Source organism: Epargyreus clarus, unplaced genomic scaffold (assembly GCF_041222505.1).
Source record: "Epargyreus clarus isolate Ecla_fem2 unplaced genomic scaffold, WU_Ecla_fem_2.2 ptg000015l, whole genome shotgun sequence".
NCBI lineage: Eukaryota > Metazoa > Arthropoda > Insecta > Lepidoptera > Hesperiidae > Epargyreus > Epargyreus clarus.
This window is the reverse complement of record NW_027332223.1, coordinates 6,739,094-6,883,272: the sequence shown is the minus strand read 5'-3', so window position 1 is coordinate 6,883,272 and position 144,179 is coordinate 6,739,094. Positions and strand designations below refer to the sequence as shown.

The window sequence follows — 144,179 nt, the reverse complement described above, 5'->3', positions numbered from 1 at the left end:
TTGAGGCAAACCGCAAATTTCCTTCTATCGATTCGTTTGTTTGAACTAGTTTTACAAATACACTACAAAATAAAGTGTATATATTTACGCAAATATTGTGTATTAAAGAAGTATCTACATACTCGTATTATGTAGGTATATTGGCATAAAGCGTCGTCTTACAGAGTTCCTTTTAGAATATAATTGAATTTGTAATTTTACATTAGTAAATTATGTAATTTTCATTCTAATATTATAAACGAACGTTTGCGCACGTTCCATGGACATGATTTTCTTTAAATAAGCATTTACAATAGCTTAATTGGAAATGTACCTATTTCTAAATTACCTAAGCATATCGTAAAATCACACAATCGTTAAAAAGCAACGGGAGCCAATTGATTACCTAGCCAATGTTAACTCTAATGTACGTAGGTAGTAATAAACAAAAGAACAATATCACTTATTATTATGATATTATCGCGTTTACGTATCTTTTGTCACGCGTGATTAGTAACAGAATGTGGGTCAGTATATCGCGTGAACTGCGTTGGGAGTGCTAATATCTCGTGCCTACTCGGTAATGTGTAAGTGGTATTAATATCTCTGTGCTACATTATCATAAAAGCGAAAATTATATCTACATTTCTAATCGACAATAAACGAGACGTGATGAGAGTATAAAAATAGAGCTTAATTATTTCATTTGAAATATTTGGCCGTATCATTAGCTAATTGAGTTGTAATGTTCGTGTACTCGTAATTACAGTTAAAACTAAAATTGTCATGGGTAGATTTATTATCACGATTATACTCTGACCATACATAAAATATCGACTACGTAAATGACGTGTCATTTGCAAAGGTAATTATAAGAACTCAAAAGCGGATCGAAAGTTTACACGGCATATTTTTATCAGCTTGGCAAATTTTAAAAGACCAGTGGAAAATCATGCCATATGTATATTCTTATTATAATTACCAACAAGATATATTATCACTATGGTTTTTGCGGTTTCAATATAATAATGGTTTAAACATTTTCACTTTGAAATGTATCTATCTATCTTATTGCTGGTTATCTTATTACTGGTTATGGATCTTCCAATATGTGTAGAGTCAGTTCAGGAATGAAGCTATTTTATAGTTACTTTTTAAATTATATATTTAGCCTTCATATTGTTACCCTATTCATTATTCATGACACATTATTAAATAGATTGGTACGTGGCAAGAGATATTAAAATCACACTTACAAAACGTATTTGCTTTTAAATTGTATCACTTTCCACAAACATTAGATAATATTGTAAAAGTAAGTAAAAGTTTACAATATGAGCAAATTTTGCAACGGGTTCGTCTTGATGCGTCTCATATTTCACACACTGTCGAGATCATTATAACTAAAACTAGTTTAAACAGAATTAAGAAAAGAAAGTGGTGGAAACAATGCAAGTACGGAGAGTGGCGACGACACGCGCGTCCAGACGGAACCGGTAATATATTATACGTGTTTGCGAAGCGTTTCGTGTAAAGAATTATGTTTTATGGGCTTTTGTGTATGTAATGAATACAGATATGTTTCCTTGTACATGATAATTAAAGACATATGCTATATTATAGACCTTTTTGACACTCACTATGCTGCAAATAAGGTAATTTCTTATGATAACTTCATATTCATTTTAACACAAAACTAAGAATCTACTCTATTCTTCTTCTTCTTCTACTCTAGTTCTTCATGTGGGTGTCGTGAGTGGCGACGAAGAAGTTAAAACTAGGGAACAGCGTCTCCCCGCGAATTTATTCGTTGTCGTATAAATATTAGCTAATTATGTAGGGATCCTCTTACCATTAGGTTTTATACATAAACAACTCCTTTGAGTAACGCCATACAGTAGTGTTTGAAAACAATATAACTAGCCCACTCAGTGACACTACATTGCGTTAGCATAATTTATATTATAATATGTATATAAAGGCTGAGCTGTTCCCTTCTGAGAAAACGATACATGGAAACCGTTGCTCGTTTGATAATAAGTTTATGCATTTGCCAACATACTTCTTTCATCGCATGCAAGCAGTTGGTTGGAACTAAATCAGTAACATTGTAAAGTAAATTTGCGTCAAGTGTGTTCTTCCTCGTGCTGTGTTGCGGGATTAAATCAGGTTAAGGCTAATAAAGTTTTTCGATAAAGTGCAGATATCTCCGCAAACTGCTGCCACTGCATCGGCGCCTACACGTCACCTCGTGCATCAATGCACCGCCCTTGGCCGTCTTTCATGTCTTGCACTTATCGTTTTAATATTAATATTCATGGATGCGGGTGTCGAGGGTCAGTGAAACCGTTTATCTTCTATACTAAAGATAAGACCGGCTTTGAAACTTAATTTTAATATCCACTTTATGTAAGTAATGTGAGGGTACGCAGGGTAGTCTCGACCTTTAAAATGGTACCAAACTGCGTTCGAAGCCGAAATCCTACAAAAGCCTACTTATATACCTTCAAGTCTATAATCGCATTAAAAGGCATTGCGGCGAATAACATAATATTAACGAGTAATGAATACGTAATGTGCGATTACGTTTATGGAGAGGTAAGCTTTTCTGTATCACTTGGCCTCCGCGCCCTAATGCATATTTGCTATAAAACTAATGTAATGTTGTGGATATCCGTAATGCGTATACCATAAAGAGTTATAAGATTTAGTATTATGCGACGCAGACTTCTTTTAGATTTCTATGTAAAATTTCTTTATATACAAAAATAATGAAAAACTTTATATCGTTACTGTATGTTAGTTAACTGTTCTTGGTCTAGATAATATTGAATTATTGCGTAAAATCTGCAAAACATAAAAAACATATTATTGGGCTAATAACTATGTAAATGTACCTATGTAGTCATAAGTAGGTAAACAGACAGGTGTTTGTTTCATAGAACAATTATGGTCTGTTTATTTGTTAATAAACCATAATTTTGTAAATAGTTGAAAGTATAAGTTTAATTTTCTACTTCTTAATACTAAAATCAGAATCCGAAAGTCGCATCTAGCAAATATATTCAGTATTTTACAAGATACACATTTGAAACCGTTATAAAAACTTTTTCTAATGTTTTGTATCATGCAAATAAGCGTACGAGGTTAGGAACTCGCAGTCATTTACAAATTACAGCCACTTAAATTTTATATACAGTGAAACAAAAACAGAAAAACTTTCTTCGTTACGACTGTAACCTTATATAAGATACCGTCTGTTGTGGTCGATGGAAAACCGATATGAACGGCTTGAAATTTATTTTATATATTCATTCATACATTCATTCATTAATACGAGAATTGTTCGTTAGCTATGGAAAGTGATTTAATAGTTCATATTCGTATTGTATGGTATCGTTTGCGTATTTGTATCGTACCGTATCGTATCTATATATAGATAAATAATACATAAAATAATTAAAAATTATCGTAACATAATGCTCTAGCTTTTCAGTAACAAAATATAATTTGACATAGATTTATATCCGCAAAAAGTTTTTGCAATTGTTAACATCTGAATTCGTATTTGAATAGTATACAAACGACAATGATCTTACGTAAACTGTTCAAAGTGATCATCGAAGAAGATTTCTTTATTACCGTGAGCCCTGTGGGAATCTGAGATAAAAGTGAAACGTTTTGGATTGTCAACAAACTCGTTGCGTAGTCGCTGATGACGAAAACAGCGTTTGTTACCGGAAACTTGCACATACCGTACGATTCAATCATTTGGATTGAATTTCACATTGATATCAGTATTCTGGATAAACAAATTAGGAATTTCTTTGTAAACAATATTTATATTTTACAATTGTATTGGCACTATTATAAACATACTTACCTATAGTAATAAATATAAAAAAATGTATATCTTAAGTGTCAAGGAAATATAAAATTAGGACTCTGTAAATCGTCATTTAGCGACCCCCATAAATTTAGAAGCTTTACGAACAATCTTGTATTTACTTAAAATACGTTGTAACATCTCAACAAGACCTTTACAAGTGGGTAGAGCCACGTACAGAAGAACGCGTGCTCTTGATCAGAATATATAAATAGTTAATTAGCTCGCTTAACTCAATTGTAAATAGTATTTATTTTTGGACGATAGTGTCTAAAAAGATTTTCCTGTAAGTATATTTGTACTATTCATTAAGGTTTCAGGTCATTGACCGAAATCTAAATCGATCGCCATTATTCGCCAATATGTGGCGAAGTCCTTCATGTATTTTTAATCAAGTGTCCTTTCCGGTGCTTTAAAAGCAAATTGATATTAGGCATATGATCCAATTCAGTGTAATGGATTCAATGAATTCTATAATCACTATATACGTCCCAATAATCTATTTAACGCTTGTAAATAAAAATAACCACTGCAAATTAAACACGCTGTTCTTCCGCTGAAGACGGCCTATTTACTCGAAGTCTCAGGTCGGCCACCCACGCTTCGGGGAAACACTCGTAAAGACTTTTGACAATTTATTAAAATATCACATACAGGATTTTACTGGAAGTATGTACTAAAGATTTGGGTTTCAGGAATATTAGAATGAGTCTCTTTTTTTCGTTACTAATCGTTCGCGGAAAGATATTTAACATTTTCGTCACTTCAGTAAAATGTAGGATTTACAGCCCTATTAATAATTTTGTTACAAGTTAGTCAATGTCTCATAATGTGCCTAATTAAGTATTACAAGACAAGTTTAAGATACAAAATTAGTAATGTAAAAATAAAATTGCTACACTGCGTGACAACCAGAATGATTTCGTTTTGATAGATACTCGTAAGTAGGTTAGTTCAAATGTATATTACGAGTACAAATAATAATTCGAAGTACTATTTTAGTATTATTTACGGTGTTCTACATTGCAGCAATTACTGTATTTTTAATAAATCACTGCAGCTTTTGCACATAAAATATGACTGTGAGAAATAATAACCAACCAATAAACGTTACTCATGACAATGAGATCTATTCATAAACTTTTACTTTTCATTCATTCTCATGTTCTATTATGAAAAAGTACGAAGGTTTTTATATTTGACTATATGATATTATTAACTGACGATACGCGTATCTTATTAAATCATATCTCAGTAAATAATTCATGTATTATATTTGACTTTGAAAATTAAATGTTTGAATTTTTATCACTATCTATAAAGTCAAGTACTTAGGCATGTTCACTGTAAAATAATCTAGTTATGTCAGACATGAAATTGAGAATACGACTTATCCATTTGGTATCCATCATCATTATCCGTCATTTCAAATCAAGTTTTACAGGATATTTAGGTAGGTATTGCGTGTGTCTATCAGCAGATCTATGTCATTACTCTTTTAATATTCTTTGCAAATAGATATTATCTTTTATTATAATTATGAGATGTAGATTATCATAGAGGTGAGAAAACCGCTATATTCAACATTGTTATGAAAGATTAACGTATCGTCGGCTGCCAACACGTGCCGAATGTGCGGATGGAAATGTGTTCACTTTATGTTTGTATAACTTATATTATCCCTTGGACGTCAGTTAGGCACACGAGCTGTTTTTGTTTTGTAATCAACATCTGTAATAATAGATATGGGTTATGGTTCGAAACACTCTTCGATGATTCGCATCCTGTGCTGGAACGGACACATGTGTATCGTCAATCATTGCAGGCTTTTAATGTCTAAGTGAAGTAACTTGTTTCATCTTCTATAACGTAAAACATGATTGAGCCACATAAAATATTAATGTATCTGATTCGTTTTCAAACATTTTGTTGCATAACGATATCGTGAGAGCGTGTACTTATTACGTTCGGTTTAGATGACTTGGGTAATGATTTGTGTTAAGCCGTTCACCATTTAGATGTGTAATCTGATGTTTATAATATATTCAAGTTTTATTTATACCTGTACGCACTACACGTGTGATTGTAAAAGTGAATTGTTGAATGTTACTTTCTACGAGTTTCATCGGATATACGGATGAGCCTACAATAGGCTATTGAATTAAACTGAAATCGTGAACTGATAACATCAATCCCATTAAGAAGATAACGATATTTTCTCACTCTTACAATATGCCATAGTCTCATTAAGTGAATTGTTCACGGGGTATGGGATCTGTTAGAAGCAATATGCTTAGAGCAGCCCTATTCCAGGTATTTCAGATAAACAAACAACTCTGGCGATTGTAGGCGTAATGGGGATTTCCCGTTTACAGAAAAATAGTTAAACGTGTCAATAACATTTTGAAAAACAATTGCAAGTGCGTCACATAAACAAATATACATTGAAGGAAACATAAACTCAGGTTGCAATTTTTTTATTTAAATCTACCCACATCAAATAACATTTTCAAATATTTGCCAACTATTATTTTAAGGCTACTTATATTTTTGAATGATTTTATAAGCACATATTCAAACCATACTCAAGAGAAATATCTGTCATAGTTACTATGAGCATTAATCCAGTTTTTAAGAGATTCTCACAGTATTATAGATATCTAATACCGGCAGTGTACACGGGGTCCGGAAGCAGTAGAATATGCTTCCTATGTGACAACAAAAGACTGCAAAACACACTCCGAGTTCCTACGAGTGTAGTTAATTATTTTTCTAAAAATATTTATGTTATTTAAAAATGCGTCGTTAGTATTACAATTCAGAGATTTCTGCCTAATACCTACAGGAAGTAAAAAATGATATATCATAAAAGTAAATTTATTAATTCACACGTACATGCAACACTGAATTATAAATATTATTATTATTATTTTATTTATTTTATCATACTTTTTATTCAATACTTAATAAACAAATGAAAATAATGTAGGTACTTGGTATAACATAAAGTTTTAAGTTGTGCATACATTTTCGAACATTCAATAGAGTTCAAAAGTCACAAAATTCCAGTTATAGTTTTACAATACCTTTGTCTTTTGTTTTAACTAAATTTATTTTTAAAGTGACCGAATAAAAATATCATGTTATATTAACACTAGTTGACCCGGCAAACGTAGTGTTGCCATGTAAATAAAAAAATGTTAAGAGTGAACAACTCTTATCACTTAGGGGTATGAAAAAAAGATAGTAGTCAATTCTCAGACCTACTGAATATGCATATGCAATTTGGTGAAAATCGGTAGAGCCGTTTCGGAGGAGTACGGTAACTAACACTGTGACACTAGAATTTTATATATAAGATAATGGAATATCTACTAAGTTTATATCGTCAAAATTTCTGTGTTTCGTGATAGTATACATTTAACGGTTTTCAATAATATTTAACCATACATTAGTATAATGTGTTGTATATAGTCAACCGTGGCAATTGCGTTACGATCAAAGACCATTGAACCATTTGAACTTATGGTCCCGTGAATATAAAGTGGTTTCATTTAAACTCCAGTCACATGCCCAGTTTTAAGGGCAACTTATTGAATATGTAATATATAAATAGGCAAGGACCAAACAGTTCAATACCTTTTTCGCTTTTGTTTTCAATCTTGTTTTTCTTTTTTTGTTTCATTAATTATAACGAGCATTAATGATATTAATAAAACTTTTTTTAAATTATGGTTATGGACGAACTGAAAAATTCGCCCTGTAATTTATTATTACCTACTGCACAGAATTACATTCTTTTAAGTTACACTGCTGGCGCAACAATATAGGGTAAGTTGTTTTACCATTTATGAACTTGTTCGATTCCCGGCTAGGCAAATTTATTCTTTTGAAATATTAACATAGTTTAAATTGTTATCAAAATCGGCGTCCGGCAACTACTATGAGATTCTTTCTCTAATGCTTATGGATTCAATTTTCGCATTCCACGCACACCTTACAAATCACCTTGTGTATAGTCCGCACCAAACTGTTGGTCCGCTCTGAAGTTGTTGCGCGCTGGTTTAGTTGACATATACTCCGTAACATAAGGGCACACTAATGCAGCTATGTACCCGTGGGTGAGAGCGGGCAGCGGACGGGTGCCTGGAGGGTCCCGTGCTGTCTTAATCCCGCTAATTTCTACAATTTGCTATTGCGACGCGACTCGTTTCTATATTCGGAGCGGACTAGCAATTTGGCGCGGACTATACTTTCGTGTATTATATTGTATTTAGGCGGAGATGAAGTTGTGTTGAATTTGTGTGGCTATTAATATTCCGCAAACCATCTGTCATTACAGGAAGTCTTTCGCCTAATATGTTATGTTATAAACATATTATTGTATGTGTGTGTTTTGGCAGTGATCACCTATCACGGAACATTCATGGATAACTAATGTTTATTTTTGTTGTACGTGGAGACAAATGGAGTTTGTTTGGTTCTGGAAGAACTTCATTAGAAAATAAATAATGTTGGAAAATTTTACTATTTCCTTTTTTACTAATTAGATCTTTGGTTATTATTTTACATACTGTACCTCCGTCGTACATATGATCATAGTTCATTTGGAACGTTTTATTAAATGATGATTAATCGCCTAATAAAACACCATCTTCGTACAGTTCAGTCATTAAATTGTTTTTCTTCGTATTTTCAGTTTTATGTTTTATCGCTGTGTTTAGCACGCGATCTGGCTGTGGCGACATGCTTGGAATTAAATTAGAAACCTTCACCTTATAGCGCAAAGGGGTTTTATTTCCGCAAACTAGTTAGGATTGTTTATTACCAAATTACCAAATTTTGTGCTTTACTTAATTTATTTCGTGCAAAAGAGGAGAAAGCACTATTGTCTCTACACATATTTTAGCGCAACAATATTGGTGACTTAAGTTCCTGTCGGTTCGTATCGTAACCGATATATCGCTATCGTATCAACAAACAACAAACTGTCTAAATACAACATACACTTCGTTTCCTTTCGTTATAAATACGTTACAGTAAATAATAACAGCTATACTTATGCTAACAAGTTTAAATAAGGGTCCATACATAAATCCTTTGAAGTGTCAAGATTTTATTATCGTTTTCTGAAGATTTATCACAATTTGTTTACATGCATGTTTTATGTACGGATTTACAAGTTAATTTGCAGTCACCTTCGGTGCGAAAACATTTTGTCAAGTTCCGGTTTACCATTGTGATCGTCTGCAAAACAGAACTGACAATTGTCTCGTTCAAGGATATGTTTTGTTACCACGTTTTTATTTGGATTGTATTTGGCTAGGAAAATGTATGAGTAATACATAAAATCAGATTGCTTGTAAGGAAGCGCTTAATGTTTGAGCGAATGTTTATCTATATATATAAAAGCGAAAAGATACTCACGTTCAAAACGTATTAATCAAGGTTTTGCCGAAACTACTGAAGCTACAATCATTAAATTTGAAATATAGCTTTATTGTATAATGTAGATGCGCACTAAGAACGGATTTTTTGATATTCCACCATTAAGGGGGTTAAATGGGGGTTGAAAGTTAGTATGAAAGTCCGTCAGTTTTAAAGCAAACTGGATGAAAATTGGTATTTAGCTTTCTGATTTAAAGTAATAAAAATCTAATCTAAGGGTTTTTTCAAAATCAACCCTAAAGGTGGTTAAATAGGGGTTGACAGCTTATTTTAAATTTTGCCATTTTGAAAGCCAGCACTATGAAAGTTCGCCATTACTTTACTGGTTAGATATAATAGAACTTTAGTTCTACCGTTTTTGGCAAATCAACCCCTATGTGGGTTAAATAAGGGTTGTAAGTTTGTATGAAAATCCCCCAGTTTTGATCTAATCTCTATGAAAATCTGTATTTAGCTTTTTGGTAGAAAATAATTAAACATGTATTTCATCGTTTTTGGAAAATCAACCCTTAAGTTGGTAAAATAGGGGTTGACAGCTTATTTTAAAATTTGCCAATTTGAAAGCCAGCACTACGAAAGTTAGTCATTGCCTTACTGATTAGATATAGTGGAACTTTAATTGTACCGTTTTTGTAAAATCAACCCTTATATGGGTTAAATAAGGGTTGTTAGTTTGTATGAAAATCCCCCAGTTTTGATGTAAACTGTATGAAAATCGGTATTTGGGTCTTCGATAGAAAATAATTAAACACCTATGTCACCATTTTTTGACATCAACCCTTAAGTTGGTAAAATAAGGGTTGACAGTTTATTTTTAAACTTTCCAATTTGAAAGCCAGCACTACGAAAGTTAGTTATTGTCTTACTGATTAGATATAGTGGAACTTTAATTCTACCGTTTTTGGCAAATCAACCCCTATGTGGGTTAAATAAGGGTTGTTAGTTTGTATGAAAGTTCCCCAGTTTTGATGTAAACTGTATGAAAATTGGTATTTGGGTTTTCGATAGAAAATAATTGTCCTATGTCACCGTTTTTGGACATCAACCTTTAAGTTGGTAAAATAAGGGTTGACAGCTTATTTTAAAACTTTCCAATTTGAAAGCCAGCACTATGAAAGTTAGCCATTATCTCACTGGTTAGATATAGTGGAACTTTAATTCTATCGTTTTTGGAAAATCAACCCTTATTTGGGTTAAATAAGGGTTGTAAGTTTTATATGAGAGTCCCCCGGATTTGATGTAAACTGTATAAAAATCGGTATTTGGGTTTTCGATAGAAAATAATTAATCACCTATTTCATTGTTTTTGAAAAATCATCCCTTAAGGTCGTTAAATGGGGGTTGGAATTTTATTTTAAACTCCGTTAATTCGGAAACAAGGACTATAAAAAATTGCATTTGGCTTTCCTGTTGGAAATAATAGAACTTATTTAACTCCATTTATGGAAAATTTACCCTTAAGAGGGTAAAATAGGGGTTGTAAGTTTGTTAGGAAGTCCGCAGATTTTGAAACAAAGTCTATGAAAAGTGGTATTCAGCTTGCTGATTGAAAATAATAGAACACCTATTTTACCGATTTTGGAAAATCAACCCTTAAGTTCGATTAATAGGGAATATAACTTTATTTTAAAATCCGTTAATATGGAAACAAGGATTGTAAAAATAGCATTTAGCTTTCTGGTACGAAATAATAGATCTTCTTTAACAACGTTTATGGAAAATCTACTCTTAAGAGGATAAAATAGGGGTAGAAACTTCGTTTAGAAGTGCGCAGATTTTAGACCAAATGTGTATTTAATTAAGAATTCTGCTTTCTGATTGAAAATAATAGAACATCTATTCACTGTATTTGAAAAAATTAACCCTTAAGGACGTTTAATAGGGGATGGAACTTTATTTTAAAAACCGTTAATTTGGAAGCAAGGACTGTAAAAAATGGCAATTGGCTTTCTGGTTGGGAATGATAGAACTTTTTTAACACCATTTATGGAAAATCTACCCTTAAGAGGGTATAATAGGGGCAGAAACTTCGTTTAGAAGTCTATGAACATTGGTATTCTGCTTTCTGGTTGTAAATACTATATCACTAACAACAATCAACCCCATTAGGGTGCTATAAATAAAGAAAGTGTCTTTAAAAACCGTTATTGAAGTTACTTCCTTTGGCGTGTCTGGAAAAAGAACAGAGTGTAGAGAAGTTTCGTGTAGAGCGAAATTCCACGGGCCGTCGTAACATATGTATATTTTTAACATGGGAATGTATTGCGCGTGCTGAAGTGCAGTACAGCGGTTTTTTAGGGTTCCGTACCTAAAGGATAAAAACGGAACCCTATTATTAAGACTTCGCTGTCTGTCCGTCTGTCCGTGTGTCACAGGGCTCTATCTCTGGAACCGAAATAGATAGACATTTGAAGTTCTTACAGAGGATGCATAACGGTGGCCGCTATAACAACAAATACTAAAAATAAAAAAAGTTGAAAGCAAAAAGGGGTAAATAAACTAAAATAAACAAAATAATAATAATAATAGTAATACAATAAACTGCTATTCGTCATTTTTCCAACTAACTTTTCAACCGTTAGAGGTAGACAGTTAAAATTTTCACAATGTGTGTACTTTAATGGCTGCTGCAATATTAAATACTAAAAATTAAAAAAAAAAAAAATTTTGGTTGTACTGAAGCTCCAGGTGCGGGTTTAACTTGCACTTGGCCAATTATTAATAACGCGAAAAGTGAAATTTCAGATAACGTCTATTCAGACAAATGCACGACAACGTGGACGGGTGCAAATTTTATATATGATAATGCGTTAGTTTATTCAAATTGGCTTACATTTTGGTATACTGATTAGGTACGTCACAACTACTTTGGACACACTGCGTGCCAACATTTTGTCCTGCCGTGGGGTATGGTTGTGGTTATGCGTGGATTAATGATGGTGATTTGATAGACACTTCGATTAAAATTTTGGGCTAGAACAGGCCTACAGTATCCCCTGCCTGCCGTACGAGACTAAAGGGGGACTTCTGGAGTTGCGGGCGGCAAGAATGGGAGCTCTAACCGCCCAGCCAGAGATCCTGGAAAGTACCATTGTATGTAAGGCTCCATATAACATGGACGGTTCCTATGGAAGAGTGTAAATAATAATTATTGTATTACCTACATGAAACTTATATTTTAAAGAAAGTTTAATTACAGTCCACTAATTAGAGTTTTAGTGTATGTTTCTGAAGGAAGCTTGACCAATTTAAGTACACAGTGACGAAAAAAAAAGCTTTTATTAAATATTAATGCTACTTTTTGTATGTAAATGTAAATATAAAAAAGTAAAATATGTAAATATTAATACTACTACTAAAATTGTTAAAGGTACAAATTTACGATTACAGTTATTTGTATGTCATATCATATTATTACGCGGGCGAAGCCGCGGGTTCTGCTAGTCCTTAATAAAACAATACAATTTATTTTGACATTATTAAATTAATGATATACCTAATAAAATAAAAGGAAATCGTTACATTTAACATGTGTTGTTTTATCTACCTTAACTGGAAATTACGTGCTTATCAGTGGTTTAGCGCTACTTACAAGGATTGCTTTTGATTTATCAAGCATTGTACTAAATCCCTTTCGTATATAAATCGAAAAATATTTTTATGGTTTCCGCTTAAATGGAAAATGGAATAAGTATATAGTATAAAATATAATCGTAATCTTATATATAAAATTCTCGTTTCACAATGTTAGTTACCGTACTCCTCCGAAACGGCTTTACCAAATTTTACCAAATTTTATATGCATATTCAGTAGGTCTAAGAATCGGCTACTATCTATTTTTCATAACCCTAAGTGATAAGGGTCCTTTATATGGCAACAAAACGTTTGCCGGGTCAGCTAGTAACTTATAAAATAGTTAAGACGACTTGGATAATATGCGTATGTTTTGTGCTTCGGTGTTTGAGGATATTTATAAATTGTAAATCTGTACAAAACAACTTCAGTATCCACACAAAGCCTATAAATACTATCTTATAAAAACTCTTTCCGACATATATTCGAACTATTGAAGTTTATTTTGGGATCCCTTTTGAGTTTGTTAGTCTGTCATTTTTCCAGTTTTTTATTGCCAATAAACTAGAGGAGCTATTTAAAGCGCGGTTTTTGCTCTAGCCTGGCTTATAGAGAATGGTGATTGTGTTGAAGTGTTCGCCTTGAACATTGCAATGATCTATTCTAGTTGCGATTAAACGTTCCAGTGTAATTATATCATCGGCCTAACATTTCACGACGAGAACTATGGTGAAATTAAGCATAGACAAAAAGAGTAAAATTAATTTGTAATAAATTGTCGAAAGTAGATATTGTAATCTCGCCGGAAATATATTTTTTAAGTAAGCGGATAATAATTTTGTAAACTCCACGGAATTGAATATTAAGGTTTATTTACTGACACCAGTTTAACTTAGCGATGAGCTTAATATGACCTAAATGCCCTTATCAGTCAGTTAAATAACATCGAGGTTTTGTTCACTCGTCAATTGAATTAAACCTCAAAGCAAATGAATGCTTAGGGGCAGCAATGCATCTATAACATACCCTTAGGGGAAAACTCTAATCCTATCTGGGGTTGATTACAGCTAAAGTAGCCACTTAACGTCCATTACGTATGTGTAACTTAGCCTATATTAGTAACCTTAAATAATACGTTTGAATATGAATATATGTCGGATATACAATTGGTGATGGAAGTATTTACAATCCTGTATAGTAATGCACTGCACCGTGATAAATATTTTCCATAGGCTTTTACGTAAGAATGGAATAAACACGTCTACTTTAGTGTTATTAGTGCATTTATCTAGAAATACACTGAGGCTTAGTACGAGTAAATAGGTAATAGGGTATATTATGTAATTAAATCTGTACAGAGTTGTGACCCGTAGTTATACTCTTGTTGAAATATTTTTATACTATAGAAGTAGCAAACGAACCTGATCGATGATGAATCACTGCCGCCCAAGGACATTTGTAAACTCTGCTAAGGACAGGAACCTGAAATCGATTACAGATGCATCACCACTCCTCAGGCTAAGATAGTCGCCTTATATATAAGTCAGTCACCATACCCTCCCATCAAAATGCACAACTGCTTCATGCTAAATTTAGACGTGACAGTGGTACCTCTCCATGATCCATACTGATACTACCATCTTCTAAATGCATAACAGCTTATGTTCCGTGGACTCAATCTTATTTCATATTAAGAGAACTGCTATAATGTCAAAGATTAATCAGCCCAATGGATTTTGAAATTCTTTATGCAAACTTAACAACTTAAACAACTTACACTTACTTTCTTTATAAACAAACTATCCATAATATTTGCATGATTTGTATCATCTTATTTTCTTGGATGTACTACACTTTCATTTCTATCTAGCCAAGCTATAAATATCGTCAAAACCGCTAAAAATATCAGCAATGTGAGAACAGTGATATTATAACATGTATATCGTAATCATAATTGTTACGAGCTATCTACAACATCTTTGTAACACGCTTAGGTACTTGTTTATAGCCAGATGGATATTTTGCACGGGTTTTACCGCGATAAATATCTTACTTTACCTAATCTAATATACCAATTACCGAGAACTACACTGTTTGCGAGAATTAATACCAATTGTTACTAGAGCAATTAGTAAGATCAAACAAACAAGTTTCATAAGTTAACAAGTAACGTGTAGTCGTTTTTCACCTACAATAATGTAGTCATAATATTACAGGCAGATACTTTAATAATCGTTATGCTATATTTTTTGACCTTGGGTGTATAATATACATTATAATTTTTCACACGTAATAGAAGATTTTTATACTACTCGTATATTTATTTACTTTAGGTGTATTATAAAATATACATTTTCACTTGTAAGAAATAGTTAATCACTGTTTTCATCCATTATAATTAAAAATTGTAGCCCGTGGACTGGGGTTTTCTGAGAGGAAGACAAATAAGTTAAAAAGATCTCATGTATTTGTAAACTTTACCTAAAATCAATCTTTTGAATTAAGCCTTATCTAATTCTAATCTAATGAAAATATGTGTTTTATTATTAATTAGTTATGTTAATCTTTGCTTTTATTTGACGCAATACTTTACCTTCCCATGAAGGACATAGTTTACAGGATGTCACTTAAATATATTTTAATCGCATGAAGAGTAATGTACGTGAGAGATAGTTTAAAAATACACTTTTGTGTGGACGCGAGGACAGCTGCCCGAGGATGTCACTGTCTGGAAAAATTGTACTTTGTTTTTTATTTTCAAGATTTTTATCGGATATGAATAGGTTTGGCCGTGACTTTCATCAAAAAAATTACGAACTTGTATCTGTCTGCAATGTTGCAAAATAACTATATTGTTTCTGTCATAACGAGAATACAAATATTTTCTCGATAATGTTTTCAACATTACAATTGACGCAACGACTGGTATGTCTCCAAAGATGCTACGATTTATTCCTCTTTGAAAATGTATTTAGAACAAAATTCCAATGTCTGTGTTCCATAGCTGTGTCTTTGGGATGCACCTTCCAGCAATCAACAACGATCCATGAGTTCACGAGGATTTAGTCCGCCTTATATTCAATTGTTACTATCTTTCATGTAACAGAAGTCTAAATAGATATTATGTATCCTCGAGGAAAAGTCAGAAGGCCTCACTTCATTATCTGCGTCTAGCCGCACCATTCCGACAAGAAACACAGTTTATTCTAGAAGTAGGACAAAGATGCAATCTTCATGATTATCGCAAATATTATCCTTCCAGACATGTCAACAACCGTCTTACGCGAAATCGTCTATATTTTTTTGTTATCAAACTGATATGCAATATGCTCAGATCATGTATTTTATGTAAAAATATTATTAAACTTATGTAATAGACATAAACAACTGACATAAAGAAAATATCAAACTCTACGTGTGAGCTCTACATATATCTAAATAGTTTAGTTACTCATGCTATTATGTAATAATTAGTGCATACGATTTATATTTGTGTTGTGTTATGAATGGCAGCCATACATTGGCCTTTAATTGGCATTAACGTTACGTCTCTTACAGGTGGTTAGAGTCAAGTAACAGCGCACTGTCTTATAATGCGTAACATGTACTACATATATCAAAACGTACTGGTTTGTTCAATCTATGTTTATACAAAGGCGAAAGCATCCTATATGACTTACTGACTAATTATCGCAGTATCAAAATTGTAACGCAAACTTTACAATTTGAAAATTTTGTATATTAAACTAAAACTCCGAAAGGTTTTTCGTTATGCCACATCTGAGAGGGTTAAATAGTACATTTCGAAGCCAGTTTTTAAGCAACTAAGAAAATATGGCATTCTGGTTAGAAATTATTAGACAACTGTTTCAAGTTTTTTGGAAAATAGGGATTGAATTTTTGTACTACACCATGTAAAGTCGCGAGTAAAAGCTAGTTATTTATACTACTGTCTACTTACGTTCTTATTAGGTTATCAAATGCACGCGCACCGTATAATTTATAAATAAAATATAATCAGCTTGACATAATAAGTGGGTTTATGTGATAACGTACCTGTATAATTATATTCCAATTGATATTCTACCATACTTTAACCTTAATAATATTTTTTTGGAATTTGGAAGGTGGCCTTATCCTTGACATTACATATAACAATATGTTCCTTTGGGAAATTGACCTACTTTAAAAATTTAAGGCTTTGGGGCTTAGATATATGGGAGTGTATTTACGTTTACGTAGCATATACATTTTTGTTAAAATGTCATAAACCCCCTTAAGACAAAAGGATGCACTGGGTTCCATGCAAAGGATTCAAGATTGATTTTAGTTTGGCAGATAATTAAAAGAGGTCTAAATGATTCTCAATCTTTTTGTGGCTATGATATGGAACATAGCTTATGGGTTATGCTAATTTATATAATATTCATTTAAGACAAGAAGTCTTTCAAATACACAACGGAAATAAATAACCAGTATAGATTGGATTTGTAGAACTCGGCTCGCCAACAGGAATGTACAGTACATGGGCATTTACGTCAGGTCATGGCGTCTATAGCTATTCTTATGTACACTTGTAGCGGGTGAAGTCATATTTTTGTAACACGATCGTACGAAAAATTCAGAACGACCGCTTGGATCCGTCAGTTGGAAACCAGTTGCAAAAACAACACTTTGAATATTATTTAAAGGAAGTGTCTGCTGCATTTACAACAAGAAGGAATATGTAGTCCACCTGACGCTGAATGCTGAGTGACAGGCCATGCATGCGAGCAATCAAACAGAAATGAATCTGAAATGAAGTTATATGAGCTATGATGTCACTCCAATTTAGACACCGCTATATCAACTGAAATAGCATCGTTCAAATGTACCTATTAAGTCTCTGTTTGTTTGTATCTGAAGTGGCCACTGTTACAGGCTCCAAGTGAAATTAAATTCTTGTAGGTCCTTTAGGGACTCAAATACCAAATGGAAGTTTATACTTCTGGAGCGCAACAATTTATAAAAAATAATATAGTTGACTGTATTCAACAAATTATATAGTTGACTTTATTTAACAAATATTAAATAAATACTTTATTAAAAAACACGTTTCTTTAAATTGTTTAATAGTTTCCAAATCCGTATCTGAGATAAAGAAAATTCCATTAATATTTGCACAAAATTATCTTCAAAAGAAAGTAGAGTTTCGAATAAAGTTATATATGAGTCGGAATACCATTGGGGTCTTGAATAATTATATTATGCTAATAAAACAAATAGCTTCTAATATGTTATATGTATACTTGACACTAGCTTTATTATGCGGATCTGCCACTTAAACGCCTCAAAATGTTTATATGCGATGTAAATGGATAGATAATATGCAAATGTGTACATGTATGCCATGCAAAACAGTGACTGTTCTAGTTCTGTAAGAAATCTCGCGAAATGTTTATTTATAATACATTTTGCACCAAGAGAATTGGATTTTTATGGGGTGAAAATTCTCGCGAAAGTACTTGATTAGAATGTGGAAGGTTTATGCGTAACTGAATAGTTCCGGTTATTATATTGATCTTATTCAACCGCAAACTATTTAGAATTTACGATCACTAATATTTAGTGGGCTATTGTTTTATTTTGGGCCTATCATTGTCAATGTACGTCTATGGCACAGAGAGTTTCTCATATTATAACGGTTATATAAAGACAACGCACTGTTTTTGCGCGGTAGTTTCCTGCAACAGAAATTACTAGTTCAATTAGTATAGCAATCACAAAAAACGGCGTCATGGTCGAATTAATAACAAATAACGAGGTCGTGAAGATTACAAATAAAAAATCTTATCAATTCTTAGCACACATTAGGATTTTTATTAAAACACTGTTTAAATATAGCTTTATCGTATAAGATTTTGTAGATAGATTTAATCAGTATTTTAGTAATCTAGTATTATTCCAGGACACTTATAGATTATTATTATTTTAAATGGAGCAAGGCTTATTTCGAAATACTCTTTATTTGCCACTTAAACACCAAAATACATCTCGTCCCTCGTCATCTTGAGACTTTAATGTTCAATATTCAGGTTTACGGTTGCCATAAAATATCAACGTTGGTACTTGTCGTTTTAATTGTATTTAACATTATTATTAGAAGTATATTCGAAATTTTCTGATAATGCACTATTATAAATTTTTATACTTACCTTTACCTAAATGAGGTATGTTCTATAATTTTGCACAACGTATCATGGGCACAGAGAAAATTGGTTTTGATAGTTCAGGGAACATGGTTTAATAAATGGTACATTAATTTTATTCATGCCGATAAAAGCGTAGAGGATAAATTTAATATGTATAAAATTAGAAATAATGACATTTCTTCCACACGGCGTCTATCTAATAAATGTCGACGTTCCGATCTTCAGAGAATAGACAATCATCAATTTTTGATTTCGAGATAGCTTTCGCTTCATTCGCATTCAAGTCGTGTTTACGAGCTCATTGATTTTGTATTATTCATTCTGTCATCTAGAGAGCACATAAAACATGGATATTGTGTGTTTTCCTCCATTATTTTACACTAAAGGTACTGCTGGAATGCTTAAGTTATAGCTATTAAAATAGTTAAAGCTATTGTACGATCTAAGCTTATTGTCGACTCTACTATCTAGTATTTGTATTGAAATGCTAGCAAAATAAATATTTTTTCCCAAAATTCTTTCATCTTTTTTATTGTTCGCAAACTTGGGTGATAATGAAAAAGTATTTTGTAGATATAATATAACAGAATCAATATTTTCATTACATATTTAAACCAGAAAATTTCAGTAAAAAATCACATAAAATTTAGATTTATTCATTTCAATTCAACACTACGGTTTCAATGCCACGGTCCTAAAAATAAAACTAATTTATTTCATTTATTTAGGACACAGCTAACGTTGAAAGTATTTAGGGATTTATACGTGACATAATTATAAACCTCTTTATATCGATTTTCAATGTCAGTAATGTAATAAGATAATTTGAGCGTGATATTGAGACGATGAGGTTATCGTGCCGAGTGGCCGCGTCGGAGCAAGGCCGAGGGGCTTTTTTATGTGATATAATTCAAAATCTCTCGCAAATCTAGTAGATAGTTCTATTCTTCATCATATATCAATGTGTTAAGGTTGCCAAAAAAAGATGTAGATAAACGTCATACACGTAATCGAAGTACGTCGACGCCGGTAGCGGCGCCGGCGCAGCTGTGACGTAAAACCAATGGGTGCGTTATGCGCGCACCAGTGAAAGTAGTCAGACCAGTCGTCTCGTCGGCTCCACTTTGTGAGAATAATTGCATTTACTTACTAATGTCGTCTTTGTTTTACACCATACGGTTGGATAGAGATGTTCGGGTAATACGTAATGGTACCATCCTATCTTCTCACGACATTCACTATTTTTATTATAAGAAGGCATTCGAAGCAAGATAATTGTTACATAATGTTTGTTTGCAATTGGTAACGGAGTCGCCTAAGGGTATCCAACATGTTATGTAAACTGCACTTAACATACATACCACCACCTAGAAATTATTTTATTATAAGCAGCATACTTTTATAGGTTGTTAAGATTATTTTATTGAACTTCAATGACTAAAAGGAAAGAGCAAAATAAAAGTAAATAATTTGTATTTAATATCTTTTTGTATTTGTATTTTATTTTTTTATTGAATTTGTATTTAATTAACTAAATATTGGTTAGGTATAGTTTCTATCTCACTAAGGTCGACAGACCACCTACCTATCTGTAACCTATGTTGAAGTTGGTTGTTACAAGTCTTACAACTTCGTAGGAAGTCGATCTTCAAAGGATAATTCACAAGCTATTACTCCAATCTTGTATAGTGCGGGTAGCTGATTTTATGTATAAAGTTGTGGAGTAAAAGATTTAGGTACACACATGCTTGTATACAAAACTGCAAAGAATTGAGATTTTTTAAATTCTGATATGTACCTTCGAGTAATACGCGTATTAATCTAAGTCAAATCCGTCCGAACTCTTATTTTTAATCTTATCTTCAATGTTAATTTCTCTAAAATAAATCTACATACTCCTACACAGCTTTCGGTCGATGACTGTTTTAAAACTTTATCCTATATCATACTAGCTATGTTCGAGCACCTGTCTTGCGCAAGATATGGCCGAAATAAAGTCGGGTGTAGAAACTTACGAAAGACTCCGACGTCACGGGCCGCCCTGAATTAACAAGTGTTACGCAAAATTACATACTCCTAGTTAATATGAGATCTTGTAGGTCAGGGTATGTTTGGTTCCGATTAATATATTACACAGCAAACATTGGATGTGTACTGCTGGATCAATAAATAAAGATATTTCCATCGTAGTACAAGGCTGTAGTGAAACTAACAGAAATATATCACACGTGCCTGTCGAAGGTAGATTACTCTAATCGGTAATTCAAGGAACAGTAATACTTAGTATAAAAGTTCTATCGTTCTATGATACCTAACAATTTATCTGTCTCAAACACAAGTCGTTGTACAGAGTTGCTGAGAAAACTTTATATTAGGATTTTGGGTTACATCAATATACTTAATCTTACGTACACAGTCGTGGACAAAATATGTAGTGTTTTGTAAAATATTAGGCGCATCAAGTTAATTAATCAACCGTACACAAGACAACATTAAAATTCAAAAAAACTAAATGTGAGAATTAACAAACATTGTAAAATTCCGTATATGACAATCTTATTAATGTTCCAAGAAGAAGAAGCATCCATTTCTTAAATTCACTTTCTCTTAAAGTGTGGGAGTTCCGTATATCCGATATGCGTAGTGACAACAATATTGTCGTCAAATAAGTCATCGACCGACGTTTTCTTTTGTTGACATAGAGACATGTGACAGATACATGCGTGGTATGCGGAGACAGGCTTTTAAATGTTACGTCAATTTTTAAGCGGAAATAATCATTAGATACATTTGAAATAACGAATTTTTAATCCTGGTTGACAAACCGTCAACTGTATTTTTATAGTTAACATGCTATATTAAATTGTTACGGCCTAGTTTTAGAGCTATTAATAGCCTGAAGGTCCATTACTTTGAGTTGTTTACGTATAGTTAACCAAAACATTTATTAAAAATACATGTTCTTTATTTAGCTCGTATCTTGTGACTTTTTATATCAATCTTTTCTATATTTCATTTCGTCACCTGCAGGTATGTAGTTTGTATTTTTACGTTATATTCATGAAGAGATTTATATTCTTGATTATTTATTCAAACTATCGAAGGGTTTTAAAACTCAGTTAAGGTTCAGTTAAAACTGGTTCAAACATTTTATAGATAAGACTGGCTACACCGTTTAAAACCAGATATTTAATTTTGAAATCGTGTGAATAAGCATATAAAATTAAAGTTTAGGGGCACGTTTATTTAGAAATCATAGAGAACTCATTTTATTGTATATAATAAATAAAGACACAAATAAATACAGGTAAATAATATATAGTTTTTTTTAAAGATCGTTTGCCAAATGCCGATCGTTAATTACATTTTAAGCTAATCACTTGTCGGGTTAAGTTATTCCAAATTTCGGTATACCTATTTACACGTTAGAGAGAGTTGCTAATAAGAGCACATTTTGTAAGTTTTGTTTAAACAGCTGCAAAATAGTGTACTGGTTGCTTGATGATATAATATTTATCCGTGTGCAAATCAGATGTAGTAAAACGTCGGATGAATCACAAAATATTGAGAGATAAAGAAAATCCGCGTATCCCGTCTGAGTGATGACTGTTAGCTCGTAATTTATTTTTCACGTCGTGTTTACGTTTTGCTAATCCATTGCTTTCTGTAGTCTTGTCGATATTCCACTTATACTTTCTGATTGCAGTGTTTTAAGATCAATCTCGAAATGCATGCCGCTGACTCATTAAATACGGGTTTATTTCTCGGTAATGTTTTTCGTCAGAGTAGTATTTGTTTGTGCAACAAACTATAGACATTTCGATTTCATCAAACCAAATATATTATGAGTTAAACAAACATTTTGGTTAATTCTGTGCAATCCAGAAATTTAAAGTTCCTTAAGTTTCATCGACTTCAAAACATAGGTTTTCATTATTTACGTTAATTTTCTTCTTAATTTTTTTCAAACTTCAATTCATACATAAGAAACATATTCAGACGATTTTAATTCTTATTGAGATCCTCCGTAGATATGTTGCTATCTCTAAAGACTATGTTGGAAATTCTTTATTATATTTGTCCGACGATACTTTTGGGCCAGAGCACAGAACACAGTGCCAGTTAAGGCACTTCTGTCGCAACGAAACGAGTTCATTTATCATAAGATAAATTATACGTTTGTTTGTTACAGGGACAGGCACATTCGGACGGGTGTGCCTTTGTCGTGATAAAGCAGCCGACGAGTATTTGGCGATGAAGATCCTGTCTATGGCCGACGTGATCCGACTGAAGCAAGTCGACCATGTAATGAACGAGAAAAGTATTTTGGCAGAGATCAACCACCCTTTTATAGTGAACTTGTGAGTACCGCTTTAATTTATCTCACGCACGATGCAAGTGTTTACGTTTATTACGTACCAGATTTATTTTATTACGCAAACTGTTCAATTTTAATAACATTGTAAAAGAGATTGATTATCGGTAACAATTTGCATGAATTTGTATGAATTCAGTTATTTTGATAGAACATGACAAAGGCAATTTTAAAACACACTTTTTTGAAATACTCGTAGTCCATAAAATAAATTTTGATTTGTCTACTTGAGAGTATTTGTATTTGAGTTTGTAGATGTAGTTGTAGATTAGGTGGTAGGTAAAAAGTGACTTTGATAACGATTTAATTATTTCCAATTCTTGTAGCTAAAGCAAAAGTCAGTTATTTTCACAACTAAGTACTTTGTTTGTTTACTTTTTAGTAGTCAGTGTGCACGAGCTTTGCTTAGAAACAGTAAATCCGATTTTGACGAGAATTTTACACCCAGAGTAGAAGACATAACAGAAAACTTGTTTATTTTGAAAATATCTAGAATTTAAATATAAATCTTAGAAAACTGTGTAAACAATGCATATGATTGCCGGTAATAAGAAATTTGTTGTTAGACGCAGTTAGCTTTATTTTAGAGAACTCGTTAAACTTTAATGAGAACTTCGGCCATTTATTATAGAAATGCGACATCCAGTCAAAGGTGCATGAGTGAATGTGACGCATTTCGGTTGCGGTAACGAAAATATCGGCGGCGAGCCAATTACCCGCGGACTGTTTGGAAATACGCGTATTGTGCTACATAACCACTATCAGTAACGGTGAATAGTGGTTTCAGAGCTGAAAGTATTAAGTTTCCACTTATTTGTTAATTTCTGGCTATTGAAATATTATACTGGTCACTTCTTTAAAAGTAAATAAGCATGGAAACAAGCTGTAATTGATTAATTTGATAGTACAGGAATCTCATCATCGTCAAATATTAGGTATAGTCGGCGCTAAACTGCTAGTTCGCTCCGAATATAGAAACAAGTCGCGTCGCAATACCAAATTGTAGATATTAGCGGGACGAAGACAGTGCGGGACCCCCCGACACCCGTCCTCTGCCCGCTCTCGACCATTCGTAGATATAGTCCGCGTCAAACTGCTAGTCCGCTCTGAAGTTGTTGCAAGGAGGTGGAGTCATACAATTTGCTATGGCGACACGATTCATTTCTATGTTCAGAGCGGACTAGTACTTTTACGCGGACTATACATAGCTGCGTTAGTGTGCCCTTACGTTACGAAGTAGGTATGTATATGGTAACTAAACCTGCGCGCAATAACTTCAGAGCGGACTAGAAGTTTGACGTGGACTATACCTTCTTATAGATCCATAGGTGCGAGACTCTTAGACAGAAGGGGATTATGTCAAAGTTTAACATGCTGGTCAAGTGTGGTTTGGTAGAGCTGTAATACTTTTACTTTTTTAAAGACCTTTCAGCCTTCAAAGCAGGTGACCATTTCTTACACGCATTTAACATAGTAAAGCCAAAATTGGATGGTGTTCAAATTTCCGAAACCCAGTGTTTGAGGCTAAATTAAAAACCATTAGTCTTTACCTATACTTTTATAGATACACTTCAGACTACTTAGTATTTTTAGTAAGAAGCTTAGTCTCATATTTTAAGTACATAAAACCAAGTAAGTAATGCCAGCTATCACTTTAACTTTCATTTTATTTGATTTAATAATAGAATATATATATCTCAACAGCTAAAAATGTTCCAGTTCTAGAAAGGTTCAGAAATTAGATCATCATATTTATTCAGGGCATAGACCCTGAGATTTCATTACGTCCAATCAAAATAAAAAGTATAAATAAAAACAGAGATCATTCTTCAATAAAAATCTTACGTTTTTTATCAGTTGGTTAAAATAATATTCTTAGAAAACTTTCGTACGTGTGACATTTGAGATTACACTTGCATAATTTAGCATGAATGAATTTATATCTTGGTGTTTATATATTTTTCTTTGTCCTAATTCGTATGGCCTGTCCATCGAGATGTCAGAGGTTCGCATCTCAGTACGCACTGTTGATTTTGCAAAGTATTGGTAATTAATTATGAGGGCATCACCAGTTGTTGGCAATAGTAATATACTGATCTTATTGCACGAGACTTTTAACGGCTGATTTATAAGTATGTTATTCGATTAATAAACAAAATCGATATAGGAACGCGTCAATGATAAGGAATAGTTGCTAATTATTTACTTCAAGATAGTAAAATAACATAATATATTTAAATACAAAATACGCTCGGCGTTCGTTTACATTAAGTAAAAAATAAATGTATAGTTTTAAAGCGTTTATCTTTACATTTCTTAGCACGAGAGATGTTTTAAATTTCATAATACGTGAAGTTGACAAAAGTATGTTGCTACCGGTGACACATTGATATGATGACATCGTGGTCCCACGGTCGTATGGTCGACTTATCGACTTTTGGTGTTACCAATGGATCCATTTTGATTATTTCAAATGAGACATTAGGCTGGAACACGGATCCTGGAGATTCATGCAACTGATTCACAGCGTGACGCATAGTTTATTCATTTAGATAAATACAGTGTTAAACAGTCACAGAGTTAATAAACTGTGTTGGAGTAAACATGGTATTAGATGTAATTATAAATAGAATATAGTTAGGTTTAGTGCGTATCTACGACCGGCCTTCCAAACTCTTAGAAATTTCCTTTATCTAACGGAGAAGATTTACGTGCAGTATATCAAAGAAATGTGAGATTTAGCCTTCACCGTGGGAATGGCAACGCCTCTGCTATTGAACTTAGGTGGAACTTTAACCATGTCTCGGGGTTGATATTGTATTTGATTGGCCATGTCCCCTTACCATATAATATACATACTGGTATGTATATAATAAGAAAAGAATAATGTACTCCTAGAGATAGCTGAAGAATTCCCTATATCGTTCTCAAACGTATATGAAGTCTTTGAACCTATACTTAATCCAGTGTACCTATATTCTGACAGCAGATATGTCCCTAGGAGTTGAACGATAAATCTTATATATAAAATTCTCGTGTCACAATGTTCGTTACCGTACTCCTCCGAAACGGCTTTACCGATTTTCACCATATTTTATTTGCATATTCAGTAGGTCTGAGAATCCGCTACTATGTATTTTTCATACGCCTAAGTGATAAGGGTTGTTCACCCTTAACACTTTTATTTACATGACAACATAACGTTTGCCGGGTTAGCTAGTAATTAATAACATTGTAAGTATATAGTAGTAATAATTATATTTTACGAGTATAACCTTATAACACATGTGTCGTTGCGCACGCGTCGACCACAGGTGGCAATAGTCAAGTCGGCGGTGACTTTATCACGCGAGACCGTGATCTATTGACATATCTGGCGCTCGATTAGTAATCATTACGGGATGTCAATAAAAAATCATTCAGGTTACTTTAAATATTGGTAACTATTTTAAACTTTATACCACTGTTTTAGGTTTATTGCTGAACAAGCTGAACAAACTTCAAACTTTAGATAAATGTAAAGCACGATACTGGATCTAGTATCGTGATTTTAATTTTATGTAAAATATGATGGCATTTAAAAAAAGAGTAATAATTATTATGACAAAAAGACAATCCCACTGAGTTTCTTACCGGATCTTCTCCGTTGAGGTCGGGTTCCGATCCGGTAGTAATTTAAGAAAAAGTATTGTAACTTACAATATGTAAGTGCCATCGTAGGCTTATACAAAATAAATATATATTTCATTTTTTATTTCATAAAATTGTCATTCCAAAAAGTCATTTTCTAAGCTCATATGCACAGCTTAAGCCCTTTAAATGTTATCGGTTTATCTGTCTCACATATATCTTATGTGTCTGTGCAGTTTAGGCTATCTTGGAAACGTCTGAACCGGTTTGACAGTAATTTTACTTTAAGACAGGGATTTACATGATTGACATAGGTTGCTGTTATCTGATGTGTATTTTTTGAAGGCATGCATAAATATGAATGAAACACCGCCATGCAATACCTTCCTAACATACCACTCTAAGTAACGATGTGCAAAAATGGTATGATTGACAAATCGATGTGTGTACACGTGCCTGGCACTATAAAACACTATAAATTACATTAATGGAGGGAACAGTAATAAAGTCCCATTTTGGACTGCCCCAAGTCTGACCTCAGCTTAGACAAAGATATAAATAGTAGCTAATATCTTTGGCTTCAGTTACGTTACGTTCGTTACGTTCAATGTTTACTGCTCAGTGTTCACTGGAGCCAAACCGATTAACTGTACCATATGGTGGAGTCCGCGTAAAACTGCTAGTCCGCTCGGAATATAGAAATGAATCGAATCGCCATAGCAAATTGTATGACTACACCTGCTCACAAGAATTTCAGAGCGGACTAGCAGATTGGCGCGGACTATATTATATTCTTTATTCATGTCATTTTATTAAATAACAATGAATCAACGTGTGGTGTCTGCTATAAGCCTTTCCCAGTCGTGATCCAAACTTTGAGCCTTTTTTCTAGGGATGTGAAAAAATAATTGATTTTGATAATTATCATATTTTCTGTCAATTTATTAAAAGTTTGTTTAAATAGTAATAGTGAATATTACCGTTTAAAACATATGAGGTCGGCAGCGCGCGTCACGCGGTTTACAATTTGAAAGGAAATTTCGTGAAAACATTTTTTTCGCCGTTAAATTTCAGTGATTGTTGGCGATCTTTTCTTTCGCGGGTCAATTTTCACTTCCATTGAAAAAAAAAACGATAATTAATATATCACTTGTACAATAAACGATTCTTTAATATTCGATTTATTTTAAAGAAAAAGATCGATTGTTAATTACTCGATTTTAATAGTGCATGTAGCACAAATGACAAGCAAAGTATATTTCAATCGAAAGGATGCGAATGGTATCTATGTGGAGCAGATCTGCACGCTAAAACAAACCCACGTGATAGGAAAAAGACCTTATGCCAAGTAGCGGGCCATAAAAAGCGTTTCAGCTCGACATTAAGCTGCGCATGCGTCCAGTAATAGCTAATAGTTATTGCGCGAATCTGATCCACTGACGTATTCGATCGTTCGATTGGTAAACAGTCGATCCATCATTGCAGGGCGACAATGATAAACAACCTATGTTGTCTTGAACTATTGCATCGATAATACATGTAATGCAATAGCAATAATAATTTTAATAATGTGACGATGATACCAATATAACAAGATTGAGAAGTACTAAATCTGTAGTAAAGTTTAGCATAATAAATAATATCAACAGCAATATATAAGTAGAATATAAACTTGTGTGGATTTCAACTCAACTCCTACAATACTCCTACATTGTAAACAAACTTAAATAAAGTCAAACACGATCGGAAGCTGGAGGGTGGCTGGTAATGGCAAATGTTTGTTAACGTTTTCGGGCTTCGGAGATCCCGGTTGTTCCCGACTGTCGGCCTCGTTGGAGGTTTTTGGGTTGTTTTTAAAACACGGGTTGGCCACTAATCCGCATCCCCTTCACCAATATGAGTTTCACCAATATCAGTCGTGGGGAGAGCGTGAAATATTAGTAACATTAGAGCATAAGAATAGGATCGATTTTATTGGATCCATATAAAATCAGCGTAGAAAATTGTAGTTACCAAAATACTAACAAAACAAGAACAAAACTAAAGCTTTAATGGTTTGTTTGTCTGTAAAGGCTAATTTTGGAGATGCTAAACCGTTTTATCGCAATTTTCATCCTCATCTAGATTATTTACCACGAATGTCTAAGGCTCCTGCGTAATCATTAAAACCGCGTAATAGAATGCACATGACCAATATAAAGAATACCTATTGAAAGATAAAACGTCTAGATTCGCTTTTTAAACATATAGCCCCACACGAGCACTGTTCTGTGTCGTGGGTGCCATAGACATAAAAACACCCAGAGCGAACAGACATCTATTCATAACTTAGATCTGTCTGTCCGGGGATCGAACTCAGAACCAAATACACATGAGGTCGGTTTGGTTGCTGCTACGCTACGCGGGTCGTTGATATATGAAGAATAAGCATCTGTCTATGCGTGGGACTCTACATAGATTTTATATATTTTTTATGAATTAAGATTATAAAAAATATATAAAATTGAGATAAATTTCAGTATTTAAAAACTTGTCTAATGTATTTTAATACGCTTATTCTTGGCACTCAAAGTCTGGATAACATATATATGTACGTTAGCTTACTGTTTATATTGTGGTAAAATATTTATCGTGGTAACGTTTGTTACAGGCGATGGTGGACTCACGACGACTCCTGTATTTACATGCTCTTCGACTACGTCTGCGGCGGCGAACTATTTTCCTACCTGAGAAATGCTGGCAGGTTCAGCAATACTATTGGTAATTGTTTTTGGCTAATAGACTATTTTAGTTTTGCGTAAACTATTTTAATTAACGATTCGAGATCGACATTTGACAAGTTTCAAGGTGGTGAATCCTTTGTGGTTCGACTCCAGCGACTAAACTGCCACACACCTATTTCTGCCCCATAAGCAGCAGTGTTAAGCGCTGCTGTGTTCCGGTTTGAAGGGTGTGGTAAGAGAGATTCTTTTTCGAGGCGTTCCAGTTTAGTCTTCAAGGGTAGCGGCGCATCTATGGCTGTCTTCTAGTTGGAATATCTAATCCTATCTAGGGTTGATTACAGATGTCCATGGGCGGCAGTAGCCACTTACCATCAAGTGGACTGCATGGTCGTCTTTTACTCCTATATGATATAAAAAAGGTTTGCTTAAAATTGTCAAATTTCCATATTTGGTAAGTTAAAATTGGATAGGTTGTTTACGAATAACGGGCATAAATAAATATAGTTTCAATTTCTCCGTTTCTTTAAAATGATATATGATATGTTTGCAAATGGACGAACGCATACACAATTAATTTAAAACGAATGTAACATTCCGTTTTTCGATTCTAAGATAAATGCTTAAAAAAGTCGTGATGAGGGATTAAAATAATATTACCCGCCATCAAATGTTAGTTGTTTTTTGGTAGATGACAAAATCAATGAAACTGTAAATAAAATATAGAATAACCTTTTATTTCGAGTCGACGATAATAGAAATTGATTTATTTTCGCTTTACACATTTTATATAATACCATACAGTAGGTAATATGTATTTTAAATTTTCAGTTATATGCTCTAGAATATGATAGCCGCGATTATGATTCACAGTTTTTTATAAACTGAGTAAACGTAAGCAATATTAGTATACGTCAGTGAGTGTTGAATGCATTATTTTTATCCTAAGATTCAGTAACGGATTATTAAAATATTAATTTCAGTGATGTGGCGTCTTAATTCATCTTCACGATGACGTTAAACACTAACATCTGTAATAGTCGTTGTTGTGTTACTATAGATTTAAAAATGATGCAAAGTTCAATTTTGATATACAAATTGAGAACACCAATAAATATATGTAATGTAGACAATTTAATTTTAATTACCTTTAGTTTAAATTAAGTATTAAACTATTTACAATGTTATAAAAACTTAAACTAATAAAAAAAATAAAAAATAATTACAGTAATCGAAAAATAAATAAAATAAATGAGCCAGTTCGCTGCCTCGCGATAGTGTACCCAAGACACTAGCAGCATTACCTATTATTGTAATGTAGATATCTAATACTGAGTGATGAAGTAGTTAAATCCAAAAAATAAAAAGATCCTATTTGAATACGTTGATTCCGACGACAGAGAGTTAAGAATTATAAAAGTAAATGAAGCATTTGTAAGATATTATACCCTAATAATATTACATCCCAACTAGGTAGGCGAGGGTATTGTGGTCGTTGTCGCACGGCAAAGACTTCTATCACCTTGGAAATGTCTTTTTAAATCATGGAAATTTCATTTAAAAAATAAAGATTCATTTAGCCAGGTCAAGGCATTTATATAATACTACATCGCATCGCGCTATAAAAACGTCTGCGAGACATTTACGATACATAAAGTATTATTTGATTAAGTATTTTAAGCGTTTATGTGAATTTAGTGATCTGTGAAAAGATATTGTTTTCCTCAACATTAGATAAAGTCATTTATTATTCATAATCATTAGATTTATTATTCATAACCCTTGTATGATATCGTATACTGGATTAAATTTCTCACGCAGAAGATTGAGGCATATTAATTGATATACAGTTTACGCAAAAGTTATAGAGCACGTAATAATTAAATTATTTATTGTATAATATTATACATTAATAATTTTAATACAATCAGATAAAAAATAACTATAGGTAATCGCTGATCGCGTGCGCCTCGATTTAATGTAATATTTTATATGTTACACGCAAAGTTCAATCTATAGACAAGTAGATTGGGCTTCGTTAAGAAAAAATATTTCTAATATTTTATAGCCAGTAAATTATTTTATTTTTGTTATCAACATTATGCAATGTTAGTTGATCGTAAAACTTTTTTCGGATCCTACGCTGATGCCAAGTTTGATTGTTTGGACCACGAACGCAATAAAACAATACGGCTAAATGTAAATGTATACTGTCTCTCATGACAGTTATATCTTAGATCAAACAATATGCTAATAAAGGCTTGTAAATAGACCTGACCGTGTAGTTAGATCAATCAAAATCGATGGTTTACACAATCGTGATTAATGAGAATAGATTACGAACGGATTTTAGTTTATTTAATTTATGATCAATCAAAAGATGGTTCCGGTCCGAAAATATGATAGATATATCTATGTAGGCGGAGTTGCGGACTTAAAAAATCGATATTCAAGCTTATCATTTGCCAGTGTCTCCTAATTGCAAGCGACGCAATTAGACGTTGTATGAAAAATATAACATTTCAACGACACATGAGATGGTAAATACTATTAATCTGCACATGTACATGACTGTATTTCTGGAGAAAGGACATGAAGTGGACAGAAATAGGCGGTCAATGACGTTAACGGGTGTAGTTGGCGGGTTTCGAATTGAATAGATTTTAGTGTTTTTACGAGATTTTCCATGGAATCATTTTATAATATGACAGTGCATATTTCCGGATAATAAACCGGGTCCGTGATCCGAAGTCTGCCAGACGACATGACGCCTCGTGCGTTGTTTCACGCGTTGTTTATGTGACTATTCTTGATCCGAATAATTGTATTTTCGTCCTCCTTAACCGATTTCCTTCATGTCTGAATATCGTGATCGTCCGAAGCAATTCACATTGCTTTTAGCGGTGACTTCATCAGAATTTTGTTAATTTATGATTAAGGAAAATACAATGTTTATTTTATACATTTTGTATTAAAACAGCAGCGTAGCTACCATTAACTTTGAGTGCGCATGAGAACTGAAGCATTTGTCTAAGTGACAAAAATTTGTTACCATGGAGCAGAACCCGGAACCTTCAATAGCTGCATAACTATGTCTGCGTCACTTATCACTCTTTAGGAAAGATAAGACATAAGGGTGTGAAAAAAATTATAATAAATCATTTGCCATATCTTTTCTGATACAGTTGCAGACAGTTATTTTCTGTGTAATCTCGACAGGTGATATCTTCAGTACCTGTTATCACGATAAGTCTATCTAGTGTCGAGAGGTGAGTCTGTGTTTGGTGCAAGCATCCGCGATATTTGATAAGAGTCCGAATATATGCGACCACGTTGAGATAAAGGGAAATTCCATTGATATTATCAAAGGGAAGTTGGTTTAGTCATTCCTGGTTTTTGATTTTAAAATGTATCAAATGTATACTTTGATAATATATCAACAACACATGCACATGAATACCTATGACAAAATTTTCACTAAGTACTATAAGGAATCCTTGTGTTGACGGCAGTTGACAGCTAAGTACTGAAATATAACTAAATCACGGCTTAAATCATGTCTTAAGATTATCATACTTAAGTCCAATAGTGTTATTTCGTCACACTACAGTACCTCTTTACTTACTACATGATTATATGATTAATTTAGCAGCTTTAATATTTAAGCGTACCAACAAACATGATACTTATGTTAGGAATTAATGCATGGTGTGGTAAGGAATAGCGACTTAAACGAGGCGTTCCATTATTTCCTCTATGATAGCAACAAATCTGTATGCATCTGGGGCATCTAGAATCAGATCTGGGGTTGATTACAAACATTCGTCGCTGCTTGTTGTCATACCATCAGAAAAACTGCGTTTGAAAATTTAGACAACAAAGCATTGTTCAGTACTTAGTCACAAAACAGGTATCACCTACGGACTAATTACTTATCTGACATAATGATGATTAAATGGACATCTTTAATCTTTAAACGTTCCTTAACACGACATTTATGTCAAGAATAAGTAAATAAATACCTTTGTATACTCGTAACTTAAAGTCAGAACGTGTAAGCAATTTTTTGTCGGTGATATTCTTATGATTTTACATATTCAATGAGTATTTCGATCGTTTTTGAGTCGTTTGGAGAGATGATGTCATGGGCGGCGAGACCTCCATAACCGACGCTCGTCGCCCACAGCGCTGATTTATTCCGTATACCATAACTCACTAGTTTCTAACTGTCGTGTTCCTAATGCTTATTTATCACATGTCTATATGCATTTAGTATATGTATGCACATTTATACACGTGTTAAGGAAGCATACATAAAATAAACTACATTTAGTTACTCTACATAGAAATGGAATAAGTAAGTAGAAAAGTTATATCGATTTCTCGTTGATTATTAAAAATGTTGGTTCAACTTAAATGTAGGAAAGACATAGTTTTTATTTATTTATTAGTATTTCACAAATTTCGAGGTTAAGTCGAAATTTATGCAAAAGTTATACCTTAATTCTATTCAGAAGCAAACTTTGCTACAAAATTCAGCTTATATGTATGATTTTCTTCGATTATAATTAATTGCTCAAATTGCACGCCTACCGGTTGACGTTTCATAAATCGTACTTGCAATCGATGTTTTAGTATTTCTAAGTTTGTATAACGTGTTTCGTTTTACTTATCGCCAAATTAAATTTGTTCCGCTCTACTTAGCAGACCATCGTGATATACGAGAAGAATCTCTAACATATGATTTAGTTAGTGTGTCGTGGGTATAATTGAGCAAGATTTTCTGTAGCGAGCGCAGACCGGCACTAATAATAATACAACGCAATGAATATCCACTTCCACTAACGTTGGCAATCATTGACTTTATGAACACAAAAATAAACATGATTTCTTTTCTCTATCGTCCGCTTTTTAAAAAGTATTACGCGATAGATCGAATCTGTAGGTATTTTTTCGGAACATCTTTTGCCGTTTTATAAATGAGAAGCTTACAATACTTAAGCGACATCGCCAAGACAAAAGTTATAAATAACTTCAGTAAGTCACTTATACTTTTGGTAAATTTCTTATGAAAATATATAAATTATCTCAAAAGAAAATGAGGTGCGAAGAAATGGGTGTCTTAAAGTAATGCTAATGAACGCCTAATTTCAAAATATATTCCGTACTTCCAATAAACGTGCATCGTCACAGTAAAAGTGTTTACGAAGACGTTTTTTACTTTTTATTGCTCCCGGAAAAGGGTTAATGATTTTAATACTTGGAATCTCGTGTCATATCGAATGCTTATTTTGTAACTTTGTTTCATCATGCGTTCCAGCTTAGTCCTAAGGGGTAGCGGCGCATCTGTGGCTGACCTCAGGTAGGAATATCTAATCCTATCTGGGGTTGACTATAGATATCCACGGGCGGCAGGAGCCACTTACCATCAGGTGGACTGCATGCTCGTCTGCTACTCCTATATTATATAAAAAAAAAGAATATTCTCTTACATAATTTAACCTCCAACGCACATCTCAAAGAAAAAATGAATAAATTTTAATCGATTAATAAAGTATCGTCGATGAGTAACTATGTAAACAACAGTGTCACTAGCCATATCAAACAACTAAGGTGTAACATCTATATAAAATTCTCAAAAAATAATCTTGACTCTATATCGTAGATCTCAGCAAGCAGGTTATTTACCTACTTTGTAAAATCATGTTTTCTCGAAATCGATTTGAAACCTAATATTAAAAGTAGCTGTAAATGATTAAGTATTTTATTATGCAAGTTGTTTTTATTTGAATATTAGTGTTTAAAAAATGCATCGCTATCTCCAATCGAGGACATAAAGCGCTAGTATAACAAGTATTTTATTGGCAAAATTGGCATACCTAGGAATTCTGCAGTAAATTTGCATAAAATTAGAATTAGTTATGTTTTTCTTTTCTCATATTTCTATTACATTACTTTACATACGAATACTTTCTAGTTAAAATATGCATATAAAAATTCGTCTATATTTTTAATATTTGAATATTGTGTTTAGGTAATTTCTACGCCGCGGAGATAGTATCTGCGCTGGAGTACTTGCACGCCAGAAACATCGTGTATCGAGACTTGAAGCCTGAAAACCTTCTACTGGCTAAGGACGGCCACCTGAAGATCACCGACTTTGGCTTCGCGAAGAAGCTGACTGACCGCACGTGGACGCTCTGCGGGACCCCCGAGTACCTCGCCCCAGAAATCATACAGAGCAAAGGTCACAACAAAGCCGTCGACTGGTGGGCATTAGGTAAGCACAAACCTCTACGTTATCTTACTTGCTTCGAAATTTATTATATTTAAGATCCTATATGAAGGTGGTAGAACCCTTTGTGGTTCGACTCCGGCGGCACCACCGTCACACCTATTTCTACCTAATAACAGCAGTGTTAGGCGCTTCTGTGTTCCGTTTTGAAGGGTGTGGTAAGGGAGACAGACTTTTCCGAGGCGTTCCAGCTTAGTCCTCAGGGGTAGCGGCGCATCTGTGGCCGACCTCAGGTAGGAATATCTAATCCTATCTAGGGGTTGATTACAGATGTCTATGGGCGGCAGTAGCCACTTACCATCAGGTGGACTGCATGGTCGTCTGCTACCCCTATATTATAAAATAAATATATATATATATATATATTTTAGTTTGACTGTATAGTTGACTGTTTATAAATAGTAGTAGTTTAGCGCTGCGTTTTGATTTCGTGTACAGATTTACTTAACTCTTCTTAGCACTCAGAAGTAAATAGGAGTACCTAAGTAAGAACTCTTGTATTGTTTGGTGTTGGTCACTGATAAAATTGTTGTGAATATATCCTATGTTCGTCTAGACATGATGTAATGCTACCCTAAACCATTTTTTATTTTTAAAATGTACATTGTCTCTACTCTAGGTAAATTGTCTCGTTTTAATCGTCGTTACTGAATTGTACTGCGACACTGTAAGCCTTGAAGTTGACTTCAATTTTAAAACAATTCTAATGATGCTGTAAAATTCGTTTTAAAGTACTTTATGTAGTGAATAATTGCGATGTTTCTGGCAAACCGTCTAAAAAGCGAAAATTAGAAACAAATACTTGTCTTGTCAGTACTCGTTTACATAACACTAAGAGTGTTGTGGCACTGAAAAATATTTCTTTTGCTAATTGCATCAGTGTCGGCTATTTATTAATAGCAATGCACGTATAGTTTTTAAGAGGTCATCATTTCAGTGTAAATGTTTATGTTCAGTTTTTAAGTGAAAACTCTTTAGCGGCGTTGTGAACTTTTTGTGATGGTAAAAATGTTAAACTTGCGTCAGGTCACCTGTACCCTTACCATGAGTTTTTACGTTTGGACGAATATGACTGTTTTGGTATTTGTTTACGTATTGGCCCATATGATTTCCTGGTTCTGACACAATCCGCTAGGGGCGCTGATTGGAAACTGTATGGGCAAATACGTAAACAAATACCAAAACAGTCATATTTGTCAAAACGTAAAAACTCATGGTAAGGGTAAGGATCTTAGTTTGATTCGTAAGACGGAGGGTACCATAATACCAATTTTCATTATATGTTACTACATAAATGGTAGTACTACTTTTATACCGATAATTACATCAATTAGTGCAAAATTATTCCCTAACCATTGCAAAATATAAAAAATGCACTACGTTAATATGCAAGTTTTCACTTCTGCTGGCACTCCCGGAGTGCAACCCGTTCATTTTTTGTCATAGAACGTAGTTTAAAAAGCGTAGAATATTTTGTCAGGCGCAATAAACTCTTTTTAGATGGTTTTAGGACGTACCTCTGAAAGCTTAAAAAGAAACTTTGCAACCTTGGCAAAGAATTCATTAGTTGGACGCCTACTTCTGATAATAAATAACTGGTTGATCCTTATTGCAAACACTTCAGCTGCGTCCACGCCACTCGTACATAACGGTTGTCTCAACACGTCAGATTACTGTCGAAAATTCGTTTTTGTTTATTATTTTTGAATTTATTTATTGTTAAATATTCGATTCTGTTTAGTACTTTTAAACGTTTATTACTTTATATAATGTTTTGTTACATAAGGCTGTTTTTATGGGTGTTTTCCTAAAGTAGGAATTTATCAATACTTTGAGTTGACATAAGTTCGTTCTCATACTACTTATGTGCCAAAGATTTACTATGTAGATATTATTACAAAAACTTTCATCCCGCTTCACACTTGCACCATTTCTGATTGATTGACGTTTCACACATGTTTTAGAACAACTCATTACCAATTAGTAATACCGCGTGGAATACACTCTTTCTTCTCATGTCCGGTCTATTGCTATAGTAGTTGAATCAAATCAAATCAAATCATTTTTTTCTATTCAAAATAGTTTCTTTACCGAGCACTTTTTGAATGTCTTTGCTATGCCGATAAAACATAAATTGATGCCCGTTTACACCTCAATTGACCTTTGTAATTGTTTAATAAAATAGCGAACTTTCTTACCATTAAAAAGCATTTTAACGCTAACATCTTTTGTCGTAAATCGTTTCTTTGTTTACATTATGAGCTGTGTCACGCCACTTACTCATTGGAGTGAAGGTCAGAATTGTTTTAACACGCTATTCGGTTTATTCGGTTAACTACCTTTTGTATTTGTCGTGAAATAACGTAAAAGTAACATATTACTCACATAGTTCATACATTACTTTATTATTCCCAAATGTCCGTGTTAATCTAGGTTCCAAATATTTGTTATATGTGGATTTAATTCACGGATGCGAAAAGCAAAAGCTGACATCAAAGTAATCAGGTAATTAATGTTTGAGGAACTTTTAAATAGTCGTTGAGGCTATTCTGTTGTGAGGTTCTCAAGGGATTATATTTAAAAGTAGAATCAGAGTTTCGGGTTTTCATTGTTGTCTGTACTTCTGTAGAACTGTAGAGTATGTATAATGTGTTATTCAAGAGCAATTATATATTAAAACTATAGATACATTACATGCCAACAACAAAAATAATGTTATTATATCAATGTTCAGGAGCTACATATGTTTCGTAAGGCATTTTCATGCTTCATAAAGTGCATTCCAAAGTTTAAACCTTAGAAGGTATAGGAAGTAGCTAAGATATACAACATCAGCGAGTTAAGTAATTAAATTCAATACTAGCCTAATATTCCAGCAATCTATATTCGACTGAAGTAATTCCTAAATTATTTATTTCCGTTGAATATATTTTACTGTCATGACCTAGATTTTATAAAAGTGTTTGCGTTTACATCGCATGGGTATTACCAATTTGTATTACAGATATCAAAGATGTATTTAAAATCCGTGCCTAATTAAACGCATTAGCATTATTAGTCGGTCGTATTTAAACAAATAACGATAGCCTTAATTGATAAATGATCTGCATGTGCGATATTAATATTTTCGACATGTCTGGAGTTTGTTTATGATAATGAAAGAGGCAATCAATTTTGAATCATGTGCTCTTGCCCGAAAAGATGATGATGTAGTGCCGGAATATAATACGCTATATGTATAATTGTTTGCGAAGATGTCTGTCGTCCGTCGTGCGCGGCTGTCGCCACTGGCCGGCGGCCATAGCGTCCAACAGCGCTGCGACACTTAATGTAATGTTTACAACATAATTATTTAATGTTCTGGTGATATATTCTACCGCTCGCACTCGATATCACCACTCAGTGCCAGACATATAAATGCGCCACGATAATTTATAGTATGGAAGCACATGGCACATGGAGGTACAGCACCTATACATAGACTAACCACTTCGCGCACCCTTGACATCGGATTACGAACACAATATCTATATTGTGTTCCAACACCTGGTATACTTCTAGGGTTTTGCGCGCTACTGTATGGCATTTTGAACGAAAAGTAGGTTAAAATGTAAATAGTATAATAGATACACAATAAAATTAAGTTCCAGACAGCTAGCCACCCGTAAGTTGTCTAAACCAGCAGAACAGGGCAATTAAGTCGTTCGCGGTGAGTGTAACTGAGATCGACTAAGTTATGTAAACGGCGCAATTAATGAATACTGAATATATTTCAATAGTAAAAATACTTTAATTCAACAAAGTATTACATTTTATATATTTTTTCATTTAGGTTGCTTTTACTAAAAAAATTTAGAAATTTTGTGTACAGTTTTTAATATATTGAAATCCAATCTCTTTCGAAAGCTGTCGGTATTTTTATGAAAGACAGAAAAAATATTTCATATAAACTATCAAGAAAACATGATTGCCACAACAAAATATTACTTTAAAGATTCGATGTTCATTAATAAAAATGCATAATACTGAATAATGTATGAAATATTCCCCCAATCTAGTTTTAAGCTACTGCAATTATTGTCGCAACAGTAATCCAGTTCTCTTTTACTCAGACGTTTAGGGGCTTATATAAAAAATAATTAATATATCAGGCAGGGTGTGGATGTCGACATACAAATGAGGCGCGCTGTTTAATGTGGCAATGCACACAATGTATCTACATGTACCGCCATCTATTATCGCTTTAAAGAAATAAAAGTAGTAGCAAGAGTAATATCGTTACAAACACGTTACAAATGTATTCATCAATTATAATCATGACTAAAAATTGACAAATTGATTGGCAAGTGAAGTCGCAGGCGACATGTCATTAGTATTATAAATATTTGTTTTGTCTTTACAGGTGTTCTGATTTACGAGATGTTGGTCGGATACCCGCCGTTCTATGACGACAATCCGTTTGGAATCTATGAGAAGATTCTCAACGGTCGAGTGGAGTGGCCGAGGCATCTTGACCCCGTCGCGAAAGACATCATCAAGAAGTTGCTGGTACAAGATAGGACCAAGCGAATTGGGAACATGAAGGTGTGTACTGAGTATCTTAATGACTACGTCGACTAATTTTACGGCTAATTAGCGGAGCCGTTATGTGGGTTTCAATGCGGATGGACGTTGTTAAAGTTATGTAGAAAGAAATAAAAAGTTGTGTGTGTGTGTGTGGAATAAATAGTTGTTTTAATCGTCTTACTTAAATATATGAATAATTCTAAAAGTATTAAAAAGTAGATCCAAACTAATGGAGTTGTATTTCTGGAAATGAGATATTCAGATTTAAGTGGTGATTCTATCACCACACTTATTTCTGTCTTTTACTAGCAGCGTGTCTACGGAACCCTAAAATTGGATACATATATTTTGTGCTCTTGAAGTTGGCTACAATCCAGTCGTTCAGGCACATTTCTTTAACTAATACTTGACATTTTGCTCTGGACATTTGATAGCAAAATTTGCATACAGTGACAAAGTCGGACAGTTTCAAATCTTTCAGGAGTTATTTCCACAGATTCGACCGTCTGTCACAAGTCGTGTTATAAAACATGTCTCGTATATTTTCTTTTTACCCACTTTATTACAAAGTACTAATATCTTCCTCGTAAATATTGGCAGTTTATTTTCAGAAAATTATCCGCTATTTATATTCGTGTACTAGTATATTTTGAAAGTCGCAATATTTAGTATATTTCTCGCACCTGTCGCTTTTCCTCCGCGCGCGGGAGAAACTGACATGTGTGCACATACGTGCCGCGTTACTAAGTAAAGTGGAGAGTTTGCCATACGGGAATGCGTATTTAAACGACTGCAGTTTCTAGTGGTTGCTTGTTTTCACCGAGCTTTTTGCCGATGTCGCGGAGATGTTTAGAAAGCCATCAGTCAGGTGTCCGAGCTCGGGCGGCGACATCAAAAGTAACTGTCCGCAGCGAGTGACATATAGTCGACAAAAATATACGCCACTATTACCTAATGCCCACACACTTCGAGACTCCCTTCTGAGATACGTCTCGCTCCAAATCAATACACGCATATTGGAAATGTCAAATTAATTTCATTTCGACGCCTCGCACTGGCTTATATCCTATTACGCGTGTTTGCTATATTGATCCACTTAATCATGCAATTCCAATATTGCTTTGAAGACTTTGAACCAATTCCGAAATGGATGGAGCGGGCACGCGATTTTTGTGGAGCACTTAGTGGTATTCTCAGAGGGTTACCGACTGGCGTGTGGTTAAGCGGCCCCAAAGTCCGATCCGGCTCATAAAATTAAAGAATTTACGAGGTTCAACTAGGTACGAGTACATTAGTACGTCGCATTAGCCAATAATAACAAAGTTGCTCTAATTTTGGCCAGTTACTAAATTAATACGGTGTACTGTAGCAAAGTGATGGAGTGAGCGATTGTTTATAGATTCTACTAGCCGCAGTGATGGATTCGTATACAAAATTTTTATGACCGCGAAACAGACGCGTTATGGATCGTAAAGATTTTGTAGAGGCGTGTTGCGGTTTTAGACACTTTTGTTTAATAGTCACTAGACACCGCTATCTATAGAACAATCTATTAATTCTTGTAAGAATGGATTACATATAGAAATTTAACACCTTCGTGATGTTTATATAAAAACAAATTGCTTTTCTAACAGACAGAGCAAAATATTAACAGTACGTTAAGTTGGACTAATTGACAAATTTAAAGGGTAAATAGATATTGAAAGTCAAATACATAAATAAGAAAAAATATCCAGGAATTGTTATGTTCAATCCCTAGGATAAAAGATAGAAATTCGAAATTTGTGCGGAGAAAAAGAATAGACTATTTCACATACTCCTAAAACATTTCATGGAACCTCACTAACTAACACATGTAATACCGCGCATAAAACAATATTTTACAATATTGCACAATATGCAAAATTAAATACAGAACATACGAAATGTGGGTACAATATTTGATGTTATATCTACTCCGAATGCGGTAAATGTCCTTAGGGATCATTATTTATCTTTTTAATGAGTATGACTCAAGACGATGAAAAGCCTCCCTGTAATTTAAGTCTCGTAAAGTATTCACGACGTTGTTTAAAGGATTTTTTAAAAATAAATTCATTATCTTTGTTCCAGTGCGGCTCGGAGGACGTTAAGCGGCACAGATGGTTCAAACACTTGGACTGGGCTGACGTTTTTATGAAGAAATTACAGGTTTGTTTGGTCTTAAACATCCTTACCGCAATGTGTTATAAATATTATCGGTGTCAGCAAATATAAACACAAACAAAAATCGGAGCAATGCGCGCATCCACATACAATGTCGTGTGTAAAAATACGGGGAAATGGATAAGTCGCATGATACATATGTAGCGTGAAAATTCGTAAAAAAATAAAAATTTAGTTCAATAAAATACATTTTGTTACTATTTTCCTCATTTTGCCACTGATAATATGATTTTTGCATAGAGACTGAGAGTTTCCATAAAAAGTAATTCATCTATTTTATACCGTGTAGGTTTCTAGAAAAACTAATATAAGTTATAGTAAAACAAATTGAATGAAAAATTTCAGTGTTCAGCATATATATATGATGACTATTTTACTCAGTCGGCAATTTGAAACTGTTCTATTTTCTTCAAGAGCCGTTATCATTACTTACGTCTCATGTTTAAATTCTGTTCTGTTAGATCTATGCATTTATCGTTTCAAATTGATTGTTACTTGCAGTGTTCTAATTCATATGAACGCCAAACGTTGAATATTATATTAGTCTGCATATCCTCAATATATAATTAAAAAGACAACAAAATAATTACTACAAATTATATTTTAATGCTGTATTGTTTTTACATTATAAGCATAATTGCAATTTCATTTTTTTTTATATACATTATTTTTTTGTTACAGCCTCCTATTGTACCAACGGTCTCGTACGAGGGCGACACCTCCAACTTCGACGAATACCCCGAGACGGATTGGAAGGCCGTGAGAGCTCTGGACCCAGACGAGCTCAAGCTCTTCGCTAACTTCTGATAATCTTTAGATAATATTGTGTAGATACAGTAGAGTAACGTAAACCTGTAGCCCTATTAGATAAATGAGACAATTGTCACTTCAGTATTAATGTTAATAAAAACAAAGTATATACGTCTCTGATTTTTGTGGGCTCTACTTAAATTATGTAATACATTATATGTAATGTTATACGTGTAATGTAGTAGTGTATAATACGGTTTTCACAATATCTACGTCAAGTTTAGAATGTTCACAAGTGTACTATGTCGACGAAAATCGTATTACGTCGAATCCTCACTTCAATATCCTTTATATAAACAAAATTAAATCTTTCTTGTATGGATTTATGTGTAATATTTTGCAAGGATTCTGTATTTTACTATTGAATCCCTATGTCTGTTCTCTTCGTTTTATAACGAACTTGTACTTCGCATTAAATACTATGTAGCTTAATTGTTGTGTCCAATGGCTCATATAAAATATATTTTTTTAATTATAAAGTAATGGCTCTAAAATTACTAAAACTTATTAAAAAGGTACTGTCATATTGAAGCATTCGAAGTAATGCGACATAGCGTAAGTATGAAATGAAATGAAATTTATTTATTTCTCTTCTTATTGTATATCGCTTGTTGTAGGTATGTGACGGTTCATATTTCATGTAAATTATACATAACAGATTCCAAAGATGTTCGCATTGCCAAATTGTATGATGGACGATGCGGATTGCATAGACCGCTGTTCCTTTCACGCATTCACGTGTTCCCATACTCACGCGTGACTCAGTCGCACGCATGCGATATGCTGCCGTCCCTGTGCGACTCGTATGCGTGTGCGTATGAAACGATACGATGTAAATACGCGTGTGTGCGTGTACACGCATAAACTCAAGCGAAGGAAAAAGGGTTATTTTTAATGAGATTTCCAAACGAAATTCTCCTACCAAAAAAATTATGCATTTACTTATAACTGATTCGGATGACATTATTTAACGAACACACAAAATTATGTATATGTTTCTTTATTGCTGAAGTCATGTGTAAGTTACACACAAGTAAGTCGTCACAATAAAATTTAGAATGCCTATAATTCATATATGTGGTAGATTATTGTAAAGTATATTTGTAACTAAGTCTAGTTTATGAAAGTTTCAAATTCATTTAGTAGGTACGAGCAATGTTATTTGGATATGATATGCCTAATGCCTATGTTAGGTAAATGTGCTGAAATTTAAAGTCCCATAATATATTAGTTTCAGTAACGAGTAATTGAAATCTCGATATCAAATAAATAGATATAAAAAACATTCAAGTTTCATGTCTGTATTGTTCAACATTTATTTTTCTTGTGAAAACTAGCCGGAGTTTGTACAAATATTTGGACAAAGATTCTTAGTCTCCCATTTATAATAAAAATAATGCAAAGTATATTTCTTTATCATAAATTGTATATCCCGCCATTCCCGACATACTTTTATTAAGGGAAAAGTTCTCTTCTTCCATAGAACTCACTTGATACAAGTAGACTAAGCGCTGACTTAATGTCAATTTAATAAGCATAAATTAATTAGATATGTTTGTGAACGCCCATCGTTTGTGATTTAAAAAGTAGATGGTAGTTGTATATCTATTTTTGTAAGTAGATTTAATTTTAAGTATTTATTGTTTTCAAGAGCTTCAGTTATAAGATTTTTCCTACCATGGAAATACAAAAACATCCTCATTTAAAATCATATTTGACTTATAAATAAGAAAGATAGTCATTTTATCAGGTTAAAATAAAGTTTTTGTAAAATGATAAAATAATTTAGTTTTGTGTTATGACATTAACATTATTTCTTATTGTTAAACAAGAATAAACAAAAAGAAGATTTTTGCATTGAATATATAAATAGAGAATTGTTTATAACTTATTCTTAAGTAGAGGTGTAGAGAAGCCATGGTCTTTCTGTGATCTATATAGTCAGGAAAACTTTAACAAGATGTATTTGGCACATTTAAAACGCATTAGATGTAAATTATAATTTTAACACATTGCGTTAGTGTATGTTACATACAAAATTGGTGTTAGCAAGAATAAGTGTAACAGGGTTTATAAAGAGCTAAACAAAGCTAATATATTGTAAATATTCATAAATAAATGTGTTGTTTCTAAATAATTTAAAGTATTTCTTTTTTGATAACCCACTTTACATATCGAATATTAAATATATTTATACGACACAGTGTACTTAAATAAACAGTGTCCTTAATTTGAAAACTGCATACACATAAATAATTGATTGTCAATAATACGAATACATTTGCACTAATCAAAATTTTATTCCCTATTGTTTATATTCCTTAATGTGTCCTACTCGTGGGCATGAGACTCTTCCTACAACTGAGGGAGGACTGGAGGATACTGCACCTCGGTTTTTATTTATCATATAGAAATAATTCTCATGTATCCCTTCCTGCCCGGAGGAGCGGGAGCGGTAGGTTGGAAAACAGATATATATACTTCACCTCTCTACTCCAATTGATGTCGATTAACCAGGAATAACAGACGATGTACCGTACTCTATCTCAGAATATGTGGTACAATTGTATTTTCTCTGATTGTAATCAAAATGTTTTGTTTGTAATAAATTCTGGAGCGTTGAAACAATACAACTACATGTTAAATGTGAGTCAGATTAAATAAACCTTGAGTTCAAGACAACCAGAATATGTAATAGACATTACACATCGAGAGCTGTTAAATTTGATTTATAGGTATTTAATAGCCTATTTCTGCCGTATAATAGCAGCGTTAAGCGCTGCTGTGTTCTGATTTGAAGGGTGTAGTAAGGGAGACATACTTTTTCGAGGCGTAACAGCTTAGTCCTCAGGGGTAGTGGCGAATCTGTGGCCGACCTCAAGTAGGAAGATCTAATCCTATTTGTGGTTGATTACAGATATCCATGGGTGGCAGTAGCTACTAAATATTTGGTGGACTGCATGTTCGTCTGCTACTCGTATAGCATAAAAAATTGCAAAGTAAACTTTAACGTTAGCTGTAAAATATTCCGCTGTTTTATACTTGTTTGATAGAAATTAATTGGCTACATCTTGCGGTGAAATTTGTTTTGTTAATCAGAAGTAGTTTTGCGCGAAGTTTGTTTTGACTGAGCTCGCCTAGTGCAGAGTTGCAGACAGCCCGCCGCCACCACCTCAGCTATTTACGTTAGCTGTGGTTTGTGCAAATGTTATCAAATTAAAACAGGTGGTTAGCTTATAACGAAATAATCCCACAAAATACGAAAACACGGTTAAGTACGAAGGAAGAAGGTAGATATATTTCTATTATTGCATAAGCGTAAGGGTAGAATCGTTTTTATAGTCCACCTCGGATAGGGCTGCCATCCTATTTACATTTCTATAATAAATAGAAGTACCAAACGCGCCTTCAGTCCACATAATTGTAAGTTTATTTTTTGGGATGTTTTAGTACTCTTTATAAATGAATAGATTCGGCCATATTACTTTCTATCTCATTGTTAATACATACTTTCCACGTAAACTTTTAAAGTAGGCATTTTTTCGATTCGATTAGTAAATCAGTCTTTGTGGTTCAACTCCGGAGGTACCTTCTCCACGTCTATTTCATTTATGACGTCAGTGTTAAGCTCTGCTTCTTTCTGGATTGTAGGGTGTAAAGGAGAGCATTATGAACCGTTCCAACACAGTTATTTGGGGATAGCGATGAATGTGGGGTTACTGACGGATGTCCATGGGCGGCAATAGCCATCAACCATTAGATGGATTGTATGTTAGTTTACAATTTATTTCTAGAGTTTATTTTATTAAAAAGTAACAATAAGTATTCAGTTACAATAACAGAACAAGTTCAATCGATAACCGCTTCGTGTTACTAAATTCTTCTTAACATTATATCCAGAATTTCAATTAATATATATCCGTATCGAACAATTTCTTATCTCTTGATAGCTTGTAACCACTTTATAGGACACTTATCACGTTGCTTGTTACACTCATTGAAGAAAATTCGTTATGGTTTTTTCGGTCATTTTTTTAGTGCAGCTATGTCCAACATATGTATACATGTGGTCGGTACCACGGTATGTGTGGTCGCATACCGTCGCGTCGTGTCCCACATAACCCGGCGTCGCTCCCACGTCGTCGGGTAGCTTTTGAAGGGTTAAACCTATCCTTACCTTACTATTTAACAATAATAAAGTTATTTTTAGTGGTAATGCATGATATTGCATTTAATACGCGTTGTGCCCGGAAACAACTGACTTTGTCCGTTCCATAAATCAAAGTAAAGTCCGTATTTTCATCAAAAGATGTTTAACTAAAGTTTATACGAATATCGTAGTTCTCCAGTTACAAGTATAGCATTATGTAAGCCCTATAATACACAAAGTGACTAACATTTATCGATAAGCCAATTAGATAACGGAGTGATACGACAAAGGACAGGTAATAAATGTTGTGTACTCAGACATGAAACTTTGCACTGATAACATTTGTAATGTATTACACTGAAATATCGATCAATCAGTTATAGGGTAACCTTGTAGTTAGTAAAAAAAACCTGTTATACCTTTTTGACCTACGATGTATTGTTAATGTTTGTAGGCATTTTTGTTCTCGTGTACCTACATAGGAATTTTTATGTAAGATGGATTTATTATAACAGATAATAGAGCTAACATCAGCAGGATCCTAGTCGCTCCAGTCTTATTATTCTAAGTTCTTTAGTCTTATTTAAGGTTGATTCAAGATATTCGGTGACGTCATTGGCAGGGCGTTGCAGGTCCTTTTTAAGTCCACTGATCCTTCTTAGGAGTTCTTAGGTCTCTTGACACTATTTGTCTTTTACTGGGCATGAGTCTTATGAAAGGGGTTTAGACTATAGTCCACCGCGTTGTGCATATTCGAATGTATGGTATCCACAAAAATTTAAGAACTTTTCTTAGGTCTTGCGAAATTTTATTAAAATACATATGCATAGGTAATAGTAATATTTCCTGCAATAGCTTCTTATACTAGTTTATTATGTGTTATACAATTAAAACAGGACATATGACCTTAAAAAATAGCAAAACATGCTATATCACTAAACATCGATTACGTACATAAAAATCAATTATCACAACAGCTTAGTGAAATAAAACTGTTAAGAAAAACAAAAAACTGCGTGATAGGGTTAATTAGAGATAAAGTATTTTATATCTTGTGATATATATTTTAGTGAATTTAGTACCGTGTAACGTGTGTGGGAAGACGCTGTTCTGGTTTGCTCAGAGAAGGACAGAAACATGACGATTCGTCCTTTATGCCCGGAGTTAGCTGAAAAGGCTCGTTTGGAGTTAAATGAAGACCCCAACAGAGTCGCGAGTGATATACAGCACATAAAGGACTGGTTGGCCAAGCAACCACATCTGAGAGCAAGAACAGGTATGTTATGGGTAGAGAATTATTTGTTTATCGAGCCCGGCATCCTTTGCACGTCAGACAAGTATGTTGACCGCTCCGCCACGCGAGTCATAGTTGTAAAATAGTGTTACTTTAAGCGTTTAAAATTAATTCCATTACAGATGATCAGTGGTTGGTAGCTTTCCTACGAGGATGTAAATACAGCCTAGAGAGAACTAAGGAAAAGTTGGACCTCTTCTACTCCGTTCGCACCACCGCCCCAGAGTTATTCCGGATCAAGCACACCGACCCTTTCTTCAACGAGATCTTAGATACAGAGTAAGTGTATTACATTTTATGAATAAACTGGCCAAGTGTGAATCGGTCAAGTGCATAATGCATTCAGGACCATTCTACAATAAATTCAATTTTGTATTATGCTTTCGTTGGTTCAAAGATTTTTTCTCCGATGTTAACGCGTGCCCCAGTCACTCTTGCTCAGTGTTTATTATGCGTTGTCAACGATTAAGAAAAACGTGGTTGAAACTTTGAAATACATTATAGAGCAAAATATGACGAGAAAATCACATTTCGTTTTCTCACGATTAGCTTCTTTAATATGGTACTTGTATGCTTACATTGAATAGGATGCTGACTGACTTACCCACAAGGCGACCATGTTAGTCCTGGCCTGTTGGTCCGGGCTCTGGGCATGGGCAATAAACACAGGTCAAACCTCTGGTCTATATGGAGTTGGTTATAGATGTTTATATGCAGTGGCCTTTTACTATCAGATGAACTGCATGCTAGTTGGCAACTTTTATTTGACAAACGTACGACTCTATATTTTGAATCGTGTTTGGTTTGAAAGATACGTTTGTATAAAGTAATAATATACAACGAATCATGTGATGTCACATTCATGTGATGATGTCAGACAAGGAATGGACGACAGAAGGCTCACAGTGATGGTTCTTGTTGACTTTTCTAACACTTTTAACACGGTCAACCACGATATTCTACTAGCCTACCTTTGCCATCTCCAATTCTCCACCTCTGTCTTGGATTGGTTCTCTTCTTATCTTCGCGGACGCCAGCAATCCGTCCGTATGGGCAATAATACCTCGGATTGGGCTCATTCAGAGGCTGGCGCGCCGCAAGGCGGTATTCTCTTACCATTACTATTTTCTCCATTTATTGACTCCATAACTTCTGTTATCAACTGTTCCCATCATCTGTACGCAGATGACTTGCAACTTTACGCTCAAGCAGATGTGGATAGTCTCCGTAGCGCAATTGATACAATTAAACTCAACTTAAGTGCCGTTTATAACTGGTCATTGCGCCATGGGATTTCAGTCAACCCTGCCAAATGCCAAGCGATCATCATGAGTAGTTCAAAACTGTTGGCAAAGGTCGATTATAGCTCTCTACCACCTTTTTTATACAACTGTACTAAAATTCAGATAGCTCAAACAGTTAAGAATCTTGGTCTTTATATTGACAGCTCCTTGACTTGGCATCCGCACGTTGTGGAGGTATGCCGGAAGGTCAACGCCACTCTGAGATCACTGTATCGTCTAAAACACTATCTTCTTATGCTTGTCAACAGTCTTATTCTGCCTATTATTGGTTATGCAGATGTGTGCTACCCAGATCTGACCGAAGGTCTTCTTAATAAACTAGAGCGCCTTCTCAATAATTCTATTCGATTCATATTTGGTCTCCGAAAATATGATATTCCGTCGCCAACTTAAATGGCTAACTATTCGCTAGAGGCGTAACTCTAGGGTTCTCTTCCTTCTTTATTCTATCTTACATGATACTAATACTCCTTCTTATCTGAAGGATTCCTTCCAGTATCGGTACTTAACACACGATAAAACGCTTCGGTCGTCTCATAATTTAAAAGCAGATATTCCATCACATAACAGTGGCTTCTTCCATTTCTCATTTACTGTTCAGGCAGTTCTGCTCTGGAACGCCCTGCCCGTGCACATCAGGAAAGCTCCCAGCAAAGGCGTATTTAAAAAACTTGTCCGAGAGCATCTGAGCGAGCACCTCATCTGACAGATAAAGCATTCTTCTTATCACCTATATAATATATAGGTATATATATTGCTATATTTTAGATATATTTTTATGTATGTATAATATATTTATATTTATATTTATATTTATATTTAGACTAAGTATTATAATGTTAATGTTATTTAACACCTGCCGCAAACTTTCTGCATTCACACAGGGTTGACTGGTAGAAAATGCCATCAGGCATTATGCTTGCCCTTTTGTAGCTTAACTTTCTTTTAGTGTTACAATAAATAAATAAATAAAATAAACGAATATAGTTTTTGCGATCAAAATAATAAAGTGATTTTCCATGAAAAATATACAGTTATAAAAATATATTGACCCAATTATTACCAACAAGTAGGGCATGACGTCACAACGTCACTGATAATTCCGTTATGACATATATTTTTGGCCCTGGCCACTCCCTGTCCTCTAGGTTTAATTTAATGTTCGTTTGCAATATAATATCGTTATGAAATTAACGTATCATTAATATAAATATAATCTTTAAAGACGTAATTCATTCGATTTAAAAGCAGAATCATCGTTAAGGTGCAAAAATTAAATAAGTACATTGATATGGAATTTAGATTACAATTACAGATTATATCATACACAACAAAAGTTTGAAAAATAAAGTTACATAATTATTTCAAATGCTATTCTCAGTAATGGGTCCCACTGTAATTGAAGAATAAATTTTAGTTCTAATTTAGTAAAATTGCACTCCATTTTGTAAAAAAGGATTTAGTTTATTTCCATTTCATAGGAATAAAACATGATTCTGGTCAACCAGGTCGTAAAAAGAGACTGCGATTTAGAGTCAGACATCATTCAAACTTATGTTGTAACTTTGAAATCGTTGCTCATATCTAACATGATCATATCTAACATCTCTAAGATGATTATATTATAACGCTTTACACACTGTCATGCATCCAGTTATATGTTTGTGTATTTCCTTACAGAACTTTAATAATACTACCCAAAACTGAAGACCCCGGCGCTCCTCGCATCAGTATACTTCGGCCGGGAAAATACGACGCCGAGAAAGTTAAAATGATTGACGTTGCGTGTGTTATGAATATAATGCAGAAAGTAAGTATTGTCCGGTTGTTATTAAACATTTTGAATGATTTATTCTTATATCGACACTATAAATAAGTTATTAGTACCAATTTTTGTATTTTCTTTCTGTGATCTGCTTCGATCAACAATTGATCGGAGTTGGTCTGTAAACAAATAAACAAATCGGAATTAATTAATTAATTTGTAGGTATAGTCCGCGTTAAATTGCTAGTCTGCTTTGAATATAGAAATGAATCGCCCATTGATGCTTGAAAGGCTAGCCTTCTAATGGTCATTGAGTAAATTTTACAGGAAGAATTAAAGTTGTAATATTTACAAATAGAATTACCCCACCTAATTTTTGTATCCAAATCTTTATATGTCTGTTAATACTTAACTAATTACGAAAAGTATATTTAATATATTTCGTATTACTCCATCATTCATAGGTTCAGTTAATTTATGATGACAACACAATAGTGGCCGGTACACTGTCTATTCTGGACCTGGAAGGTGTGACAATGGCTCATTACCTGCAAATGACACCGATGTTCATGAAGAAGATGGTTGTAGTCTCCCAGGTTTGTCAGATGCACCACCTTTTCTTAAAGTTATAATTTTAAGAGTGCCTTTGAATTAATTTATAATGTTTCACGACATTGTATTATTTCTACTTGCATCAATAAGCATGAAACAGCAGTACAATGCTTCTTGAAGTTAATCATAATGCAGCTAGTCTTATAATTAACTTTGGTAAAAATATATTTAATCCCTTAATTGTCGATAGACTACTTAGCTTCCATTGTTGTGTTAGAAATGTGTATATTTAAATTATTGAATGAAAATAATACTCACAGTATATAAAATATAAATAATATATAAAAGAATACTGTAAGTATTCTTTTCATTAATTATTTTGTGATATTTTCAAGATGTGTTATTTTTATAATAACAAGTGCCCATTTATATATTCACTGGCTGTATGCCTTACACGATTGTATACATCAGCATAAAAAGAGAAAAAGAACGCTCTTGACGTTAAGTTGTATTTTGCGCGGGAATAATAACAGTTGTAAATTGGATCAAGAAAATTTAGTTTTATTTTATTACATATATCTGCAACATTTTCATTTTAAGGTTTTTATAAAAAATATGTTTTAATTCAATTTTGAATACAAAATCTCATGTTTCAGGATGCAACACCTTTCCGAATGAAAGGAGGTCATTACATAAACACACCACCGGGCTTCGAGACTATATTTAATGCTATGAAAGTCTTACTTAATGAGAAAAACAAACAAAGAGTAAGTAAACAAAGATATACTATGTTAATATATTATTAGACATGATGTTTCGTCGTTTATCCATCATTCTACCATTTCTGGGCACGGGCTTCCTCTTAAAAAGGTTTGTGCCTATAACCTAATTATTCTCAAGTGCGGGCTAGTAGACTTCACACATCCTTGAGAACTATTTTTTAGTACTATCTGTAAGTTTCCTCTCGATGTTTTCCTTCATCATTTGAATGGGTGACAATTTATTCTAATACGCATGTAATTTTTAATAATCAGCGATCCATCTGGTATATTGCTTTATTATACTTATTATTGCTATATTATATTTTTTATTCCTACTATCTTAGAAAGATAGAAAAACTAAATAATAATATTGTACATTTATTTTTAGCTTTACGTTCATAACAAAAACTATGATGAGTTGTATAAGTTCGTTCCCCAACGTCTCTTACCAGCAGAGTATGGCGGAGAGGCAGGAACTGTTAAAGAAATCATAGGTAAAATTTTATATATTACTTCGTACTACCGTTTTCCATAGATAAGTAAAGATTACTCACTCCTAACAAGAAAATGTACCCAGTTTTGAGAATTGAAATTGTTGCGTAAAAAAGTTTTACCACGTTTCCGTGCTAAAACGTCCCTAAAATATTTGAAATTATTATTATAAATTATTTAATTATCATGTAAATTACGCAGTATTAGTTATTTATTCGTAAATTTTCTCTAAAAATGTTTTTATTTGTCAAAAATTCAAAAAAAGAACTTACTATAATAAGCCATTTGCGGCTTCATTCAATTTCAAGGCGGCGAAGTATCTTTACTAATCTATGCCGTTTTCATATAAAAAATATTTGTTGTTTCATTATTTGCACTATAAAGTACAAAATAAAAGTCAAGAAGCATATAAACAATGATAAAATCAATGAAAGATTTTTATATCACGTATTTTGAAAATTATTGTAAATAATATTTTTTCTCGCTATTTCCAATTTTGACTTAGAAACATATAAGTATGCACAAAAACTATTGAAATTAGTTATTACTACACGAATAAAAATAATATAATGAAAGGCAAAGAATAATGAAATGATAAAATAATATTTATTTTTTAAAGCTGGTATGAAAAAGAAAGTAGAAGAGTATCACGACTGGCTTGAAGAAGATATGACGTACGGCACGGACGAGTCGAAGAGGCCAGGGAAGCCAAAGACCTCCGAGGAAATGTTTGGAGTCGAAGGCTCATTCAGGCAACTTGAGTTTGATTAGAGGGTCTATATACTCCACCTGATTTGTGTTTTATGTGTTTAACAATTTACGTATTGTATTATAATATTATATTATTATGTATTTGAAATAAACAAATAAATACTGGTCTGTGTCTCTTTATCTTGTTTTCCGGCATGAACTTTGTATCTAAGTACAAGTACGATGCAATATAGCATATTCTACAGCCCAAATTACTTAAAGTAATTTAACACATGGTGTGAGGTTTTTGATGTGAAACATCTATAGCCGCACGTAAAACCGATTTCTGGCGTCGCCACGCTATACGATGGTATATATATACACTATACAGTCTATATGCAGTAGTGTGTACGGTGTGGCGACGCGTCGCCATGCACAAAAATCTTAATATTTTATTTTATCATTATGACATATTTAGTTCCTATCACAATATGTTCTTTTCTGCATATTACTTTTACAAAATAATGTCGATGTTTCACATCTGCCAGGCGTCCCGTGACGGCTCACATTGTTTTTTTTTGTATATTTATTAGTTTCGTAATAAAATTATTTGCTAATCAAAATTGCATTTAGATTAATTAATACTTAGTATCAAACCTAGAACGTAAAATTGCATACCTTACCCGGTGAAATCGACGGTCCCTACGTATAAAGCGACATGTCAAAAATTGCAATTTTTTTTATTGCATATACGGTTTTGGATTGTCCATACGCGTATGCCTATATAAGTTTTTTCTTTAAATATGATGTATTTTACTAGATTTACCATTCGTATAAGAGAACAAGTATAACATTTACAGGAAATAGGTGTCGTAAATCCGGATATCTATACTTATCGCTTTGTACGATGTCTTAAAAAGCGCGCCACTCATGTCTAACTTAACATCACGTCTAAAAAGCATATTTTCCGCTATAAATAAGTAGGTAAGAACACAAAAAAAAATGTTGTTTTTGTAACCTACAATAGTAAGATATAAATGTAAAATCTGAGTAAGATATCAATACTATTTTCATGTTTCCTACGTATAAAGTTGTATCTCAGACTTGTCTGGCATACTTTTATTTGCCTTTTCACGTAGAAACAGTCATCTGTCAGTTTTTCTGGTAAATATAAAAAAAAACAATATTTAAAAAACTAGTACAAACTTTCGAAAGCTATAACAACATTATAAGAAATATATTTTGCTACTCTACCTCCTGCATGATTCGCCGTATAGTTTGTCTGGCTGATCTATGCTTTTATTCAATTTCCCACATTTATTCTGTAAGCATTTTCATTCTGCATAAATATTCTTTTTGTCATGCCTTCCTCTTTTACACTCCCCACTCGGAGTCATAATATCACAAAACATCGATTACGAACATAAAAATTAATTATCACAACAGTTTAGTAAAATAAAATTGTTAAGGAAAACAGAAATTGTGTGATAGGGTTAATCAGAGATAAAGGTTTCGATATCGATGCGTGTGATAGGTATTATAGTGAATTTAGTACCGTGTAACGTGTGTGGGAGGACGCTTTGTTGGTTTACTAAGAAAAGGACAGAAACATGACAATTCGCCCTTTGTGCCCGGAATTAGCTGAAAAGGCTCGTGTGGAGTTAAATGAAGACCCCAACAGAGTCGCGAGTGATATACAGCACATAAAGGATTGGTTGGCGAAGCAACCACATCTCAGAGCAAGAACAGGTATGAATCGACAAGTTATTTTATTTCTAATAATAAAATAAACAAGATGTTTATCTAAGCGGTATAAATTACAAGCATTGATATGATTGAATATAACTTTTTCTTCAAGGGATTAATCATGAACCACCATACCTGCTTTAAATTTACTTCCATAATATTGTTTAGGTACATGTATATATTTGTCATGCCGGATCCGCCGTGATCCCATATAATCCGCAAGGCATAGACTAAAGCTTCGCATATGTGTACGATTGTATAGTGTACTTAGTGTAGGTACAATGTTATACATACATAGATATGATTGCATGTAATGTATTGACAAAAGTGTGAGTAAGTTAGTTGTTCTTTCTTATTTTTATCTTTGTTAATATTTAAACACTCGTAATGTTTGAATACTTTGTCAAATTGAAATCTATTTTATTCAAAATATATTTTTGAACGTCAACAAACTACCACCGCTTCGGAAAGTGTTTCGCAAAAAAACCTCCGTACATGTGCAAATTTGCATTTCTTAAAAAGTAGATACTAAACAATTTTACAAATTGTGCCACAAATAATTAATTATTTATGATGGAGCTTGAGTTGTCACACCATGTGGATTTAACATTTAATTCAATGAAATTGTGCATATAATCCACGTATAGATAGATACGTGGATTTTCTTTAGATTATGTGTACATAAAGGGTATCATTTTGTCAGCATACATGCATATCGTATCTTCATACGATATTTACATGAATAATGTCAAAAACAGTATTTGTTTTCGATTTGTGTAAATCTAAACTTAACTTCGTTTACGTAGACAGACAGACAGACAAAACATAGAGTAAAGAAGACGTATATTAAATGCCTTTATTATTTATTATATTTCAGATGATCAGTGGTTGGTAGCTTTCTTACGAGGATGTAAATACAGTTTAGAGAGGACAAAAGAGAAGTTGGACCTCTTCTACTCCGTCCGCACCACCGCCCCCGAAGTATTCCGAATCAAGCACACCGACCCCCTCTTCACCGAAATTTTGGATACAGAGTAAGTGCATCTTCATTTATGATTTAACGGTTAATTTCATTGAATAGAGTCCATCATCATTCAGTAGGAGTCATTTGACTTATTTAAATATCTCTTTGTAGTAAAGTATATAAAATCTACTGAAAATACATTTCTTATCAAAGATGTCAATAAAAGTTAAAGATATATCTTCATATAAGAATATATACTTGAACAGCACCTTTCTTACTCTTGTAGGTGTACTACTCTCACTCTTGTATAAGTGATTACTCCATAAAAATTACCACTTTTATTTTTTGATGATCTATTGTGCAATTTGATAGGGACATACATCTGGTGTTTTAAGCGAAGTGCAGTTGGCATAGGGTTCTGTATAAAGTCAACTTTCTAAACTAGGTTACAGAGGCGTAAATAGTGTTGTTTGAAGGTTTAGGTACGAGTTTGTAGATAAACTGATAATATAATATTATCAGTGCCATGAGTAGTTTGTTTTTCAATATTATTATTTTGTCTATAAATAAAAAAACGGGTTGCACTTCGGGAGTGTCTGCATAATTTGCAAGACTTAATAAAGGTTATGGATCGAAAAAATAAACATGTTTATGTATTTACTTACAGAGCCCTTATAATGCTACCTAACACCGAAGGCCCCGGTGCCCCGCGCGTCAGTATATTTCGGCCGGGCAAGTACGATGCTGAGAAATATAAAATAACCGACGTTATGTCTGTCATGAATACCATGCAGAAGGTAAGTATATTGTTAAATTGTTATTAATATTTAAGGTTACAGTTGTAACTTCTCAGTGACCACCATAAAAGGTTATACACTTTATACACTCCTTTCATAGCGTAAGATCTTTTCATAAATTTTTTGTCAATTTATAACATTTATTTCAATCAAAATAATAATAAGTGGTCCTTGCTATAGGGCTTAAGGGGATTTTTACCTGAAGTCGATCATGAATAAGGAACGTATGTAGCCACTTATTACGATGGTTGCCTTATGTCAATCAGCTGATAGTGCAGTAATGATATTGGCTAAAATAAAAGTCGTGTAAATTCGTCCTTAGCATTCGTTGCTGATCGTATCTGTGATGACCTAAGCTAAAGCTATTCCCCTTGGAGTCTGTTACACATCGCTTTGCATGAATTGCCGCAGATTACATTTGTTTCAACATTTATTATTCTGTTAAATGTACAATTTAATCCAATTATTCCAATATATTTCCTATTTTGATGTGTCTAACTATTCTGTGTTTACATATATATAACTTTATCTTTCATTATTTTAACTTCATTTATTTAAGAGCTCTCAAAACAAAAATATTGTTTTTTTTAAAGTGGCTCTCCTGGAAAATTACCTTTTTTGAGTTGTGCGATTATTCTTGCAAAGCAGCCACATGTCGATGGACGGTGATATGATCATCACCGTCCATCGACATGTGAATCGACATGTGAATGTGAAAAATGTGATCATTTACAGCAAAAACCTTAGTTCATTACTAAGAAATAGAATATATTATAACTTTCTTTCACAGATAAAGTTAGTTGATGATGACAATACTATAGTTGCTGGTGCACGAACGATACTGGATCTGGAAGGTGTGACGATGGCCCATTACCTGCAAATGACACCGATGTTGATGAAGAAGATGACCGTTGTATCCCAGGTTTGTCAAATTTACTTACTTTTCAAGCAGTAACGTTTATATTAAAACATGATTTGAACCAAACGGCTAAGTAATTATGAAATATTAATTGTAATTACGCGGTTATGTGATTTTCAGCGCACAATAAGCGTATAAAAAGGATAATTATGAATTGAGACCTCAAAATATTATGACTTCCGTCTTTCTCAATAGGGTTGGAGTTTAACTATAATCACTTATTCAAATTTTAAAATAAATAATTCAAAGTTTGACACACTTATATTTATTACAAACATTATATATAGTTTAAATAATTCATTAAATACAGTCTTTCATACTGCAAATATTTTACATTTAAGTATGTGGGCGAATTTTAATTGAAATTACGTTTTTATTATTATTTTAGGGTACCTTATTCAAAGGATAAAGAAAAGTCCCTATTATTAAGCATCTGATGTTTTTCCGTGTGTCAAGTGAGATGTGGCATCTTAAGCGGGAATACTTATATAGACACTTGAAATTTTCCTAGAGTGTCCTAAACAGAATGGAGTTTAGCAAAACTTGGCCGACTTTTAAATGTGGTATGTCATGTTTCAGGATGCTACACCATTCCGTATGAAAGGCGCTCATTACTTAAACACACCGCCGGGCTTTGAGACTATATTTAATGCTATGAAACTCTTGCTTAATGAGAAAAACAAACAAAGAGTAAGTGTTTATACGTATATTATTTATTTTATATTTATATCCTACATCATTATTTTAATATAACAAATGTTTTATAAGTGTTATCAAACTTTATTAGATTATTAGAATATCATTAAATACGATTTCGGTATGTGTGGCCGCATACTGTCGTAAACAACCAAGATGGATTGAGAGAAGCGTAATTAGCTTCTCCAGAGTCGAACCCGATAGAGTCACCGCACTCGGAGGACTCGGGTCGGGTCGTGCCCCGTTGGAGATCTCGGAGTTCTCCACATTGCGCTGGGGAAGGCCATCCAGGGTTTTATTGGGTAAAAATTCCACATAACCCATTGTCGCTCCCACCGCTCTAGGCACCTTTTGAAGGTTCCCCCTCGATAACAAACGCAAGGCGTCCTACATCTCTTACAAGAGGATACCGATTTCTCACACACCTGGTGGAATACGTGGCGCGTTGTTCGCCGTAAATTTTTCTATTGCAGCGGGCGATGGCCGTGATGATGTACCACGCTGCTTTTATCTGTATCATCCCTATTTAAGGTATTACAGAAATGTACAAGCACTAATTAAAATATTTATTTCTTTTTAGCTTTACGTCCATAATAAAAACTATGATGAATTGTATAAGTTCGTTCCTCAACATCTTTTACCGACAGAGTATGGAGGAAAAGCAGGAACAATTAAGGAAATCATAAGTAAGTATTATTTTGATATGGTATCATATTCGGAGAAGAATTGAATATCGGAAAGGATATTCTGAGAAGAATTACGTTTCTAGAAAGCTCGTTTTAAAAAGTTCATTTTAAAAGCTATAAAATAAATTTGAAGTACTTATGTAAGGATTTCAATATAAAGTATAACTTTAAAAATATAACTATATTTTAAAATATAATTTAAAAATAGATATAACTTACTTCAATAAAGATTGTATTCTAAAATATAGAAATGATTATTTATATCTGAGTGACAAACGTATAGAAATTCTGGGTCATACTATTTATTCTAATAAGTAAGTTAATAAAAAGTTATTAAAAATAACACTAAAAGTATTTGATGGAAGCATTGAAAAATAATGAAATGATAAAGTAATCTTACATTTTTTTAAAGGTGACATGAAAAAGAAAGTAGAAGAGTACTACGACTGGCTTGAAGAAGATATGACGTACGGCACGGACGAGTCGAAGAGGCCAGGGAAGCCAAAGACCTCCGAGGAAATGTTTGGAGTCGAAGGCTCATTCAGGCAACTTGAGTTTGATTAGAGGGTCGACTGACCATCTGATATTTGTTTTATGTTTCACATTTTTATATTCGAAATGTAATAAATAAACACTGGTCTCTATATAATTCTCTTTATCTTGTTTTTCGGCACGACCTGTGTTACTCTATGAACGGTACAATCTCAAACATAGCCGTTTGGCGAGCTATAATTACTAAGCTAAGCAGAAGAGGTAGGTAGCGATGTGTATCGACACACTTCCGCTGATATACGATACGATATCGATACTTGAAATTTATGAAAAAGTATCGATCATACCGATACTCATGGACCCCGCAAGTTTCAAAAATGCTAAAATAGTGTGGGTAAAATTCTGTTGGTTCAGCATAGAGAACATAGAAACAAATACTTAACATTATTTTAATTTGTTATACGACGTTGTGAGAACTTAATCATGTTTGGTCATTGTCAAATACTATATCTACGGAAATGTATATCTACGGAAATACTTTGTTTACTAGCCTATATTCGTATGAATATATTGATAAGAAACGCCTAAATTGTACCAATAATACGGAAGACTCAATATGTACATACAATCCGAAGATAACATAAATTAAATAATAATAATATAAAATACAAGGAAAATTGTAAAAATGAAATAATTATTAAAGTTAATAAATCATACTACTACTAAAAAAAGACGGTACGGAACTCTCCGTGTGCGAGTCCGACTCTTACTTGGTTAGTTATTTTTGTCAAATAATAATGAATATTATCTATGTATATAAATGTTATAAAATGACATCATAAATAAAAATAAGTGCATTGAAAAAAAACCCAAATTATTGTTCTCAAAAATGCATTGAATAGTTATTAAATATTTTAATTTTAAATTTAAGAGATAAAATAGTTTGTATAATGAACGATAAAAACCGGGAAATCTGACCAAAGTGACAAGGTGAAATATAACGTACTCAAAATTTTAAGTGTTCACGGGAAGCATTAATTAGTTAAGCGCACAATATAACTTGACTAGCACGGAGGTCACTCACAGTCGGGGGAGAAGTACAACAGTGTGAACATGTTTTACGGGAAATATTGTGCGATCTATTATTATTAACCGATAATCTACGTATAGATTTCTCATTTTTGTTGTGATAGTAAGTGTCTTGGGAGGAGATGAGTGAAGTTCAAAGGTAAATTAAACAAGGTTATCGCAATCTACATTTGTATTTCCTACTTTATTCTTCTATTGTTATTGTGGAAGTGGATTAATAAAATGAATCATTTATTTTCAGAAATAAATAATACTAAAAAAAACTATTTTAATTTGAAAACTAAAACTTTTCATATACCGCTTAAAACGTAGGAAAAAATAGTTTGAACACTAAAACGCGACTACACAAAAATCGCGCGCTAAAACGAATGAAGCAAGAAAATATTATTGTCTGACCTGTTGTGAACTATTTAATTTATAATCTAATAATAAATTAGATATGCGTCGTATACTGTCTTGGCTTAAGTATTATATAGTCTTACTAGGTTATAAATATATTATGTGTCCCCGTAGTTCCGGCACTAGAATAGGGCTACGGTATCCCCTGCCTGTTGTAAGAGGCGACTAAAAAGGGGCTTCCGGAGTTACGGACGGCAAGAGTGGCAGCTCGAAGCGCCCAGTAAGCTACCCCGGGAAGAACGGCGGTATGTGTGGTCGCATACCGTCGTAATCACAATGTTGTGGGAGGAGCAAAATCGCTCCTACAGGGCAGAGCCCGATCGGAGCTCCGTCGGAGATCCCGGAGTTCTCTAACAAGCGCTGCGGTCGGCCACCAGGGGGGGTTTTAGTGTGGTAAAAAACATACATAACCCGGCGTCGCTCCCACGTTGTACTTTTGAAGGTTTCCCCTCGAAAATAAAAAAAAAGGTTATAAATATATGTATCGTGTAAAATCTTAATCATAAGGAAATAGATAATCTGATTGACTTTTATAATAAAAAATACGTACCTACTGCCAGACCGCTTGTTATAATTATCGATATAGTATACAAGTAGGTACCTATACTTTTAAGCATTTAACAATGGGCATAGTAAATTAACGAAAATATAAAAAAGGTACTGTTTTTTTTCATGTTACGAAAAGAAATAGTACATTACAATACGAGGACGAAAAATTTTTTTCTGACAAGTGTGAGTTTGCAGGCCGAGCCGCAGGCGAGGACTGCAATCACACGAGTCAGAAAAACATTTTTCGTCCGCGTGTTGTATAAAATTTTATATTACGGGGTCGGAAATGGGGGTTTTGCGCACGCGAAGCGTGCGTAAAACGTCAATTTACGCACGCCGTGATATAAAAAAACTTATTTACCTATTATTAATTGTTTATACCAACATATAATTATGTACAAGCTTCTTACGTCAACAACATAATAGGACGTATATAACAATAAATTGCTTTACACGGTTTTTCCAAATTGCCATATTATTACGTAGGACTTGTCGAGATGAACATAGAAACACATAAATACTTATTTATGTACGTAACGGTTGAAATATTAACTCTTGTTTTAGCTACTGCATCTTCCGATGCATTTAACAAGAAGATATAGGTATCAATCAGGAAATATAATCGGGATAAGACCTTTTAGAGTTTAGCTCTATAGGAGTAGTATGTCATATGTAACTGAAAACTTTAATGCATTATACATCTTAGTGGTTCAATTGCTTATATATCAACGTAATAGCTATTTTAAACTTATAACAGCAGCTTGTGCGTTCTGGTTTAGAGAGAGTCGTAAATCACATGTGAAGCAAACAGCTGTGGGTTGCAGTGGTTAGATAGATTGTATAGTAAAATCAATGACATTTTATACTAGACACGTTATACGCCCACTAACTTAAGAGAAAACTTGAGCGAAACTGCTTTGATAGCACACATGCACGTTTTTTAATTTACTTACCTTTAACTACATAGAAAAATGTTCTATAAGGGACAGAGCTATTAGAACAATGTGATAAAAAAGACAACTAGTGTGTTGGGGAGTTCGGGTCAGCAAAGCAAACTCAGATTGTTGTTGTTCCATATATTTACCATCTTACATCAGTTACCGCACTTACAGCTAGTACATCCATCACTGTCCAAAACACGACTCAACTAGAAACTTCTATATTAGCCCCCTTTCCCTCCGCTTTTTGGCGCGCAAGCTTCCATTTTATTTTTTTAAATTTCATACCAGAATGTCATAGATACAGCCAACAATGAAACCCGAATGCAAGGTTTTTAATCCATTTTTTAAATCAGTGTTTTATTTTATTTAAACTTAATTAAAATGTAACCTTACAAGTGTTTGACCTTGCGTTTCAAGTGTACGCAAACGTAAATATTGACCATGGAATATAGTGACCAATGATTACTTCAGTCAAAACGGGACATCGATTTTTTTATGTCAAATACTTTTTACTTGAAAAAATATAGTTAAAAATAATAAAAAACACGCTTTTATGATAAAATTAACTAAAAAGTAGAAAATAATTCTCAATCTAGGAATCATTTAAGGAACAGTAAATAGCATAATTGTGCAAAAAATGTGGGGCGCTTTATGAAAACTGATAAATGGAGCACCCCATGTTTTTTTTCACAATTATATTATTTACTGTTACTTAATTGACAATGGCAACGGTTCATTTCGGAGACAACGGCACGAAGTATCGAAAAAAGGGACTGTCCCGTAAAAACGGGACGTATGGTGGCTTTCCCATTGATCCGCATGCTTGTCAAAGACAAAGAAATAGTGGAACAGAAGGTAAAAAATGTCCAAAACTGTCGATAATAGTTTTAGTATGTCGTTTACGTAGAAATGTTATAGTACAGTTTAACTAAATAAATTATTATTATATAAAAATATAATTTGAAAGAATGTATCTATACAGATGTATCGACTGGTTTAAAATATACGATTTAAAAATTGTTTATATTTATTATCATAGATTAGTAAATATTACTCACTCCTAACAAGAAAATGTACCCAGTTTTGAGAATTGAAATAGTTGCGTAAAAAAGTTTTGCCACGTCTCCGTGCTAAAATGTCTCTAAAATATTTGAAATAATTATTTATTTATTATGTAAATTACGCAGTATTAGTTATTTATTCGTAAATTTTCTCTAAAAATGTTTTTATTTGTCAAGAATTCAAAAAAGAACTTACTATTAAGCCGTTTGTGGCTTATTTCAATTTCAAGGCGGCGAAGTATCTTTACTAATCTATGTTTATTATTATCAGTTTTATTTTACACACGACCATTAATTGCAAAGTTGTGTAAATTTTATAAATGTACTAGCTGACCCAGCAAACATTGTGTTGCCATAAAAATAAAAAAAATGTTAAGGGTGAACAACCCTTATCACTTAAGAGATATGAAAAATAGATAGTAGCCAATTCTCAGACTTACTGAATATGCGTATAAATTTTGGTGAAAATCAGTAAAGCCGTTTCGCAGGAGTAGGTACAGAGTAACTAACATTGTGACATGATAATTTTATATATAAGATTCTAATTTTACAGTGTTTTTTTTGAGGATTAATTTCTAGCTATACAAAGATTGTTTATTAAATTATGTTTAGGTTAAGGAAGAAATACGACCTTAATGATTGAAATATTTATTCAATTAAAGAAATTTTAAAATACCGTATACTATCCTATATAAATTTTATGGTAATATTTTTTATTATTTACCACAGGTATCGAAGGAAATTTAAAGATTAGGATACAGAATTTCCCATATCTCGATTTTATTTTATTAAAATAAACCATAAAATGTTATATTTTGACTAAAAACACACTAATATAAAAAATAAGCAGTGGGATCTTAAACTATAACATACGACATATGAACATCGTCAGATTCAATAAAATGTCACTTCTGTTCTGTTGATCTATGACCATGCATTTTGCGTCTTTATCACTTTCATTGACAAAAACATACTTTGTCTCTTTCTGGTTACTCACGTAATCATGGCGGATCGAACACGAAAAATAAACAAAATTTAATAATTTCTCTTCATTTACGTGTGATAGGTGATTCCATGAAGCTTGTTTCTTTTTCGAGCATAATTTTTGCATTTACGCATTGCACAAGAAGGCATTTTGAGGCTTTAAATTAAAAATAATGACGTTTAACGTGTTCAGTGACATTCGTGTGTATTACTACGCCGCGCGAGAGCGACTGGACTTGGCTGGAGTCGTTTTACACCACTTGCTGTATTTTGTATGTTTCAAGTTTTGCCCGCTTGTGGCGGATCTTTAGTTATAGATCAATGAGTAAAATGCATTATTTTAAATAAATATACATAGGTAATAGGCACTCCTAGGTATTATAAAGAATAATTGTTGCAGAATAAACGAGATATCCGTCAGGCCGTTGCCTGACGATCTGGCAAAAGTAGCTCGGATCGAATTGAACGAAGACCCTAAATTGCTAACGGACAGTTTGCGCCATTTGAAGGAGTGGATCCGAAAACAACAACACTTAAATGCGAGAACTGGTAAAATAATTATAAATACTTTCAGAATGCGCGCTATATTTTAGCACGCCCAAATGAACATAAATATTTTGTAATAAATGAATATTTTGTATTTTGATATCTTAAAGTGGTAATGTTAGATATATTTATCTCTACAGTTTTAATGTCAATGTCAATGTAAGTATCAAACGTAAAGCTGAGGTAATGAGGTTTCATTAATTAAACGAGACAGTGTTATTAGTATTTATTTAAAGTATATTTCTTTGTTATTTTGAAAGTTACCTTGACGCGGGAGTTGAAGTAGAAAGTCTGTCGTTCCTCGGGTAACCACCGGTAGACCAAATTTTCCTGTCAATACCCAGCAGTAGTCTCCACAAGCCGAAGTTGCTCGCCACATTCGTTCGCCATAGGTGGCAGACGATTTATTATAAACAGAACAACTAATCCGCCCATTTAAAGTAGTTTGCCGAAAAAGGCGGGCTATCCGGTGTATACGAGACCTACATGTAGGGATAATGACCACTTAACATAAGAAAAGGTTTTTACACTAGAAGAAGTCACAGATTGTTGTATAATTTAATGATGAACGTTCACCTTGCAGATGACCAGTGGTTGGTGTCATTTTTACGAGGTACCAAATTTAGACTGGAAAGGTGCAAACAGAAGATAGATTTGTATTATTCTCTAAGGAGTACTGCGCCGGATTTATTTTGCTTGAAACATTCAGACCCCGAAGTAATGAACATTTTAGACGAGGGGTCGGTATATTTTAAATTTCGTTATCATCATCATAAATCCATTACTGTCCCACTGCTGGGCATGGGTCTCCTCTCAGAATGAGAAGAGAATAAATCTTATTTATCACTTGATTATATTTTATTTTGCCCAAAATTATCTTAAATAAATCAAAGGTACAATCAGTTTAGAGTCGAGTAAATCTTTGTTTGTCTTGGTTGGTATGTCGTTTTTTAATACCTTAAGGTAAAAAAAAAACGACAATTATGTATGTTTGCAGGACATATAGGTATAGGTAATGATACAATCAATCTTTGTTATTAAAATTTTTACTTCAAACTGAAAACAATCACAAAGAAGTGTAGATTTTATTACCTTTTAGTGTCAATATAAATAACTTTGATTGTCTTATTTACACAATAATGTTTAATTTGTTTTTATGTCACAGCATATACTCGTAATAAATTACGACTCATGCACATACTTAATGTCACGAACGTGTTCTTGACTTATTAATTTATAAAAAATCTGTATAGGCTGGGACAATATAAGTTGCTATTTGTTATCATTTAAACAAAATATAGACTCATTTTTTTCATATGACAGGATATCCATAATAGTGGATTCGTGGTCGTGATGAGACAGATAATTTCGAAATATAGTTATGTCAATACATTCTTAATGTTATGAAATTTCCAGTGTCGGGCTTGTATTGCCAAAACTGTCGTCACCAACAGCTCCTAGAGTAATCTTGGTCAGGCCCGGTTGCAGTGATCCTAATAACCTTAGTATTATGGGTATAACTGCAGTTGCGGCAATGCAGCAACAGGTAAATTTTGTTTATTTATTTATTTATTTTATTTATTTTTTATTAGTTGCACCAACAAAGTGTACACCATCTCCTCCAATACACAGGCTTGACTAAATAAGTTACAAACTAAGTGTCACCTCAGTTATAGGCACAAACGGCATGCATTAATACCAACATTAACATTCATATATTAAGACTTAACAACAATTTAAGTGTAAATACAGAGCATAAATAATTATAATTCATTCAATAAATTAATTACAATAAGAATATAATGTTATAACAATGAAGAATAAAGAAAAAAAATAAAAGTGATTAACGGTTTAGAAGTACTTAAGTATATATGGTCCACAGAATATTGAATGATTGAAGTGTACAACATATACACTATATGATTCTGTTATACAGTACAATACTTATTTTTTTAGAGATGCTTCAAAACTTAATGGAAGTAGTTCATTTAAGATTTTGTTTATAATTTATTTTAATATTTTGTACTTATAAGTTGTTTTATCTCTCAATCGGGTCGCTGACTTTTTAAATTATTTATACAGTAAATTACGTTAAAATATATTGTTGTCGTTGCCATCTGGATTCCTACATATGCATTGTCATCAATTTATATTAATATCAATATTCTTGCCTTTTTAGATATGCTACCTGGAAGACGACAATTTGAATGTGAGTGGTTCAATCCACATAATGGATTTGCAAGGAACAAAGCTATCCCACTATACTCAATTAACACCTCTACATATGAAAAAGATAGTTGCTTTGAATCAGGTAAGCATCAAGTTATAGAAGACTTGAATGTAGACCTTTTTTTTTTTTTTTTTTTTGCCCAAAACAGCAGGAACTTGCTAGAATTATATTTTCAAAATTATGTTGTATAGATACGAGTATATATTTTTTTATTATTTTTTTTTTTTATTTTTTTTTATTTTATTTATTAGTGAGTATTTTTAAATTCAGTGGCGAACGCGTTTTCACTTTAGTTAATACGTGCGTTGCTACTTCACGATCAAGTTACAAAGCAAAGCTTCTTGTACATTTGTACTTAAAATCCACACTTTTCTTATATTTTAAAATTTTTGATTCTAGTTTTATAAGACTAATCATAAAATTATCATCATCAAGAATATCTAGTTATCGTAGTTTCATTGTAGTTACAAGACATGATATGTGCATAAGGATGTTGTTACTACATTCTTAGTATGCGTTTAAAATAAAAAATAATCGAGGTAGAATTATATGAGCTTGGAGTAAACAAAAAAGATACACGGAATAGTTATTACTCATTATTAGACAAGGAAAATAAAATTTTAGTGACGTCAAATAGGTACTTATAATAAAAATCGGTATAATTTATGTGTACAGTATATTTAAAATCTTTATATATATATTTCTTATGTGCGTGTGTATGTCACTGAACTCCTCCTAAACGACTGGACTGATTTTGATGAAATTTGTTGTGTGTATTCAAGGGGACTTGAGAATTGATTGATTGTTTGTTTAGATTCACAATTTAGTCCGTGGGAAAAGGTTTTATTAATTAATTTTTAATTCGTAAGTAGTTATAGAATCGGAAACTATGCATTTAATCAAGTGATGATCTTTAGCAAAGTTGTTGTCCAAGAGCCCACGAGGGTTTGGGTTGGTAAGACCAATTTTCGACAGATGGCACCACTGTCATTCCAATGCAGGTACAAATTTTCCGTTTTATGTATGTCATATTATTTCTTTAAAATGCGGGCGAAGCCGCGGGCACCACTAGTGTATTATATTTATGAGATTGATTTATTTATTGACGTATTACAGGATGCGGCTCCTACGAGGGTGAAATCTGTGCATTTTATTAACACACCGCCGTTTTTTGAAACGTTTTTTAATATAGCAAAATCGTTTCTAAACGAAAAGAATAGGAGGAGGGTAACTATAAATTTATTTTTTATTCTACAAAAACCTACAACGCAGTAAGTTACCTACAACCATTGATATCACTGACTACAACCTACAAAGTACCTTTTTAGAATTTCATACGGTCGCGCATATCATAAACTGAGTTAATTTTGATTTGATGTCTGCTTTGGTACGTACGTTATTTCAATTTAGACTATTTGGAAAGCACTAAGGAGTTTCAGAGGTGTATAATTGTAAAAAGTCCGCTAATCCATGTTTAGCCAGCATGTGTGATCGTAACTTTTTTGCCTAAAAAGAGAGTAGCGTTTTGATATTTTATATGAAATTATGGTAGCAAATGAACAAACAATCCATTTGAGAGTGAGCGAGTGATTATGATGATATATTTTTTTTCAGATACACGTTTATGGAAAAAATTACGAAGCTTTATACGAACACGTTCCTTTACATATAATGCCCATAGAGTACGGAGGAAAGGAATATTTTGTAAAAGACATTGCAGGTATGACTTACAAAGTAAATTAAGCTTAACATATTGATTACATACTTACATACTTTGTGTTGTGAAAAAAAATGCAAAATATTGACAATCGTTTATTCCAAGAGTATAATATTCCTGGAATTTGGTAACGCATTCCATGCTTCCTGTTGTAGTTATGAAGTGATATTAAAATGTTTAATTTAATTTAATTATTTTATATTTCGCAGATTATTGGAAAAAGAAATTCCAACAGTACCATGACTGGTTTGAAGAAGACTTGAAGTTTGGAACAGTAGAATCTAAGAGACTGGGTAAACCGAAGACGGCTGCTATGATGTCTGGAGTTGAAGGATCTTTCAGACAACTAGATTTGGATTAGTATCATTTAGAACTGAGCGTCGCTGGAAATGGCATCACCGCTAAAAGTATTTCTGTCTCGTAGCAGCATTGTAGTAATGTATTTTGGTCTGTCTTCTATTAGCAGTGAAGTGCCAATGTGTTTTGGTTTAAAGTGGTTGGTAGAGCCAATCAGGGATGCCGATATGACATTCCAACATCCTTAAAGGGCTGTCGTATCTCATATGTTAATCGCAATTGACATGACAAGTTGACTTCTTAGTGATTGGTTAAAGAATATTAACAACGGCAGCGACTAATTAATCTGTTAATATATGAATAAATAAAAGAATTTTATGATGGGTCGTTGTACATTAAAATTTTAATATATTTAATGCTTTTGATTTGTTTTGGTTATAAAAGAATTAAAAATCAATTTGGCGTAAATAATCTCTGACTTTTATTTAGTACCATATTTAGTTTCTGCTTCTATATGTTGTTCATATTATGTTACGCGCACATAAGAGTATTTCACGAAAATTTGCACACGGCTGCTACCGTTAGCCTTAGTAACAATTTTGGTAAACTCATTTGTGTTTATTCCTACTAAGGTCAAAGAAAATAAACATAATTATATCATAGTCGTTTTATCATATGTATTAAAGGAGATAACTAAAGTCGAATATTATTATCAACGTGTTAATCTCCTCCAATTGTATTGATAATATTAATGCGTTAACAATGTATTTTCAAAAAAGCAAAATTCATGAATAGGTATTTAGTAGGGATGCGCCGAATATTCGTTTGGTATTCGGTATTCGGCGTATTCGGTATCTTTTTTGCTATTTGTATTCGCCCGACTAATTCGGTTTTACTGCCGAATATGTTCGGTTCGAGTATTTCCATTTTCGTGTATACACGACATGGTACAGGACTAAAACACAAAACTTCTTATATAAGATTTATGTTATATTATAATTTATTCAACATATTCTTCATAGGATTTGAGTCAAACTCAAATCCTATGAAGAATAAGTTGAATATAGCTAATAATATAAAGAAATTAACCTTCAAATCAACATTTATTTTGAAACCTGAAGTCAGCACATTTATTACTTAATCTATAGTTAGTATTTCTTATAGTTAGTATACTTATTATTAAATAATAGTCATCTTGAAGGTCTTGAAGGCGTGTAATCTTATAGTCACATAAAAGGTACAGAGTAACGATATAATAACTATACGTAAGTAAGTTCACACTAGTGATTAGAAGTATTATAACTACACAGGTATCTCCGTTATTCGACTGTTCTTGCTGAAGTCTCCGACCAGAATGTCGCTCTCTGTTAATTCGAGCGCCTTTAAGGTGTCGTCCCCACTTCACCTACCCGCATCTGTTTTTAAACTGTAGTATCAAATGCGTCACTTATTACTTTAATGTAACGTTATAAAAATGTGATATCGTTAATATCCAAGCTTCTTATTAACGACGATAACATTCGGCCGTCCTGCTCACACGTTCGTCCTCGATCGTGTATGGTCTGATGCAAGAGCTGCAAAAGAAAACCAGTTGTTTAATGCCTAAGTCCAGAAGAGTTACACATTTTCTTGTAATACCGACTCGCACGTAAGAGGCCCGAACTGTTTATCAAAAACATGGCTTAAACTATACGCATTTTCTTGCAATACCGACTCGCATGTAAAAGGCCCGAACTGTTGATCCGAACCAAGGCTTAAACTAGGTGATGTTCATATAGAATCACACTAGTTGTATATTACCTAGGTTATAAATCTGCCCCAACAGTGTTCACCACGGATTTCTGTTGCAGGCATAGTTCATAAGGACTCTTTACATGAATGTCATATGCGCGACAGGTATTGAAGCGAATGCATTAGACCATTGTTAAATAATAAAAAACACGGTTATAACTAGGTGATGTTCATATAGGATCACTCTAGTCATGTATCACCGCAGTTTTTGTACCTTGTTTACGATAACATTCGGCCAGTGCTCAACTCAAATTTACTCCAAAAATGCAATATTCACTTAAGTGTCTTCAAGGTACTCGATGCCTTGGGTCAACCCAACCATATGCATCACCAAGAGACACCCGTGAACATCACACTGCTCGAGGCATCTGCACTAATCCATCTTAACTCCAGATAAATAAAAATCAAACCACAAAGTTTCCTACACCTACAGTAATGACAACATCTAGCTGCCCACTTTATTTATGCCTGGATTCTAAGTCCAATAGTTAAATCTCTAACAACTATTGATTCGATAAAGTTACGCATCAGAATAACGACGTTTATCTTATTAGTGCATTTCGGAATGCTCAACAACCTGTTCAATAACTGTTATACTGATAGATAGATAGATATATAGTTGGCCACTAAATGAATCTGTGCGACTCAAAATACTATTATAAGTAACATTATTATATTACTACTTAGTACTTCTTTTAATTATTACAATGTTATTTTATACAAATAGTTGCCTTTCCAACGTACGTCTTTTATCAACTGATGAAGCAGTATCAAAATAATAATATATCGTTTATATTTGAAATGAATTATATTAAAGTTAAAGACTAAATAATGGTAAACCATGAATTTCACACAATATAACACGTAATAAGTTGTATGAACCCATTTTTTTTACGTTATTTATCACAAATTCAAATTATTTCTTTCAAAGTAGGGCTACATAACCCACTTGAAAGTCAGAAAGAAAATTCAATACATTAAATTGAATTTATATTCGGTTATAATACATACTATTACATGAATTTCAAAATTTAATTAACAAAGCTTAACGGACCCATGCGTTCACGTCAGCGACATACTTGTCAATTGTGCAATAATCTTAACTACTTAACTTTTTTTTTTTATTTCACCAAAAGTTTTAAATTAAAATTCCCATAAGGAAATTATGGTTTGGGGGCTATTTTATTGTAAAAGTTATGCATTATACTAAGAAAGATTTGCTAGACTTTACGTAAACGTCGTTTATTTTTTTTTTTTTTTAAATATCAAATAATGTTATGAAAAGAATAAACACATTAAAATGGTTCGTTAATCTAAACGGAGTTTAAACAGAGCTTGTCTTACATTGAGTTCCTCGGAAGCGGATTTTTTTCCGTAGTTATCAAACGGATAGTGTTATTGAATACATACTCGTAAACTACCTACCAAGAAAAATGACTTCAGAAACCGGCCATTATTTAACTATACTTATTTGTGTCTACAACTGATAAAATATTTTTTTAAACATGCTTTTATTTTTGCCACGCTTTTATTAACTTGACCTGTATGTATGTAACGGAATATTTGAATCCGATTTTTACCTACTTTGAACGGTCTGATTAATTTAAAATTTTTGAATACTTATGACATGACATGATTTTAATAATCTTGTCCAATTCTAATTTTGTCTCATCAGGATCGTCAGATTTAAAACTATAACTGTTTTACATAACATGTGGCTCCTTATCAATCACAACCTAAAATTTCTATGACCTGAAAAAGGTATTTTAAAGTTGATCATGATTTTATACCAGCCAGCCAAACAAACAGTTAGTCAAACTATCTTATGATGCACCTTATTACCGAACAATTCATACTTATTATATATATTTCAAACGCCTCGGCTTCACCTGACTTTTATATAGTTTGTAATAAAAATTATATTAGTGCGTAATATCTGTATATATTATATTAATATAATATTTATCATTTACAACCAACACTCTCAAGGAGACGCTCGATGTTTCTATAGAGAAAACCTAGTCATGACGCAATTGTGAACCGTATGAAATTTATATGAAAAGTAAATTATTGTATAAGAAAATCCCATCGAAATGTACCTATGCTTTTATTTGATTATATTATTAAACAACATTATTATTCATTTGGCTATGATATACCTATAATAAGAATGAAATCTTCACGTGTTTACATCGAATGTATTTGAAAAAGATTTTTTTTCTGTCGGTTTGTATGTTTGAAAATGCATTAAAACCGAAACTACGAAGTTGATATCAAAAGTATACATTTTTTTAAACATTATATGACCAGGTAATGGAGCATTCCAAATTACCAACGTACTCCGTGATCTTGACAGACGGCATTGTATAATTCACATTATATTTTGAATCCACATGAACACAGTCGCAGGCAAGACTCGTTTTAAAAATGCAATTCAAATTATATTCTGAATCCACATGAACAAAGTCGCAGGCAAGACTCATTTTAAATATGGTATACAAGAGACTATCTAAATTTATGTAGGCTTCAGTGACCGTTTCTCACTTAATACGTATAATAACTTAATTTCTGTTACTTGTAAATAGAACTAAGCGCAAGTTATAAAAGCATCAATTTATTATTATTATTATTATTATTATTTTATTTAAAATTATTTATTCTGAATCCCATACAAAGTGGATCCCGTTTATCATTTCGTAAGTGGCTCACATAATTGATAATATCGATAGTCTAAGCGTCTCAACGTTTAAGGTACAAAACTTCATTTACCAGTATTTGATAGTGCCCAATTTTCAAACAAAAAGGACGTGTAATGTTTCAAATTCAAATTTAAAGTTTTCAAATTAAGAGATGTAATGAAATATTAATACAAAACGAAGCGTTGCATAATTAATTTAAAATAGACATCTAATATTCTGTATAAGTGAGTCAGTCAGAAGTAGAATGGGAGACTTTTTTTTTTTAAATATTATATTCCAAAGACCGCAGCGTATAAGTTTCTCAGTTTTCTTATAGATCATTAACTGATGTGCATTTATACTTTATGGGTGTCAAAACACAGTAGTACACAGTACTGCGCGAGATCGCCTAGAATTGATGGAAAGCTCAAATTTGGCGACGTACTCCTTGCTTCTTTCATAACAAATACGTATCAAGTATATGAAATCAAAAGGAAACTTTCATTGATCTATAAAATGAAAATGTGAACAATGTAGATGTGAATGCCAGTTTATTTTTAAATAAAGCCAATTTATATCCATATAAACATAAAACCTTAAACTCATTGACCATTTCCCTCGTGGGTACAATAAGCCACTCAATACGGTGGTCGTGATACTTATTTGCAGCCAGTTAAATATTTACCACGTAGATATTATATATTTCTGTACAATTATGAATAATCAAAATTTTGCAACCTAATAAACGTGTCAGTTATATCAAGTAGGTATACTGTACTCTGTAACTGCACTTGTTGTTACCGCATAGTCCCTTCCATACAATAATAACAAACGCATATACGTAAATCTAGTTGATTCAACATTAAAAGTTATCAAAAATAAATACAAGTCTAATCTGTATGCAATTTATGGCGTACATTAGCCTATATTAACAACCATTAGGTTCCCATATATGCCTCTCTATATCTATACAGCCTGACATTTAAGAATAAAGACCCTTAAAATATTTTCATAAGTTGGTGTATTTATATATATTTCATAAGTAGGTGTACCTTTAGACCAATTAGGATTTACTTTTCACACCACAGACTATAGCCAAATGATCAGAGTTACCACAAGAACTGCTTTGCAAAAATTTTTTTTTAGACACACAGAAAATGAACTTATTTTGAAGTAAACTCTTCAGTTTATAATGTTAACAAGTAATTTGAGAAGATTAAAGTTTGTATTGTTTTCAGAGGGTATTAACATATCATTTCATTATTAGTTAATTTATGTAACAATTAGGACAATTCGTTCCAGTATTAAGAATTATCGGTATGCACAATTGTACTATATATATATATATTTTTAAATTGAGCCTCCAATTATAATAGCAACAATAATTATATTAATCAATTATATCTTGTTTTCAACATACTAGTCTCAATCTATCCATTCAAATACTTTGCCCTTACATCAAAGACATTTATCTACCTTCATTTTTACTTATTACCGAGATTGAACTCACATATGACAAAATAATGTTTTAACTCACGGTTTTTAGTCCTGTGTCAAGGATGTACGTACTTACGAATCGCCGTTCATGATTGCGAGCTGGATTCTTCACGAGCACTTCTGATATTAAATAATAGTCATCTTGAAGGTCTTGAAGGCGTGTAATCTTATAGTCACATAAAAGGTACAGAGTAACGATATAATAACTATACGTAAGTAAGTTCACACTAGTGATTAGAAGTATTATAACTACACAGGTATCTCCGTTATTCGACTGTTCTTGCTGAAGTCTCCGACCAGAATGTCGCTCTCTGTTAATTCGAGCGCCTTTAAGGTGTCGTCCCCACTTCACCTACCCGCATCTGTTTTTAAACTGTAGTATCAAATGCGTCACTTATTACTTTAATGTAACGTTATAAAAATGTGATATCGTTAATATCCAAGCTTCTTATTAACGACGATAACATTATATTCAACATTTATTTTAACCTAAAATCAGTATTCATTTTTAAAACTCAAATCAACATTTTAAAGTGTGAATGAACACACATAACTGGCAAATTGACAATAAAGAAATGGTAAACCGAATAATTCCGCCGAATATTCGGTGCGGTAAAGGTTAAACCGAATATTATTCGGTATTCGGTTATTCGGTGAAACCACTATTCGGCGCATCTCTAGTATTTAGTCCGTTCAAAGACAGGAAGGGATAGTGGAAGGTTGTGGGATGCCGGCTGATTTACATTCCAGGAGATCCTAGTCCTCAGGAATGGAAACGCGTCTATGATCGGTGTAGGGCTCCGGGGGCTCGCAGCGTCCTAAAGGGCGAGGGCTTTATTGAAATAATCGAGGTTTTTTAATTATATTTGGGAAGTTGAGAGAAAAACAGCGTTCCTTTTTTGTAAGTATTCAGAAGAGACATGCGATATATTTCTTTTAAAAATACAAAAATAGCATAGAAAGGTAAAATAATATAAAACCTATCCCTATTGTCAGCCAGTAGCCTGTATCGCCAACAATCAGCTTTAGGTAGAACCGCTGCTGTTTATATAGTTGATCACAGATATATTTGGGTGGCAAAGACTACTTACCAGGCAGGGCTGCATGCTCGTTTGCTACTTTTATCTTTTATAAAAAAGATAACTTTCTATTTTTTTATAATATAGGAGTAGCAGACGAGCATGCATGCACAGCAGCGCCTAACACTGCTGTTTGTAGGCAGAAATAGGTGTGGCGGTGGTGTCGCCGGATTCGAACCACAAAGCGTTCTACCACCTTCAACAGAATTCACCTTCTATGTTTTCATATGACTCATATGTGATCCTAATGTTCGCCAAAATACTTATCTTTAGTAAGCTTCTTCTAATCATTTGAAAATCTGAGTATTGTAGCATTTGAGTCTTTTCTAACTTAAGTTGTTTCTAAATTTATGCTAAAACTTCCTATACATGCTTACATGTTACACGTGTAATATGAAATTTACATAATTTTGTTCTCAATGTTATTATACATTTTTTGTCAATGCTTTTGTTTCTGTTTTTCAATTGATGATTAGTGATAAGATCTTTGGTATAATAAATAATTTATTTTATGAACTTATGAATTTATTAAAAATACTAATTAACATTTCTGCTGAAGTCGTAAGAACGTAAAGTGGATTGTACATTATACAGTACAGAGTAGAATTAATAAATATTATTAAATGTTATTTCTTTGTAACAATAGTCAATAAATTTGTACTTACCTGCTTAGATTCAGATCAAAAATCGAACATGCTTTTACATCTTCATTAGTTTGTTTCCTTTGTTGATATGGTAGAGGGTGGGCAACTAAATTCCTGTCCCTTTTAAAATTCCATGTTTTCCATAAAAAATACGACAGATTACTGACTTCTCTCTTTTTCTCATATTAGACACGCTGTTTACATCGTTATCCAACGAAATATATTGAGCGCCGACTGCAGAAATATGTACTAAACCAACATTTACTTCAATTGTTTTTTACTTTGTAGTGACATAGAAGTCGGTTATATTTTTTGTTAAAAAATTTTTTACTACTTCATTGCAAAGTTTACATCATTTGAAATTTCTCTTTGATAGAAATCATTCGGTTAGTTCTCGAAAAAGTAATTTTACCTAACTGATCATTTTGAAAATTTAGTTTTATACCGATACGCGATCATCGGTTTGGATCGTAAATTGATTATTTTCATTGTTGATCCAGTGCAAAGTTGCTATTACAAGAAAATCAGGCGTATTGTTCGAGCCAATAATAACTAAGCTTAGCTGTTCTGAGTCTTATTCTAAAATGATACAAAACACAAATAATGTCATAGCTTTCTAGTCTTTTCATTAAATTTCATACAACTTTTATAGGTACCTGGCTATAAGTAAATCTTTGCGAGTCCAAATTATTTTAGTTTTTACTGTTTTCTGCACAATTAATGATTAAATTAAGTTCTATTCAAGTAGAACATTTATAAATAGAATTTTTAAAAATAAATAGACCTCTTAAAACCATAAAAAATAATTTTATATTTATTTTATTTCTGAAATTCAAGTGAAAGTTCATGAGTGGGAAGTTGTTCAGTGGCTCGATACGATGGCGATACCGATAACGTGTATTGTACCTACTGATAACAGTCGTCGATACACCGGCGACACCATCGGACGAGGGAGCGCCTTTCGACATATATATTTGGTAAAATACACATTTTTTATACAATTAGTTTGGGAGTTTAAGAATAAGAAACTTACGATATGAATGTTCATATCGTAAGTTTGTTATTACTTGGCGAGTTTAAGTATCAAAGTGGACTTGTAACGTGTTAAATTATATTCGAAAAATAAAAATATATATATAATATAAATAATTTAAGTACGACCTTCAAAAATAATTCACGAAATGTGCGACTTTTTTAATCCGGTTTCTTGGTTGTTAATTATAATTTTTTTTTTGAAAATATTCATATAAATACAGAGTGACTTGGTCAGACTTGACTTGGCGGTGCGTAGTCGAGGCATGAATTCCGTTCGTTTTAGATTACTGGACTAATCAATATATTTTTTGATAATTTTTAGATGAAGCCATGATACGTCCACTACCTCCAGAGTTGGCAAAAATCGCCAAAAAAGAGCTGAACGAGAACCCTAAGCAATTCGCTGATGATTTGCTTCACCTTAAGGAATGGATCGCGAAGCAACCTCACTTGAGAGCCAGAACAGGTAATAAGTGCTAATCAATTTACGATAATTTAGTAATTATCTTCAAATACGTACTAGTATCGTGTGGGTAAAATTGAATTGATAATATTTTACTTCCTAATACAGAATTTATTTTGTCGCTATTATAAATTTGATCACCATTTCAATACTTTACGAACCGGACAGTAGAATATTTAATATAATTATTTACGTTATTTACACGTGTTTAGTTTATTGTACTGCTGTAGGATTTTGACCTTTTGATAATTAATATAACTTGTGATTCATTATTTTAAATGAGATGGATATTCCGACATGAATTTCTTATAAAACATGTTTATACAACAATTAACTTGCAGTTTAGATATTTGTATATTGTGGATTTAAGTAGCAGAATGTTGCGCACGTAAAACGGTTTTTGGTAATTTTATTGTTTCGGAAAATGTAAATATGATAATTTACTTGGAAATATATTATCTAAGATAAGCACAACGAATCGATGTAATCAATCGCATCCTTAAATGGACGCGGATTGAAACAATCATCTAATTGCTAATTTTCAAATGATCACAAAAATACATAATAGGTACTGACAGAAAAAATGAGCATTCCTTTTACAAATTAACGTAAATTAATTGAGCCTTGTCAAGATATTCTTAGAAAAAAGTAAGCCAAACTTGATTGTATTATGATTGTAACACCACCCCACAATTAGGCCATATAAAATAACTTAACTAAATAAAGAAATTCATGGTTAATTTTTATGAATGTATTTCGATGGCAGTCTCTTCAAATGTATATCTAAAATATAAACATCAAATATCTACCGAGATCTTTTTGAGTCTCGATGGTTGCAGAATCTTCTCTGCCATATTATATGCATACTTGGTGTGTAACTTGTGTCAATTTATTTTTAACCGACTTCAAAAAGGAGGTGGTTATCAATTCGGCCGGTATCTTTTTTCTTTTTTTTATGTATGTACACCAATTACTCCGCCGTTAGTGGACCGACTTTAATAATTCTTTTTTTGTTACGAATGTTCAACAGAATATTATTTTAAATATATAATATAGAATTTGATATGGTTAGACCACCGCTACATATTTTCTAAATTTCTACAGCAATGTTAAGCGTTGTTGTTTTTTGTTTGAAGGGTGTGATAAGGCAAAGATATCAATATGAGGCGTTTCAACTTAATCCTTAGGGGTAATAACACATCAGTAATCTACTTCAGCCGGAGTTATATTGGATTTCTATATGGGAAAAAAGTCTATGGGTGGCAGTGAAAATTCACATGAATATAGTCCATCAATGGCATAGATCAATGGTTTATATGTTTAACTAAGTGCATAATAAATTAATAATAATATTGTAATCGTATTTATATGTGTTAACACTCAGTTTTTACACTTATGTTTATCGGGACATAATTAAAAGTGCCTTCATGATAATTTTACACTATACTTCCTTATTTGTATTAGTAGTAGATTTTAATTAGAGAGTTAATTGTATTTTATCCTATATGTTTAAGTACATACTACGTTACCGATTTCAAGTAGTTTCGTGAAGAACATACTCGTAGGTAATACATTTTTGACGGTGACAGCCGGTTGTTTTTTTGGCGATCGGAGATCAATTATTTTGTATAAGGGACTAAAAGTTAATAAACTTAAGTAGCAGAATTATGTAAAAATACTATTTTGTATAAGTAATGTCGTGACAAAGTAGATATGATAACATTTTTAAAATGACATTGAATGTTCTCAATAATTACGTATAGAGCACGATTTGTATTTAATAATTCGTAATAAACATTGCAAAATTGTAACATGAGACAATATAACATATTTTATTGCATTTTGTTTGTTTTATAAACTGATATCGGTAGTTACCTTGTTACTCGTATAAATAAATTGTTAGACATAGATTTTTATGATGTAGGTTAGAGTGGTCGTTAAAAATTATTTTTTTTGAGACACCCTAAAAATCCTTCCTTTTGACGAAAAATGAAGGGAGATTTGTTGTTGAATAACACGTGCCGCCGACCGACTTAAGGCCATTTTTCGTCAAAAGGAAGGATTTTTTAGGGCGTCTCAAAAAAATTAATTTTAATGACCACCCTAATGTAGGTACGTCTATAATTGTTTGAAGGTTTTTAAGGGTAGTAGTTTTGGTTGAAAGTCTTATGTATTTCAGTTATAATTTCCTTTCAAGATATTTGTGCCAGTTTTATATTTCAACATAAACTATATTTTAGATTTTATTGCTTTTTTCAGATGAGCAATGGCTCATTGCGATTCTCAGAGGCTGCAAGTTCAGCTTAGAGCGAGTGAAATCAAAATTAGATCTCTATTATACGCTGCGGACCACAGCTGCTGATGTCATATTGCGAATGACACCTATAGAACCCAAGTTTATTGAGTTCTTTAGACGTGGGTAAGTTATTTAAAAGTTATTGATAACGTTAATTGTATAGCTGATTGGTTTGGTACGATGCTGCACGAACATAATACCCTATTTTGCGTTATGATAGCAGTGTCAAGCACTATATTCTAGTTTGAAGGGTATGATGGAGAAAATTATTAAGAAGCGTTATTATTTAGTCTTTAGGGGTAGCAATACGGGGTATGTAACCGACATCAGGTAAGACTTCAATCCTACCTAGGATCGTTTGTAGATATCTAAACCACTTACTAAGAAGTATGCATGCTCGTTTGATATTCTTAATTACAAAAAAAAACTTGTTTTTATTACAGAGTAGAAAATTAACCTTATTAAATATATATGATACCTAAAAACAATCAAGATAAGCCGGTATTACATTTACATATTTCAAATCAAATTAATATTAAAAGATTTTGGTTTTGTTATTACTACGCTTTTATTTTAAGGAAATATCTAACTTGTGTATGTATTTTTGATACAACATATCGTAGAAATGCCACTGTTTTGACGTTAACTTTAATACCTATACTAGTACCTATGAGTAATGATTAGGTTGTGAGATAGATAAAGCTATGGTAGAGATGAAAAAGGAAAAATAAAATCAACGAGTTGCACTCCAGGAGTTCTGGCAGAAGTGAAAACTTTCGAAACCTAGGCTGAATCATAAAATATAATCAATAAAAAATTAAACTGACTCCCATTGAAATATTTTTTCTTTGCTGACCCGTATGACATCTTGAAATTTACAGTTTGCTTTGCCGTCTTACGACTTTTCGTTCAGGTCGCGTGTCCTGACGCGAGTTTAACATTGTTTGCCCATCTGAAAAAGAGCAAAATGCCGCTAAAGAAGTTTTCATTTCAAAATTAAGGAAGATATTATAAACGCAACTCAATTGATATTTATTAATTTTATAAGTACCTACGTACGACAATATACTATATCTTATATCTAATATAATTATTAATACTATCCAATCTTTAGATTAATCACGTATCATCTCTAATCTTTAAAACAGCTCAACTGATTTCAATAAAATTTTGCGGATACTTGAAAGATAGGATACCTTTGTACCCGATAGTTGTCGAGATCTTTTTGTAGCAAAAAAATATCTGCCTTAGGTCTGCAATATCTGCATTAGCCTGATATACAAATTGTTTGGTATTATATGTACCGATGGACTTAGATTTTTTGTACTTATATGATTATTGATTTGATTTTATATACTTAATTGATTTTATGTTTTTAGGACTTGCGTTATATTACCCCATTCTAAGAAGAAGTTACACCCTCGCACTATTCTTATACGAGCCGGCGAGTATGAAGTAGAAAATAACAATGTAGCCGATATAATGTGTATTTTATATTATTTAGTACAGGTATGTATTACATTGACAATGACGTCACTAATTAATCATTCAAACCAGACGTGTATGCAAAATCAACTCAAATTTAATTGCAAGTTTCGACCCATACATAATAATTAACAAAATATGTTAAATGAAAGGTTGTAAAAATCATGATTTATAATTAATATCATCTGTATAAAGTCTGTCATTTCATTGCAATTTAAAAAAGTTCGTTAGCAGATCTGAGATCTTCAGATCGAACCAGAAGCAACTAAAATCTATAGAATTACTACAATGTTTAAATGAAGCTAAATTATAATGTTCAGATTGAGCAAAATCCATCTTCAAGGCAATCTTTTGTAATAAACAAAAATTCCTAGCTCATAATAGGCATGTGGAATACCGAAACTACCGATTGCTTCAAAAACTTTTAACCAAATTGCAGCATGGTTAAAAGTTTTTAAACCTTATGTTGCAGAGGTGCATTATTCCTTTTAAATTGAATAATATATTGTACTGTTTTATTAATATTCAATAAAAATCAGATTCTAGTAGTCGAAGATGACATTGCCTCCGTGGTTGGAACGAAGATAATGGTGGACTACCGAGGGGTCACTTTAAGTCATTTGACGCAGGTCAGCCCTGGCTTGATGAAAAAACTGGTCGCGGTCAGTCAGGTATGTGTTGGTTTTGTATAAATTTATATTTAAGACTAATTTAAGATTTAACGAGGAGATTGTTTTACTTCAAGATTAAAATCATGATATTACGACTTTTATTTTTATAAACGTATTTGTATAAGAGTAGCAAACGGCATGCAGTTCACCTGATGGTAAGTGGTTACTGCCCCACATGGACATCTGAAATCAAATCCAGATAACATTAGTTTTCTACCTGAGGTCGGTCCCAGATGCGCCGTTACCCATGAGAACTAAGCTGGATTGCCTCGGAAAAGTATGTCTTCTTTACAACCAGTACACACTTCAAACCAAAATGCAGCAACGCTTAACATTGTTGTTGTAAGGCAGAAATAGGTGTGGCGGTAGTGCCGGCGGAGTCGAACCACAGGGCGTTCTACTTACGTAGTAACTATTTATTAATCTGTGGTTCTACCGCATTCTGTTTTACTTGATTTTTGTGATTAAACTTAGAGAATAAATACATGAGGACGTTATTTTGAGGATAGAATTATTACTTATTGGCATTTCCAACACCAGATAAGCTTTAATTTCCATCTTTTAAAGGCTTTTTGCCCGTTTCATTAACAGTAGAGATGTGTAAGATTGTACCTCAATAATGTCAAGTATAAATTCTGTTGCATTTTAATTTGGTTTCAAATAACCAGCGATCATAAAATGCGTACATACTTTAAGAATAGTATCCTAAGATACATCCTTTGGAACTCTCTATTTTCCTGTAGGTATTTTTATATTTTTTATTTATAATTTCAGGACTCTCTACCACTTCGTCTTAAAGGCAGTCATCATATGAATGTCCCTTCCGGTATAGAAATAATCTTCAAAATTGTTTCTGGTTTCCTAAATCAAAAAGCAAAAGAAAGGGTAAGTAACATTCTTTCGTTCTGTAATTCTTTCGTATTTATTATATATTGTTATAAATAAAACTATTAAAACGGCTTAAATTTCTCATCTTTAAAACACTTTCACGATGAGCTAAAATTAGAATTAGAATCCATAGCATGTCTATCTGTATTTGCCTGGGTAAATAATCTTGGAAACGACATAACACCTGAATCATTTTAAAAGAGTAACACTTGCTGTAGATACTTCAAGCCCTACAATGTGATTTTTCCTCTGTCGTTAGTGGCTTGAACATACATATATTTCATTCGTCAAAATAATGTTATTTTTACGTCAACAATTTGTATTTTTGCCATCGTCTTCATCGGTGTATAAATATACTACCTAACCTTAATTTACCAATTTTTTCAGCTGAGGATACATAAGACGCATGAAGAATTACTTGAGGTTGTGCCTCCGGATTCACTACCCGAAGAGTACGGGGGTACTGCTGGCACTCTTAACGAAATTATTGGTAGGTATCACAAGTTGAGAAACGAGTAGTAAAAATGTAGCAGAGTTAGCTCACCGCAAATTATTATTTATGCCATAAAGTAACGCCGTGTAAAGGTGCAGAACACTTCGTAGTTCGACGGACAACTGCACTAACCTACGTTTAAGCGTAATGGTAGTACACGGCGTAGTGCAGTGGCAGCTCTACTATGTTCTGCTTTGAAGTGTAGTCAGGTAAAGGTAATTTAAACCTCTCCGCGCTTGGGCTTACATGCTAAAGATGGTCTTTTCGACTGCGTTGACAACATAGCATGCTCTAATGTAGGATTAACTGAAATTCAAGGTTTAAAAGGAAAAGCGGACTAATATTGTGAAATGAGACAGTTCACTGTAAACTTCGATGCCATCATCACATTTGTGATTGACTCAGGCGGGACAGTTTAACATCAGGCGCACTATGGCCTTGTTGCTGTTTGTGCCTACAAGATAACCACAAATATTATTTTATACATTGCAGAGTATTGGGTCGACAAATTTAAGGAGTACAGATCGTGGATGGAAACAGAACTAACATTTGGAACTGATGAGTCCAAGCGAACTGGAGACTGCAAAAAGGACCAAGGATCGTTCAGGAAACTGGATATAGACTAAACGCTCAATTTGACTATGCTTAATACAATAGAACCAATTCGGTCTGGAGTAAACTTCCTTTGACGTAAAATAAACAAAATAATTCTAACTGACCTTTGTTCTACAATCCGAAATAATATTTAACCTGTTTTTTCACTTATCTAATTAGTTGCCTTAATTAAAATTATACGATTGATAATAATTCGTATAATGAATCTACTCGTGCTTAGAAGTTTTTAAGATCGAATTAATTAAGATCTAATTTCAGCTATTGTTGAAACAGAAAAGCCAGTTTAAATTCGATTTAAATTAAGATGATAAATATAATTAAATTATGTACGTCTTATGTTTTTTGTAATATGTCTATGATGTATGAATTTCCTTATTTGACCGATGATTTTAGTTAAAAATATAAAAATAATAAACCCGTTCATTAACTAACGGATATGAATTTTGGCCAATGAACATAAAATTAATTGTTAGTATAGTTAATTATAATAAATCATACAATGTTTCCTTAAGAATAAAACGTTTTTAAGTTTTTATATTTTATTTATATATTATTTCAAAATTAACCAAATATACAGTAGGAAATTGTTATTAAAAGTAAGGTTTATAATAAAGGATCAAAGTAGAACATATTAATTAGGAAAAAATAAAGGTGTGGTACACTAAATATTCTGTACAATAACTGTAAAGATGATTGTGTAAAACTGTATAGGTTGTTATGGCTAATGACGTGAGCGATATTTCATACTGTCTCAAGGACATTTAACTTTTCATGTGATTGAATGATGTATTTTACCCAAGATCGTTTGTGGATAAGACAGTTCTGTTACAAATAGTTATCTTGGTTAATTGTAGATATGTTATGTTATCTTGTAGAAAATCTTGTAAAACTTAGGCAACAATCGTTTGACGTAAGTAACTATTAGAGATGCGCCGAATAGTGGTTTCACCGAATAACCGAATACCGGATAATATTCGGTTTAACCTTTACCGAACCGAATATTCGGCCGAATTATTCGGTTTACCATTTCCTTATTGTCAATTTGCCAGTTATGTGTGTTCATTAACACTTTAAAATGTTGATTTGAGTTTTAAAGATAAATACTGATTTAAGGTTTAAAATAATTGTTGACTATACTATCTATAGATTAAGTAATAGATGTGTTAACTTGAGGTTTCAAAATAAATGTTGAATTGAAGTTTAATTGCTTTATTTTATTAGCTTTTTTTCAACACATTATTACTAGGATTTGAGTTTGACTTATAATATAACATAAATCTCACGTAATTTTGTATCTTAGTCCTGTACCATGTCGCGTACACAAGAAAATAGAAATACTCGAACCGAATATATTCGGCACCAAAACCGAATAATTCGGCCGAATACAAATAGCAAAAAAGATGCCGAATACGCCGAATACCGAATACCAACCGAATATTCGGCGCATCTCTAGTAACTATTATGGCAAATCAATACAAGAAACAAAAAAAGAGTACAAAATGAGTATAAGGCACTTGCATAAAATTGTTATTGGAAGGACGTGTAATAGTATAATTTTGAAAAATCCTTAATCATCCTTGTTGTTTGTTATTTTACCTGGTATTTTCCCACTTGCTAATAATGCGGCATTCCACTAATTAACGATAATGAGGGCAGTTATGGTTTTATATTATGAAATGTGTCTAATAATGTGAATAAATGATCGACCAAACCTTGTTTTTTCTGTTCCATGGACCAAACGAAGTACCGATTTACGATACGTAGGACATTTATATTGAAACAATAAACTTAAACCATTTTCATTTTATTGAAGTCATCTATCATAACTGATATGTACGTTTACAATATGTATGTGGTGTGGGTGAGACATAGATATTATCAACCTGTTATCAGTGTGACATTAGCTCCAATAAAGGTAGACATTCTAATTGTTGGGATCGCAGTTATTAGGTTAAATTCATTAGACACACATTTTGTCACAAAATTAGAAATCGGATGTGTGTCTAATGCACACTGCAGGCCCCCGTTGATTTTTTGGTAGATATTGGGTTAAAATGTACGGTAAGAGATATAATTAACTTACGGACGATAGATCACTATTAACATATTCTTTTATTTGAGTATTCAATGAATAATCACTGTTCAAATACAACTTAAAAAAACAAAAATGGTTTGCAGTACAAATATCACAGTATTGATACTGATGGTCATGACTTATACCACTTAAGTAAATCTATAAGGTTAAGACCTCGGATAGGTAATAAGCGCATTTAGAGCACGGAGCTAAGTATTTCCACTTTGAAAATTGTTTATTAACGGATTAGTTCGGTTATACATACTTTTGGGATTTATAAAACTAAAAATTTAAAAATAAATATTTAATGTGTTACAAATTTGCTTTTTATTTGCATTACTAGGCACTATCTGTCCTATTGAGTATTCTGATGTCGATCATAAATTTCACGTGCGAGCTATAGAACGGTATAGAAGAGCGCTATCTTATCTATTGAGTGCATTATAAAAGTGGAAAGTTATCGCGCCGTCCATATAACGGTTCAATATTAGCGGCATTAATTCTACAAATATTTAACTAATATAAATAATTTGAAATTTTGTTGGAAATTCTTATATTGATTTATTAATGTCAATCAATGTAAACACTGTGTACACAGTTTAGTAGATACGGGACAAAACCAAAACTACTTTTGATTTAAAGTATTAGTACCTAACTAGTAGGTAATTAAAATTATGACACTATACCTGTTAAGGTTTCCATTTTATAAAAAAGAAGGGATAACGAAAGTTAAAAATTAGGAACTTAATAAATATAAACTACTAACTAAATACTTAAATAATAAACACATTCCTATAATAGGAATGTGTTTATTATTTAAGTACTAATTTTATGTGAAGTTAAATATAACATAGGTGTGTTAAACTTAGTTAATTTTTCGGACCTTTAAATAACCCTTTTTAGAAGGTTTTTCTTAACAAATCGCAATTGGCTGGTCTCATTCAAACTTAGGTAGGTTTCTATTCATGTTATGGGTGAAAAGGCCACATAGGTATATGTACATAAGTACAAACAAAATTAGAAAGACACTTACTTAGAATTTCAAAATATTGCCTAAATTTAATTCATTATTATTATAACACAGACCGCTTCGGTTACCTTTATTCTATTATAATCAATAACAAAAACAATATTACGTTATGTAATATTTATTTAACAAAGTATGCAAATTACAAGGTTTCTGAATAAGCAGCAAGGAAAACTAATTACTCATACAAAAGTGTTAACGAACATTAACACGAACTTTAGTTTGTATGAGTGAGTAAACGTTTTGTTACTCGCCGATACCTACAATGCAGACTCGGTCGTGCTGAGGTTTCATTCCGATGCCGGTGTTTTGCCATTATCATTGCTTTATGTCTAATCGAAACCGTGATGTAAATTAGTGACGAAATAGTGCACTTAACCTCGTTTTTGTTCAATTCGGAAGGTACGTTCGCGCTTGAATTAACACACTTTTCATGTTTCAAACGGAATAGTACCTACTTGAATTGAAAACGTTTCTTCTTTATATTTTCAAAGTTGTGTTTTAAAAACGACCAGTAATTACAGTATATCTATATTTTTTTCGTTGTTTTTAGGTGAGACAGTGTTAATTTTGAAAACATGAATTTACGGCAACTACCTCCTCATTTATTAGAAAAAGCGAAAAAGGAGCTCGATGAAGACCCAAATAGGTTACAAAGTGATATTACTGCTCTAAGAACGTGGCTGGCAAAACAACCTCATCTTGAATCTGTTAATATATGTAAGTAAGTTGTTATTTATTAAAAACAATAAGGTTAAATTGAAATTTGATAGTACGCTGGCGGCTGTAAATTTATTATGATAACAATTTATATAAGGATTATGGTGTATACCGACATCTGTTGTGAAGTTGTAAAACTATTTTGTCGTAATGGAAACCAGTTGAGTAACGTACAGTCACGCAGAACGAGATACTTTTAAAGTCGCTCAACATTGTATGTAGTTTTGCTAAAGTGGCACAGATGTCGCTAACTACAATTGTTTTGTATGAAATATGAACACTCAATATTATGTATTATACTAGCTGACCCGACAAACGTGTTGCCACATAAATAAAAAAAATGTTAAGGGTGAACAACACTTATCACTATGGGGTATGAAAAATAGATAGTAGCCGATTCTCAGACCTACTGAATATGCATATAAAATTAGGTGAAAATCCGTAAAGCCGTTTCGGAGTAGTACGATAATTAACATTGTGACACGAGAATTTTATATATGTCTTATTTTGTGGTATTTTATGCTAATAGCGGATCAGATGCTAGTTGCATTTTTACGGGGAAGTAAATACAGTTTGGAGAGAAGCAAAGAAAAATTGGATTTATTCTACACCTTGAGAACACTAACACCGGAGTTTTATGGCAACAGAGACCCATTGGAACCAAAGATTCAGGAACTGTTGAAATTGGGGTAAGTGTGGATATTTTTTACGTACCTAAATACAAATAAGTGTGAATTAATGTACGTAGAACCCCCTTTGTGGCTTGACTCTAGCGGCATCATCCCCTCACTCTACTCACCCCTCATCTATTTCTACCTAATAACAGCTTTGTTAGCCGCTGCTGTGTTCTTGTTTTATGGGTATGTTAAGGGAGACAGTAAATATATTTTTCACTGGCATTCGGGCCCCAGGGATAACGGCACATCTGACGGCCACGACCTAAGATAGCCATCTTATCTTTTCTGGGGTTAGTTACAGATGTCCATGGGCGGCAGTAGCCACTTACTATCGGGTGGACTGCATGCATAAAAACCATTCTTTCCTGTATCTCTATTTCCGACATAGTGAGCACGTAGGAGCGTTTTTATTGATAGCAATTGTAATGCATTTTTTTCAGAGTATTTTTGCCTCTAAGAAATTGTAACAAGGATGATTCTCCACGTACGTGCTTAGTACGATGTGGTCTGATCGATCCATCTCGGCACCACTTGTCAGATCTAGTCAAGATGACTTTTATGATTACGGAGATTCTGTTACTTGAAGATGATAACTTCAGTGTGGCTGGAGAGGTAAGCAGGCATGCATTTTATACTACCTAAATTAATAGTAGTACCTAATTATAACCAATTATAATCCCCTTTGCCATATAGAACGAAGATAACCTTGAAAATATGTTTGTGGTAGAAGTGGTTGTGGACAAAGTAGAAGGGAGGTGACCTAGAGGTCGATTCCCTAGCCGATGGTCTGACTCCATGAAACATACTGTGTAACTCTAGATGACAGCAGCTGTCCTCAGACAAGCCGAATATAGGGTAGCATGGATTCAGCACGTGTGATTATATTATCCACTGAGGGAGGCCTCGTAGATTCGGCACGACCTACAGTAATGAAGACAACAACTGAGAAGAAGATATGCTTGGTTTGGGTTCTTTAAACCCATCGACAGATCGCATTCATCATTCGTCATAATAATGTTTAGGATACAACGATAGACCCAATAAATGGCTCCAGAAACGCCGGAAACCTTTATCGCCATAACACTGCTAAAATTATTTAAAATAACAATACAATCAATATAAGTAATTTAAAGTCATTTTATTTACAGGAGACCTTAGTAGATATTAAAGGTATTGGTATGGGTCTCGTGAGCCAGTGGACTCCAACACTCGCGAAGAAGATCATAACGTGTTTTGAAAAAGCGATCCCACTGCGGTTAAAGAGCATACACCTGTTGAACACGCCGCCGGGCCTCGAGACGGCATATGCCATCTTCAGGGCATTCCTCGGAGAAAAATTAAAGAAAAGGGTGAGACACTAAGTTCATTGCTCTTTACTTGACTTTCCGTAACCAAAATTCGAATATTTTCGGAGATTATAATTTAAATATTTGTTGTAATTGACTTTTCGTAACCAAAATTATCCTAATTACGCTAAGATTTTTTGAAGACTATTATTTAAATATTTTGTTATAAATGAACTTTATGGGAACGTGATGTAATTTTATTTTTTTAACTTCAACTAAAGCATTTATGACACTATTATACAATATTTTTCTTCGTGTAATACGTATATGTATCGGTATTCAGTGGGTATTTTTACATGGGGAAATCCCCATTTATTGAAATCCAAAGGAAGGATGACAATAAAGGATATAGGTACTTTTAACAATCATGTTATTCGAGTGTTTTTTTGTGCGCAATTCGTACAAAATGTATCTGTGTAATTTTGTTCATGTTTTGTTTTGATAAAGCTTTTATATAAATCATGTCGATTATCCTCGAATACTTATAACGACAATATGATTTGATGTTGATATAGTAAAGAAAAAAGTTAAAGTAATGATGTACCTAAATCTTGTTGATCCGGTAGTATAAAGAATAAGGGTTTCCAGGCAAAATATTGAGTATAGAATTCATATTCTACTCGTATATATTGTCTGGAAAATAAACCACATAAAAATATACATGTTTAAGTAATTTACAATTATGCAATTATTTTCAGATCTTTTTGCATAACCAGAACTATAAAGCTCTATACAAGGAAATCCCAAAGCGCATACTCCCTAAAGAATACGGAGGGGAGGATGGATCCGTGGAGGAATTGACAGGTAAAATTATGAACTCTTAAATACGTGTACGAGTATAGTATGGAATTAAATTCCTCCTGATGTTTTTCCTGAACGCTATGACATAGGACTCTTCAAGAACGGTCCAAATAGAGATCTCCTTCAAAGCCGGTGATGAGATTGCTACTCCTCTGGTCTTGCCTATGTTCATAGGCGACGGTGACTGCTTTCCAAAAATAACAAATAAATGCCATTTTTAAATTCAAAGAGCAAATGAGCGCAAAACACCTAATATGAGTAATAAACATTTCCAGCTCTTCAATTTTTTTAATGTAGATACATTTATTTGAAGAAATTTAGCAAACGAGTACGCAGTCATCTTATTTTAAGTGGTCACCTTCGCTTATGGATACCGGTCGCCATCTCCATGCAGAATAGGGCTTCTACTCGTAGCCTTGATTGTCGCCTCATATGATCAACGTCCATCGAAACGTAAGATCTGCTTCAAGCTAGAAATTAGTGCGACCTCCTACGATACCTGATACGAGTCTACCCATCGAGTGTCACCTTACAAACATAACATCTTTATTAGTAGGTTCTTTATAAAACCACTTTAACTCTTAAATTTCTTGTAGATTAGCTAATAGATACCAACTAAGTAATGATCCACATATTCACGACTCATTAGTTCTTGAATATAATTACAATTATGCATAACGTAAATGATGATGCAAGCCTCGTCATTGCTTCACAAATGTGTGACCAAATCAAATATAATGCTAAATTCTATACTTATGCTAATTAGTTGTCTAACTACTTGTAAGCCTCTGTGTATTGTAGTATGAAAATTCCTCTAATAATTATAAAACCTTCATTAATATTCGAGTATTAGAAACAATTACAACGGTTGAGCGTAACGGTTAAATGGTTCATTTGTTTGTTCATATTACTTAGGAGGTCTTCACAGGAAATAATTAATATAGAGTAGTAATAAACTCGTAACAAGTAAGTAACATAACTTATTCTTAGTAAAAATGGATTTTTAACCTGATGCAGCAGATTATTAGGGTAACAACTTTTTCAATTAATTACCTTCTTCTAAAGTTCCTATTGATAATATGATTTCAAAGATGTTGCATTACTTTAGAGATATCTGAAGGTTCCCTTTGTGATTGGACTTAATAGGCCATTTTGTTTGTTTCAAGGATCTGGGGATGGAGACATACTCATTCGAAGCATTCCGACTAAGTCCTCAGAGACAGCAACGAATCTGTGGCTGATCTCTGGGAGACCTTAAAATTTATTTGGGGTTGATTACAGATATTGATGGTCGGCAGTAGCCACATTGCCAACAGGTGGACTGCTACGTTGGCATCCATATTATAAAAAAATATTACATATGACAACCCTCTGAGTAACCGGTTATCAAAGATGTCTCATTATAAAGGATGGGATCGACGATGTCGGGCACGTCGCCGTCCTGGCGAGTCACTTAAAAGCATGTTATCTTTAATGCTCTATTTGCTAACATTGAATATTTGCATACATGTATACTCAATAATGTCATTAATGTAACCAAGTAAAGCTCGTAACTCTGAGGCGCCGGCATATCGTAAACGATACCTATGTCGTTATAGGGCATCGTCACAGTCGCGATTTGTGAGGTATTTTAGCAACTTTTCAGAGAGCACGAGATCGCAGCGAGTCGTATGTGTCGTAGCGTACACGCAGCGATTATGCAGCGAGCTCTTGTCTGTTCGCTTATTAGAGATACGGAGGGGATTGTTACTGAGATGGAATTTTAACAAATTTTAATGAAGGTTTCCTTACTTTAATAACATACGTTAACCTTGAGGTCTACTGACACTAAACATCTAGTGAATTCTAGTGTGATAGAAGTTTATAGAATTCTCTTATTTTAGCGAATCGTATTTTTTTTTAATTTCGTTACGAAAGCTACCGAGTGATGTCTCCGACGTAGTTGAATTTCAGTTTTGGGTTTAGTACCTACATTTCATGCATTCTTCAGAGGGTTATAGCAAATTCTAATGTTTAGCTAGAAGAACCAATAATATCAATAATTTCAAAGATTTTGAGGCAAGCTTCGTGGAATTTGAACTCCGAACTCCCAGAATAAGAGCTCGAAATTAATACATCGCCTCATTAAGGAATGGGGTAATAGTGCTCCTAAAATTAAATACGTGTACCTATTTGTATTTGCAAATCCTCCATTCTTATCTTCCATTATTATAGCTAGAATTTACTTTCTGAGAACAAAGTGCTTAAAGACTTGGTCTATTATGCAAGGGACTTGAATATTCGAGACAAATATTTGTCTAGTAATTTGTGTAAGTGTTTAAGGGTGGCTTGCGTGTGTATTTGCATATATGACACGTTTAGTTATTTACCCGTAGTACGTGGTAACAGATATTTTTTTAAGTTTAAGGGTGTGATAATTACTAAGGTATATATTAATTTATTTTTTCACCATTTTTCTTTATTTTCACGTAGTGATTTATTATAAAATGTATTTACTTGTTATCTTTTTTCCTATATCTTATTTCTTTTTTTCTCTTTCTCATATTCTTTGTTATTTTGAGTCCCTTTGTTTTTTCCTATTTTTTTCTCACTTTTAGTATAGTTGTACCGCCTTTAGTTTTTCTGCACATCCCTAAGTTTAACTGGTAGAAAATACTATTTAGCATTAAGTCCGCCTGTTGTACCACATTTTGTTAAATTGGTCAATAAATAATAAATAATTATATAATCTTGTTGTTGTTGCTGGTGTAAACGTGGAAATGTCAATGGGCAAACATATAATATATTAAATATTAGCAATAATTGGTATTATCCTTACTAATATTATAAATCCGAAAGTAACTCTGTCTGTCTGTCTGTCTGTCTGGTTGTCTTTTCTTCACGCCTAAACCACTGAACCGATTTTAATGAAATTTTGTACAAAGATAGTCTGAGACCCGAGAACGGACATAGGATAGTTTTTATCCCGGAAATCCCACGGGAACTAGGGATGGCGAGCTAAGATCGATTAATCGGAGAATCGATCTTTTGGAACTAACAGTCGATTATTTTAGTCGATATCCTTACTAATATTATAAATGCAAAAGTAACTCTGTCTGTCTGTATGTCTCTTCTTCACGCCTAAACCACTGAACCGATTTTAATGACATTCTGTACAAAGGTAGTCTGAGACCCTAGAATGGACATAGGATAGTTTTAATCCCAGATAGCGATCTTAGATCTACTAATCAGAGATTCGATCTTTTAGACCAAAAAAGTCGATTTTTTTAATCGGTCTCCAGTAATGGATCCTACCAACGTTAGTGGGTCTTTTGCAATCGGATCAATTCTTGCAATCGGAGACGGTTGCAACATTATATTTGTTTATATAGATTTATTGGGATTATATTACGGGTGGCGATTCTTTCCGAAAAATATCGATTTTTGAATCGATTCGAATCGAAGTGCAATAAATCGATTCACAAAAAAATCGAAGCCCTAAGAATCGATTCTATCTTCGATCTTTTTTCGAGGATAGCGAAAAAAAAGGTTATTAGGATCAAATAAGCACTGAAATTATGTATCCATCAGCAAATCCTTACTTCCTTCCTAATCCTTCCTAATATTATAAATGTGGAAGTAACTCTGTCTGTCTGTCTCTTCTTCACGGCTAAACCACTAAACCGATTTGAATGGAATTTTGTACAAAGATAGTCTGAGACCCGAGAAAGATTTTTGAACCAAAAAAAAGGAATGAATCGGTTCAGTGAATCGATCTTTCAACCCAGAAGATCGAAATTCGATTTTTTCATGATTTACCTACAGTTACTTTGCTTATCCATGTTAGTCGATCATCTATCTATTTATATAAAAATGAATATTTGTCTACATACATTTTATAAAATCGGAAAGTATGCATTTGGTCTTATATCACATCTCTTACCATATCATATCTTATAGCATATTATATCTTTAAAATGCGGGCGAAGCCGCGGGCACCACTAGTATGTAATAAAATTATAATTACATAAATATCTAAACCATATTGTCAATATTTTTCAGATTTTTGGAAGACAAAAGTCGAGAGTTATCGAGAGTGGTTTTTGAAAGAAGAAAAGGCGTGTTCCGATGAAACCAAAAGACCGGGGAAACCAAAGACGACATCGGTTTTGTTTGGGGTTGAAGGTTCCTTCCGTAAATTAGAAGTTGATTAGAGGACCTAAGTAGTACTCGTACCTATCTCTGATCATTAATTAATGTTTATTTTTATTTATATTTTGGCAATTCTTACAGTTACTTAGAGATTTAGAAAAAAAAATGTTGAAATAAATGTTAACGTTAATTTTGGGTGAATCAATGGACGAATACGTAACTGTGAAAAATCTAAATAATATATTGTACAGTTATAAATATTGTTTTTATTAAAACCCATCCTAAATAGATTAAAGAAATTTTTTTTCACAATAAATGTGTAAAAGTAAATTACTACGTTACAATATGTAAAAATTGAGTTCCGAAAAGTCAGATCCAACTTAATTCTGGCGAAAGTATCAGTGATTGCTGTCTAACGGGACTTCTGTTTAATTTAGAGTATGAAATACATAAAAAATGATAAGGTTTAATTGTTCAATGACGCTTTGTCATAGATACTTGCCATTTACGATAACTACACATTACATCGATATTACTTACAAGATTATACGGATTAAGGTCAATATAATTTACTCACAACTTTACCTTACATTCCACTCTCTCTTGACTATACAGTTGATCTAAAAGACATATCTATTCATATTTTTAATATCCATATACAAGGCGAGCAAGTATTTAGTTGCAGTAGTGCATTATCATTAAAGTACTTAATATTTGGGTAGCGTAGATACTGCTGGTGTTGAATACGATTGACGTATGCGCGGCCAGCGCCGCGGGGGCGCGGGCGCCGTCTTTCCGTCAGTCGCGCGCAGTTGTCAAAGCGACCGCGCGTCGGTAGTGTGCAATATTACTGCGACGTGATATGAACTCGCTTTCTCGGTTAACTGAGTGTTTGTGCAATACCTGATTTGCCGGCGCTCCACCATGACTGAGGAGGAGCTCGGCGGCCGTCTCGACGACGATATCTTATCGTCCGGACACGGGTCCGACAACGACGATGTTGTGATGAGAAAAGACAGGGCCAGCGTGAAGGAGATGATAATGCGCTTCGAAAGATCTGCTGTTAATAGCCTCGGTGGTTCCAGTGAGTCGTTGGAACGGTCTAAGGACTCTAATCTAGGAAGTTTAACGAGTATTGTGAATCCGATACAAATGCATTTTCAACACTTGTGCCCCGTGACTACAGCTCATGATAGGAATTCAAATGTGTCAGTGAACTCAATATTATCAAATGTTTCGGAATTAAGTTGTGAGTCAAGTTCTTCAGGTTTTGTGTCTGATAGGAAATCTTCAAGTCGACCTCATCGACCTGCTCCGCCACCACCAGAACCTTTTAATGACAATTCTTCAGTAGATAGTAAATCGCCTGCTCTAGAGGAAAAAATACCAAAAGAAAGACGGTACTCCTTTACGACACCCTGTACGTCACCTGTTGTATTACGGCGAACTAGACAGCCCCCAGTTATGCGACGAAAATCTACTATGAATCAAGGACATTTAGGTGAAACTCATTGGTCTTACGGCGTAAAACAAAGTGATTTAGAAAAGTTACTTAGACTTAAATCATCGGAGCCGTCAGACAATGAAGAAGAAACAAAGGAAATGGCTAACGCAGAGTCATCAAATGAAAGTGGCAGCAGTGATTCTAACGACAGTGATAAATTGAATGCGGGTGAAGAGTACGTGGTTAATAATGATGACGGTAGAGCGGATACCTTATCGACGGACCAATCCACGGATACTTTAATTAATGATTACGAAAGCGACGAAGGAGACAATTTGTCGGAGGGTTCTGGTGTGTCTGGTGAACGTAGCAATTATGACAATGTTAGTATTAAGTCCATATCGTCCTTCGACATGGTTCCATACCAGAAATACGATAGTATTACGGTTTCCTCCGACGAGTTCGGGTCGGAGGTGTGCCACGCGCCGGACACAGAGTTCCTTACAGTGAGTGCGGTAAACGAGTGGTGCGTGCCAAAGTCCGTAGGACCGGTATTGCTGCCAGTGGAATCGAAAAAGGAGAAGTATCGCAGGTGAGATCACGAATATTTCTAGATAGCTAGTAAAAATATTTGTGATATCTTTGCCAGGCTTTGTCACACATCGATATCTGATAAATTATCGCTTTACCTATTCAATGTACTGATAAGATTATTGCGTCTTTGTACAACTTGTTTTACTGAACATTGTCAGGATATTTTTTAGATAACCTTTCGTTTACATGAAAATGAGAAACATTGTTAAATCATAAGGATTAGGGTTCTATCATTAGCGTTAATCATGATATTAGAAGGTTTAGCTAAATAACGTATCGGTAGATCGTTTGGATCATTATTATATCGTCTAATTATGCAACTAGTATCGGACTGATTCATAAAACAATTAAGATGGCAAATGATACTTGCTCAGTTGCGCACACAGCTGTCATGTTCGTACGGACGAGGTTTCACCTTGATGTTTATTCATATGGTTCGTGGCAGGTAGTTAGCATGGTTATGTTTATTTGCTCTATATATAAGTAGCGTTTTCTTTATTGTGTAAATGTACATCGCACACGTTTGTGAAGTAATACACATTAGAAGTATAAGAAATTATTTCGATGTTAGTCAACGAGTGTTCTTAAGAATAAATAAGAAATATTTTATTGTCGTAATTTATTATTATAGTAGATGTGTTCAAAACAATTTATTACGAAATAATTATAACGAACATCTATCTAATTTGATTCAATTGAACTATTGCGGTCAGTTTGATTTTGAAATGCTAATAGTAGTAGTAGTAGAAGAATCTTAAGGTTTCTATAACAGTATTTTTGGTTATAATAAGTACATGTCAAGTTTTAAAACTAAAGAACGTCTTAATTATCGTTGCATAAAAATAATAAGTTTCATGGTCGTAACGGGCGAAATTCTAATGTTTTGAATAACATGCTTCTACGCATTCGTACGTGTAGGATATTTTCCTCTAGTTGGCAGGTGTATCTTCTTCTAGCTGACAGTCCTTTTCATAAATACTATAGATAGAATAAAAAAATAACAATTATTTTTTAACCATAAATTAAAACATTGTATCCATATAAATTTATATGATTTTTATAGAGTGCATTGATATTCCCTCGATAAAATTTCGTGGTGTGGCTCGTAGGGATTCTACTCAAGACGTAATTTGGTCATAAGATTTTGTTTGTGATTTCCTCTAATGATGAATCTATACAGTATTGTCCCCTAACAAACATGGATTTTGACCTTTTCTGTGTACCAAAGTATTGATATAATAAATTCTGTACGGGCGTTAGTTTACACATAAATCAGATGTTATGATTCTTTGTCACATGTTATACTTACATATTATGTAAATAAACATCCGCAGGTATTTGTGATATTACGAAATCAGTAACAAAACAGAAATTGAAACAAGTTTCAATACTACTGAGAAATAATGCATTCATTTTAAATATAACATTTTCGTTCTCATGGAATACGACGAACTAAATACTGAATTGGAGGTGGTAGAACCCTTTTTCGAGTGCGGCGGCACCACCGCCACATCTATTTCTACCTAATAACAGCAGTGTTAGGCGTTGCTGTGTTCCGTTTTGAAGGGTGTGGTAAGGGAGACAGACTTTTCCGAGGCGTTCCAGCTTAGTCTTCAGGGGTAGCGGCGCATCCGTGGCCGACCTCAGGTAGGAATATTTAATTCTATCTGGGGTTACTGTCCATGGGCGGCAGTAGCCACTTACCATCAGGTGGACTGCATGCTCGTCTGCTACTCCTATATTATAAAAAAAATGAATAGTTTAAATACGCTATCTTTATTTACAAAGGAATTCCAATACAAAACGTACTTGTTTTCTGTTTACGATTTTTCTTCTGATATATTCAATAATATGTTTTAATATAAAATTATATTTAAACCTCACTTCACTTGTATGTTACTTAATATTTTCGTCATTGACTCGTGGCAGCTCCACGGCTTGCCACGGGCGTGTTATCAACATAAGAAGGGTTTAGGCCAGAGTATATCATTGTACACGAATCTGGCCAAACGTGAAGCCGTAACTATAAGGCATGTCGATTTCCTTAAGATATTATCATTTACTGCCAAAGAAGAAGTCATTTTATTTATAGTATACAAAGTATTACAGTACATTCATGTGTAATTTTTTATTTTGTTTAAGGAGATGTGCACAGTCGTAAAAATATTTTCATGGCGTAGACAACATGAACAAGTAATCTAGAAGTTAAGAAGTAAATAGTTGGTATTTCCAAGTTTATATTAGCATTTCAATGCCGGTAATTTCATTTATATAGTAGTAGTTACAAGCTCATGCCTAGGATATCCGTGGATAAGGCCTAGCGTCTTTATTCTGAACTAGTAGTGCCCACGGCCTCGCCCGCGTTTAAAAAGGAAAAAATGACAGTGGCGCCATCTGTCGAAAATTGGTTGTAACAAATCAGAATTCTTCGTTGGCTCACGCACAACAACTTTCAAGATCACATGATCAAATGCATGGTTTATGATTCTATAAAGGACAAACATTCATTTTTATATATAGTTAGATTGAGCAGAGGTCGTGAATTCAAATTACTAAAATGCTGTACCTAAAATGTGGTGTACAATAATGTATAATATTTATCCGTATCCTTTTGGCTCACTGCCATGATCTCTTTTGATTAAAATGTAGATACATATAAAGATAACGATTGTCTATCCTTAATATCCTCATATAATGTTCACGTGACTGTATTTGAAAAATCCTAATATTGTTTTATTACGGCCAAATAAAGATAAGCAAATATTAATAATAATAACACCGAACTTTGTCATTTGTTTAACAAACAAACAGTGATTAAAATTGACACATAGTTATTTATACTATTCTATAAATACTACAATAATAACTACTTCCATAAAATAATTTAGAGTTAATATCGAGCAGGCAACTGAAATTAGTTTTTGATGTGTCCAAAAGTGTATTTTATTTGAGTACAAAGTTCATATAATAATTGAGATCAGAAATTTACATACTTATATAACTTTGAATTTCTAACTTTCTATGGCACTTCGTATACATATTTTTTGAATGTGTTAGTTTTAAAATAGGAATGAAAAGAAATACTAGCATAGCAACCTCCATTCAGCGTCACAAAGTTTTCTAGTTTGGACGCGTGAGAGATGTAGAGCATATCTCTTTACGGCCTAATACCTGCCCTTTACCTTGTAGCGCAGGGCTTACAATAAGTTAAATATATTCACTACTATATTTACAGATACTTATGTTAAAACTTATGTTAATCTACGTACATCTGTGTTCAACCTCAAACTTATGTGGTATCGTTATCAGGGGTACATGGGCGGAGTGACCCCCTAAACAGTGGGCGGCAAGTTTACTTTCTTAACATTAAAGAAAAAATATTATTTAGTCCTACAATTAAGTAAAAGCCTACTAAAAGTAATTAAAGTTTAAAATTTTATATTATGTATAAACATTGAAATAGATTAATAGGAAGTTTAACTTTGTTACTGTAAATACTGATTAGGGATTTACCAAATACAATTTCAAATGATACAACATGACATTGAAATTGCGTCACATCCGCAAAGATTACTAGTAAATTACGGTTTAATCTAACTATAGTAATGGTGAATTTTATATTATACTTAACACAAAAGCTCGACCACTGCTTATAAAACGGGCCTCGAGACTTGGTTAACCAGGGCGCCCGGGATTCCAATCTAAGACACTTCTTTGCATTTTAAAAAATACGTGCATATTACAAATCAATCATGACTCGTTTAAACTATTAAGGAAAACATTGCCAAAAAATTTACACACCAAGAGATCTTAAAAAATGTTCTTTAGCATACGTATAAAGTATAAGTATACCAAGAAGCACTTGGTCAGCGCGGTGGGCTACGGCCGATACCCCCCTGACAATATGAGAAGACTCAAGAACCTGCAGTGGGACAGTAATAGGTTGGCGACGTTAATAAAATAATTTAAATAGTGTTGTTTTTATATTGCGGCATTTAAAACAACTGATCTTTCCTGTATATATGACTACGTGTGTTGCCGTTGCTAAACCGGTTCAAAAAAGGATAAATGGTTAAAACACAGTCTAGTACTAAAAGAACTACGAGTTCAGATAAAATTTTCCATGTTTTTATTATGATCATTTTAATTGTACAGGTTTTATATTGGCTTGGAAAAATGGAAATAATAGCTTACTGGTATGCAATTCGACTTCCTACTCTATTAGGTTAAAGATAAAATCCTACACCTCTTATTCCTATAGCTGCATGCATAAGCAAAAACTTATGCATGCATATTATGGAAAGAGATAATAAATGTTAATAAAAGACGTGAAAACCTAGTTATCACGCAATGTCTATATGGGAAATTACGTGCCAATTTTTGGTTAGTACGATGGTGTTACTATGTTAATGTGGGGAAACGCATATTTATCCTAATTATTATCATATGATTTATGCTCACCCCCACATATCATAAGGAAAACCACATTTTTTTGATAATGACAGACCCGAATGTCAATTCGGTTTAAAAGTTAGTAGGTAATAAAACACTTGTCCCTGTAGTTCCGGGATCAGAATAGGGCTACGGTATCCTCTGCCTGTCGTAAGAGGCGACTAAAAGGGGGCTTTCGGGGTTGCGGACGACAAGAGTGGGAGCTCTAACCGCCTGGCTAGCGACCCCGGGAAGAACGATGGTATATGTGACCTCATACCGTCGTACGCTCCACACGGAGTGGCGAGCTTCATAAGCATCTGGACGGAGCCAGACGGGGCCATGCGCCAAGAGGACTCCGGTTGCGTTCCTTTGGAGATCCCGGAGTCCTCTACGCAGCGCTGAGGATGGTCACCGGGAGGTTTTAGTGCGGTAAAAGTCCCACATAACCCGTCGTTGCTCCCACGGCGTCGGGTACCTTTTGAAGGTTTCCCCCTCGTCAACAAGAAGAAAAAAATAATAAAAAAGGTAATAAAACACTAACAGAAAGGGGAGGAGACAAGAAAGTAGCGTTGCAACCATGAAACAAAAAGTGCTTCTCATAGAATTAAAAACTATAGGCCTTTTGAATTCTAATAAATTTTCAATAGAATCAGAAAGAAATAATACATGTGTATTATTTATTTATTTTTTTGTAGCTGACTTACGATCCATGACAATATTTTTGCACCAACCAACGCTTATAAAAACTAACACACACTATGCGGCTCATGAAGGTATTTCTGTGTGAGGGTCACCTGAGGTTGCGAAATCTAAATTATCGACAAAAATAAACATTATATTGTGCGTACTATAATAATATTCTTTAATATACAATTGTCTTAAATATAGTACGATATTATAGTCCGGGTGGACCCCCTAGAAAGTAGAATTCTAGAAGTAGAGTTTTAGGTCCAGAGGGAATTTGTATTTGAAGTTCGATGAGCATACAAGTAATATGCAATGTGATTAGGTATTATTTATGTGATTAGATATTGTATTGTATTTTGAAGACGAATTCGACAAGGCGATGAAAATTACGTGATAAGAGAGATAAGAATAGTCCAAGGTCATTGTGCTCGTCAGGTGGAATGCGGAGTAAATGTGACTAAGTAGTATTCTATTTCTTAATTACTGATATAATTATCATACAATTTAATTAAAATTAGTCACAACCATGCTACTATCATGTCAAAATATTGTTAATTTTGTTTATTAAATTAAATGTTAGAATTTGCCGAAAAGTATGAGTCTTTAATTAAATATTTAATAATAATAATTTAATAATAATACTTTATTAATAAATCTTTATGTTAAGCTCTCTTTCCATGTTTTTACGATTTTGATGCAAATCTACTTTTTTCTTCAACATGTAACTATAGTGATAAAGTCTCTTTAGGTTATAATACAGTGAGTGATATAGAACGATTACTGTCCACTCCACTGACAAAATTATCAATAGGAGACTTAACCGACTTTTAAGTATTAAGGTCAACAGAAAGTGTTAGGTGTGTATGTATATTTCCATACGATGTTTGTATCATATGATATGAAGTATTATAGGTACCTGTGTTAAAAAAATTGTCATCTGCATTTTGAACCCCGGATCCTCAGGGCGAAACACTGAAATTCGTACTACTACGTCACCAGCCCTTGTTCTTACAAATCATATCATTATATGCATGATATGAACCGTGAACATCACATAATCGCATATATTGTTCAAACAGGTCCATCGTTATATTATTATTGTACCAATATCATATTAATTAATAGACTAACTCTCCCTAATCATTAATTATAAGTGCGTCTAGTTATGTATGCGTAATTATTAATTTAATGAATTAGTTATGCGTGCAATCTATCGAATAATCGTGGTATTTTTTATATATTCCCTCATTTTTGATTAATTTTAATTACATTATCTCCATTACAGTACAATTAAGTTGCTTTACGAATTTTTTAATAAAAAAATAATTATATCCATTATGTGCACTTCCCTATATTATCATGTATGTGTAATAATGTGTATATTTTAATTGTGAAAGTATATACTATATTTTGTATACTATTTGCAATGCCAGGCATAATATTATTACCATAATTAGTAGGTGGTAGAACCCTAGGTAGGTGTGGTTCGACTCCGGCGGCACCACCGCCACACCTATTTCTACCTAATAACAGCAGTATTAGGCGCTGCTGTGTTCCGGTTTGAAGGGTGTGGTAAGGGAGACAGACTTTTCTGAGGCGTTTCAGCTTAGTCCTCAGGGGTAGCGGCGCATCTGTGGCCGACCTCAGGTGGGAATATCTAATCCTATCTGGGGTTGATTACAGATGTCCATGGGCGGCAGTAGCCACTTACCATCAGGTGGACTGTATGGTCGTCTGCTACACCTATATTATAAAAAAAAAAAATTAGTGGCTCCTCGGTTGTCATAACTGTAACTAATAATAGTTACGATAACCACAAAACATAATTATAGTTATCTACGAATTTGAGAACTTAGCTTGAACTTAAGGGCTAATCTGGTTGCATTACGATATGATAACTACGATAGATTTTACACATTTAGGTAAAGATATATACTTGTAACTAAGTAAAGTAAGTCTTTACATAAATATAAACATGGCTACTCGTAACTATTTATAAAGTCGCATATTTCGATGTACGCTTCGCAAAAGAACATTATGCTACCTATGCATAGTACCATAAATAAATTTTAGTTTAAAATAATTTATTTGTTACTTCTGTTGCCACATACCTACTTACATTTACATAATAAATTTCAATGGAAAATCATAAAAAATCTAGATGTCTCTCTTCTGTACTTTAAACTTCTTATTCATGCTGTCTTAATTATAAACAATTCAATATTGCATTTACTAAACTGACAGATAAAATATTTAATTAGTCTATTATAACAACATTAATAATTCCATTTAATTTTTTTACGTTTTTTGCGGTTTACTCTAAGGCAAGTTTTACTTAAACTCATTGATTATTCATAGAGGATATTGCACACAATAGTCTATTGTTATTGTTTTATTTTTTCATTTATTATTACAGATACAAATGACTAAACTGTCGGAATTAAATTAATATACAAAATGATTCATATAGCTCAGAAACCTTTAATTTATGTAATGCAGACAGCAAATGAGCATGCAATCACATTGAGTGGCCACTGTTGACTATAGATATTTATGACCTAGGCCAAATGGGATAGAAATACTACAAGAGGTCATTGGGTTAAAATCTACCTTATCGCTATCAACCCATACCTGTCTAAATGCTGCGCACTAGTCTCCTCTCAATATGAAAAGAGTAGGCTATATTTCTACCACACACAAAAAATCTCAATTTTTACTCTAAGTAATGTAGGAATCCTTGCGATGCTTTCATGGCATTTTATAATATGCTATTAAAGCATGCGATGATAAGAGCAATTTTCTGGATTTACCATCCTGGATCTTCGACCTGAAGGCAGAAATGCACATGACTGCTATACTACTAAGATAATCATAATCAAATTACTAACAATGATTAAAGATATCGTTATAGTTAACATAAGGCAAATGAAGGCAATGTGTCTATGTTAGTTTTTGTACGTTTGAGAGTGGTACATAAAATGGGCTCTCAAAGCTTGCTACATTGCATTAGGAATGTTATAAAGTGATGTAATTATGCTACTAACTAGGTCATTCTGATTAACCTAGCTGCGTGAACGGAGACAAGTGTTGATACTTGTACATAATTTCTTTTAATTACTGCCTCGCTATCCTCTAGATTTTAGCGCCGTATATTAATTAGTGAACTATAATGTTATTTGGAAATGTGATACCTATATGTTTTGGTTAGTGTAGGAGGGGAAGAAATATGTTGTAATAATGGCGAATATTATTTCACTCTTAATATGACATCTCGTATCTTAAAGAAATTATAATAAATTTTCCTTCCAATGATCATAAGATATGAAGACTGAAGCAATATAGTATCGCTTGGGATGCCTAAAAATTTTCAGTTTAAGACATTTAAAAAAGGAATACTTGACAGATATAAGTTAAGCTGATTAAGATTAGCCTAAGATACACGACGACAGATATAAGGTTAGCCGAAATTTAGAACAAAAGGCATAAATTATAGGTACCTCTTACATTTCAAGTTATAAAAATATCGTAATTTCATTTAATTATGCCAGATACTGTAACTAGAATATGTAATTGATATAATATGTGGGAGAATGCTTCATTTCATATATAAATATTCCGTTTTTAAAATCACATGATATTAATTTCGAACTACCGCTCCGTATTAACAATTGGCTACCTGTATCATGGTATAAAAAAGGGGCGCGCTACTGTCAACAGATCAGAAGTTGTCCAATAGTGGGCACGGCACGGTGGTGCTCTGAACTGTTTGGTGTTTTTCTTGGGTGTTATTGTTACTATGGTGGCATTAACGCTTATTCATTTAATTATTATTATGGTTATATTAGTTAATAATTAATATTGGTTAAATTAGTTGAATCGAAATACCATTGTAGATATACCTACCGGCGCGCCCACAAATATATGCATTCATAAAATTAAATTAGGTTATCAGTAATGCATGAAATCTAGGACTAAACAATAGCTATTATCTATCTATCTATTTAATAGAGATAAAGTTTATGTGGCGTTCTGGTATTCGAAGTATGATTGGAAGTAGGAATGAAGTATTGAACGAATGAAAAAAAAAACTATTCCAATTTCATTATCAAATCCAATAATTTTAGTGTTTTAATCAACAACAAAATCATGATCATCGTCTATCTTACCGATTGATCAATTACTTATGTTTTTATAATTTATATCCGATAAGACTGAAATTCTTTTATCTATTCATTAATACACAACTTAGGGATTATATTTTTTGGCACACTTGCTCCTAAGCTTTCGTTTCTAAACCATTATAATTCGACTGCATCAATGAGAAACGTCTTTTCTGGTATCGTTAATTTTTTTACTGATCGTTATATCATTACCCATTAGGTTTGCTGTGACAATAAGAAAGGTTTGATCTGTAGATACTTTATCTCACCGAGGATTGATAAATATAAGTTATATGTCCAGAAGGTTATGCAGAAGTCTCGGTTCGATACAAATTTTTCTTCACAATTTATCCTCTATTATTATAGCAAGAGATAATTATTTTCCTGAAGAAGACAAAATCTTCTGCTTGAAAAATTTATATACAAATACGTAAAGCATATTATACGTTCTTCTGTTTAACACCCGTTACCAATAATCAATCTATCCCCGTTTTACCTACCAAAGATCGAAATTTCACAATGTCTATTATGAACAAATCATTACTAATAACTGACGTACATCTGTCCATGAATCTGAAGTTTTTGAATCTCAAAGTCAATGTCATCTCAATTCGGCGAATCGTTTCTTCCCACGGAAATAAACATACCATCACTTACAATAATAGTTTGTTTTTGCTGAGTGACATAATATGGTCGCATTGTTTATATTTGCAACTTGTTTCATTCTATGATATCATCTTGTGACGTATGCTTGTTTTGGCAAGCGTACAAACCAACCTATCCTTTCCTTGGTTTCTGTTTGAAAAGCTTTAGTGAAGCTTCATTTAGACTGTTTGATTTTAATTCCGCATGATAATCAGCTGTGATTTCTCTCATTATGTTATTAAGTGTATGATATTGAAGCGGCTATGTAGCATTAGTAGGCACATAAAAATTCTATTGTTAGTTTTGAGCTGAACCAAATAAGTAGATGTGATACTTTTTGTCAATGTAAAAATGTATGCAATTTTAATGTATTCACCGCTACGTTGATCTTGGACTCTTATTAAGGATCGTTTTATTAATCTAATATGAGATGTTTTAGGGCAAATATCTTTGTGAGAAATTCCCGCAAGTTCAGGGTCGTCCAAAGCTTTAGGACTATAAAAGTGGATGCATGAGAAACATATTGTCTTCATGTTAACGTTATATATGTACACGGGAGGTCACAGACGGGCCGCCAATGACTGCATTATTGAAAAGGACATCAGATCTTTACCATTGAAAAGGTCATTGAATCCAGTTTCTGGAACTTAGACTTTCATTTCATACCTATCCTCATACTTTTCCATCAGTTAAGTAATATTTTTTCCTCATATATAAACACAAGTAGTAATGGTATCTTCAAAGAAGTTTTTAACTTAGCATTGAAGTAAATAAGCTGATAGTCACGTTCCAGGTATCCGTACAACAGTAACACGTGACAGTGTTCGATTACGATGTTGCTACGTATGCAACGATCGCTCGTTTAACATTAATACGTTTCTATAAAGTAACTGGGTAATCTATTAATAAGATAGAATGCTTCCGTGAAAATATTTAAACGCTGTGACGTCACAACGCGTAGGTAACGAGGCTAGCGGCCGCACTTTCAAGGCCAATACCGTTTATATTTTGATATGTACGCGTATGAAATTGGACGCTAAACCACGAGTTCTTCATTTGCACTGATTTTCTGTCAATCCTTGAAATGTACAGATAACCTGTTTTTTCATATTTTATATAAAAAAACTCATAGTCATAAATAACAAAGTCTTTACTCCCGTATGATTTCTTCTTTTGGATCAATTACTATCTTATTTGTTGATCATATGAGTCTCCTCTTAAAATAAAAAGAGTTCAACGATGACATTCAATTAGCTAAATGTCGGCGGATTAAGGACAAGTTTTGTCTGCACAATGTCTCTCATATTTTCCTTTACAAGTTTATCAAGGTTTCTATCAGATCAGACAGTAAATAATGAAAGATCTTTTCCACAAAAAAAATGTGAGAATGTAGTTAAGTGTTCTTACATCTTCAATCAGCCAAGTTGTACATACAGACGTACCATGGATTTTGTTTATACATAAAAAAAAACTGCAAGGGTGTGTAATAATACAATTTTCAAAATTCATAATGCAGTTTCTAGTAATTCCGGCACAGAAACAAGGTCACAATTACTGCATACAATCTAAATTTGTGCAATATAATCCTACATCCTGTGGCTGCAATTATAATTTGCTTTCGCACCTGATAATAATGCTTGTATAGAATTTCATGCTTACATAGTTTGAAATTTGATTTCTTACTTGTATTGCATATATTTTGATCGAGTAAGCTTTATTAGAAACATATTCAACTAAGTTTTCAGTTTTCTGGAAAATTGTTGCTAAGTGGACTTAGTTGTTTTACCGTAATTTTGAAAGGTACATATTTTTTTATAATCAGGGAATGGATGATTAAATCCAAATTACAATATATTATCACCATGATATGACGATAATCGTTGCAGAATTGCCTGCCTTACAGAGTTCGAGCTTGATCCCTAAGCAAACAGTCAGTTAAATTATAACCTTAGATTATAAGAATATTCTGAGACCATTCACGTTATTTTTATGTAATACATAATTAAATAATTATTTCCTTCGTTACAGACGACTGACGGAGAGGTTTAATGAGTTATTGCATACTGAAAACGTGTATGTGGAACGATTACGGCACGTCGTGGAGGACTATATTCCGGAACTGGCACGTGAAGACATTCCACCGACGCTACGAGGAATGAAGCCAGACATCTTCGCCAATATCGAGCGCATATGCAGATTTCATGCGGAAGAGTTCCTCCCGGCATTGAGAGACTGCGAGAACGATCTGAGGAAATTAGGACAATGTTTTAGAAGATTTGTAAGTAATCACACTATATGATTTATTAAGGACTGAGATGAAAGTATCAAGGTTGTAATGTAATACAGTGACTACTATATCTACTGTAGCTACGTTGGAGAACAACAGTAATAGGTCAAATGAACAAGTTGGATGAAATAAGAATAGTTTATTTGGGCTTACAGTTTGTTCTCTAGAAATTCATGAATATACCTTGCCTATTTTAGAGCATATCTCACTAAATTCTTAAACTCCATTTCGTCTTTGCTGCATACAAAAAATATGTTAATTTGAAAAACTGCTCTTAAGCTTCTGAATAAGTCATTTTTTCGGTTGAAGCAATAGAGAAAATTCCTTGAACGTGTAATACTCGAGAAAAGAAATTTGAAATTTGAAAGGACCTCTTGCTTGGATCTATGTAAAGTACTTACACAAAAAGATTAAGAAAAACAGATTTCTAGGCAAGAGTTAATTCTACTAATTAATACTTAACTTGAACTGTAAATAGTAACAGATAATAAAAACTGGTAATAAAACATTGGTGTCACGGTCTGATGGTGAGCGTGATTCCATGCCTCGATAACATTTGCCACGGTAAAGTCGTTTCAATTTAAGATGGTGAATTACATTAATTTCTAATCTTAAAAAAATAAGAACTACCGGATGTTTTGTGGTAAAATTACACAAGTGTAAACAGTGTATCTCTTCGTGTTTGTTAAAATTCCTTTGTAATAATGTTTAAGGATGTTTTCCGTACCTTATTTTGACTTCATCTCGATCACTGGTATTTGTCATTAGTAACGCACGAATTAGATGGGCTGATTTAACCCTGAATTGGTAATATCGAGAATTTCACTACTATATTTCTCTTAAATGATTTAAAAAGTTTTAGTGAAAGGCAATATTATCATGATGTTGATAATATATTTTAGAGGTTACATCTGTAATCAACCAATTATGACGTCATCTATAGCGTCATAGGTCGGTACATCTGTCCTAACCTTTAAACCAGAACATGCAGCATTTGACATAGCTGTTGTAGAAGTAAGTAAAGCGACGGTGTTACCACAATTGGCCCATAAATGACTTTAAAATACTAGCTACTGTAATGTAAAAACTGATATATCTATATCTACTATATCTATTATATAAAAACCGATTAAAGATAAAATATTTATTTGTATTCCAATTATTTTATCTTTTTTATTTTAGGAGCAAAGGTTTAACATGTACGTAATGTACTCTAGGAATAATAAAAGGGCAACGAGACTAGTGTATGAAAATAAGCACTTTTTTCAGGTGAGTTGAATTTATTTTATTACTTATGTGTCTGAAAGGTACTTATTTATATGAATTTAATAGACTCAAAACCTATGTGCTTATTTATGAAACGAAATATGTTTTGAGTCTTAAGTCCACGATTATTTCTACATTAAAGGTCAATGACACAAGGACCGTAATCGTAAGATCTTGTCTTGATATGTGCCTAACTAAAAACTGAACCTAGAACTCTCAGCACGACAGCCCGTTATGGTTACCAGTGTGATATGTCGTTGAGTGTTTCACTTTCACAGCTTAGTATATGTAGGGAATCTTATAAAGGGTCTATATAGTAAATGTATATGAGCATAAAGAATCCCTCATATGGTAAATTATTGATATATCATGTTCTGTAACATATACAGATTTGATCTCAAAATATTTTTGTGTGTAACACAACACACAATCAAAACACTCGAAAGTGAAAATGTGGGTGAAGACGCAGGGAAAAGGCAAAAAATAAACCAACCATAAAGACAGATGCAATGCCAATGATAGGAAGAGTATGAATAGCAAGGATACTTCAAAAGATTTATACTGCACACTAGTCGCAGGATATCTAACAGGATGACAGCAAGTGGCAGGCGAAATGAACAAATTGGATTGAATAAAAGATAAAAGATGCATTCTGTAGCTTTGAGAAAAAATAAACTTTTAAACACTGTTGCCTTTTGGAATTGCTAAGTAAATATCAAACATAATTTTACTAGAACAAGGTTTCGGAAATACTGCATATTTTCTGAATAAAAAACTATTGATAATTTTTAAAGTTTTTAATATTAGCGTGAAAATACATTTATACATTTTTAAGACTTGCTGCGACAGATTAAAATTGGGTTTCATCTCGCGGATTATGTCGCGCAAATAAGCATTACACATGTTATGTGATTCGAAATAAAAGTTTTGAAATCACAAACATTGCGTAAAGAAGCGCATCAAGTAAAATGGGCTACTCATACACGCTAGAGGTGTATACGATTTTCCGCACATGTTTGAGAGACCTACATAGCGACATTATACGCCATTAGTATTTATTACCATCAGTATCAAGGCGGGGAGGCAATTGTCATAAAAAGCAAATTGATCGTCTGCATTATCGGTTCCCGCATGTTTATACGACGCGGTGCGTGCTTCAGTATTATTTCCTCATTTGTGTAAGCTACGGCGTATGGAATTGCAAGTGCTGTTATGTGTGTAACTGTTAGTTATGCCGTTATATGGTCATAATTTAATGGGTAGCCTTGAGAACGTTCTATGATCAACAATGATACATTTTAAATTGATGTTATTATGATACTTATTGTACGAAATGTATGTAGGCACAGATTAATAAATAGTTACTACGTAGGTATTAGTTAACATGTATGATAAAACTAATTTACGTATTGAAGGTACTGAACGCATGCAATTTAGAAATCTTGTTTTTATTAGGAATGAATTAGGTACCTACATCATCTACTGGCAGCGAACGTACTGAGAAAATCAACACGTCTGGGAATTTCCTATAATATTCCCAATTAGATGCATTTAAAATGCAAATTTAAATGAACGATGATATTTCGTTTCTAATATTATTAAAAAATGCAGTCTAGACTTCCACTCACTATACCTGTTTTGAAAACATATTATTTTTGGGAAACAAGCAATTAACATAACGGCAACATATTTATATTCAGTGTAGAATGTAACAAAACTTTGGGCATTATCATATTAATATGTTTTGTGGAGTGAAAGTTTATATATTGTCGCGCGCCATTTCCCATCTAACTTCTCAGCCTACTTGTTCAAATAAAATTCTGCTCCAGTAATCCCACTCTTGAGCGTGATCACATATCATCTGATCCAAATATCTGATAGCCGGTGAAAGCCAAAACGTTATTGATACTAATTAAAAAGTAACGAAAAAATCTTTCTTACAATATACAGTAGGTACACGACAACTGCAATATAAAAAATGAAGCGAAAAAATTTTTTCGATCGTAAAGCACTCTCTGATGCTTCGCATCATGAGTCGTGCAATTACAATATGCGATTTTTGTCATGCTTACATCCATAAATAATAACTTGGTCTTAAATTTTTATGTCAATTTAAGTATTGTCATAAAAATTTAAGACCAAGTTATAATATTCAGATTTTTGTCAAATCCAAGAAAATAATTACCACCACATTTTGTTGTGCACTAGGTAATTTTTAAACACTCACTGACATTACGATTTAATAATAAAAATATCAATTACGTATTGATAAGCAACAGTTCTAGTTGCAAAAAAAAAAAACAAGTGACTGTACACTATGTTTGTTCTTTTTTTAATTTTTAAAATGTTTTCTTTTTATGACCAGTACTAAATATCTTGCCAGTGAGGAATAAAAAGTAACTAAAAATAATAATTTAATAATTATGAACTAAATCGCCTACACAATGTGGTCAGTAAGTAGTTATAGTGAAAACATGTTTATGAATAATGCTGTAAGCAACACTGTTTCTCTGTTTCAGGAAAGACAATTAGAATTAGGCGATAGATTAGATCTCTCTAGCTACCTCTTGGAACCTGTTCAAAGGATACCGAGGTACAAATTGTTTCTGGACGATCTCGTGAAAACATATACAAATTATGAAAACGAAAGGTGTGAGTCAGATTCTAGAATATCTAAACTAAGTGTGGATAGTGACGAGACTGGTGGCAGCAATGGAGAGTTTTCCGACAGTGACGAAACGCCATTGGAAAGTTTGAAACTAGCAAAAACTATGATTGAGTGTGTGCTGACAGCTGTTGATGGCATAATGGCACTAGAAAACATAAGAGACTGTCCCGTAAGTGAAATGAAAAGTAAATATGTAGCGTAATTATTTAATAATTTAGCATAATGACACTTCAATATGATTTTATAAAATAACACGCTTAAACATTATAATGATTAAACAACACAAAAAGTAACATATTATACATTTTTACGTTGTTTTATGAACTTAATATAATAAAGTAAATGTTACAATCATAAATGTTTATAAATATCACATTTCTATTAAAAAGTAGTTATTAAAAATATATTTAATACTCCACAAAAATAGCAACAACCTACGACTTATGTACCTTGATTTTTGAAATACTTATTATTTTATCGTTAATAAAAGGCTTATAATTTTAGGTTATATTAAAATGAATATTTATTTGCAGCCCTACTTAAACCTATTGAACCAAGGAAGGTTGCTACGCCAGCATGAATTCTACGCGATGGACAACGCCCGGAGACGGCGGCAGCTCATGAGGATCTTCCTCTTTGACAAGCTGGTGCTCATAACGGTGGTGTATCGGAAGGTCAGTCACCAATTCCTACTATTGTATAAAAGACAAACGTAGGGTACCGACTTTTATATACTTTGATATAAGTAGAAAAAAGATGTACCTAATTGGACATCATTCTTTTTTGCGGAAAATATGCGAATATTTTGGGCTTCTATAAAATGGTAACAATCATAATTGTATTACAATCGAAAGTTATTTCTATGCTTAAGTAGGCAAGTATATATTACTTAAATTGAAGTACATTTTTATTTTTAAATTTTCATTTAATTTTACATCATGTCAGCCGACCAATACATTAAAAGTAGCTTAAAGTATCTTCCTGGTGTGTAGCGTGGAAGAGGAACATGTAAGAAACGCATTATGTATGGATGCGCATACGCAGATGATCTCAAGGAAGTACGGGCGCGAGTAAATTCTTCGGAACATCCGGAAGTTGTAGATCTATTGTAGCGTGGAGTTATGGACTTGTTCCACTGAATGATCATAACTATCGCGGTGTTTTTTTATTATATTATACAGTTACGATTAATAAGATGTAAATAAGAGCAGTAAATAGTAGAAGATAATCATTTTCGTTTCGTAGGTGTCTTTTCTTTTTTATAATTTGTCACTTTAATAAAATAATTGTAACTGACACTTAAATAAAAATAACAATATTGTAAAATAAATAAATTTAAGATAATTTTAGTATATCGTAAAAAATGTTACATTTAATGCGATATCATAATCAAGCAATTTTATATATTTACTTAAAATGACAATCAGTATTTTGTTTATAATTCTGATAACTGATATAAAAACATTGTTTTGGTATTTTTTAATTATTATCTCTTGAATGTGTGCTACTGTGAAATGAGTCACTCAAATGATTCATGTTTTATCAAGCACAATATAAGCAATACGAGCTGTCTGTGCCTACTGAGTGATAAGGGATGCTGGATGCTAAAATAGAATAATATAAGTACAAAATGTGCTCCATAATACTAACTTTGACCCGCGATTATATTCGCTTTAAAATAATAATTTTATTGACACATTGAAGATTTATTCAATAAGCATTTTTTTAAATAAAAAAAAACACTTCTTCATAACGTTCTCCGTTTGGCCAGTCTGGAGACTTAAGTCGTTAAGCATTCGTATTGGAAACAAATTTTGGACAATTCTGGGACAATAATAAGCTATACTGATGTTTAGCTTAATAAATTCTTGGACGGGACAAACACATCTCTATTGGAGTCATGAGTTGAATCCCATATGCTTCTCAAGTATATGTGTTCTTCATAAATTCTTCATAAATCCAATCTATTTGGCTAGCGTCTTAGATTATGATATAAGTCCTTTTTAGGGATTAAAATGTATCTTTGTATAGGCCTATGAGAGCACCTAAAATGTTGGTTTTAATTTTTTTCTTATGTATTGTACCACATTGGAACTTGACCTCAACTGAGAACTGAGTTAACTCACTTGCCCATCATAGGGACGATAATATTTGTCACGAGAAACACTTAGAAAGCGAGCACAGGCGCCATACAAACCTCTCTGTAGACTAAGTATATCATAAGTGATTACACGAAAGAGTCATTTATCTTCTGCTAATAAGGTGTTAAATCCCATATGCAGGCGGCAGGAAAGTTTATTACTGTAGAAGGCGCATTAGCCATGCAGTCTTCGTTTCACATATTGATAGCATCTAGGGTGGTCACAGTCATAAACCCCTAATTAATTCAAAAATAGTATAAATATATCAAGTTCATAGTAAAAGGAATTAAACAACACAGCAGAGATGAATCATATTACACGAACCTTACGAATATTTTTGGCCCTTTAACTCAAATCCGATTAATCTAATTCGGAATATACTCCTATCTAGTTCATTACTTTCAGTATGATATTTGTTATTGTTGATAAAAAATCTTGTTTTATGAATATAGTCATTCAATGTGATACGAAAGTCCGTTTAAAACTAATAAAATATAAATTAAGTGTAGCGGAAGTAATAAAGCTGTTGATATTTGTTGTTGAGACGTGAATGTTAATTAATGGAAATCTTGAATATGAAACTGAACCAAGGCGATTGAGAGAGGTTTTTTTGGTACTATAAATAACGTTTGCAAATGTCAAAAATGTAGTGGAATAGAAATATTTGTGGCCATGGTCGTTTTATACTTTAAATCAGACCTTTGACTAATTATTCACAGACATAACTAATTTATTTTTCATCTTATTAAATTATTTGTACAGACTAGAACGTTGTAATATTAATTCTTGATCATTTTAGAACCTGAGTTATGTATTCGGGATCTGATTTTTTCTTGGAGAAGTAAAAAATATTATACATTTGTTTTTGGAGGTGGCAACCCTAAGTTAGTAGTTAGCTGATTAGGCTTAGCATTTTCTCCGCGATAAAGTAAGCACCGCGATAACAAACATTCTAAATCATGCTACAGTTGCATAAATCCGTTTTCTTTGTAATTGTACAAAGCAATTTTTTTTTTTTTTTTATTTCATGGAAGTATTTAATTACTTTGATTTTCTTTTATCCAAGATGGCCTGGTACAGAGAATAATACTGTATAACCTATAATTTTACATCGTATAGTGAATGTAAAGGTGGTAGAACTCTTTGTGGGTTGACTCCGGCACCACCACCGCCACACCTATTTTTGCCTAATAACAGTAGTGATAAGCGCTGCTGTGCTCTGGTTTGAGAGGCAAGTTTATAGTAAAGGAGTCCTACTTTTCGGCGTTCCAGCTCAGTCCTCAGGGGTAGCGTCGCATCTCGTTGCTCGAGCTTGATTTTAGATTTCCATGGGCGGTAGTAGTCGCTTACCAGGTGGACTGCATGCTTGTCTGCTACTTCTATATTATAAAAAAATGTTACATGCTACTTATTGTAATCAACTAATTTTATACATGTTAATAAAAGTGTGACCATATAGATACGATGCTACTCTCAGCAGATCTGTCGTAGCTTTTTATAGCAGTAGGGGAATTAACAGCGGTAAACTGTTGTTGCCTTATTATAAGGCAGAACGTGCGGCTTATAACTTGGAGCCCTTTTACCTTTTTTTAGTCAGATATGAAGTCATATCCGCTGCAAACGGAAATGCAACACGTATTTCCGTTTGCTACCACACATAAAAAGTTTTTGACACTCATAGTTCTATACAAGCTATCCCTGCGTCTTCTCCGCTCCGTATACGCACCACATTAGAAAAAAAAATTAAATGGTATATAGTTAGAGTAGATCGATTTCAATGAAATAAAAATATATTTTCAGTTCCCCAAACAACTTTTTTGCAAATACGTTCGATTGACAGACATGTTAAGCTTACATTCCTATTATATGTATCTTTAGAAGATTAGGAAACTATTGTTTTAAAAATGACATTCACACATGAAAGTGCCATTTACACACAATAAACATAATAATACAGAAAATGTTTATTTATCATATATTACCGGGCACCTCTCCACGCTAGACAGGTACAGAGCACTTGCCACGCGGGTCATTTTCAAAAACAATGAAGTCCTTTTAATGTATGTAGATTTATATCGATCTAGCGTTCCTTAATCTAGCGTATAATGAAATAGTGAACAGACATTACAGAAATAGTTTATTACGCAGACGCGCCGCACTGGCGTCGCCGGCCTCTGATTGTAGACGGAGAAATTGCTTGCGAACTTTTACGTATAAATAACTCATTCAACCAATTGTCCTTCCTCTATTTTGTTTTGTAGTAAATACGTAGTGAGCTCGATTGTTACTTGTATTTATATTTTATAGTTAATTGACAAATAGATGTTAAGTGGGCATTGCCGCTCATTGACCTATAACTCCAAATAGGACAGGAATTATGTCCAATTTCATCAGAGATGTGTGATGATACTGATGCGTGTCTGTGTATAGTGTAAAAGTAGGTGTGGTCGTGCTAACGCAGTGTAGCAACCAAAAATTACCTTTTACTGAAATAACTCGAGCACTACCTGTTCAGTATTTAGAACTGGTCGAAATACTGATTATTAATAAAAGGAGTAAATTCAAAATTTAAAAGGTTGACGTTTCTGTCATAACACACATTATACAGACAGTCGGTATTCAGATTTCGTCACGGGACGTATAATATAATTTATATTTATTACGGGGGTCCTGGGGACCTATTTGGAAGTCGCGAGTGTGTGTGCATCACGGTCGATCGGTCGCCGAAGGGAGCACCGCACCACTCTACGGTATTTATACATATATTCACCTACATTATTGTTTCTAGCGCACAAGGGTTCCAAATTATATTTCGGATTAGAAACCAGCGACCTAAAACTCTACATTTTGGTCACTTCGAGTCGGGATTCGGGTTTCCGTGCTCGCAAGTATATTCTTGTGTGTTGGTGAACAGTAGTGTAGACATCGGTACACGTCCACGTCGTTTGTAAATACTTTGCCGGATTATAAGTATTTACAGCGGCTGGACAAATTCAAAAAACTGTGTACTCTACAATTATTACGTAGGGATACACGTATTTATTTCGGTTACTATTTTATTTATGTACATCGGGTACTACAAGAAACGTCAACGGTTTTAGGCGTTCTTTCGGACTATTATTAGTGTTTCGGTCGGGCTTGTATGGAGCATTCTCCTGTTTCGGGTTGTATCGGTTGAAGGTGGTAGAACTCTACGTGGTTCGACTCCGGCAGCACCACCGCATCATCTATTTCTGCCATTACAGCAGTGTTTGGAGCTGCTGTATTTTGGTTTGAAAAAGGTGTGGTAAGGGAGATATACTTAATCGAGGCGTACCAACTTAGTCCTCAAGAGTAACAGTGCACGTGTGGTCATTTACACCAGGTGGAGGTGGACTGCATGGTCGTTGTCTACTCTATTATTTCGGTCGGTTTTATTTCGGTTTGGATTTTTATTATTGCGGATTATAATTTACATTCGGTAATATTTTGTGCTTTCATATTTGTCAAGTCGGTTGACATATAATTTTGTGACAGCGTTCTATCGGTTTAAATTTAATTTATTTTTTTCTTATTTCAATTTTTTTGAAATGGCTCCTAAATCTAAACAAAGGTTGAATAAATTAAAATACGATTTAGCAATTCATAATTTGGATTCTATTTACGATCTTTCTCAGCGGGAACCTAAATCTGAAATAGATAAAAATAATTTTAAAATACGGTATCATGATTTGGATCGTAATTATGAAGAATTTACGTCGATGTTTTTGGAGCTGCAATCGGAATTGGACGAAGGCTCTGATGTGGATTATTCGGACGATTTTAAAAAATATAATGGAATATATTATGATATCAAGAGGAAGTTTTTAGAAATATCATCTTCGGAGACTGAACATGGTTCGGAGTTCAGGTCAATGGATGATGGTGACAAGCGGAAGCGGGTGGTTTTACCACGGATACAGATTCCTACATTTTCGGGAAAAATAGAAGAATTTGTTTCATTTATGGATTTATTTAATTCTTTGATATGTGAAGATAATGCTTTATCTGATTCGGAGAAAATGTATTACTTATTAGGTTCATTGGCTGGAGAACCAAAGGTTTTATTGCAACACTTATCTATTTCGGGAGATAATTTTTCGGTTGCTATGGATCTATTGAACAATAGATATAATAATAAAAGATTGTTAGCAGATAAACTATTTTATAATTTGTTTTATATTTCACATGTCACCAAACATTTAAGTTCTATTAAATTATTTTTAAATACATTATTAGAAAATACGAAAGCGCTAGAAAAGATGAATTTTCCGGTTGATCAGTGGACTCATTTATTGTTTTATATTAATTTTCAAAAATTAGATAATAGTCTAAAAAAAGGTTTTGAAGAACGGTTTACAGGAAAGGACTTTCCGGAATTTAAGGATTTAATAAGGTTTTTGGAAAATGAACTTAGGATTTTAGAGTCAAGTGGTGATTCACATCGGGCATATGGCACTATTAAAACTCATGCGGCATTTCAGGAAAATAGGCAGGTAGGCTGCAAATGTTGTAAAAAGGGAATACATCATCTTTCCAAATGTAATAAATTTTTATCTTTAAGGGTGGGTCTTAGGAAAGACTTTATTAAAGAAAATAAACTATGTTTTAGATGTTTTAACTCTCATAAGATAGCGGACTGTCAATCTTCATGGGTTTGCTTTAAGTGTAAGTCACCTAAGCATCATCATCTTATTCACATGGATTTACCTCACTACCAGACAGCATCGGGCAGTGCAAGGTCGGTGGCGACACCTACTGTGACCGGTAACAGTAGGGCACATACTTCTAATGTTGTCACGGATAGGGTGGAGGATAATCCATGTACTTCATCTGTTAGCGGGCCTAACAGGGCAAATATTACGGTTTCGAATCAAGGTGGTGCTTCGTTGACTTCTAACATGATTGAAGCTGATATGTTTAATCGTACCGTTCTTTTGTCTACGGCCATGGTACATATTAAGGATGCACATGGGCAATATCAAGAAGCGCGTGCGTTATTGGACAACGGTAGTCAAGGCAGTTTTATTTCGGAGAGTTGTGCTAATAGATTAGGTTTAAGACGGTTTAAAACAAATGCTTCTACAATCACGGGACTGAGTGGCATACCAGTGGATAGTGGTAGGAATGGGGTTAATTTAACGATTCGACCGCGGTTTTCACGTCGACCGTTATTGGTATCTACCGCTACTATTTTAAATAAAATAACTAATCAGTTGCCTAGTTTCAATTTACCTAAAGAGATTTGTAGTCATTACAAAGGACTACCTCTTGCGGATGAATATTTTTACCTTAGTCGGGAGGTTGATATTTTAATCGGTGCGGATTTATTAGGAGAGGTTATGCTCGGGGATATTGTTAAAATAAATAATAATTTGCCTCACGCTATACAAACTAATTTTGGTTATGTATTGTCCGGGCCTTTTTCATACGCGGTAAATAATGATAAAGGTGCCCAGAATATTAACGTTTGCCAAACTTTCACGAATATAAAATCGGATAATTTTGTACATAAGGTTAGGGACACTAACGACATTTCTAGTGCCATTGCGGATTGGAGACATTTAGATCATAAAATTAGTCATCAACGGGATGATACACGGCGATATGCGGTAGGTTCGCCATATTTACCAGATACGTTTACGATAAATAATTCCTTTTCATCGGTGAGAAAACGGTTCTCTAACATAGAAAGACGACGTACGGTAAATAAATTTCGGAAAAAGATATTAATTTAATTTAGGGGTTTTACCCTTTCATTTTAGTTATATTTTTTATGGCTTTAGTTCATTTATTATTTTGTTTTATTGGTATTTCGTTGTAGGATATTTTGTTTTATTTTGTTTTTTGGTCAAATGGATTGACACATTTAATGGTTTCATTACCTACGGTACGGTACATTACGGTACGGTTCTACGGATAGGGTGAATGCCACCGGGGTATTTCACATTGCAAACGGATTTTGCCTTTTTTTTTGTTTTAAAGATCCTTAGGTTTTCGCGGTTAAGGAATCCTAAAACTTTATGGTATATATCTTTTTGAGTGTTTATTTGTTCTTGTGCAAAGGTTGTACAATGCACATTTAGAGTCAATGATTTGACGACGGAAGGTTTTCTTGTAACATTAACTACATTTACTTCTCGGCTGGATCTTTCACATGTCATTCGGTTTGACTGTGGGACAAATGATACAACTGCAAGAAGACATTTAGATGAAGAGCAGGCTGCATAGTCAGCAAAAACTTTAATGAAACGGGTGATCGGTGAACTTGTTTTAATATATGAAGACCTGCTAGAAACTGTATTTACCAGGATGGAAGCAGTTCTCAACTCTAGACTATTGTGGTTACGGAAGATTCATTGGGTTTGACGTTTTAACGCCAGCTCATTTTTAATAGGCAAATCCTTATTATCGGTACTGGAATATGACTTGACGGAATTACCAAATTATAGATGAAGAGATATTAATTGGCGCAAGCTCTTTATCAAAAGATTTTGAAGAAGATGGAGAATTCAATATCTTCACTCGCTTCAAACTAGAAGTAAATGGACTTAACCTGGAGGATCACTTAAAATTGGAGATTTAGTTTTATTAAAAGAAGAGAACTTGCCTTAAATGGAAATTAGTGTGGATTTTGTGTTACTGCCTGAGAAAGATTGTATTATACGGATAAACTGAAAACAACATCGGTTATATTTATTCGGCCTATGGTTAAGTTTAGTAGGCTGGCTTCGGAATTGTGTTGTCACAAACTTATTTGTGTTATTCTATGTTTGCTTATGATCGGTGTAAGGTTTTATTTTTTGGATTTTGGTTGATAAAGGCTTGGCCTTTCTCGGGCGGGGGTATGTTCAGTATTTAGAACTGGTCGAAATACTGATTATTAATAAAAGGAGTAAATTCAAAATTTAAAAGGTTGACGTTTCTGTCATAACACACATTATACAGACAGTCGGTATTCAGATTTCGTCACGGGACGTATAATATAATTTATATTTATTACGGGGGTCCTGGGGACCTATTTGGAAGTCGCGAGTGTGTGTGCATCACGGTCGATCGGTCGCCGAAGGGAGCACCGCACCACTCTACGGTATTTATACATATATTCACCTACATTATTGTTTCTAGCGCACAAGGGTTCCAAATTATATTTCGGATTAGAAACCAGCGACCTAAAACTCTACACTACCCTTACCATGAGTTTTTACGTGTCGACAAATATGACTGTTTTGGTATTTGTTTACGTATTGGCCCATACTATTTCCAAGTTCCGACACAATCCGCTATGGGCGCTGATGGGAAATAGTATGGACCAATACGTAAACAAATACCAAAACAGTCATATTTGTCGACACGTAAAAACTCATGGTAAGGGTACAGGCTCGAGCCTTAGGGTAAGTCGTTAAGGCGTCGCATAACGCGTTGTAATTCACCATTTTTTTCACCAAAAAAAAAGTTCATATACCTACCTGTGATTTACTTATTATGTTAAGTTGTTTATCCATGGCAGATATTATGTTAGGCGAGTTCATCTTAGATTACAACTGTCTCAGACCGCATCTCGCATACCACTATGAGATCGCGGTCAAGTGCAATAGTTACATATACAGCATATTTAATGTCAGAGTTACCATAAAGTTGTAAAACTATAGTATTTTCTATGCAGGGACCCACCGCTTTCCATTGCTCCTGCTGTAACAATTGCACGATTATGGGAAATAAAGCATTATACTTAATTAGTTCTCAGGTCTTTGTTAGTATATTATATTGTAAAGGGTTCCAGGTTAATTCTTTGGGATTCATGCGTGCAACGCATGAGTTATGAGAAAGTCGATGAACACGTGTATTACTTTCAACCTTTTTATGCTTTTGTTAGCTCGTAATCCGCGTATATTGCAATCGTGAGACTAAATTCGGAAGAAATGCAGCTGAATTTCCCTCACTATTCGTTTACAGTGATCTTAAACATGAATTGTGCCTTGTTATAGTAATATTAAGTGCTTCTTTGTTGGGTTTAAAGGGTAGGGGTAAAGCATGCTGTAAGTACACAGCTAGGAAGTTAATCCTCTCTGGGGTTGATTACAAATATGATACATATACGGCAGAGGCCAATTACCATCAGATAGGTTTGCCCCTGTAGTTCCGGGACTGGAATAGGGCTACGGTAACTCCTGCCTGTCGTAAGAGGCGACTAAAAGGGGGCTTCCGGGGTTGCGGGCGGCATGAATGGGAATTTTAGCCGTCCAGTAAGCGATCCCGGGAAGGACGTAGGTATGTGTGGTCGCATACCGTCGTGTACACCAAATGGTGCGGGAGGAGCGAAAAGTGCTCCCCCAGGGCAGAGCCCGATCGGGGCATCGCGCTTGGAGAACTCCGGTTGCGTTCCGTCGGAGATCCCGGAGTTATCCAACAAGCGTTGAGGACGGCCACCGGGGGGGTTTTAGTGCGTTAAGTATCCCACATAACCCGGCGTCGCTTCCACGTCGTCGGGTACCTTTTGAAGGTACTGCTCGTTTGGTTTTTCTATAGTTCAAAACTACTGTGCGTTTTGACTAAGGGACATCTCACTTTCTAAGGAAGGTCTATGCCCAGTAATATAGTAGAGAGTCGATGAATGAAGACGCAATAGTATTTCAAACATTATGTTGTTAGTGGTCTCTTTAAATCTGGAATCATGCTCGTTTGCCACCTTTATGATCCACATAAATCCAGCATAAAAACAACAAACAGTTCTATTCAAAACGGATACAAGAATAGCGGTGTAGGCGATGTGTAACGAGTAATGACCTTGCTCAGTCCACGGCGACTAATTGTGTACTTGTAGACGAATGCTGATGAAAATGAAGTTTTCTAGGTAATTATTAACTGGACACTATGGTCACGTTTCGCTTTGTGATACTGTACCTGTGAAACGAAAAGTCAGAATTTTCAAGTTGAGTTAGTTGTTCTTATGCGAGGAAAAATAAGTATTTCAGTTTTGTTTTATTATTTAGAATTTAATACATATTTATTGATTTTTCGTAATGTACATAAATTACTTGATTTTTATCTGGGTTTAATTTATCGATGTCTTTTGAAGGCAGTTGCTTCTTACTATCATGTGCACTATATGCTTGTTTGGTACTTATACTATCCCCTATCCCCTTGGGGGTAGAATTGATCAAAATCCTTTCTTAGCGGATGCCTACGTCATAACATCTACCTGCATGCCAAATTTCAGCTCGATCCGCCCAGTGGTTTGGGCTGTACGTTGATAGATCACTATGTCAGTCAGTCACCTTTGAGTTATATATATTTAGATTGGTTTATTAAAATATTTTGGTTAGTATCTTTACCGCTAATGACTTTTATTTTAGTAACGAATTAAATAATATTCAGTTGCAGTTCAGCGTTCTCATAGTAGTGACATACATTTATTTAAGGGGTTTCATTCAAGCCTTTAATTCAGGGGAAAGCACCTACAATTTTGGTAAATAAATATTATTCTTGCTAAATTTAGGCGGTTTCACATACAGTGTGATGGAGTGGGGCTGTTTTTTCGGCTCGACCGAAACCCTTAGACATTTTAATGGGGGTTTTAGCGTGACTTTAGCGGTAATGAATGGCTTTATACGGCGGTATTTAAATTATGACCTTTATTTTATTATTCGGTACTTGCCAATTGTAAAAACTAAGTACAGTATTAAATTATAAGTGCCGTAAAACCTAACATAAAAGTAAAATTGGTTTGTTACTTTACGTTAAAGCTATTTAAATTGAAGAGCTTTATTCGTAGCATTTATTTTGTTGATAATTTGATTTCTTCTGCTAGTTCTGTTATAAGATTTTAAATATTTATATTTTTAGCCAACAAAGGAGAGTGAGATTCCTTTTCATGCTTAATATTAATTGGCGGGGGAAGTGAGCTGTCGCTCGTGTATTTGTAACTTAATATACTAATTCTCTACATCAGCTCAGGGTTGACTGGTAGAGAATGCCATCAGGCATTATGTTTACCCTATTGTACATTTCATTTTAGAGGTGATGCAAAAAATTATAAATAAATAAATAATTTACAGTGATTGATATAACCAATGTGTCGGTACTTTTCAAAATAGTCTCTAACAAGGAATACGTCCTAAATGCCTTAAAACATCAACTTGGTATAGTCCGTGTCAAAATGCTAGTCCGCTCTGAATATAGAAATGAAATGAAATGAAGCGCGCCATAGCAAATTGTATGACTACACCTGCTCGCAACAAATTCAGAGCGGACTAGCAGTTTGGTGCGGACTATACTAACAATGCGAAAGTAGTAACTTAATCTTTAACTTTCCTCATTCCAGCAATTGACGGTGGAGTTCTTCATCTACAAAGACCACATACCAGTGGACGACCTGGGCATCACGGCGAAGGAGCACGACCAGTACAAGTTCACGATTTGGTACCGGAAGCGGAACCTCAAGTCGTATAAGCTGGAGACCAGGGAGCCGAAAGTGAGGAATGTTTGGGTTGAAGAGATCACGTCGCTTCTGTGGGAGCAGGCCATGCAAAAGAAAGGTGAGATTTTTTTTTTATAAATTAGAACTAACACACGGGCATACTGTCTATGGTGGTGTGCATTGCTATCCTTGAAAACTAAGTGATTATACCTTAGATAAGATGACTTCCTTACTACACTTTAAAAAAAAAGAAAACAGCAGCGCTTGTAAGTGTGGTGTGGTGGTAACTTTTTGACGTGCGTCGTTTGGAACTATTGTCAATTTCTGCCCTATAGCTATATAATAGCGCTGTTGTATTTTTTATATTTATATTTTTCGGAGACATTCTATAATAATAATAATAATAATAATACACTTTATTGTACCAACACAACATGAAATAACAAAGTAACATACAAATATAAAACAATACAACAGGCGGCCTTATCGCTAATCAGCGATCTCTTCCAGGCAACCCTAAGGTGAGGAGTAAAAGTAAGGATGAGATAAAAATAGGTAGGGTGCAAATAGAGTGCAGTTTTAAATAACAGTAAAGTAGTGAAGTTAAATTGATGATAGCATAGAACATACAATAAAAGGAGAAGGAAGGTAAAAGTGAAAAGAAGTAATAACAGTTATGGGAAAAAGGAAAAGTAACTAAATTGTTAGATAAGATTAGAGATAGCGTGAAAGAATGGGATAGGGATAAAGACAAGGTTAGAGCTGCAAGTAATGCGATTGCACGAGTTTATTGAACAAATGCAAAGATTTTGCTTTACGTATTGTAACAGGAAGGGAGTTCCAGAGACGGATAGCTACTGTAGTAAATGATTTTTTGTAAAAAGAAGTTGAGTGGGAAGGAGTAGTGAGAGCAAGGTTTTCAGTAGAGCGAAGGGATCGATCATGGGACAAGTGGAGAAATTGAAAGCGATGTTTCAGGTAAGGAGGGGTATTCGGATTAAATAAAACGCCATAGAGAAGAGATAGAATGTGAGTATTCCGGCGAAGGCGAATTGGGAGCCACTTGAGTTTAGCGCGATATTCAGAAACATGGTCATATTTTCGTAAGCCAAATATGAAACGTATACACAAAAATTTTTCTATGTTATTTGTTATGTATTGCAATGGATCTAAGAGCGACTAGAGGCAGAACTTCTGTTCAATACGAAATCGTGATTGTTAACATGAGCTGAGTTCTTTGTTGGCTAGTTTTATTAGCACCAAGTAAATTAATTACTGACTTATTCAATTCAATTTCTTTATTACTGTTTGTTTGTACGAACGTTCTCGACATTCGCCGCGTAATTTCTCCATTCGTAACATTATGTCACTATCAAATCACGACGTAAAATGCTCGGATTACGTTTTACGTAGCCGTAAACCACATCACGTAATGTATCAGTCCGATTATTGCCGAATATACTCCATTAACTAGCTAATAGGAAGTGCGGTGTACATTCATAAATTGCCGGCATTTTTATGTAATAGCCGCCTCATGAAGTAGCGATACACTCCTGTGAACACACAAATCAATGTGGTAAATTAATTTTCATAACAAGTTCGTTTGTACCACGGTTGACAAACATAAAATTCTTTATGTAAATCATTAAACGAGGTGAGGATATGCAGCAACAGTAATAATATACAGTGATATCCTAGTGGTTGAAATTTGGCCTCTAAATCGGAGGGTCCGACGTTCAAATCCAAGGCATGCATTGCCAATTATTAATTTGTGTGCGTTTTACAAAGCAGCTCACTTGCTTTAACGAAAGAAAACATCGTAAGGAAACCTTTTCAACTGGGAATTCTATTAAAAAGTCAACTAAAAATTTGAAAATAGAAAAGTTTGAAAATAATATCTCAGTTATTTGTGTATCGTTCGATATTTTTGCAGTAATAAATTAGATGTAATACATATACACACATGTAATAAGTTAATGAAGAGAAAATTGCATCCATATGATGTACACATATCAGATATCAGGAATCCACGAATTTTATAATTTAATGCAGGTAATTATTTTGGTAATAAATTAATATTTTGATTTTGGCGAATAACGTCATGTAAGTTTCGAATAACACCACTCAAATCCTGAATTTTCAACTCGTTGTTATTTACAAAAATGATTATTATGTTACGAGAACCTATTTTTAAAACTCAGATATGTGTATGTAATGTAAACAATATGTTTAATTTCTTAAATAATTTTACGAAATATAGGGTGAGACGCCGTTTCAGGCGCCATATGGATTAGAAAAGATGAGTAGAGTAACTTGAATTCCCTTAAAATAATTTTAATGATTAACATTAAGATTGGTTTATCGTAACTAATTTATTTCTATTAGTACTGAATACCAATGCTTCTATATAACTGTGAGTTCCATTGAACATCTAGCTATTAAGTCGAGTGGCCACATTTCTCAAAGAAAGTTGTTGAGTCCATCTGGCACGCAAGCCCGCCCGTAATTCCCGCATAGTTAATACGGACAAACTTTTTAATTGGTCGTCATCTGCTCCCGTCTTTGTACGTGACCGACTTGTTCTACCACTAGCGAGTGAATGAGGGCGATATATTATATGCAATTACGGGTATCGACAACAAAAACTAACATAAACAATATAGTAGCAGTGTAGCGGTGGTGGTGTTTGAAGGAGGTAGAACCGTTTGTGGTTCGTCTCCGTCGGCACCACCGCCACACCTATTTCAGCCTTATAACGGCAGTGTTAAGCTGGTGTGTTCTGGTTTGAAAGGTGTGGTAAGGGAGACATACTATTCTGAGGCGTTCCAGCTTAGTCCTCAGGGGTAGCGGCGCACCTGTGGTCGACCTCAGTGAGGAATATCTGATACTATCGGGGGTTGATTACAGATGTTCTTGATCGGCAGTAGGCACTTACCATAAGGTAGACTGCATGCTCGTCTGCTACTCCCATATTATAAAAAAATAACTAACTGTTCGAGTGATTTTAGCCAATCACGAATTAAAATAACAACTTTCAAATAAACTAATTTATACGCGACCCTTTCATCTACGCTCCTTTTTCGTGAATCATGACCCTATGAACTATTATGATGTTATCGCTAAAATTGCTAGCTACACGTTTCAAGTCGTCGATGTGAAAGTTGCCTAATGGCAGGAGAGCAAGGTTCTTTATCGTCGGCTGACGCACGCGGGGTCGTCGACTTAAGTTTTTTATTGGGTGCACTTGCATGTGCATTGCGTCTGTGGGAACGTCAGGAAGTCGACGTTTTTTCTGACATCAATCAATTTCGTTTTGCTCGTCGAATGCCAACGCAAATAAGCAACGGCAATTTTATGCGCGTGAGCGCGTTCTGTTATAATAAAGACGGTCTTGAATTTACGCGGAAAATAAATCGCTCGCTGTAATTGGTACTGTATTGTTATGGGATATAATAATGTGTTGAGTTACATAACCCGTTTTGCTTGTAATTTAAAATAGTCTTATTTTATTGGAATGAAATGGAATTCATGAATTTTGATGCTTGTTCTGAGTCAAGAAATTTGTATGTCTTTATGTGTGTCCACGTCACTTATCCACGTCACACAAGGAATACTTGTATCGGCCTGACTTATTTAAACCCTTTTTGAAAAATATTAAGAAACAAACCTTTTTATATATAATAAACATTTAAGTCTAATAGCGATTTTGAAAGCAATTATCGTATGTACGCATGATGTACGCGCAGAGAAAGTTGACGTCAATGTGCACATTAGATTTTGTGGTAGCCCATAAAAACAAATAAAACTTTCCACGTTATGAATTATGTAATAGTTTGATGTGATTGATGAGTCACATTTCCCGTAGTATTCAGTTCACGTACACTCGTGTAGTAGTACATTGCAGCCGAAAGTCACATCTGATCCATTTTCGGAACAATTCATTTGTGCACGCTTTGGAATGCCTTTTCTTTTGGTTGGCTTCGCCTGTGCCAGTATTCGAATGCAGATTATATAATACGAATTGAATGGAGGCGGGCTTTATTTTTATTTTATTAATGTAATTTATAAGCACTGGAACGGTGTGACTAATTTTATTTAAAAGTTGCGAGTGGAATCTTTTTGTTGAACGAAAGGTGTTATGAAATATAATTAAATGATGTAAAATTAAAAAAAAGTCTAATAAAAATAGGTGTTATGAGTAAAATATGCGTTTCACGGTGTATAAGGTTTCTGACTATTACTATAATGATAAAAAAAAAATTTTTTTCAGACTGAAATTTGGCTCTACATTACGATGGAAAACTTTTTAAACACATACTTTCCCACTTTAGTAATTCTAATATTTTGTTCTTCCTTGATGTACATAACTTATTCTTAAACAAAGACTTCACAAATGGTGGTTGTACTTTAAAAGGTATTAACAGTTGATAGATTAAAATAAATGCCTTTGGGCTAGATGATGTTTATTAATTTTGGCGTGTTATTCTTCAGCTTAGTTTTCTGCTTGCTTGCTGGATCTGCTTTAGTCCTAACGACATATTGTATTAAACATATTCGCCTATATAAATAGGAGCAGCGTGGTAGAGTTCGCTCTAGGTCTGCCCTGGTTGAGGAAAGTTCTTGCGCACTTGTGGGACGTCAAAACGATTAAAGCCAGCCAAAAATACTACATATGACAAAGTTGTATGCTACTACGAAATGTCATGTTAAGTATCAGTTGCTACATAATGCTGTTACACATTGCACTACCAAGTTAAAGAAATAATGAAATTGCGAAAGTGTTTTTCTCTGTACAATCACATTGTCGCAGAGATTACATCGATAAGTTAAATCTTGTGTTTGCCTTTGTGTAGCACTTTCAACCAAAACGATATACTAAGGTACCTATGTGTCACTATATACAATGGCTTTTGTTTACTAAGCAAAATGTGGGCGATGTTTAGTTAGTTTAGTATGTTTTGGTGTGAATCATGTCAGGACTTTGGCTCTTCATTGTATATTTTATTATGGAACGATAACACTGTAAATATATTTAGTATAGTATTTTAAAACATCTACAATTTAGTAGACGCATAATTTAATTTGCGGTATCTAGTTAAAATGCAGTAGTAGTTTGAAGATGGTACAACTCTTTGTGGTTCGACTCCGGCGGCACCACCGCCACACCTATTTTTGCCTCATAACAGCATTGTTAAGCGCTGCTGTTTTCTGGTTTGAAGGGCGTGGCAAGGGAGACATACTTTTTCGAGGACAAGCTTAGTCCTCAGGGGTAGCGGCGCATGTGTGGCCGACCTCAGGAATTATTCCAATCTGGGTACAGATGTCTGTGGGCGGCAGTAGCCACTTACCAGCAAGTGGACTGTATGCTCGTCTGCTACTCGTCTGCTACGTATATTAATAAAAAGTAGCCTAGTGTTTAGAAACTAGGCCTCTGAATCGGGGAGTCCGAGGTTTAAATCCTATGCACGCATGTCTGACAGTTCTTTAATCCGCACTTGGCCATTATGGATTAGGACCTGAACCCCCTCATTTTGACAGGGAACAAAAGCTGCCCTTGGTCATATAATTTATTTCGTATGGAATATAAGGTCTACCTGATTTAAATCAATGATGATAATTCAAAGGACTATGATGGACATGGCGAAAAACAAAATAACTTTTTGAAGAAAAAAGAACAAAAATATTTCCGAACTAAAACAGTAATAGTTTTGCTACCAGGCAGAAATAGGTAAGGAATGGCACTTTAAAATAATATGGCAAATTTGGCGCAATATGCACGATTGAGTTAAGTATCAGTTTCGTTGTTATAATAATGACGTTCGGTTAGTTTACAACAGTTATTCAGTTTGCACCATCCATCGTCCGATAGCTGTCGGTGTTGTGTTTCCATTTGTAAACAAGAATCGCTTTTCCCGTCGTGTCTGTCGCTTCGGCAAATGTTTATATAAATAATTTTCTATCTGGTTAGTGTCTCCGGTATTTAGTGGGAAACAATAATAGTTGGTTAGTAATAATATTTATTGTGTCTGTTAAATTTGTTATTTTAATGATAATTTTAGTAGATTATAGTAAAAAGGTGTGATATGACAATGTAGAATGGTTTAGTAGAGGAGGGAATATCGTGCGGTAACCCACACGTTCAGACTTTTAAAAAGAATATATCTTCTATTCTACCTATTTCTACCTAATAACAGCAGTGTTAGGCGCTGCTGTGTTCCGATTTGAAGGGTGTGGTAAGGGAGACAGATTTTTCCGAGGCGTTCCAGCTTAGTCCTCAGTACTTTTATATTATAAAAAAAATCTTAAAGTTGTGTAAAGTCTACCAATTCGTATTCGGCCAATGTGGTTGACTATAACCTAATCCCTCTCATTTTTAGAGCAGACCTGCGCCCTGTAATAGGGCAGCTTATAGCTAGGTTGCGCTTTATATAAAAAAACTTAGATAAGAATCAAATAGTGATTAAGATTTATAAACTGTACCATATAATTCTTAAAATAGTCACCAGTACATATATACATATATGTTTGTTACATGCATAATACCGATATGATTTAAAATGACATAAATATTATTCTAACACGTTTTAAATCATATTCTAATATCACGAATGTAGAAAGCATTCAGGTATTTCGACCGAAGGCCGCCGTGATATCAACCAAGGAAATCTTTCTATATTTAGGTGATCGTAAATATATCGACGGTATAATTGTACGCCAGTACCTTGGCTAGATACCGCACCGAGGCCGCACCTGACTGAATAGAAACGGGCTGATAACGATAACAGATAAAAAAGATATTACGTTCTAGAAATGCGAGCTCGACTTTTAAACTGAAAGGAATAAAATAACACTTATCTCTTAGACATTTAGATTGAAATGTATTTTACATATTTACGTATACTTTTGAAAACTATTCGTTTTATTATAACCGAATCTATTTTGAATACTCTATAACACCATTTCCAAACATGTCCAAAATCGTTTAAATTATAGGTATACTTACGTTTTCTGGGTAATTTTAGAAGTAAAAGGAATAATGTTACGGTAAAATACGTATCAGAGGTCTCAATAATACTTTCATCAATATAGGATTTTTTTTATAATATAGGAGTAGCAGACGAGCATGCAGTCCACCTGATGGTAAGTGGCTACTGCCGCACATGGACATCTGTAATCAACCCCAGATAGGATCAGATATTCCTACCTGAGGTCGGCCACAGATACGCCGCTATCCCTGAGGACTAAGCTGAAGCGCCTCTGAAAAGTCTGTCTCCCTTACCACACATTGACTAAGTCGAATTCGAGCTTGACCAACCTGGTGACATATTGCTTAAATACGTCTACTTCTGATAGGAAACGGATTATAAGTATAAAATATCATACTGATAAACTTAAGGTCTGCTACTAGCTTACTTCTCTTTAGTTCTACAAAAATAACCTAGTTCTACAAAAATAATGATGTTATGCTGCATTGAATCCAATCAGCTTAGTTTAATTCAACAGTTTCTTGTTAACAAGTAAATTGATCGAATAGATAGATTGGCGGTTTTTTAGGATAGTGTTTACGTAAACGGTGGAACGATCAGAGGTTTGAGCCGATTAAGTGAGGTCGTACGGCATATGCAAAATTTTCGTTCATTGAGGTCATGTGGGATAACGTTATTAGAACATTACCACGGAAGTGGAACGTTATGAAATACTAGCTTGTGCCCGCGGCTTCGCTTACGATCACAGGTCTTTGACTATAGTTGTTTTACTCGTATCTATCTCTTGGCAACAGTACTTTTTTAAGGATAACATGTACCCTATGTCCTTTTCTGTCCTCCTGAAAACTTATGTACAAAATTTCATGACAATCGATTTTGTTTGTAAGATATATGGATATCTGTAAGGTTCTTCTGAGGTATTACCTTAGGACTATGACATGGGGCTCTTCAAGAGTGTAAAAAGAGCCCTCCTTCAAAGCCGGCGATGCGTTGGCGACTCCTCTGGTGTTGTAAATGTCCAAAAGCGACGGTGACTGCTTTCCACCAGGCCCGTCTGCCTTATCGTTAGGTTAAATATAAAATATAAGTTGTGAAAGCATAGCAAACAAACAGACAAATCAATAGACAGACAAACAAACTTCTTTAGCATTTATAATATTAGGATATACGACGAATCACATTGATAAGTTAAGTGTGAAGAACAATAGGTGGAGATTGTTACTCATGTCTACAAATAAACAATTATCTATTGTGGTTATAATAAACATTGTGTAATCTAAGACATGTGATAACATTACTCGTATGGTAATAGGTTTATGGGGCGATCGGAAATTGTCCATTCAAGTTATAGCACTTGATGTGTGGTTAGTATGACAGAGTATGACTGTACAATTTTTTGTTTTATTTGTAGAGCAGAAAGGAAAAAAAACTATGAATAGATAAGTAATAATGAATATCGGCAATAATTTAGTGTTTGACCAGCAATATATCAAAAAAGATAATGTAGCTTTTACTATTCAGATTCTCCTTCTAAATTGGGAGTATTTACATCTAGACATTAGACATAGCAACAAGCTAAGCATCTTCGGTCTTAGTGAGCACAGGTGTGTCTGAACTAGTATTTAGGAGAAACTTCGTACCTATTACTACTTCGAATATAAATGTTATTAGTGTCTCCCATAGATTAGTAAAGATTACTCACTCCTAACAAGAAAATGTACCCAGTTTTGAGAATTGAAATAGTTGCGTAAAAAAGTTTTGCCACGTCTCCGTGCAAAAATGTCCCTAAAATATTTGAAATAATTATTTATTTATTATGTAAATTACGGAGTATTAGTTATTTATTCGTAAATTTTCTCTAAAAATGTTTTTATTTGTCAAGAATTAAAAAAAATAACTTACTAATAAGCCATTTGTGGCCTCATTCAATTTCAATGCGGCGAATTATCTTTACTAATCTATGGTGTCTCCTGATAAATGTAGGTATTATTATAGTGTAAGGAACTGTTTGCCTGTGAAAAAATATCTGTTAATTCGAAATCTTCACTGGTAGAGAAATATTTGAACTGAACTTTCGTGAAAAACATTTTTTTTCAAAAATATTAAGTTTTGAAATTGGATTTCTGCGCGGCGGTTGAAAAATATTTCGAAATTGTAAATCACTATTTATCTCTAATTTATATAGTTTTTTGTGTTTCATTAAACATTTTTTTTATTATGTTTCAGAACTCTTATTACAACAACGCTCTAAGAGGATATCAATGGTTTCCATGAACAGCCAGGACTCAACAGAAACAGAAAATAATGATGATAAATGTAAGTATTTTTTGAAAGAATTAAAACAAAACTAAGATCATGTGATGCACTTTAATAAAATATTTTCTCATCAATAAGGCCATGCTATTTCTTTGGCAATAAAAATATCATCCATTTCAAAAACTACACTTCTATTATTTTGATATTATGGTGATAGTGTTTTACTTGCAAAAAATTACAGTCGATGGGTTTGTTTCAAATACATTTTAGCGTATTTTTACCCGACTGCCAAGAAAGGGTTATGTTTTTTATAAGTTTAAACAACATACTTATACATATACAGCCAGCAGTGATAGCCTAGTGGTTAAGAAACGCGGCCTATCGATCAAGGGGTCCGAGGTTCAAATCCCAGGCACACACCTCTGATTCTCAAAATTATGTGCGTATTAGAAATTAATGATCACTTGCTTAAACGGTGAAGGAAAACATCGCGAGGAAACCTGCATACCTGAGAGATTTATAAAAAAATAAAAAAAACTCAAAGGTATGTGAAGTCTACCAATACGCACATGGCCAGCGCGGTGGACTATGGCCTAATCCTTCTCATTCTGAGAGGAGATCTGTGCCTAGCAGTGGGACAGTAATGGGTTGATGATGAAACAACATACTAATTGATATAAACTGTGTCTATATCCATAAACACAGCCTTACTCATGTACAGCACCTCAACGAAATTACCTTAAATTTTAGCGCATAAAATATTCTTACGTTGTAAATATGGCAGTAGTTAATTAAACATTTCTCATTTTAAGAAATTCATCAAAGCGGACTAATTTAATTAACTAAAACATCGTAAAATTGTCGTAAACTCATTTTTATATTTTTAGTATTATAGGTTACTAAAATTTAAAAACATCACGTGCTCTTAAGTTCAATATCGTTACTGGAAAGACTAAAATAAGGATGGAAGGTGGTAGAACCCTTTGTGGTTTGACTCCGGCGGCACCACCGCCTCACCTATTTTTGCCTCATAACAGCAGTGTTAAGTGCTGCTGTGTCCTGATTTGAAAGGTGTGGTAAGGAAGACATACTTTTCCGAGTTGTTTCAGCTTAGTCTTCAGGGGAAGCGGCGCATCTGTGGCCGACCTCAGGTAGGAATATCTAATCCTATCTGGGGTTGATTACAGATGTCCATAGGTGGCAGTAGGCACTTACCATCAGGTGGACTGTATGCTCGTCTGCTACTCCTATATTATAAAAAAAGCCCATTTGCGTGTTAGATATTTAGCCTTTCCAGTGACGATATAATCACCATCATTCTTGCTTTTACATGTAGCTAACATACTTAGAATAATTTTATGTGTTAACAATTACCTCTTATGGAAAACATCTCTCTGCAGGTCGGTTAGGTGGTTACGTATTCGTGAAGTTGCACCCATGAGTTGCTTTGTAGGTTAGTACTTTAGGCTCGCTTCCATTAGAATTAGATTTATTCTTAATTTTCCATCTTCGCTTTATGGTGTGCTTTGGATTAATTCACTTTCATTCTTAACTTTTATGTTTAGTTTTGGGTATGTGTGCCGAGTTGGTGTGTTCAAAATATTGTCACAGAATATAGTGTAACGTGTTTTATAGAAAACTGAAACTTTAATGTGTGTAATTTGAAGTTCAAAGAAAATATTTGTAACATTTTTACGGCTTACATTTCCAATTTTAGTTATTAAGCGCTTTTATAACCGATTTACGATATATTATGGTACGGTTGAATAAAAATACGTTTCACTATGGTAATACAATGTGACTATATTTAGGATAAGTTTGAAAATGGTGGTAGATACAATGTATAGTTTGTTACTAACTTTATTTATTAACTTTAGAGAAAAACTAATTTATACGTCTAATAATTATTTACAATCTGTTTATGAAATTATATCTTTAGTCATAATACGAAAAATACCTCGCATATTTTAATTTACTTTTAATTTTTAGTAAATTACCTTTACGTGATAATTGGCTACTTGACACTTTTTGGGAAACTGTTTTAATGAATTCATATACGTATTATATATGCCTTTCATTGATCATTTTTTCGAAAAAAGGGCTATTTATTAATAAAAAACATATTTTTATTACGGTAAACGGAACGTTACGCCAAAACAGGCGGTCAAGTGTCATTTCGTAGCGTGACGTCAACACATTGAAAATATAGAAATAAACTTCGACGCTACACATACTTCAGGGGAAATCTTGGGAATTATTTAACTTTTATTAGTACAATTGCAAGAATGTCAAATTACAAGGCGTGTGCAGTGACGATGTGTTCAAGTACGATCGCTAAATATCCTAACAAATTTGCTTATACAAGTTCCTAAACCCAAATCTCATAAACGTTAAAGAACTTGCAGATTCTTATATGTTTAAATCCTCTGTTTGCAAGCAATGACATTTTATACTATCTATGTAAGAGAAGTATTATTGAAAAAAAGGAATAAATTTAGTAACTCTCGAGTGATTCGTCAATTCCAAATCATTGGAACGGGACGTAATCAAAACAAAACAGCAAGTGGAAGTATTCATATATTTAATATATTATATAGATGTCTATGATAAGAATAGAATTATAAGACATCTATGAGAATTCTATTTTAAGGGCCCATTCTGTAATTAATAGGACACAATTAAAATATTTCATGACTGTGTTATTATTGATGGTGCATGTGCACTGATTAAGTTACAGGACTGTATAATTAAAAATACATGATTTGCTAATATTAGTATTTTATTAACCGATTTCTTTGTTTATTTGGTTTATATGGTTCTATTAGTGAGTACACACAGTAGAACTTTTGTATATATTTATCATAAGTTACAGTTACAATAATTACTACAGATCACCTAAGCTAAATTTTTGTGCTGCTTGCGTGTCTGCTTTTCTTCATTACTAAAATTATTTTCCGTAACAAATGGATATATATTTTTATCACTGTCATTTTCAGAATTAAACTGCAATGCAATAATAGGAACTGTATGGTAACTTTTCTTCCTCCATCTTGTTGAGTAGGTTACGCAAGTAAAGAAGTACTATTTCCCGTGTACTTTACTTTATGTATTTCAGACTGGTGCCCACTTTCGAAACTTTTGGCTTCTCACTTCTTCTAGGCAGGACAGTCATCACATTTTCATTTTCATTGATGTACCTTGTGTTCAGGACAACTTTTACTTTTCATGAAACACAAACTTGCCTTCCTCTTAACCTGCACATACTCTATAACGTCGTCACTATACGATTGTCGGGAAGATCTGTAAATATAAATATAACCAATTAATAACCTTAAAACAGTTCACATAAGAATATAAGTATATTTAAAAAATCTTAATAATCACTTGAAGACAACCTTTCTTCTGTCTGAAGTCAGTTAAGAAATGTTTTAATTGTCCGATATGATTAAATGTAAATATAAAGAATGTTTTACTTACGTTGTTTATTTGATATTTCCATAGGTTATCTCACGGAAGTTTTTGTATCCATTTTGATTTATTGCACTGCATATATGGATCGTCTTTAAGCAGGTTCACGCTATCAGCTTTAATATAGTATGGCTTCATTTCGGTTCACAACATATTATAAATTCAACCAACTCTAACAGCAAACGATTTAATTATTATTTGTCTTGTTTGGTTTCGATGTAGTGACGTCACATGACATTTGAGGCAGCACTGTCGCCGTTTTGGGATTTAAAATCCACAGATAAAAAATCGAAAATTTCTTTTTAAAAATTAAAATACATAGAACGTATTAAAAAATAAACGAAATACTGCATAATTTATGTTTACTTATAAGCTATCATATCCAACATATTTCATATTTTATTGTTATAACTGTCAAGTACCCAATTGATTGACGATTAAAAGTTTTTTGAGAATATTCACTAAAATTAATAAACCATAATACAACGATACGGTAATTTTATGCTAATACTCTGACCTACACAAGAGTACGTAATGGCTATGGTGAAACTTACCAAAATAGCCTATAATTATTGTGACTCATTTTTTTTAATAATTACACGCTTCAACGTTTTAATTTATATCTTATTCATTTTTTCAGATAATTCCCTTAGAGGCGTTCCGGGTGAAGTCCGCCGATCAGGTGACAAGAAGTCACGCAGGACTACGTGGTACTGCGAATGAAGCTTATGACATAATGTCATGAGAAACACTTGAACAGGGTTTAGCGAAACTATAAAATATTTTAAATTAATAACATCTTTACTTTGACATTTCATCATCATCATCAACCCATTATTGTCCCACTGCTGGGCACGGGTCTCCGTACAGAATGAGAAGGATATAGTCCACCGCGCTGGCCAAGTGATAATTGGCAGACTTCAAAGACTTCGTTTAGAAAACATTTTTTTTAAGTTTTCTTAGGTATGCAGGTTTCCTCACGATGTTTTTCTTAATTTTGTCATTTATTAAATACAAACCATTTCATCTTGAGCCTCAGAGTATTCATTTGTGGCCGAGCCGAGGAAGCGCCACAATACTTTTTGGGGTTAATTACAGATAGGTGGTTACTAACCGGTGGACTGATGGATCCTTTGATTTGGTCTAAGTCTCCTCTTTTCAGAACACAGTTATGTTTATCTGTAAGGTATGATTTAATATTAAAGGCATTCCAGCTTAGACCTCCGAAGCAGCAAAATTTTTGTATTCGATCCTAGGATTCTTGTTATCTGTAGTCAATAAAAAATGTCTATAAGCGAAAGTAGTTACAGAATAACAGGCAGGTTTTATGCTAGTTTGTTGCTTCCATTATAAAAAAGTATACTGCGTATCTTCATATGTTCAGGACATATTTCTTGTCACGCGGGTTTGTGACCGCGTGCGAACTATCGCGCATGCACTTATACCACTTGCATCTTATCGTTTCACGGATAATTTTCCTGTCATGTCTGCTACACGCATACGGCCTGCGAAGAGATTAAAGCTGATCAGTACACGCGTGCGGGCGGACACCCGCGTGACACGAAAAAGGCCCTAAGCTAAACTCAGTTTCATTGTAGGGAACAATGAAATGTTAAATAATATAATAAATACGCATTTTACTTTTGGTTAAATATGTTAAACATGTTGTCCACCTCAAGCTTCATAATTTGTATATTAAAATGAAGACTTTGGTAAATACGATATGGCGTATAAATATTTAACGATTACAGGAATATAAGATTGAATATACTTAAGAAGGCACTGTAATTCCCAAAGATATTAAAAAAATAAGTGAAATTATTGTAAATTAATTTAAGTTAAGATATAAATTTAAATAAAGTAGAATTTTAGATGTCTAAAGATATGTGATAATGTTATTAAATATGTATCCGGTAGTCATTATTCTATTCCATTTCAGTTCTGTTATATTGTTATGTAGTTTTGTAAATATTGTATTACTTATTATTATGATATTACCAATAAACAGCTAAAATAATACTGTAATGAAAAATGATACATTTTATACAATAAAAATAATTGATATACATTACGTTATATTTTTTACGTTATCATAGTTACCGTTATTTTTTCAGTAAATATTCCTTTTCCTTGTAATCCTACCTTTGGGTAAGATTTACAGGAAAAATAACATTATGTTGTTGGTTTTATTCGAGAAAGCGAAATAAGCAGTGTTCGAATATTACAACGATTCTTGTTTAATCTTCGAATAAATTCGAGCTCGGAGCGGTTAACCAAAATAGCTTGAGGGTGAGATTTGTTCGAGAATCGCACACTCAATTTCAGAACTGTTACACTATTCTCAACATCTGTTTTGCTATTGCGCTGAATATTCAAAATTGGCTACCAAACTTCGTTTAATAAAGATAGGTACATTTAAGTTTTGAGATGTCACTTTCTACGTACCTACATACATGACATATTATGTTTGTCTTAGAAACTTTTGAACGGATGGGTTGAACACTTTATAAGTATACGATTATTATATCAAATACATTTATATTTTGGTTGGGAGAGACAGAATCATGTGGGATTATTACTCCCCTAAAACACCCACAGTGGTCTTCCTCAGTAGCGCTGGGGAAGGTATGGGGCACCGGGATCTTCAAAAGATCGCAATCGGAATCATCTCACGCCTGCCGTGTTAAACTGCCCGGGAGATTATTGTGCTTATGCTATACCTTCGGATGTTTATGATGGCATGTAGCCACATATGCTATCGTCTTTCCCGAAGTAGATGCCTTCTTTGGATGGTTCGAGCGGGAGCTCGAAGAATGGGACCTCTTACCGCCCGTAACTTCGAAAGTCCCCTGTTAGTCGCCTCTTACGATAACTGAGGAATACCGTAGCTCTATTCTAGTCCCAAGCTGTAGGAACTGTATTATAATCACATATTATAAATATATAATAAATACTTTAAATCGCAAATACTTAATATGGTGGTACTTAAATAGGGTTTAAAGTTTAACGTATTTGCTATCCCGTTTATAATAACAACCTTATAAATTTCTGGCTTATTGGTTTTAATTACACATTTCGGTTACATTCTATTAACACACGTAATTATATATCGCAGGTCTACGTAACATTCTATGCCGAAGAAAACAATTCGAGGCTAAGAAGCAGGTTAGCTTAAAATCCGCATTGCGAAAAATTATTGCCGAGGGAGCGAAGTGGGGCGGATATTCTACCTGAAGGCTACATTTTATTGCCGCGCTGTTTCAAACAGTTGCATTAATAGTGTATCAACGGAACTTCGCCTTATTTACGAGGTACCTTCGAAATAGTAACAGCAAAAAGGATATCCCTATTTGTATTTGAGCCAATGGTCAGTTGGCCATTTTAATACAAAGTGTACAGGTGTCATTTATTACTGTCGAAATATTTACATATTTAATTTTAAGCGATGACTGGAAGTTAATATTGTCAAAATAGTATTAATTTGATTCCGGTGT

The 144,179-nt window shown here is 33.6% G+C and overlaps 4 protein-coding genes and 1 pseudogene across 5 annotated transcripts in view; all 5 read left to right on the top strand.

Moving 5' to 3' along the window:
- Window positions 1-45,816, top strand: part of Pka-C3 (Protein kinase, cAMP-dependent, catalytic subunit 3) — a 48,454-nt gene extending 2,638 nt beyond the window's left edge. Inside the window, exons 2-7 of the mRNA XM_073080561.1 lie at window positions 23,271-23,439; window positions 29,734-29,843; window positions 35,838-36,083; window positions 40,501-40,682; window positions 42,777-42,854; window positions 43,551-45,816. Of these exons, the coding sequence (XP_072936662.1) occupies window positions 23,271-23,439; window positions 29,734-29,843; window positions 35,838-36,083; window positions 40,501-40,682; window positions 42,777-42,854; window positions 43,551-43,676 (911 nt within the window). The 3' untranslated portion in view covers window positions 43,677-45,816. The remainder of the gene's footprint in view (window positions 1-23,270; window positions 23,440-29,733; window positions 29,844-35,837; window positions 36,084-40,500; window positions 40,683-42,776; window positions 42,855-43,550) is intronic.
- Window positions 45,817-48,042: 2,226 nt separating this feature from the next.
- LOC140748337 (uncharacterized) lies at window positions 48,043-61,067 on the top strand (annotated as a pseudogene).
- Window positions 61,068-62,079: 1,012 nt separating this feature from the next.
- Window positions 62,080-70,868, top strand: LOC140747954 (alpha-tocopherol transfer protein-like). Its single transcript, XM_073080614.1, has 8 exons — window positions 62,080-62,215; window positions 66,411-66,559; window positions 67,140-67,296; window positions 67,973-68,102; window positions 68,736-68,867; window positions 69,903-70,013; window positions 70,401-70,506; window positions 70,713-70,868. The coding sequence occupies exons 1-8, from the start codon at window positions 62,199-62,201 to the stop codon at window positions 70,862-70,864; spliced, it is 954 nt and encodes a 317-aa protein (XP_072936715.1). The 5' UTR covers window positions 62,080-62,198; the 3' UTR covers window positions 70,865-70,868.
- Window positions 70,869-79,848: 8,980 nt separating this feature from the next.
- On the top strand, window positions 79,849-97,469 carry LOC140747862 (uncharacterized). Its single transcript, XM_073080486.1, has 13 exons — window positions 79,849-79,990; window positions 82,247-82,406; window positions 83,663-83,792; window positions 84,308-84,439; window positions 85,214-85,324; window positions 85,715-85,817; window positions 86,313-86,443; window positions 90,094-90,256; window positions 90,786-90,945; window positions 91,374-91,545; window positions 92,082-92,282; window positions 92,978-93,083; window positions 97,122-97,469. Exons 1-13 carry the CDS (start codon window positions 79,855-79,857, stop codon window positions 97,271-97,273), a joined length of 1,857 nt encoding a protein of 618 aa, XP_072936587.1. The 5' UTR covers window positions 79,849-79,854; the 3' UTR covers window positions 97,274-97,469.
- A 533-nt stretch (window positions 97,470-98,002) lies between these two features.
- Window positions 98,003-142,752, top strand: LOC140747724 (uncharacterized). 2 transcript variants are annotated; one of them, XM_073080308.1, is made up of 9 exons: window positions 98,003-99,247; window positions 111,204-111,453; window positions 112,645-112,731; window positions 115,248-115,565; window positions 115,930-116,070; window positions 127,880-128,093; window positions 137,188-137,277; window positions 138,618-138,670; window positions 141,326-142,752. In XM_073080308.1, exons 1-8 carry the CDS (start codon window positions 98,136-98,138, stop codon window positions 138,656-138,658), a joined length of 2,253 nt encoding a protein of 750 aa, XP_072936409.1. In that variant the 5' UTR covers window positions 98,003-98,135; the 3' UTR covers window positions 138,659-138,670; window positions 141,326-142,752. The 2 variants fall into 2 exon arrangements, with proteins under 2 accessions (XP_072936409.1, XP_072936408.1); XM_073080307.1 differs by lacking the exon at window positions 138,618-138,670.
- Window positions 142,753-144,179: the final 1,427 nt, after the last annotated feature.

Coding starts and splice junctions, on each gene's coding strand:
- LOC140747724 (XM_073080307.1), top strand. CDS start 98,136: ATGACTGAGGAGGAGCTCGGCGGCCGTCTCGACGACGATATCTTATCG. Junction 116,071..127,879: donor TAACGGTGGTGTATCGGAAG/GTCAGTCACCAA, acceptor TCCTCATTCCAG/CAATTGACGGTGGAGTTCTT. Junction 137,278..141,325: donor AGAAAATAATGATGATAAAT/GTAAGTATTTTT, acceptor TCATTTTTTCAG/ATAATTCCCTTAGAGGCGTT.
- LOC140747954 (XM_073080614.1), top strand. Junction 67,297..67,972: donor ATGAACATTTTAGACGAGGG/GTCGGTATATTT, acceptor TGAAATTTCCAG/TGTCGGGCTTGTATTGCCAA. Junction 70,014..70,400: donor ACGAAAAGAATAGGAGGAGG/GTAACTATAAAT, acceptor ATTTTTTTTCAG/ATACACGTTTATGGAAAAAA.
- LOC140747862 (XM_073080486.1), top strand. CDS start 79,855: ATGATACGTCCACTACCTCCAGAGTTGGCAAAAATCGCCAAAAAAGAG. Junction 79,991..82,246: donor TCACTTGAGAGCCAGAACAG/GTAATAAGTGCT, acceptor TGCTTTTTTCAG/ATGAGCAATGGCTCATTGCG. Junction 82,407..83,662: donor ATTGAGTTCTTTAGACGTGG/GTAAGTTATTTA, acceptor TTATGTTTTTAG/GACTTGCGTTATATTACCCC.